Raw genomic sequence first — 144179 nt, 5'->3', positions numbered from 1 at the left:
GGTTCTCACCCAGCTCTGCTGCTGCTGACAGTCTAGTCCGAATGGAGGCGGGCACACGGCCCCTCTGGACTTCCTGTCCTGAGTGGACCTGACACTCAGTTTTAGAATTTTATGATTATTTCCATCTCTGGATTATGCCTGTGGTCTCTTCAAGCACTGCCATGCTTTTCTTCTATCTTTTCTAGCTTTCTGTGAGCAAGGGCAGTGACTTACACATCGGGTTGAAATCAGGCCCAAACACTTTCAGTGCCTATCACATGCCAGGCGTTTGGAACTTGCCTCTTTCTGTGACTACCGTTTAGCTAGACAAAGAGAACGCATTCAGAAAGTGATGGTTCAATTTTAATTTCCATTGAACAACTGCACGGAGAGCCGTCTATCTGGCAGACCCTCTCCTGGGCTTCTTATAGGCATTATCTTTGTGCTGAGAATGGCATCAATGTTCTTTTTGCCCCGAATGCGGCTCACGGTGTCTAAGCTCTGACACTTAATTAAGTGACTTAATTAAGGCAGGTAGCAGAGCTCAGGTCCAGATTCCACACGATTTCCCAAGTATCTCCACTTCCCTACACATTTTGTCACTTGCACAGATTCGCTCAAGCACTGTATTACTCCTTCCTCACTGTATATTGTAGCTTGATATGCATGGACTTTACAGGATCTTTAAACTTAATAAATTATGTTCATAATTCTTACCAGAATAATGATAAAAAGGGATACGAGGAAACTTTTGGAATTGATGGACGTCTATTACCTTGATCGTGGTGATGGTTTCATCGAATTGCACACATTAAATATACACAGTTATCGTATATAAGCCATACTTTGTAAGATGACAAAACTAAGCCAATTTGGTAATGAGCTTAATGTCCTTTTTTCAAGGGGAAACAACCAGTGGATTGGGGTGGCATAGTGCCTAACAACAGGGGATCACTGTTCCCAAGGGATGTGGGGCGAGAGGGACTTTGAGTGCTGGAAGAGGCAACTTGGAGAACAGAGCATGATTGGCTAGTAGGTCGGGGATTTCCTTATAAGGTTGGCAAGTCCTATTTTCTAGGGTAAGACAAGCTCGCCAAGGCTGGGTTGGAAGATTCTGATTGGTATATGTTAGTTTTCCTTGATGGGTGTTTCCTGTAAGTGTAGGCTGCCTTAGGTTTAGGTATTTGATGTAGGCCAGGCTACTGGGTGGCTCCATTTTGTAGGTCCTAAAACCCATGAACTTTATCAATCGCAAAAAAAACTGTTTCTTTATTTTTTACTTTTATTACGTTTTTACGTTTATATATTAATTTTTGAGACAGAAAGAGAACGAGCGGGGGAGGGGCAGAGAGGGAGAATCCCAAGCAGACTCTGCACTGTCAGCGCAGAGCCAGATGCGGGGTTCAAACTCAAAGGACTGCGAGATCATGACCTGAGCCGAAACCAAGAGTTGGATGTTTAACCGACTGAGCCACTCTTCATTTACTTATTTTTCAAAAAATTACATGGGTGCGCATTTTCCCGGGAAAGGAATTGTACTTTTGTACTTTCTGTCAGTTTTTTAAAGGGGTCTGTGATCCAAAATCACAAACACTGCCAATGCTTCTCCATCCCAAGGGGGGGTGGGGGAGGGGAATAGAGTGATTTATAAATGGATGTGTTGGAAGCAATCAAGGTACACAGCCTAGCTGCCTCTTGGGAACAGATTCTTCTACTCCTGGCTTCTCTGAGCTTTCAGTGGCTCTCGAGTGCTCTGGTTATGCATCTTTATGTGGCAGTTAAGATTTTTCTTGTCTTTAGAAATTATACTCAATCACTTTCATAATGGACCCATGAAAACAAAGATGGTGTACACGTAAGTGAGGGGGGCTTGGCAGGTGAGAGGCGAATCCGGTTCCCGTTGTTTAGGCCACAGTCTCTGTTTTTCAGGCTATTTGTAAGTCATGGGTTTCTACCTCGGGGGCTTGTCCCCACTTTGTTTAGAGAGAGTCCTCACCAGAGAACGAGTATGAGTGAGGAAGGGAAAGTGTGGTGAACAGCTAACCCCTAAATTGAATGACTCTTGGACCCACTTTTAAGGACTCTTGGAGAATCCAGAGCTTACTCATAAAACTCAAAATATCTGGTGTTATTTACAGCATCAATTGCCCATTGCACCATCTACAGCAAGATTAGGTAGTAGATAAAATCCATATAATTCTTATAGTAGCATAAATCCATATAATTCTTTTTGGACAAAAAAATTTCTTTGACAGCACCTGTTACCTCTTCACACTCTTTCAATTTTTTTTTTTTTTAGATTGTCTGTGGAGAAAAATCTCCATTGGCTGCTGCTATTTTTTAGACCCTTTTCCTGTTAATGCGTTTTCCCCCTTACTCACTCATTCAGTATTTATTGGTTTCTGTGTGAGGCGTTCCGTCTCTTAACTCTCCTGTATTGAAGAGGTTGAGGTCTGACCCTGGGCATCATCAGACATGAGTAAAACGCAGATGACAGAGTGAGAGCAAGGACTAGTGCACATCTGAGGCCAGGAGCCCGAGTGGGCAGCTGGCCCACACAGTGTACATTCAGAGTTAAAATCGCAATTCTTGGGATTTCTTAGTACCTCGTCCATATGGAGAAAGAATGTAGCCATTAGATGTTCATGGTGATTTTGATCCATAATGGATGAGAAATTATAATCATATCATTTTTTCTTTCGCAACTTGACTAGCTGTCATCTCTTTAAACATGTTGGGCCTAATTTGGGGGGAAAGGAAGAAATCCAGACAGATTTCTACTCAACAGATCAACAACATGACTTCTTTTCTACACAATTTCTATCTATTTTGGTCAGTGAAACCCACCCAAGAAGTTATAAACCCCAAGGAATAACAGGTGGGCCCTCTGGCCCACTCCCTGCTTTGTCCGGGAGCCCCCAGATGAAGATGAAAAGTGCATCTTCTTTAGCCGATAAAGGTTTTTCTTTTCTCCTTTAGAAATTATACCCATGCACGTGCGTCTCACGGGCCTGTGGAAATAAAGAGGGTGTGAGCTTGTTGAGGACAGAGGCCATCTCTGTTTTCTTCAACGCAGAATTCCCAGGACCCCCAGAGCTGTCTGGCGCTCGGTATGTGGTCGGTTCTTGTTGACGGACTGGCCAAATGATGGAGTCCTCTTCTTCCCCTGCTATGTTCGTTTTATGCTCCCCATTCTCTTCCACTTATTGCTCTGCTTCAGACTTCACCTCTAGCTCGTAGGTCAGCTCCCCACCAGTCCCAGCTGAGCCACACATAATTACCCAGGGTCAACTTCCCTGGCTAACTCCCAGATCCACCCTTTAGATAATCACATACCCTCTTTGGTATTCAGATTTCTCATCCATCAGGAGCATTGCTCTAAATAGTTAATGAATAACATGCCAGTATTTCACCCGAGACATTTATGTTGTATCCATAACGGTCAAAACCCAAGCTGGATACACAAAGTACTGGGCTGAGTAAGGCACAAGTCTTATTGTTCAGCGTCTGGTTGACTGTTGTCATTATGAGAAAACAAAATGCTGTCCCAGTGAGCCTGTGGTTTTAAAAGACCCCAGGTCATAACTTCTGTGTATTTCCAATACTTCTGGTTAAGATGCAGAAGACTGAATCATAACCCAGTTCCAAGAAACAGCAGGGCTGGCTGCCATAAACGACTTCGTGTGTGAAACAAGGAATGGATATTCCCTGATACTTCTCAAATGTCAAGACGTGAAAGGAAGATGGCAGCTATGAATGTGGGGGCCGATTCTGACAAATAAGATTGAAGTGACAAGTAAGACCAAAACACCTTTTCTTCCCAAGATAGAATAGACTGTGTGGCTGAGTTTGGCAGCAATGAGAAGTTATACTAATGCAGAAGGGAGGGCCCTTTCTTCTCAAACTTTCACTATACAACCCGCAAAAGGATAAGATAGAACTTTCCCCAATTTTTTGGAATTTAAATTTTATAATAATTGCTACTATTTTGAGTGCCTACACTATGCACATATGTATGCACATGTCTGCTATTTTCAGGGCATTTTTCCTTGCTTAATAATAATCATTTAAAATAAGGAACTGAAGCTCAGAGACTAAAAATGGAGAGTGATTGCCTTTCCTTAATTTAACATGCCTTACAATTTCTGAGCCGATTTGAATAATGCACCAGAAGAGTTGCCCAAGAGCTAAGTGTGGATAATGAACCTGAGCCATGTCAAGGGAGGAAACAAGAACCACAACAGGTGCCATGTTTGTTAATTTGCATGGTGTGGGATCGGGGAGGTTGGGGAAGATGAGTGGATTCCAGAGAGAGAATAAAAATTCTTGTCTGTGGGTATTATAAGTCCACATTTTTTGTGTGCTAGGCAGTTGGTTTACTGAAGTAGATCAGAAGGAAAAATTGATGTCCTTGGCCTTTTCCCTCCTCGTTTCTCCATCAAGAATGTGAGCTCCTTGAGAGCAAAGGATCTAAGAATTGAAGGGGAGCTGAAAGCAAGAATCTGAAATGTTATACTGTATTCCAGACTCCTGCTTATGCACTCAGCCTCCTTGCTTGACCGTCTATCTGCCTTGTGAATCTGCTGTCGTTCCCCTCATGCACACGCTGTTTCTTATCGCCATGGCTTTGCTCCTGCTGGGCCCTCTGCCTGGAAGGTCTTTTGGACCATGTTCATCTCACTTCAACCTAATCGCCCTTTCAGACTCAGCCAGGGTCAGGTCACCCTCTTCACTACTATGGGTACATTATGGAGTTTTCACACTGCCTTAGAATTGTCTGCTAATGTCTCTGTCTCCCCTATAAGACAAAAACTTTTGGAAGTGGGGATTTTGCCCTATTCATCTCTTCATCCCCAGCATCTGGTGGAGAGCCTGTAGATGTCCTGAATGGTTGAGTGTTGGATAACCCTTTGTCCTGACGCTTTGATTCCTTTAATACCATTTCTGCTGATGGCTCTCCAGACCCTAAGAGATACCACACACTGATGGAGAACTTGCCATTGCTGGAGCCTGTCCATCCCTACTTCCCCTTTGCTATGGTTACTTTCTGTCCCTGTTCCTGGCAGCTTGAGGATGTAGGGCATGCTCGTGAAGAGTGCAGATGACTTCAAATGAGAAAATTGAAAGTCCCATTCTGTGGCCCTTCAACATAATCCTCTGTGCACAGGTATGGCTGATCTTCAGTTCTGTGACATTAAGGTCACATCATCCACTTGTGAGTATTCTTAGGAAGACCAGATAAGAAAACAGATCTGAAAGAGCTACCTAGGCTTTAAAGTTATTTTACCGTTTTAACTGTGTTGCTCATGACATAGTTTTGTTCGCTGGGATCAGGCAGGATGAAGAAGCGCCATGTTGGGTCGATCGGTGTCTTTTCTTCCAGTCGTCTTCGGTATTGTGCCAGAAGAGTTGAAATGCACAGCAGATGCTCCCAGTCCTTTTTGACTTATGGTTTGAAAACCTAATGTCATGTAATTGGTCAATAGAATAATACCTCTAAGATGTAATGAATCTTGCTTATGCCTTGATAGTAATGATAATAAGGGCTGGCATCTGTGAGGGCCTGGTCAGGATACAAGATAGTTCTGAATTAATTATGAAAACGGCCACCATTTTTGCACACTTAGGAGTTTCATGCACTGCACTGGGCTGTTTATATACAGAATCTCACGCCTTCACATCTTCACAGCTACTCTCTGAAGTGTTTACCACATCTCTTCTTATGCATCAAGAGACTGAGGGTCAAAGAAGTCTGGTGCTGGACACAAACATTGCAGGAAGTTGGTGGCAGGGGGAGAATTTGAAGCCTGTGCCTGGGTGCACCACCTTTGTGATCCGGGGTACTCGTACCCGTAATTAACATCATTTCGTCTAACCGTGATGATGACTCTGCGCGAGGCTTTATCCAGCCTCTCATGTGAAAGATCTAGCAAGGTTAAGAAGCTTGTTTAAGAGCCCAGAGCTAGGCAGATGAAAAATTAAAAAAAAAAAAGTGACATTAATCTCTATTCCCAAGAATCCTCAGTTGGAGCTGTTGGGAGGGTGGGGGGCAAAATTCAGCTGGAATGGTAACTGTGGGGAGACACTTATTCTCTGTAACAAGACCGTGGACATGGGATGGTTGTATTATCATGGCATATAAGGTGGCTCCTTTAATCCCTCATTATTTTAAACTATAGAATTCCCTAGCTTCTTGCCATGAACCACAGGGCAAAAGCAGCTGCATGCTTTTCAGGCACCCCTCGTGGCCCGCTCTCCTCTCTGAAATCCCAGTCATGCTTCATTTCCCAAAGAGCATCATACCAGGGCCCTGGGATTTTTGTCTGGAAAAAATCAACTCTTTGCAAGTGCTTTTACAACCGGTCGGTGATTTGATGTCCCCTCGGGCAATGGTGCCAAGCAGAGAGCTACATGACGTTTTGCAAGATGCGATGGGTCAGGCAGATCTGGCTCTCAGGTGCGGTTTCTTTGATTCACAGCCGATGACCTGTCTAAACCCCAGGCCTAGGGGGTAGAAGGGCCTATTTTACTGTCCCGGGGCCGCCGGGAAGTAACACATTAGAGAACACAACACCCTCACATGCACATGTGAGTCCTCCTTTCCTTCGGTTTTATCCAGACTCACTTTGTAGAATGTTTTGGGCTTGTTTTTTTGTTTTTAAGAGATCCCTAAAGGCTTTGAATTTAATTCGCATAAGTGTGGGCAGCTATTTCTGGTCCGGCTGACTGAAAGGTGAAGGTCACCACTGAGAGCGTGTGAGAGAAAACTCAAATCCTTGAGTAGTGTTTGCCCCACTCCCGATCCAGCTCACCCCTCCCCAAGTCTCTGGGCAGCCGCCGCCCTCAGAGTGCCCACTCGTGCCTCTGTGCTATGTCCCGCACGTGGATTCTTCCATAACCACCTGCGTCAGATGACGGGGAGTAGGGCCCCCAGAATGATGCTCAGATTTCTGACTCAGCTCTGGCCGTGTACTTCTCTGAGTTAGGAACACAGAGGAGGAACGTATTTGGGGGAAAATTTTAGGGGCTTAAGGCACACATCCCCTTGCTAAACGGTACTGACTCTTTAAGACCCTTCAGGAATCCCTGGGGACTCCTGGGTGGCTCAGTCCGTTAAGTGTCCGACTTCAGCTCGCGTCATGATCTCACGGTTGGTGAGTTCGACGCCCTGCGCTCTGCGCTGGCAGAGCCTGGAGCCTGCTTCGGATTCTCTGCTTCAGATTCGCTGTCTCCCTCTCTTTCTGCCCCTCCCCTGCTTGTAGTCTCTCTCTCTCTCTCTCAAAAATAAATAAAGTTTTAAAAAAATCTTAAGAAAAAAAAAAAGACCAGCTCTCTGGGAAAAGCCACTCTTATTCTTTGCCCGCCCTCCTACCCTCGGGCTACACAATGTGCCCCCTGTCCTCTCCTCTGCCTCACTCTGACCTCCCTAGACTGTTGCCCCTCCCACAAGACACTCAGGCAGTCTGTTTGAGAATGTGCTTCCCAAGTGATTCTGGATTTTTGATCGTCTTGCGGACTCGTCATGTTAATTTCTACATCCCCCAGCGCCTGCCGTCCTGCCTGGCACAGAGTAGGGGCCTGAGGAAGGGGTGTTGAATGCATAATATATCTAATGGCTCCATGGCTCATGGCCATCGCACTTTTAATTGTCCCACCGTCTCCAAATGTTCTCTTTCTGCCAGGCTCCTCCCCCCATGATTAATTCCATAGTTAACAATCCTCTGCTCATCCCCAGAGGCGTGCATGTTTGGTGAATCAGAGGCGAGGGCATTAGCACAGCTGTGGGCTTCTCTGGCACCTCGCTCTACCAACAGCCCCCATTCATCATCTCCTCATCCACCCCCCCCCCCATCTTCTCAGGGTGGCCAAGACAGCCAGCATCCTTTCTCCACTTCATCTTTAAAGCCAAATGGACAGCCTGAGAATCCCTGAGCTCTTGGCTGTATTTTTCCAGTGGTGTTATTCTGTCTCTACCTTCATTTTATGATTTCTCACCTTGAGGGAAAAACAGAACGAGCTATTTTTTTTCCTTCCTGCCCTGCAGGGGGTAGAGCGGATTCAGAACGGTATGAAATGATCTTGCCAGGGGCTGAAGTCATTCTCAGGCTCCAACCGTCTATCTGTGTATTCAAGGGAGTGGAGGGGTTAAGCATTTCTTTCCTGTCAACAATGTCTTATTTAGGTTCAGTGGGAGAAAAAAAACCAAGAAACAAAAAGTGTCAGAAATAGGGAAGGTTTATGTCCCTGGATCACTTCTCCATCCGCTCACAACCACACGTACTTTCTTGACCCACCATGTGCGTTGTTGAGGAAGAATCCCCTTGACCTCAGGCTAGTGTTTCTCTCCAACAGCCCCTTACATTTGCATAATCCACAACAGTGCCACTGCGTCCATAATCTCATTTTATCTGTAGAGAATCAGTGGGATTTGGAGGCTAAAAATTGTTTCTGGAGCTGACGTCTGAGGAAACCGGAGCCAAGAGAGCGCGTACATTCAAGGATCGGCCATGAGCTCCTTGGAGGGGTGACCTTCCTTGTGCCCAGACCCTCTCCTCTGCCCCTTCTCCCCACACCACGGGACCTTTTGAAATGCACAAGTGACACACACTTCACATATTTGAGTCATTTATTTGACTATAATTACCAGGAAAAAAATTAAATAGTTAAATCATTTTTGTTTCCCGATTTTAACATTTACTGTTTTTCGACATTTTTCTTTCCTAAATGACCACAGGTGGGATGTTTCATTCTTGAGGGGAGGTCTGAGGATTAATCTTCAAGAGTAAGAACTTTGAATTGTCCCTTGTTATCTCCAGTGGGACATGCATATTGCTGTCTCTGAAGCTTGATTTTTACTGAGTGCTTTCTCATACCTTTAAAATACATTTAGAGGGGTTGCCTGGGTGGCTCAGTTGGTTGAGCGACTGACTCTTGATTTCAGCTCAGGTCATGATCCCAGGGTCGTGAGACTGATCCCTGCATCAGGCTCTGCACTGACCTGGAGCCTACTTAAGATTCTCTCTCTCTCTCTCTCTCTCTCTCTCTCTCTCTCTCTCTCTCCCTCTCCCTCTCTCCCTCTCTCCCTCTCTCTCTCCCTCTCTCTCTCCCTCTCTCTCTCCCTCTCTCTCTCCCTCTCTCTCTCCCTCTCTCCCTCTCTCTCTCCCTCTCTCCCTCTCCCCCCCAGGGCCCTTGGTGGCTCAGTCGGTTAAGCATCTGACTTTGACTCAGGTCATGATCTCACAGTTCATGAGTTCAAGCCCGCGTCGGGCTCCAGGCTGATAGCTCGGAACCTAGAGCCTGCTTCAGATTCTGTGTCTCCCTCTCTCTCTGCCCCTCCACGGCTCGTGCTCTCTCAAAAATAAATAAATGTTAAAAAAAATTATCTCTTCTCTCGCTCTGTTTCTCTCCTCTGCTTGTGCTCTCTCTCTCTCTAAAATAAATAAACAAATAAACAAACATTTATAGCATACCTACTGTATGTTAGGTTTACATGCATAAGTCTGCATGAAAATGATGCACTATTTTTGTTAGAGATACAAATGGTGGTGACACTTAGCACTTCCTTTATGTGCTGCATTCATATACACTAATAGTCTCATAATTGCCCTATGAAGTAGGCACTACTATTACTGCCATTTTGCAGATGGGAAGTCTGAGGCATAGAGAGGCAAGATGACTTCCCCAGTGACCTGCAGGCAGTGGCAGATGGAGGTTTCACACCCACGTGGTCTCCACTGAAATCTGGGCTTATGCCCTACAGGACACAGCCTGTCCTAAGAATACTGTGGATGCCCTAAACATGCACAGACGTGAGGACTTGGGAAGAGTGGGTTTCTCGCAGTTAGGAAATACCTAAGTCCCGATTGTTGACTAGAAATGATGAAAACAAGTATGACGTGGGACCCTGGGGGCAGCGGGGAACCCAGTGGGGGGAGCATAGGGGTTCTGAGCCAGCCAGGGAACGCAAGGTCGCAGTGTAGGGGCACACAGAGCACTAAGCGTGGGTCGTTGGCAGATGAGGCCAGGGAGTGCAACAGGGCCAGAATACAAAGGCTTAACTGGCATGCTGTTTGGGGACTTTTCCTGAAAACGTTAGACAATCAGGGAATGGTTTTAAATGAAGAAGAGAGAGGACTGGTTTTGGTTTTTCTCAGTTGGAGTAGGGAGTCCACCTGAAGGCTGCGAAACGTGTTATCATTCAATACTAGACCTCCAGGTGAACATGGTAAACACAGGCACTTGGGTGAGGGGCTGTGGGGGTGGAGAGGGGGTGCACCTGGGAAGAAGTTGACCAATGGTCTGGATTTCTTTTTTTTTTTATGTTTTATTTATTTTTGAGACAGGGAGAGACAGAGCATGAACAGGGGAGGGTCAGAGAGAGGGAGACACAGAATCCGAAACAGGCTCCAGGCTCTGAGCTGTCAGCACAGAGCCTGACGCGGGGCTCGAACTCATGGACCGCGAGATCATGACCTGAGCTGAAGTCGGCCACTTAACCGACTGAGCCACCCAGGCGCCCCTGGATTTCTATTTTTTCAAATTTTTTAAAATCTTCATTTTTCAGAGAGAGAGAGCATGAGTGGGAAGGGGCAGAGAGAGAGAGAGAGAGAGAGAGAGAGAGGGAGACAGAGTATCTGAAGCAGGCTCTGTGCGGGCAGCGGAGGGCCCGACGCGGGGCTTGAACCCACGAACCGTGAGATCATGACCTGAGCCCAAGTCGGATGCTTAACCCACTGAGCCACCCAGGCACCCCATGTTCTGTGGATTTCAGACATGGAATGGTTAGTAGTAGACAAGTTTTCCATTTTGATTCGTTTGGGAAAATATTGGTCAGAGAGGAAACTAGATGGGTGTGAGGAGGCAGCTTTGGCGATTCAGGAGAACAATGCTTAGACGAATCGGTGAGTCTAGGGGCCCGAGGGACGTAGATTCAAGAAGAAAGAAATAGAATGGGTAAGGTATGTATCTGCTTGCATGTGGAGGTTGACTCCCAGTCCTGCTCCCTGACTGCCAGCTTGTGAGAAGCCAGGTGGATGGTGAGCTCATTTGGATGAGCTCTCTGTGGGCAGGAAGACAGGTTGCAACGGAGGTGGGGTAAATGTGGTGTGTTGTAGAGCCACGTGGAGGCAGGGCTTTTCTGTGGGATGGTGGGTGCCCCTGGATTCCCAAGCCATGTGCGTTGCAGGGTGAGCAAGATTTGTAAGTCATGAGAAACCATCCAGCCCCATCAGCAGGTCACGATCAATGCTTTGAGAGCCGAGTGGAAAGGCTGGTACTTTTGGGGAGAGAGTAGGTAGGTTACGGAATGGTGGTGGGTCAATAAATACAATGAGAGGAAGTTTCTTTTCCCTTTCTGTTCTCTTGGAGCTGCAGTGGCCATGGGGGCTGGGGGCCCCAAATACGTGAGCATGAGATACAGTTTGCAGGTGTGGACGGTAGCTGAGGCTAACAGACAGAGCAAGATGAGCAGGGGAGGGGGACGGTGAGCCACAGTGGCGCTGCCTCACCACCCAAAGACCCTCATGGAGAACAGAGTCCCGGGAATAAACGATGGTGCAATGGGTCCCAGGATTCCCGTGGGGACGGGGGTCAATGCAGTAAAGGGCGCTCACCTTGGTAATTTCGATGGTCTCCTGGCAGACCGTGGTGGTGAGGCCCTGGCTACTGGGTGAGGGGAGGGAGAGTGGGAGTCTTGCCTCATACATGGGGAGCAGGCAATCACAGTGGACCCCTGCTCAGGCGAGCATAAGAAGCTGTGTGAACTGGCGCACAAGGGGCCAATGGTTTCTCTGAACTGATTGGAAACAGTGGCATTTTTGCAGTTCAGAGTCATTGTGAGCATCACCCTCTGCGCCATCATTTTCATTAGCGCTGTTCATGAAAAATGCACAATGCACCCGGCCCGGTCCCCTCATGTTTCAGAGTTCTTTCTGGAGAAACACGAATGTGAGGGCAGCAAGACAGGGGTGCTTTGATGCTCGCTGTTGAGATTTTGGAAGAGCAAAATCCTCAGATCGAAGAATGTCTTCCAAAATTAGAATTGGCATAAGCTGTAGAAAACCCACACTATGAAGGTAACTGTAATCAAGCTGCTGTTTAAGCAATGGTATTTTACGTGTGTGTGTGTGTGTGTGTGTGTGTGTGTGTGAGAGAGAGAGAGAGAGAGAGAGAGAGAGAGAGAGAGAGAGAGAGAGAGAGAAGAGGGCATATATGAAGAAGATAAGGATTCTCATAGATTTGTGAGAAATGGGGAAAAGCCAAAGGGGGCAAAATGGTCACTGTGGCTTCAGCACCATCCAGGGGGGCTTGCCACTCCACCAAGAAACCTGGACAGTTTCCTGGCTCCGTGAAGATAACTCTTGAAACGAGCAAACTCACCCTGCTTGCTCTGAACCCATGCTCCTGGCCCAGCAACCTTGAGAAGAATAAGAATGTAGCTTCTTGTGTAGACTATTTGACAGGGGAGGATGCACCGATCAGCCTGCATGAGCATTCCGGTGGGCCAGCTGCCATTCTTATCGTTCAGTTTAACCGTTGCATTGGCACCTGATTTCTCCATCTGCCCTGCAGGAGTTCGATCACTGTGAGTCAGTCCCCGTGAGACCGGTCCCCTCCGCGTGTTCTTAAAATTGAGATTCCGTACCCACAGAACCAAAGGGAAAACTAGAGAATCAGCAGGATCTAGGTGACGTGGTTTTGAAGGAGAGGCTTCTCGGGAGACATTTGTAAATGTCTGTGAACATTCTGGGTTGTCACAATGGTGAAGGGGTGGGTGTGCAACCGACATCCAGTGGAGGGAGGCCAGGAATGATGCTAAACATCCTGCAGCGCCCAGGGAAGTCTCCCCCTCCCCAACCCCCACCAGAGAATCATCTGGTCTGAAATGTCAGTAGCCTCAGGTGGACAAATTCTTAACTAGAGCAATGCCTTGTTTGGGGCATGGTATGAGCCACACTGGGCCATTTTTCTCTGAATTCACTTTGAAACTTTTATAAAAGTAAGAGGTCTTCCATATTCCCATTCATCAGTTTATTTTATTCTCACTAGAATTTTGTGTCTGGAGAAACCCTGCTGGCTCCGTGTCCCAGATGTATCCACTATGGAAGAGATATCATGGTATTTACTTGTTAACACTTCCATAAATTAAAATCGTGTCATGGATTAGAACCCAATTTTTAGCTTCCCTAATCTGGTTTTGTGGTGTTTGTTTGTTTGTTTGTTTGTTTGTTTGTTGTTGTCCTCCAGCCTGGGACCTTCAGACAGCAACCCTTGACATTTTGCTCCAGAGTTACATCTAAATGAGCTCTCTGGTTTTGGTGCCTCTACCTGATTAAACAGATTCTTATTTGTAAAATGTGTCAAATGTTTACTGTCAACCCCATACATTGCAAAGAACAACAACAGCAAAAGGAAACAATCCACTTTATGCCTGAGAATCTACTGCAGTTTATGTGCTCTGAAGTCCCATTTGCATATAATTTGGTACGTCTCTTGTTGCGCAAAAACGTTAGTCTCCTACATCAGCAAGGATACAGCTGAGAAATCAGAGCCATCTGCCGCAAAATTCCTTTATTTTCTTTGTTTTACCTCTGATTTATTTAATGTGAAAGAGGCAATGCTGCCATTCGGCTGGAGGATGAGGGAACACCACTGGAAATGTCAGATATATAAATCAGGGCGAAGGGTAGAATGTTCTTCTCTCATGTGAATTGCAGACAGCTTATCAGCCTGTGGGTCTGGGGTCCACAGGTGGGATGCCTTGTCTCGGCCGTGATTCTTCCCGAATGTTGACCATTCATCGAGCTGAGCTTTTGGAATCAGTTCTACAACTAACAGTTGCCAGAGTCTACCAGATTCATCTAACTATAGAGCATCAGAGATGGGATCGTCTTTAAGGATTGTCTGATACAGGGAAGCCCCTGTGCACAAGATCCAAATTATTTTTGGCATGAGCGAATGAACGGGCACCTAGTAGAAGACATGTGAAACCAATGCCTGGATACAGGAGGGAATTATGATCCTAAAGCAATGCTCTGAGGGGGAAAAAGAAGGAAGAGTCACATCAGAGATACGGCCTCAGAGCTTGTGTGAAGATGTCCCGGCCTATGGTGAGGCAGGAGAAGAAGAGCCCAGAGGGTCAAGGTCTAGTTAGGGAGAGTTTAGTGTGATAAATGTAAAAGATATAGGAAGGGTGTAAAGAGACAAATATTTCAGAGTACCGGAAACTAGGAAAGTTGAGATGGGCTCAGACCTTGAATAATAGTGCATATTTACCCGTATGAGTCCTAGGTCTGAAGACAGGGGAGGCTTTCAGAATAGTAGTTCCAAAGATCTATAATGAGCCAAACAAGTAGAAAATCTGCCATTTAACTATTACGAGTATGCTTCAATTCCTTGACAGAGGCGATAAGAACACATATTTTGGTTAGTTTTTCTTTTTATAGTTTGTGTCTTTTGGGGAGATAATAATGAGGGAGACTTCTCACCTCCATATGATTTTAGTAATGGCATGTAAATGCAGGCATTGGCGGGCATTTAGGAGGGCACTTGTGATGAGCACTGGGTGTTGTATGTAAGTGATGAGTCACTAAATTCTACTCTTGAAACCAATACTACAGTACAGGTTGGGGTGCCTGGGTGGCTCAGTGGGTTGAGCGTCTGACTTCAGCTCAGGTCATGATCTCATGGTTCATGAGTTCCAGCCCCACCACGGGCTCTGTGGTGACAGCTCAGAGCCTGGAACCTGCTTCATGTTCTGTGTCTCCCTTTCTCTCTGCCCCTTCCCCACTCATGCTCTTCCTCTCTCTCTCTCTCAAATATAAATAAACATTAGAAAAAAATACTACACTTCAGGTCAACTGACTTGAATTTAATTAAAATCCTGGAAAGAAAAAAGAAAAGGAGAGGTTTGATTTTTTTTTAATTTAATGTTTATTTATTTTTCAGAGAGAGGGAGAGAGAGAGGCAGAGAGAGAGGGAGGCACAGAATCCGAAGCAGGCTTCAGGCTCTGAGCTGTCAGCACAGAGCCTGACTCAGGGCTCAAACTCACGAGCCATGAGATCACGACCTGAGCCAAAGTCAGACGCTTAACCGACTGGACCCCCCCCCCCCCACCGAGATTTGATTTATAAGAGAAGTATTGGATGTTATCAGAAAAAATTGCAGTTAGACCCAGGTCTTCTGTGTGGCACACTGTTCCTATTAATGTCTCTAACCTCGTCGCCAGACTTGGTCCACACAGGTCTACCTGCCACGCCCTTCCCACACTTTGTCCTATCGAATCTCTCCTGCCTGATTTGGGGGATTAAATATCAATATAATCTTTCTTGATAAAAAGTTAGGTGTCTGATTATAGTGCAGGTCACATTGTGCTTGACAAAACCTCAGTGTCTCATTCCTGGAAAATACAATACCCCTCCTGATTTATTTCACTTTTATAGTTCAGTGTATTTTTATTTTATTTTATTTTATTTTATTTTATTTTATTTTATTTTATTTTATTTTATTTTATTTTATTTTTTTAATATATGAAATTTATTGTCAAATTGGTTTCCATACAACACCCAGTGCTCATCCCAAAAGGTGCCCTCCTCAATACCCATCACCCACCCTCCCCTCCCTCCCACCCCCCATCAACCCTCAGTTTGTTCTCAGTTTCAGTGTATTTTTAGATGACCTCTTCCTGTTAACTCCCTTGATAGTCATTCAAGTTCAGTGGGACAGAGTTTATTAAATTCATTTTACCAACAGGCAAGTGAGGTCACGGCACGATTCGGTGGCTTGTATGGGATTTCTCGAATGTAATTTCTGCTTGGAAAGGCAACGAAGTGGAGACCAGGGGTCCTCATCTGCAGCCTGGAGTGTGAACCAGAATCACCTGGACAGTTTGTTGTCACTCAGGTGTCTGCTTCTCCCCTTCAGAGCTTCTGAATTGGGAAGTCTGAGTTTGGGACTGAGAATTAGCTTTTGTAATAATTTCTCCGGTGGCACTGACGCAGTAGCCTTTTAAACACACTGGGAACAGTACTGGTCCACCCTGTAATTGCCTGCGTTCCAGAAGTAGACTGCCCACGTTGAAAGCCAAGCATGACTAGTTATAGCTATGACTCTGCAAAATTTCTTAAGGAATCTTGGCCTCAATTTGCTCATCTGTAAAATTGAGAAGATAATCTGGTTGCTATAGAGATAAGTGAGGCTCTTTATAGAATGCTAAGAACGGTGACTGGCCCCTAGTAAGCACTCTATGTGTTTTTTTATTAAATACAAAACCACTAAAATGTTCTAATAAATATAAAGCATACATTATTCTTGTCACCAAATATACTGTGCCCATGGGTCCAAGTGACCCCAGGCAATGTGGTGGCATAGCCACCATGTCTTTACATGACCTTACTTTATCCTTTTCTTTATAAGGATACTCACCACTGGATTTAGATCTTACCCTAATACAGCGTAATCTCATCTGGAGAACCTTAATTAGGTCATCAAAGATCTTTATTCCATATCAGGTCACATTCTGAGTTTCTGTGGGTTGTTTGGGGTACCACAAGTCAATGCTCTAGCACGTTCCAAATACGGAAAGAATATACCAAAAGTTGAAAGCAAAAACAACCGAAAATCCAACCAAGCAGTTCCTTTGGTTTGTCTGAATATGTCTGGGGACCAGGAACCCAGGGTTTCAGTTGGGATTCAGGGGCAGGATTGAACTGTTTATGAAGGGTTTCAGGAGAGTATGTCTGGGCCACAGTCCGAGGTTATGTACAAGGATTCAAGTGCAAAGAGTTGATTGAGCATGTGACCCTACAAAATACCTACACGTGAGTCAGAAGTAAGGCAGAGATATAAAAGAAGTGACTGAGGGTGAGTTATTGGACTTCTACCCTTGTGTGTGGCTGGAACTTAACTCCAATGGGTGAAATTTGGATCCATGGTACAGGACATGTCTCAAGGGTAGCCCTGCTCAAGGTGAGAGAGATGGGTTATTTATACACCACCTCCTATCATCCTACTGGATGAGACCTGTTGGTTGAGAAGGCAGTGCACTAATTCTATGGCACCATTGGCTTGTCCCCCATGTGAACAAACTAGGTTCTGATAACTCGAGAAATCCCTTAGGCAAACAGATGCAGATGTTGTCAGTCAATCAGAAGTTGGGGTCTGGTGCAATGAAGTGGTAACGACGAGAGCATATGGGTAGGCCACCAGTGGCACCTGCCGTACGGCTCTACGATACATTCACAATAGCAATTTGTTATCATTTTTATGTGTTGTTAAGAAAGTACAAGGGATAAGGGTGGGCAGGAAATATTAGGAAGAAAATATATTTGCAGATTGCATTCAACTTGGTAGGAGCTCAGTAAATGTTTGTTTTTATCCTTCCATTGTTCCCCTTTGCAATTTACATTATAATTATTTCCATACATGTCAGTTTTTCCCACTGGCTGATTCCTGAGGAATTCCTGGGGGATGATATGTGGAAGTCCTCAGAGCATGTCCATCATATAGCAGATGCCCCATGTACTTAGTGTCTTTCCTTCCACCCTTTCTCCCTGCTGAAAGCAAAATGACATGTGAAAATGGGTGCCAAAGAAGCCCAAGGAACTAAGACTATGGCGATGGTAATCAAATGGCTTTCTTGTTAAATGGTTGTTATTCAAGCCCATGGGCATCTTCTTGGGAGGCTCTGGATACAGCTTAATTTCTATTTGAGACGGTCCTAGATGAAGGCTCCCAGAGTGAAGTCCAGCCAGCAGCTGCCTCATTAGCATATCCAGCACCACATGCAAATGTCTATAGTCTCAGTGTGTTGAACTCCAAAGGGGATTTCTGTTACTCGGAAGAACTGTATCGAGGGCGACAATCTTTTTAGTGTCATTAGGGTAAATGAGGTGGTAATGGAAGTGGAGATTATAGCAACTTCAGTAATTTATTTCACACTCCCCCATCAGGGTAGCTTTTACAAACAGCCAGTGTCCTTAATTGAAATGTAAATGAATGGTAAATTATGAAATATGTATTATGAAAAGTAAAACCTGGCCCAAATAAAAGATCCCAAATGAAAGCTTTTATGAAATTGAGACACTGAGTCTGAAATGTTAATTGCTTGGCAGGGAGCAGCTCACACCACCAGGGCACTGGGTGGGATGAAGGGAGGAAGGTCATTTCCCCCCACAGTCCCTGGGATTGTCTCCTCAGAGGGAGTGGCCTCTGCAGACTGAGCCCCGCCCACTTACCCTCCAGGAGATGGAAGTCAAAGAAAGGAAAAGCAGGGAGAGTTCAGTAGGAGCAGTGTGTTGGAGAAGCTGGTGAGGACACAGTAGAGGCTACCAGGACAAAGTGTCCTGTTTTTAAAATCAGTCCTTTGGATGAACTGAAATAATTCAAAAGTACGCAGAGAACAGGAGCCAGCAGCATACTTGAAAATACTACTGACTCATGTTGTTCCCTGCTTGGTAGAAAAAAGGCACCTTTGCCAGACTTGAGATAGAGAAGAAAGCACGATATTTAAAAGACGAGATACGGGACAGTTACCCTCAGTCCATCCCAATCCTCTGCACCCGAGGGTCCACATAACGGCGGGGGCCGGGTTGGGTTCCGTGTTGCCTAAGGAGTTGCCACCTTCTCTTTGGAATCCGTGATTGACAACTCTATCATTAGGGACAGCAGTAGGCTTTGGAGAGGCAATAGATTCGTTTCTTATTGCTGCTATAAGGGATGAGTACAGACTCAGTGGCTGAAAACAACAGAAATATACTATCCTAAACTTCTGGAGGCCATTTACCCCAAGTCAGGCTGAGAGGGCTAAAGTCAAGTTGTTGGCAAGACTGGTTCCTCTGGAGGCTCTCGGGGAGAATCTGTATCCTCACCTTGGTCACCTCCACATGGCTCCCTGCTGTGTGGGCCACTTCTGAGAATCCAACCTGCTTCCATCGTCAGATCTCCAGCCCTCTGACTCCAGCTCTCCTGCTTTTCTCTTGTAAGGACCCTTCTGACTACCTCCTGGCCACCAGGGTAATCCAGGCTAGTCTCCCATCTCAGGATCCTTAACTTAATCACATCTGCAAAGTTCCTTTTGCGATATAAAGTACATATCTACAGTTTCCACGGTGAGGGCATGACCATCACTGGGTACCTTTATTCAGCCCAACACAGGACACTATTTAAATATTATTCTTCGGTGGGACTAATTCTGGGGAGATCCTGAAGCATCTGTGTTTGTCTCATCAGTTAGCCAAGGCTGAGTAAAGGGAAAGGGAATCGACTTAGGCAAATGTGTAGCCGTTCCTGACTTCTCTACCTTGTGGGGCTTGCAGAGTGACCCTGGACAAGGAGAAGATTCTGAAGTTTTTGCTTGTCTGAGTCGCTATATCAGACATCTGCAAGTGTTCTTGAGAATAGACACTAATAAATACAAAGTTGAGTCAGAATGGCCCCTACCTTCAAGAAGTTCCATGTCAGGTGAAGTTAGAGATTGAATAAATGCCTTCAGGGCTGACAAGAGAAAGTTCTATGGAGAGGAATTTGGGGCCAGTAAAAGGCGGACGATCTGTGCCTTCAGGTGGGGGCCGGTGGGGACACAGGGAAGGACTCACAGAGAAATGGGCATTTCATCTTCATGGAAATGTAACCAGTTTCCAGTCAGCAATGAATGGAACGAATGTCAAAAACTCCAGACTGTCTACTTCACAAATGTCTTTGCAAACATTTCTAAAGGTACACGTTGCTTTCGGTCTCAGTTGTACATCCTGTCTGAGTAAGAAGCTGTTTGATATTCATTAGACAGTGTCCAAGAAGTGATCATGGTCTAAGTCCGGGGGTAGTTTATTTTTCATCTCACAGGGACAGCACAGAGATGCCCACTCCTGCTTCACATCTCTCTGTTGCTAACTGCGGAAAGGGATGCACACGTCTTGCAGAAAGGGATATGGTACATTCTGGTCAACACGTTTTGAGGCCCCATCACTTGCTTTCTCTTGAAGTTGTTGCCGGCAGACAGGATTCTCTGGGATACAAAAAAATATGATAAGTTGGGAACCATATGACTTTCGTCAGAGTGTGGATTTTGTTACTTACTGACCATGTGATACAGTATAAATCGCCCGTGTGTGTGTGTGTGTGTGTGTGTGTGTGTGTGTGTGTGATTTACCAGTTGTGAAATGGAATTATTTTGAGGAGAACATAATACTGTGAGTGGAAACACTGATTTTCACAGACAGTAAACCGCAAGGCGCTCAGCTAATGTTGGTTTATTGTTGTGGTGTTTGTTCTAGTAAATGTGTGCTTCTGGGAACAAAGGAAAACGCATACAGTGGTGGCAGTGAGGGACACTGGAGGCTGCAAGACTCTGCCAGGGCTGTGGTGTGGCCTTCTCACCAGCGAGCCTGGAGACTTCCGCTCCTGTGGAGGTGGAGGCAGGGCAGAGCACCAGAAGCCAAAATCAAACGGCGTTTCTAGAGCCTGTGGGCCTTTCTGGCACTGGAGAGTCCTAGGAAAGAGAATTGTTCTTGAGGGAATGGATTGTGGTTATTGTGTGTGTCTGTGCATGTGTGTGTGTGTGGAGGGTGAAGGTACAAGTGGGTTAGGCAGTAAGCCCTTATTCCCACAAAACATGGGAAGATCTTAGGACCTCTGGGCTGGGGCTAGTTTTTAACATGTGCTGACCTGCTCTGGCCACCAGACCATTGACTGTTGGCCAAGTACGTCAAGAATCTTAAAGAGAATCCTCTGAAACTGGACAAAGGTGGGGATAGGTCAGAAACCAAGTGGGCTGCCCAACCCTGGAAGTTGGGCATTGCAGACAGGCGCGGGTGAAGGTGCCCATTCTCCACTCCTGTCCATCCCATCAGGCCGGGGCCACGGCCACAGGAAAGGAACCATTTGGAGAGGATGTCAGGCACCTTTCTGGCTGAGGTGCACTGTCAGGGATCAGCTCTCCCCAGCAGTCAGCCACAAATGTCCATCCTATTCTGCTTCGGTGCAGAAGTCATAGCTGGCATCTAGTCGGGCCTCAAGAATTCTTCCCTACACCTCCGACATTTTTAGCACAGTCAATTTCCAATCTCGGGTAATCTGCAGATCAGAGATCCTTGGCATTCCTTGACCCGGTGAGAAACCTAGCCTCCGGTGTGACCAGGCTAGTATTTTGTCATTTCCCGAAGTCCTCTTTGATGTGCTTTACCTTGGATATTGTCATGCGTATTATTTATTTTCTGTCACTAAACCTTTACGGTCGCCACACCTAGTCAGCAACCCAGGGCCCCTGACCATCTACAGAGTGCCGGGTACTGTGCTCAACGCTGGGACTGTAGAGACGAAGAAATGGTCCCTTTCATTTCTTCATTTCTGTGATATGGATGATGAACAGTACATCCAGCAAGAGAAGAGAGTGATTCCTTCACAGTAAGGACACTGACACAGTCACAGATTTTCATTTGTTGTAGCTCAGTGCTTACTTCTCCCAGTGAATTTCTAGTATCTATCACCTATTTCTCCAACAGTTAATCCACGATGCAGAGTTTCCTTAAGAAGCTGAAAGGAAGTAGGCCTGCATCAGATTGACTTGGAGATGCCCCACCCTCCAGCCCCCTGGCTTACTGAGTTTCCAAGCCATGGATGGAGGAAGGCAGCCGTCAATGTCAGGACAGACTCGCTTACTGGCCTCAGTCCATGCTGAAGAAATAACCTCTTTCTTTATCCAACAGGTTACCTGATGGTCCAAAGAAGATCTCCAGCTAGAAAGAAAGGAGAGTGGATCTTGTGTCTGCTTCTCTAGCTAAAGACCTGGAAAGACTGTCTTACCTAAGTCACCTGCCATTTCTGGACTGTGCAGGACAGTGATGTCAGCTTCTGAGTTCCATCTTTTTGGAGGTGAGAATTTAAGGTATCTTCCTGCAGTTGGGTTCTTACAAGCGACTCTGAGTCCACACAATTACCAACTAGTCCAACAGCTTTGGTCAAGTCAGTTACATGGCATGACCACAATCAGGATTCTTTTAAAAGACAAGTTGGATCACTTGTTTGAATTTCCCAACAGAAACAGGCTGTTGAGGCTATCTGAACCATGCAGATGAGAAAGAGGAAAACACCTTTCTTGGGTAACTGTTAAGTGGGATTGCAAATGATTCCACCAGTTACATTTTTTGAGGTGTTTTTCCTTGCTTGGGTTGGCTGCAAGACTTCCTTTTTCATTTTCACCTCATTGAGCTTTTCTGTTCCCCACCTGTACCCCAGGTCTCAGTATATGTCCTTTGCTTTGTCTTTCATTTTGGTGGATCATAAAAAGGAGGTACTCATGACGTGCTAGATAAATCTCAGGGGAAAAAAATCGAGGAAAATTAATAAACTATTAAGTGTCTTAGAAGCATTATGGTAATTGCTCATTGTTCCTGTTTGTATGGCCTCCTCCCACCTGGAGTTTCAGACAATTGGACCCAACTCATTCCCATGGCATAAATGGAGCTTTATGTTCTGCTTTGTGATTTGCTTTATATGCAGCTCTTTCCTACATACAACCATCCATCTAGTCATGCTGATTCTTCCACACTAGGTCTGGATGGTCCATAAACACTTGGCCTGGGAAATTTCTGCTCATTGTTTGGAATACTAATAAAAGCCCCAGTAGAAGCCGCTTAAAAATATATTGTGTTTATTAAGATTTAAATCACACACCATAAAATTCAACACTTTGAAGTGTACAATTCAATGGGTTTTAGTATAGTTACAGAGGTGTGCAACGATCACCACTATTTAACTCTGGAATATTTTTATCACTCCTTATTCATTAGCAGGCACTCCCATTCTCCCTCCTCCTAACCTTTGGCAATTACTAATCCGCTGTGTATCTCTATGGATTTTCCTATTCTGTACATTTCCTAGAAACGGAATCATACAAATGTGTTTTTTTTGTGTCTGACTTTTTTCACATGACAAAATGTTTCATTCATGCTGTAGCATGCCTCCACACCTCATTCATATTTATGGCTAAATAATATTCCATTATATGGATATACCATATTTGTTATTGATTTTATTAATTGATGGATATTTGGGTTTCCAATTTTTTACTCTTATGAGTATTATTGCTATGAATGTTCATGTATATGAAAAGATACATCTACATATGTTTTAAATTATTTTGCATATCTAGAAGCAGAATTTCTGGGTCATATGATAATTTTGTATTAACTTTTTGAGGAATAGAGGTCTTTGTGAATGGCCACTTGGGGCAAGCAAGGCTTATAAATCAGGTTGATAAAAATGTCTGTGGAGGCTTCAGTTTGAGGTTCTAGAATCTCAATACAACCCATCAATAAGAGAATTTGTCTCTGGTTCTCTTTTGTTGCCATTATCCTCGGCCATATGGATAAGATTCTTTGTGTGTGTTCATAGCAATTAGGACAGCAAATCCAGTGGAATAACTGCTGGTGTCTTTTCCAAAGATGAAACAGAGCAATTTCCCCATTGTTAGGTCATCAAACCCTTGGAGTTTTTAGAAGTATCCTCATGGATCCCTGAGTCCTACATAAAGATTTTTAATGTTTTATTTTAATTGATAATCTTAAAAATCTTCTGGACCATCAAGATAACCACTTTTATCCAAGGACTACCTTGTGATTACAGAATCCAATGTGTTTAGGAGAATGATGTAGCACAGGAGAATTGCCTTAACTGCCATTGGATAATGAGATTGCCTACATAGACAGTTCAGTGCTGTTATGACATAATGCATGAGTACAGGTTTGGAAAACGGCGGGGAAACTCCTTTGCCCCGCAGAATATAGGCAGCACAGACTCAAAATAGCTTCTGCCCCAAACATCTAGACTAGAGTCACACAGTATAGAGTAGTTTTGCTTCAATAAATCATCATCTGTCCCATTGCTTTTGTGTTGTTTCTTTGAGTTGTATTAGTTTATACCTTTGTTTATATATAATTAGCAAGTTTGCTTTGGCTGTAGAGCTGCAAAATAGCTTTGTACAAGTATAAAGAATTTGCTTAAATATTTTTTTGAAAACAACTAACATTTAAAAATCATGCAGGAGGCCTTTAAAAAGGTCTAATTTATTAAATTTGAGAAATAATTATGAAGATTGTTACTGACCTATAATATCTGTTTCTATTAAAACTCATAAGTTAAGGAAAAAAGAAGTTGGGATTGTTATTTTCATATTCATCAATTTTTATGGGGGAATAAACTCCCAAGGTCTGGAAAATTATCCTTTATCTATTGAATACATCAGGGATTTCCCATGTGTGTCCTGAAGGGGCCTGGTAGGTCCTATAAGTGATGAAGTTAGGTGGATATATTTCTTTGGTATTAAAAAAACCCCTCAACGGTGTTAAGTTGATGGTATTAAAAAAAACCCTCAACAGTGTTAAGTTGATGGTAAATGTACCTGCTGTCCACTTTCGGCGGTACAGAGACAGTGAAGGGTACAAGGTGCCGTGGTGAGCAGGGCATATATAGCCCATCAAAAGGAGGAAGCTACTAGCAAACATTTTCAATGGAAAAGTTGGTTCAGTGTTCCCAGATCTTAGGCAATGTTTTAAATGCAAGATAGACAAATTGAGATTCTTTTCTGTAAAGTATATATTTTTAAATTTTATTTAAATTTTAGTTAGCTAACATCCAGTGCAATATTGGTTTCATGAGTAGAATTCAGTGATTCATCACTTACATACAACACCCAGTGCTCATCACGAGTGCCCTCCTTAATGCCCGTCACCGGTCTAGCCCATTCCCCACCCACCTCCCTCCATCAACCCTCAGTTTGTTCTCTATTGTAAAGAATCTCTTGTGGTTTCCCTCTCTTCTCTTTGCCCCACCCTTTCCATATGTTCATCTGCTTTGTTTCTTAAATTCCACAAATGAGCGCAACATACGGTATTTGTCTTTCTCTGATTGACTTGTTTCGCTTAGCATAATACACTCTAGCTCCATCCATGTTGTTGCAAATGGCAAGATTTCTTTTTCTGACGGCTGAGTAATATTCCATTGTGTATATATACCACATCTTCTTTATCCATTCATCAGTCTATGGACATTTGGGCTCTCTCCATTGTTTGGCCATTGTTGATAATGCTTTTATAAATACTGGGGTGTGTGTACCCCTTCAAATCTGTATTTTTGTAACCTCTGTATAAATACCTAATAGTTCAATTGCTGAATCATAGGGCGGTCCTATTTTTACTTTTTTGAGGAACCTCCATACTGTTCTCCAGAGTGGCTGCACCAGTGTGCATTCCCAATAGTGCAAGAGGGTTCCCTTTTCTCTGTATCCTCACCAACACCTATTTCTTGTGTTGTTAGTCATTCTGGGGCGCTTGGGTGGTTCAGTTGGTTAAGTGTCTGACTTCAGCCATGATCTCATGGCCCGTGAGTTCCAGCCCAACATCGGGCTCTGTACTGACAGCTCAGAGCCTGGAGCCTGCTTCGGATTCTGTCTCCGTGTCTCTCTGCCCTTCCCCTGCTCACGCTCTGTCTCTCTGTCTCTGTCTCTCTCAAAAATAAATAAAAGTTAAAAAATTAATGTTAGCCATTCTGACAGGTGTGAGGTGGTATCTCATTGTAGTTTTGATTTGTATTTCCCTGATGATGAGTGATTCCACCAAACTCTTAAAGAACTCTTAATAACTATTCTTCTCAAACTGTTCCAAAAAATAGAAATGGAATGAAAACTTCCAAACTCATTCTATGAAGCCATCAGTATCTTGATTCTAAAACCAGACAAAAACCCCACTAACAAGGAGAATTACAGGCCACTATCCCTGATGAACATGGATGCACAAGTTCTCAACCAGACCCTAGCAAATTGAATCCAATAGTACATTAGAAGAATTATTCACCATGATCAAGTGGGATTTATTCTCGGGCTGCAGGGCTGGTTCAATATTCACAAATCAATCAACCTGATATACCACATTAATAAAAGAAAGGATAAGAACCATATGATCCTGTCAATAGATACAGAAAAAGCATCTGACAAAATACAGCAACTGTTCTTGATAAAAACCTTCAACAAAGTGGCGATAGATGGAACATACCTCAACATCATAAAGGCCATATATGAAAGACCCACAGCTAATATCATGTTCAATGGGGAAAAAACTGAGAGCTTTCCCCTAGAGTCAGGAACAAGACAAGGATGTCCACTCTCGTGGTTACTATTTAACATAGCGCTGGAAGTCTTAGCTTCAGCAATTGGACAACAAAAAAGAAATACGTGTGTTTATTTGTCAAGCATTTTGGTTTAAGAAGATATGTATTTTTAACATTGTGGGTCCTGTGCAGAAGAGATTCACCAGGGCTGCAACCTCCAAGTAAATGTTCATCTTCTCACGAAATTTGGGCTGTCCACAACATCACCATTTGAATGTACCAAAACCGATCTGTTAAAAAACAAAAGTGACAGAGGGAGTCAGAGGTACAAATCGGCCCTCAGATTGCCTTCTTGAATTCCCTCAGACTAGGGCAGATGTTTTCTGTAAATTATCTGTTCTACCTTTGGTACCTGTTAATACCACGTGTTGGAGTTCAAGTTTCTTTACGTGGGGCTGAATGGTACTTCGATTGTATGATTTTTTTAAATTAGTAAATGTGACAGTGTGTTCAAAGGGCTCAGTCCAATGCATACCATTGCATGCCATATTGCAGAGGCCCAGTCTATCCGTTACCTATTCCAAAAGTTAGTAGCTTTAAACAACAACTGTTTTCTTTGCACGTGACTGTGTGGGTCCGCAATTTGGGCTGGAATCTGCTGGATGATTCTTCTGCTCGTTATCCTGAGATCACTTCTGTGGATTCAGTCTCCTGTATCGTTCTAAATGGCCACATTTTTTTTTTTCAACGTTTTTTTATTTATTTTTGGGACAGAGAGAGACAGAGCATGAACGGGGGAGGGGCAGAGAGAGAGGGAGACACAGAATCGGAAACAGGCTCCAGGCTCCGAGCCGTCAGCCCAGAGCCTGACGCGGGGCTCGAACTCACGGACCGCAAGATCGTGACCTGGCTGAAGTCGGACGCTTAACCGACTGCGCCACCCAGGCGCCCCTAAATGGCCACATTTTTGATACTGGGTATTCACTGACCTTTCTCAGATAATTAAGTGGACCAGCCCAAACTAAGTGATTGAATTAAGGAAGCAAGAATGTTTGAGTGGAGTCTGGAAGGCTTATGCTTAGGGAGTCCTGTTATGCCACTTCTCCCACTTTGGCCAACAGACCTTTTTTATATTGTCTGGAGAAGCCAAGGGCAGTGTTCCCCAGGAGGTGATGCTGGAATTAACGGGTATATATGAAGAAGAAATTAAAAATGATTTACCTGTGTTGAGCACTCAATATGAGACACAATGACTCTGCGATTTGTGTGGATCATCTCAGTTCATTCTCAGAATAATCCTAGAAAGAGGGTATTAATTATCCTTTTTTTCTAATGTAAGAGACCAAGAAACTGAGGCGCAAAGACTCCCAAAGTCACATGACCTGTAAATGAAAAAGCTAAGGTTTGATCCCAAGTAATCTGACTGGAGTCATCCCTTAATCATTTTATAATGATTCAGCGGATGGTTGGGGAGATGGCAGAAGGTCACATGTGCCAGTAAGTGGGGAAAGCCTTTGCAGACTGTTGGATGTTAAGAGGCAAGGCAAGGAGAGGGGCACTTAAGGGAGTTGGAGGTAACAGGAAATGGATGGAGAGAGGTTTGGAACACGGATGGATCCTGGTTAGAACTGGAAGTACTATACACACCACTCGGAGGGCTTTGGTTTTCATCAAAAGTTTCTTTAAGCAGAGAAAGGGGAAGGGTTCATGCTTGGCCACAGGAATAGGGGATTTTCCAGGGTCTGGATGTTTGCTGTTTGGTCTCGTGCTCTGGATACTGTGGTTACAGCATCTTTGGCATCAGAGGTCGACTGCACTAGATGATGTTACATAATCCTCTGGTCTTGTTTCTTTGCCTTTCAGTGCTGAGTTCCATGCTGATCAAATCAGATTACTTAACGTGCTGTTCTGTAGCAGTAAAAATCTTCTGACTGAAAGACTATTCATGCCTTGGTTGCTTTATCCCATTCACAAATAGTTTGTTTTTGAGTACGTTTTTCAAAGAAGGAATTGAACATTTGGAAACTTTAACATTTAGAAAATGTCATGGGTCATGAGTCGCAAATAGTATTTAAACAGCTGTTAGGAATCTGAACACATTTCTTTCTCAGGTTAAAAAGGATAAGTGAAGAAACAACCCCAAAACTAGGGATGACGGAGGAGGCAGGGGCCCAGCCAAGACCTGAAATATTTTAAGCATTTGTGAGTCAACAGAAGAATAGCCTCTTTAAGGGAAAGCACTCAATTTCCCAGGGAGAGGAAACAACACAAGTATCCACCAAGTGTTCATTAGTGCCAGGCTGTCCTACTTTGCAAATACTGAATGCTGACGTAATTGTAAATACATTCACAGTCACGCTTTTTTTGGACCAGCAGCCTGATTGCTGGAATGCCCCCCTTCTGGAATTTCCAAGCTATGGGAGCCCTGCTTCAGTTTCTGTCTGTTTTCCTACCATGTGGCTAAATTCAAAGAAGACTGTGTAAAGCATTAGAGGAAGTTCTGTACCCAGTAGTGCTAAAAGTTGGCACTGTACGATGATGTGGGTCCAGGTCAGAACAACTATTCTGGACAAACTTTAGATGTTATACAAAATCCTCCTTCGAGTAAGAAAGTCATGAACCAACAATCGTCCCTGGCAACGGAGGGACAGAGGACGGAGGGAGAAAGAGACAGCATCGGCTAAGCCAGGGGGTTATTTAGCAACCCAGCAGACAAGCTGTGTCACCAGGGACGCCTCAGGCTTTGGAGCTAGCAGAGGTCTAGAAAATAAAGCTCTGTCCAGCGTGCCACCTGGATGTGTGATTTGGACATGTTGCCAAGATTATACTCCGTGGTTGGAGAAATTCAGCCCCATCTGCTCAGCTCCAGGTAGGAGGCCTAGCCAAGTGCTGAATAATAAGTCGAGGGAGGGTGAGGCTGGGCGGTTGAGTAATGGGAATGGATGGCATCTGCAAGGCAGAGTCAGTGCTGGAGGAGGGGGAAGGGAACACGTGTGCCAGCTGGGTGAAACTATATTCGTAGGGGGAAGGGGACACGTGTGGAGCTGAAAGAAATCACATTCATAGGGGGAAGGGGACACGTGTGGAGCTGGGAGAAACCACATTCATAGGGGGAAGGGGACACGTGTGCCAGTGAGACAAAACCATATTTGTGGGCTCGGACCACCATAAGAGCTTCAGCTCCAAACATTTTCCGGCCATTGTCTCTTTCAGTAATTTTTCCCATATCTTCACTATTTTCCCTTGTATCGTGCCATGTGCGTTAGGCATATATTGAACAACCCCACAGCTCTCCTGGTGTTTTTACTTGTCTTTCATATTTTCTTATATATCTCTATAGCTCCCTGTTATGTATATAGATATATGTATATATAGTCTACGAGACATTTATAGGTATATTGATATAGATCTTTCTCATTTCTGCTGTATATATACAATATTATATGTACTAATACTATAATAACATACTAATAACATAGGATAATACTAAATATACTAATATATATGCAGTACTATCATACTATATATATAATACTTTCTCATGCTGTTATATACAACATTGTATGTACTAATACTATAATAACATACTAATATACTATAACATATTATAGGATAATACTATATACTAATATACTAATATATACTAATAATACTATATACACTAATATAAATGCAATACTATCATACTATATATATATAATACTTTATCTTGCTATTATATACAATATTATAGGTACTAATACTATAATAATGTACTAATAACATAGGTTACTACTATATATATAATATGTATGCAATACTATAATACTATGTTTACACTATATATAGACTATATGTATATATTATATATAGTCTATTATGTATAATAAATATATAGAAAATATATACAATAAAAATATATATGTATATGGTATTTTGTGTATATTTTACCATCTATTATATAATAAATATAGCACTATGTATATATCTTATAGTCTATTATATATATATATTTTTAAATGACTCTTTTTAAATTTTTAATGTTTATTGTTTTTGAGAGAAGAGAGACAGAGGGAACATGAGTGGGGGAGGGGCAGAGACAGAAGGAGACACAGAATGTGAAGCAGACTCCGGGCTCTGAGCTGTCAGCACTGAGCCCAATGTGGGGCCCAAACTCATGAGCCACGAGATCATGACCTGAAGTTGGACACTTAACTGACTGAGCCACCCAGGTGCCCCTGTATATATTGAAAATATATGAATAATATATTCATATATATAAATAATAATATATTCATATATAGACTATACATTATATACATATATAATATATTCTATTATATTTATATATTATATAAAAAATATAAACATATATAAACATATATATATATATATATATATACACACACACACACACATATATATAAAGTATTTGGAGGATTTTTCCAATTTTAAATTCCAATTCACTGATTCTCTCTTGAACTAAGTCTAATATGGTATTTGCTCTTACTACATATATTATTTTGCTGCCTTATTTCAGTGGCTTTACCTTTATTTTTTTTAAGTTTATTGTATTTATTTTGAGAGAGACAGAGAGAGGGCAGTGAAAGGGCAGAGAGAGAGAGAGAGAGAGAAATCCCAAGCAGGCTCCTCACTGTCAGCACAGAGCCTGATGCGGGGCTCTAACTCACGAACCAGCACAAGATCATGACCTGAACCGCAATCGAGAGTCGGGCACTTAACCCACTGAGCCACCCTGGCTTTATCTTTCAATTCCAGCATTTTCATTTGGTTTTATTTACTTACTCACATTTATGCCATGTTTGAACTTTACTTAACACCGTTGTCTTTGCAAAGTTGCTCATCCCTTCTATTTCCGAATTCTAGGTGTACTTCCCTTCAAGTCCTTTTATTTTGCTTCATAAGTTCTCCCGGCGGCACCTGACTTGTTTCCGTGTGCGCTTTCATGGCGGCTCCTGTGCGTTGACCCTTTGTCCTTGGCGGCCTGAGTGGCAGGTGTTTTCTCTGCCTCCAGTGACTCTGCGGTTTCCCAGCTTCTTCTGCTGCCTTACTTAGTCCTGCGTTTCACAGCAGAGGGTTTGTGTCTTCGGTGCGCCCTGCCGGCTTCTGTTCTGTGCTGGCACGATTCAAACGAAGTTCTTGTTTATAGGGCTGCTTCTCTTTCCTCCCTAAGACACAAAAAAGTGGCATTCGAGCTATCGGGTGAAGTTAACTCAGGTCCAGTTCTGTAACGGGAACCCGGTCCAAGAGCCTCAGTGCAGGCAGGGTTGACCCGGCTTTCTTTGCCACTTGGGTCGAATTTGGCTTCTTTTCCTTCATGGCCTCTTAAGGCTTTATTGCACAGTTGTTTCCAGTTTCTTCCGTGGGATTGCAGGGCCTCACTGGCCACCTCCACCAGCGCTCGCCCCCTGCCCCCCGCCCCCGGGGTTACTCCCTACTGCTCATCTACACCGATTTCCTTCTGGCTGTGAGAAGGGCTCCGTGTCTTTGATTCATTAGGGAGAAAACAATGGCACAATTTTGCACTGACACGTGGAGACGCGGGTTAGGAATTCTGTCTGTCTTCTTTGACCAGAAGTCTTCACTCTGCTTTTATGGCTCCACGGGGAGATCTCTCACCTCCACCAGACCTCTCCAGCTTGGCCTTCCCTCTGGGTTTCAAGGTGAATTGCAGCAACTTTTCTACTTCCCAGCTTTGTGGCCGGGTGCCAGTTACTTTCTCTCTGAGATCCTCTGCGCTTTTGGAGACCAGGGACCGATAATACTTTGCGTTGGTGTCAGGATTTGGAAAAATAAAAGTGTGTGCAGTGCTGATTAATATTAAGTGTTGAGTAGATGATGTTTATAATCATGATATAAATGTGTGCTGTGAGCCTGAAAGAGTTAAATGAGACCCATTGTTCATGGCTGTGGATAAACGATAAGAAGATTCTATAAGGTAGGAAAGAGCTTTGCAAGCTGGAAAGTCCCACTCCCATTTGGGGGAAGCTTTTATGGATTGAAATGTGTCCCCAAAAGATATATTGAAGTCGTAACTCCCAGCACCTCAGATTGCAACCTTATTTGGGAACGGGGTCTACACAGGGATAATTAAGTCAAATGAGGTCACGAGGATGGACCTTAATCCAACATGACTGGTATCCTTATGAGAAGGGGAACTTTGGACACAGAGACAGACATACACAGAGGGAGGACGACACGCAGACACATGGGGAGAATGACAGTGGAGTCAGGACTGGGTGACACATCCACAAGCCAAGAAACACCTGAGGCACTAGAAGTGAGAACAGAGATGGGGCCAGATCCTTCCCTGGCACCTTAGGGGGAGCCCAGCTCTGCCAGCAGACTTCTAGAACTGTGAAATAGAAATGTCTGTTGTTCCAAGTCACCCTGCCGGTGCCACTTTGTTAGGGCGGTCATAGGAAATGAACACAGGAGGTTATGACGATAGTTGTCCTTGTTGGAACTGGATAGCCCCTGCCATTTTTGCCACATTCCCATATGCCACACACTCCAGTCATGACCCACTCCCAGGATGCTTGCTCGGGCTCCTTTCTGTGGTCCTCAAATGCCCTCCCCCTCCCCCAATCTCGAAGACTTGGTGGGATGTTCCCCATTGATTCCAGAATGTTCTTCCTGGACTAATCCCTTCCCACAGGGGAAGTTAGGTGCTTTGGTCCCCACTCTGTTTCTTAGCTCTGGCCACACCACACTCTGGATTTTGACATTCGTCGTCCCTCTGACGCGCTGTACTGTGAGCTCATAGAAGGCAGAGCTGTCTCATCGATCTGTTTTCCCTCATGGATGAGTAAGGAGGAAGTAAAGGTTTCTTGGATTTAAATTAATGTTACAACCTATATCCCCAGAGTGTGCCAAACGAAAGCTTGCCTTTCTCAGAATGCAAGCACAGAATAATCTATCTGTGTGTTAAATGCCATAGCTCACCTGGAACCAGAGAAAAAGACAAATTTTGGAACACTTTTTATTGGGAGGAGGTAAGTATTTGGACTGTAGCCTGATATGTAGGGCAGGCATCCAGACAGTATTCGCTGGTGCCTCACTGTTAAAATATGGGGTAAAATATGTATATTGCTTTGGAAATAATCACTGTCTCCAGACCCTCCAAGTGACCCCTATTCCATGGTCCTATGCTGGGCCTCCCTGACTCCTCTCAGGACCATCATCCAAGGATGAACCCAGCCCAGGGGAGGGCCTTCTGCTGGCCTAATGCCTCTGTGGTTTTGTTTGGTCTCATGCTTAAGCAATGATGACCTATGTTGAATAGAAGTCCTGTCTTTATGTCTCCTAGTTTGGTTTCCTTGATAACCTCAAGGAGTATCGCTCTCTAGGAGGGGGCTGGCTGTCATTTTCTGTGACCGTGTAGCCCACTGGATGGTTGGATGTGACCTGCATTGGCTGCTGGTTTATCACAGGCCAGGCTCTCTTTGCTCAGAGGCGGAAGCCCATTTGATTGTGACCTGTCCCACGTCAGGTTCTCACTGACCTCCCCAGACCTGACAGGTGCCCTTTGCCTTTGAGCAGGATGTCTCCCCTGACAGACGGACAGACAGACGGAGGCAGCTGTTTGTGTAAGAGAGCTTTATCAACCTTGCCCTTGGATCAGTAGTTGCCATCGGTCTGATCTCAGCTGCGTTCTCTCTCTCTCTCCACCTTTGCTCACGTCCCAAAGCCTCGCCTTTCAGACACAGGCCTGGAGCCCAGAGCACCCGTTTCAGCGGAGGGGGACCTGTTGGAAAAGTGAGCGCCAGCCTTCAGCAGCTGTGATCACCACTAATTAGGCTCGTGCTTTGTTCTCACTTCTCGAAACAGAAAAGTCAATAAAGGTTCTGTGGCACCTTTAATAGAGATTAAATGACTACAAACAGCCTTTACCTGATTTGGAGGCTGAGACTGTTGTGGGTGTCCGTTGCACACGCAGCTCCACGGGGCCGCACGCTCACGGTTTAGGTGTGATGGTTTTAGGTGTCCCTCTTCCCCGGAATCCTCTCTTCTGACGGGATCGCCCATGCATTGGACATTCTCCTCCATGCACTGTCATGCCTGTGCTCAGCCGCGTCCCCGTGTCATGCGGTTTGTCCCCACCTCGCGGGCCCGAATGCGCTGTCCCCTCTGCCCGGATTGCCCTTCAGTTTGCTCACTGTGCTCGCCCACTTTCTGCTCAAGGTTACCACGTTGGAAAAGTCTTTCTTCGTTATAGATCCTTCTCCCCAGTGCGCACCACTGTGCGTCCCCCTGATGGGGAAGCAGTTTGCTTCCTGTGCGCCCCCCCAGCTTCACATTCACTGATGCCCCCCCCCACACACACACTCGGAAGATGCCAGATCTTAGGGGGTTCTCAGAGATGTTTAGTAAACGAATGGTGCTGCACCTCCCAGGAGGTGCCTCTTGCAAACATAGAAAGGGAGCTAACATGGTCAGGGGTGAGAAGAGGGTCGGCAGAGGAGAAGCTGGAGTCTGACGCCAGGATTTCTAGGGGTTGGTGAGGGGAGAGCCATCACCACCAAGACTGAGTGTTTTCCCCATCAGGGGTCTCCAGCTGAAAGACCATAAATAATAGGGAGTCACCCACAGTGGCCCACAGCGAGAGAGAGAGTGAGAGAGAGTGTGAGAGAGAAAGCCATGGTAAGACGTGCCAGACCCAGGCAGTGAGAAGCCAGCTGATGGTGATGCCAGTCTGGTAAGCAATGCCCCACTCTCCTTGGTTCTTCTCCTGGCCTCCGCTCCCGCCCACAGAGGGACTTGGCAACAGTAGGAGGGGCGCCCAGGTGGCTCAGTTGGTTAAGCATCCCACTCTTGGTTTCCGCTCAGGGCATGATCTCACGGTTGGTAGGTTCGAGCCCCACATTGGGCTTTGCGACTTTGGTGTGGAACCTGCTTAGGAGTCTCCCTCTCCCTCTCCCTCTCTGCTCCTCCCCTGTACTCTTAAAAAAAAAAAAGAAAGAAAGAAACTGGGAGGAGGTGATGGTAAGCACTAGGGAAAGAGAATTCCAACTGTGCCCTCAATCCTAGAGGGCACAGCGTCCCTGGCACAGAACCTCCCTGGGGGAGGGAAGCCACCAGTCCTGCATATTTAATTATCTAGCTACACTGTTCATAAACTCTCCACTTTGCCTTTTTTTTTTTTTTTGTGCCCCATGGTGGTTTCTTTCCCCTGTAACCATATGGTTTTGACTAATGTTTCCTGTGTGCCCTCCTAAAAAATTTGTGGCTGTGTTAAAAGTGCTTGACATAATCTTTTCCATATTACAACCCCAGATGCCAGGAATGATGATTTACTCCTAGACATTAGAACTATGAAATATCTGCTCACAGGACTAGTCTCAGGGCCAGTGAGAGTTACAGGGGGAGAAATATTGCTTACCATCCGTCTCCTTTGATGAGTCGCAGCACTAATGATGCCTGACTCTTCCTGAATGCCTGCTACCCACCAAATAGTATGATGAGCACTTTACAAGGGTTTGTTTATACATCGTGACAGCATAAAAGGTGTGCGTTAGCATTATATTTTATTCACTATTTAAACGAGGATGGATTGACTAATCTATACTTTGTTTTAATTCTAGTTATTATCATTATTTTTGACTGGTCTAAGATAGCAAAGCTAGCAAGTGACAGAGATCTAATTCAAACTGAGCTAGTTTGATTCTAGAGCCCATTAAAAATATCCCAACTCCTTGGGGCGCCTGCGTGGCTCAGTCAGTTAAGTGGCTGACATAGGCTCAGGTCATGATCTCGTGATTCGTGGGTTTGAGCTCTGAGTTGGGCTCCGTGCTGACAGCTCGGAGCCTGGAGCCTGCTTCGGATTCTGTGTCTCCCTCTCTCTGCCCCTCCCTGTTCACACTCTCTCTCTCTCTCTCTGTCAAAAATAAGTAAACATAAAAAAAAATTTTTTTAAATGTACAACACTCTTAAAAGAAGACATAAGTGAGGGGCACCTGGACAGCTCAGTCGGTTGAGCGTCCAGCTTCGGCTCAGATCATGATCTCGTGGTTTGTGGGTTTGAGCCCTGCATCGGGCTCTGTGCTGACAGCTCGGAGCCTGGAGCCTGTTTCAGATTCTGTGTCTCCCTCTCTCTCTGCCCCTCCCCTACTTTTGTTCTGTCTCTCTCTCTTTCTCTCTCTCTCTCAAAAATAAATAAACATTAAAAAAAAAAAAAAGTAAGTGCTTGGTAACTCAAGGATTCCTCCCAACTATTCCTGCCTCCAAACTCTGCACTCTTACCACTGTACAGAGGAGATCCCGAGTCAACCTGCCACCAAGGGACACGGGCTGCAAGGAGAAGGGGGAGGAGCATGGAAATTAAATTTGACCACCTCCTATTTGTCCTTCAGGTGATGCTTCCGGGGAGACCAAACTAAAACAATCGACTGTTTTTAGCTCCCTTTTCACATGGCCAACCATCAGTTTCTGGGTCAATTCTGACTTCTTGCCTGTGTATCTTTTATCTTTGTCATTTTCCCCAGAGAAATTATCATGATTTGTCTTTTCAGAAAGAGCTATTAATGTCAGTCTGCAGCAAAAACATAATTAAATAGAAACATTTCAAGAAATGTCACAACTGATTATAGTTCTAATTGTGCTTGTTCCCAAGTTTAGCACGACACAGCACAGTCCTGGGGAGAAACAAACCGTACATTATTGTATTTACAACATGCATTACAGCACAGAATGGCGTAGCGAATTCTTATGACAGGCATAAAAGAATTCTTCAGAAATACCGCTCTGTTTCGTGCCAAATTTAGTGATAATTTACAGCTGTCTGAACATCCCCACCTGCTGGGAATCCGCTCAGGTCCTCGAGTTTTTACGGATTCCCGGTGGAGGGTTTGGAAGGACAGCTTTTACCTGTGGGGAGACTGTGACTCTTTCACCGCATCCTTCATTACAGCAATGCAGAAATCTAGAAACAGCCCCTGCCAAGACTTGCCTGAGGTCACACAAAAGCCTACCCCTTTTCCCCATGTGCTGGGAGGTGGCTGAGACATCTGGTCTGACGCCCAGCTTCCTCCATCTCTCATGGGAAGGGGCAGCTCTGAGGACACCAATGTGCGGTGGGCGCACAGGGTTCCCATGTGTGCCTGGGTTGCCTTAAGATCAACATTATCGTAACCATAGGTTTAGTTACAAATAATAAAGCCAAGAAAATAATAACAATACTATAGCCACTCTCCCACGAGTTCAGGGATTGGGGTCTTTGCTTCCTCATTTAAAATGTGACAATAGAGGGGCGCCTGGGTGGCTCAGTCGGTTAAGCGGCCGACTTCGGCTCAGGTCACGATCTCGCGGTCCGTGAGTTCGAGCCCCGCGTCGGGCTCTGTGCTGACAGCTCGGAGCCTGGAGCCTGTTTCGGATTCTGTGTCTCCCTCTCTCTGACCCTCCCCCGTTCATGCTCTGTCTCTCTCTGTCTCAAAAATAAATAAATGTTAAAAATAAATAAATAAAATGTGACAATAGTGATGGTGATTAATAGCTCATTTTTTTCTGTGATTCCCTAAACTACCCTATCACACCTGGGTTTTCTTCTAGTACGTCCAATCCCCTCATTGCAGTTCTGCAGAGATAATAGCAGCAGTTACATTTGGAGGCTCAGGAAGAGCATGAGATTTTTCCAAGGGCCCACGGCTGCTGAGAAAAGCTAAGTGTTTGATTGTGTACGACGTGTCAGGCCTGCTCTGAGCACCGTGCGTCTTGGGCTCCTCTTACAGACCCCTATGGCCATTACCGTAGTCCCCCTCCTTTACGAAGGAGAATCCCGGGGCACAGAGGAGTGACGTGGTTTCTCACGAATCTCACAGAGTTGTCTCCTAAAACTGAATGTTAATTCTCAATATTTTTGCATGAATTAGATGAGACAAATTTTGGGAGCGCCATTTTGGGCCGCCCAGCATTCAGGCGCACGGTGCTCGATGCTGGCTCTTAGTGGTGCTTTGAGAAGCCACCTCCGTCCCCCTGCCATGCGTTACCCATAGGACTGCCCCTTCCTGTTGTGCCAGCACGCTGTCCACGCTGGGACACTCAGGCCGTCCTTGGAATTTGGGTGGCCTTTGTGCCACCCAAGGATGATTACGACGAATGCACCCCAATGATGGGGATGTGAATAAAGATTTCACAACCTCTGTTGCACCACACCCCAGAAATGCCCTGGGTCCAGTCCTTTCTTCTATTCTCTTATTTCCCAATGCATCACGGTGCTTACCGTAGGCCAGGTACTATTTGGAATACCTCCCATATGCAACTCATTTGGCCCTAGCTCCACCTTTTCCTTTTTGAAGCCTACCTTCATTTTTGAATGTATTTTTTAAATTAAATTTATTTTCAGAGAGAGAGAGTGCACAAGTGGGAGAGAGAGGCAGAGGGGGACAGAAAGAGAGAGAGAGAGAGAGAGAGAGAGAGAGAATCTTAAGCAGGCTCCATGCTCAGCATGGAACCTGATGCGGGGCTTGATTCCACCACCCTGGGATCATGACCTGAGCTGCAATCAAGAGTTGGACCCTCAACCATCGGAGCCACCCAGGTGCCTGCCTTCATCTGAGACCTGAGACCTGCCTTCATCTCTGAACAAACTCTTATCTTCCCAGTGGTCCCCACGTAACTTTTTCCTTTACATTTGCCAGAGTGGATTTTTATTGCTGGCACCCAACACTTCGGCTTTAAAGCTAAATACACCACTGGCACATAGAAACTGACAAATAAATGGTAGTGCCCTTGTCCTTACCCCCGCCATGTAAGCAACCATGAGACAGAGTCATAGAATGGGAAGGAAATGAGATCCCCTGATAGGAGAGTCGTAGATTCGTAGAGCTGACTAAGGATGTAAACACCATCTAAGCACACTCTACCTTTATGTTGGGGTCCAGGGAGGGGAAGTGAGCTCCCCATGGCTGCTGCCTTATCCCAGTGGTCACTGTATGGGATGTGGAGTGTAGACGAGAATTTGTTTTAGTTTGCTGCTTCATCAACTCGGTTAGGCTTGAATTGGTTTGGCTAATTCTGCTTATGTGAGGTTGGGAGAAGGAACCCCGCTCAATGAAAGAAATTAATCACATGAAATTGTCATTTAAAGTTGCGCTATATAGTCGGGAGACGACTGGGCTCAGTTTGCGTCTTGGTGCCCCCCACCCCCGGCCAGGACTAACTTACCAGTTGATTTGGGGTAACTAACATCCTCTCCCTGCATGGCAGTCCCTTCATCTGCAAAATGAAAGCGTTTGCTGCGACCATCTCAAAGGTCTCACCTTCTAATCTCTAATATCATGATCTTATTATTTCAATTTCAAGAAATAGCAGGTACATTAGAGAAGCAGGGATCAATGTGATTTACTACGGATCTGACAGTCTTCAGCATCTTGCATTTCACAAATCCCTCCTACGTAAACCTCATCATTAGTTCCGTATTACCCTTGTGAGAATTATCCTTTCCCTTTTAAAGGGACACGGAGTGAATTTAATCAGAGCCTACCGCGTGCTGAGTGCAGCACTCTTAGATCAATGCAGTGAGTCAGACGCACTTAGGTTTCCATCGTAGCTCGACCAGGTAACAGCCTTGCTGTCACTGTCCCCTTGAGAGCTGCAATGAGCAGGTGATCATACACATGCCCGAGAGCCGTTGAGAGGACACACAGGATACGTGAATCCGTCTAGCACACAATATGGCTCATTTGTTCCCTCCGTCAATAATATTTATTATCCTCGTGCCTAAACAACTGACGATGTGATTGCAGTCTATGAAATAATAGAAACTTGTGAATCTTTAGGGCTTGTATGTTTTCTTTTAAACATACAGCATCTAAGAGAAGAGAAATCAGGAGGCCTGGGGAAGAGGAGTGTGAGCGTGTGGCTCTGTGTTTCACACCGACACACATCACGGAGCATCTGCCACAGAAGAGGCGCTAAAAAACCTAGAGGGTGGGATATGCTGGCCATGGTTGCCCTTAGCGGCCCCAGTACTTCCGTAGTGGGTCAGAAACGGAGTAGCCGTGCTGTCAGGAATGAATGCAAGGAGCATTCTACCACTCCAGCAGGAGTGTCCCCTTGCAAGGGCGGATCGGGCTACACCTGCTGCTAAATTCTTTTTTTTTTTAATTTTTAATGTTTATTTAATTTTGGGGGAGAGAGAGAGGGAGAAAGAGACAGAGCACAAGCAAGGGAGGGGCAGAGAGAGAGGGAGACATAGAATCCAAAGCAGGCTCCAGGTTCTGAGATGTCAGCACAGAGCCGGATACGGGGTTTGAACCCACAAACCGTGAGATTATGACCTGAGCTGAAGTCGGACGCTTAACTGACTCAGCCACCCAGGTGCCCCACCTGCTGCTAAATTCTTAATCTGTCAGGATGAGAAACCAATACGAAGCCTAAGATATGGTACAATCACCACTGGAGCCCAATGAGCCACTCAGTAGCAAGCCGATTATATTTGTCTTATGGACCATTGTAAAGTTTTACTTAAAAAGTATACAGATTATGAAAAAAAAATAAAGTCTTATCTCTGAGAAAAAAAGAAACAATTGATAAATTGGATCACACTAAAAGTAAACATTTCTGTTCTTTGAAGGATGTAAATAATTAAATAAAATGCCACATCAGGGGCCCCTGGGTGGCTCAATCAGTTAAGTGTCTGACTTCAACTCAGGTCATGATCTCATGGTTCATGGGTTTGAGCCCCACATCGGGCTATATGCTGATGGCTCAGAGCCTGGAGCCTGCTTTGGATTCTGTGTCTCCCTTTCTGTCTGCCCCTCCCCCATTCATTCTCTCTCTCTCTCTCTCTCTCTCTCTCTCTCTCTCTCTCTCTCTTTCTCTCTCTCTCAAAAAAAAAACATTTAAAAAAATTTAAAAATGGCAAATCAGGGACTATGATTATATATAAAAATGTATGGATTTAACAAAAGTCTTTCATTGAAATATGTATGAAGGACAATTAGAAGTTAATGGTAAGAAAGTAAATAAACCATTAATTTAAAAATTAAAAAAAAAAAGGAGAACAGTTTTACTTTACATTGGGGGAGCTAGAAAGCCTGTGCAGGGTTTGAGCAGAGAAGTCTAATAATCTGACATACATTTTACAAAGATGACTTATTGATTTGTTGAATATAGATTATTGGCAATACGTTTGAATAAAGAAAAACAGTAAAGAGGCTATCGAAACAATTTTGGTAGAGATTCAGACTAGGATAGTAGCAGAGGAAAGATGAGGAAGTGCTTATATTCTAGATATATTTTTAAGGTAAAGGAAAGGGGATTTGTTGATGGGTTAGGTCTGGTGGTTTGAGAGTAAGAGATAAATTCAGGATGATAGGGTATTTTTTGATTCGATATTCTAGAAGAGAATTTCTATCCGCTGAGGTAGGGATCTACAGAGGTAGCTTTGGGGAATAAATATAGGAGTTCAATTGTGTGTCTATTAGGTTTGTGATGACTTTTGGACATCATTGGCGATGGTGAGTGGTCAGTTGGGTATATAGTCTGGGGTTCAGGTCAAGGTCCAAGCTGAGAATATAATCTCGGGGGACATCAACATATAGAAGATATTCAAATCCATGATATTGGATGATGTCATTGGGAGCTAGAATATAATTTTTAAAATACAGAAGGGACAAGACCAAACATCGAGACTCATGGTACTCCAGTATTTGCAGGTTATGGAATAGAGAAAATTAAGGTAGGAAAATTAGAATTGCCAGTGGGGTGGAAGTTAAGCTGTGTGACTTTGATGGTGGGAAAGCTAAATAAAAAAAGTGTTTGACAGAAGAGAAGTCAACTCTGTCAGATGTTGCTACATGAGGATTGCATTTAGCAAAGGGAGAGGTTGGTGATATTGACGAGAGGGTTTGTAGAGAGGGGTCAACAGCTGATCAGAGTAGGATTAAAAAAGATGGAACAGAGATGGAGCTTGATATAAGGAGCAGAGATGGGAGTTAGTTGAAGGTTGATATGGACTTGAACGTTTTTACCCTAAGATAGGGAAGATTAGAGCAAGGTTTTAGGTGACATAAGTGAATTGTCCGAAACAGCAAAATAAGAATGACAGAAGACGATCGCTTCCGCAAAGTCCCTGACTTGGGGAGATAATGCAAAACATTCACGTTTCCTTTTTTTATGCCTAAATTTTGAGCACAGTGCCCCTATGTCATATTAGATTTTGCAACGTGATCTTCTAACAACCCAACACAAGATAAAGCCCATCACCGGGGACCCAGCAGACATGACACTGTGCGAGGTGCAGGCATAGCCCTTACCTCGACTGATAACATCCACATCCTGCCTCTTGGGGCACTTGTTCTTGGAAAGTTCCAGCTCAGCACCCAGACCCCATGTTATGAGAAGCCCAAGCACTCCCAAGTACACTGTTCTGTTCAGCAGCCGTAGCTTAGGTGCCAGCTGACGGCCAGTGTCACCTGCCAGTGTGTGGGCAAACCATCGTAGAGGCACAGGACATCAGCTTTCAGAAGGCTCCCGCCACAAACTTAGCGACACAGCACGGAGTTCCCCATTGAACAAATCTCACCAGAGCCCAGGCAGTTCATAGACTCACAAGAAAAAGAAAAAATAAATTATGATTTTAAGCCACAAGGGCTTGCAGTGTTTTGTCACACAGAAATAGATGGCCAGGACAGAAATGGGCATCAGACTGAAGATATACGTCGCAACAAAATCCAAAACCAGCGTGTCACGGGGTCTAGGACGGGGCCGAAGACCCCAAAGAGAAGGTTGTGGAATCAGGAAGGACAATGAGCAGATCATCATAGGGGCCTAGAAAAACGTGAGACAGGCTCACGGAAAACTAAGAAAAAACTGGTGCTAACAGTAGTGTGGAAAATAAAATGTACAAATAGTAATATTACGTGTTTGCCTGAAAAGATGACTGGGCATCCTGCTGGAAGTACTAGATTCTTTCTTTTATTAAAAAAACACATTTATTTATTTTTGAGAGACAGAGAGAGACAGAGTGCGAGCAGGGGAGGGGCAGAGAGGGAGACACAGATCGGAAGCAGGCTCCAGGCTCCAGGCTGTCAGCAGATGTGGGGCTCAAACCCACGAACTGCAAGATCATGACCTGAGCTGAAGTCAGACGCATAACCAACTGAGCCACCCAGGTGCCCCATAGATTTCTTTCTTTCTTTCTTTCTTTCTTTCTTTCTTTCTTTCTTTCTTTCTTTCTTTCTTTCTTTTTTAAGCCACATATGAGAATTAGAAGGAGACAAGCTTTAAAAAAATAAAAAGAATAACTGTTAACTTTTCCCACAGAATTTAGAAGAAATAGAAAGAATCCAGGACATTCTGGGTTCACAAATAAAATCGTTTCTCACAACCAGCCATGTTAGGCAAGGAAAAGCTACCAAAAAAGAAAAAGAAAAAAAGAAGAAAAAGAAATGTCCACAGGGTAGAGATCATCTCAAGTGTGCGGTGGTGAAATTCTTTGTTAAGATTTGAGAAAAAGAAATAGAGAAAATGTTCCCAGTCCCCCTCAGCTATACAAAAAAGGCTTCTTAAGAAAGTAAAGGGTAATACTCCAGAGCGCTGTGATTCTGAACTCAAGCCAAAGGGATATCTCAAAATGAGTTGTGTGTGACTTTTTTCTACTCAACTGAAACCTCAGTAAAACTAATTATAAGCCCATAGTGTTTATAAGATAGCAATTTAGTTAGTTGCCATTGTTATTATTTTTGTTATATCATCAGAAACACTGTCCACTTAGACAAACCTCATCAGAAACAGTCCACAATGGGAAGGGTCTTCCTAAAAATGGACTTCGGGAGGGGTACCTGGATGGCTCAGTTGGTTGAGCGTCCTACTTCGGCTCAGGTCATGATCTCACAGCTCGTGAGTTTGAGGCCCGTGTCAGGCTCTGTGCTGATGGCTCGGAGCCTGGAGCCTGCTTCGGATTCTGTGCCTCCCTCTCTCTCTGCCCCAACCCACTCGCATTCTGTCTCTCTCTCTCAAAAATAAATAAACATTAAAAAAAAAATGGACTTCAGGCACCGTAGGGGAGGGGGCAGGCTGAGGTCCATACTCAACTTCAAACACAGGCTACTTCTTGTAGAAAGTGGATGGATGACTTCGGGGAGCCAAGAGCACCAAGCCAACCAGGGAGGGAACAGGCCTGGTCTCAGATCGAAACACTGGCAACAGGTGCTCAGCTGAATTTCGGAATCACTGTGGACCAGTAATTACTATGCACCTCCTGAATTTTGTCCCTGTGGAAGGAGTATCTATTGAAGGGATTCTTCCCCCTTGTACTTTAGACGAGAGTACAGTGGATGGTTTGTGCCTTTAGGACACAGTTCCTCAGACTGTGGTAAATTGTACTCAAAAGGCTAAGTCAAAGGAGGATTACCATATCTGGGTCTGCTTTAGCTGATGCGACCCTGGGCTCTGGGGTGATGCTGTAAGGGGATGATATGAGAGTCTGGAGTTCTTGGGGGGCAGTAAGCACAATTTGCCTGTGGAAAGATATGTGAATTGTAGAAGATTGTATTTTCTAAATATGACCCAGCAGTATCTCTTAGCCTTGTACTTCTCTGCCCATCCCCTTTCAAGAGGTGGGGTTTATTTCTCTACTCTTTTGAATCTGGACTGGCAATATGGCTTCTTTGGCCAATAGAATTCATTGGAAATGATCATTTCCTCCAGTTTAGACATTGCCGTTAATTGGCCCGGAGCTCCTACTTCCTTTCTCATGAATACTTACTCTTGGGACACCTTCTGTCAAAACCCAGACATCATACTGTAAGAAGAGGCCATGTGTAGGCACCCTGTTGGATGGTTCCACAATAACGACATCACTTACCAGTCTAGTGAATGAGCCATGTTGGACATCAGCCTATTTTGCACCTTCCGAGGACACTATCCGTAGTTACTATCTAGCTGCAATCCCATGACAGAATCCAAGCGAGAATCACCAGCTGAACCCAGTCAACTCATGAAAATTGGGACCAAAAAAAAAAAAAAAAAGTTATTTAAGCCATTGAGAGTTGAGGCCATTGTCACACAATGATAGATAAATGAACAGCCTCTGCTGATCCATCATAGTAATGGTTAATGAGCTAACGGATGCAAAACGCCTATCTTAATACTTGATACAAAGCTGGCAATTAATTAATGCTCTTTCTTCCCTTTTTTCAGTTCAGATAAAGTTGAAATAAAGCTGAGTGATATTAGGGGAACCTGAAAGTATTCACATCCTCAGTTTTTAGCTGCTGTTTGTGGCCAAGTGAAGGAAATTCTATTCAAGAAACAAAACCAAAAATGGGAATGTAGTTCTCCACCTTTCTTCCGCATGCGATGCCACATGATTCTGTGATTCAGCTGTAGGATCACCATCGCCTGCGATGGGTTCCTTAATGAGGTTTTCAGATAAGCATGCTCGCAGGCACTTTCAGAATCCATGGCAAATGTCGTATTCAAGGGCAAAAGACACACTGAAACAAAAAGAAAAGTACTTTATAACACAAAGGAAGCATTCAGCCCTGCGATGCATTGAAATCGATTTAGAAGTTTGGATTGAGTTTTCATTTTCTTGTTATAAGTAGGGCTTATTTATAGAATGTAAAGGACTACTTAACCCTGTGTGACAATTCAACATGAATTTCAAATGGGACCTTCTGTCTCCATGTGGGCAGGTCTCATCTCACCAACATAGCAGCGGCACGTTTTTGAGATCACAGCACTCAGTACCTAATCAATTCACCGTCCATAAAATTTTCAGAGTAGGAAGATTCAAGCTCTGAAAAACATTATTCCGAAGAAGAAGAGTCCTTTCAATGTGTAGTTCTTCCTCGGTCAAGGTCAGGAAAAGGTACCCTCATTGTTGGTACCTTCTGCCTGCTACATAAAGCCTAAGCGTATTTGGAACAGGTTCTGTGTGTGAGAGACTCCCCAACGTTTTCCCAGCCCCAATCAGCCTCCCCCACTTTCCCAGCAGTGACGTCCGCAGTTGCGCTGTTGCTAAAACCTGAGCGAAAAGACAGAAGGATCGCCTTTGGTGGAAACGCGGGCTGCTGGAGGTGCGGCAGGGACGTGGGAGTGTTCGCGCGCTCCCCGGCAGGCCGAGCCACGAGGGGGCAGCAGAGGGCCACGCTTCGGAGCCAGGGCGGCCTGGCCAGGGGCGAATCTCCACCCTCCCCTCGCTGAGCTCCTCTTGACGTCCAGCTGGAGGAATTAATTACCGACTGGTCAGATCCAGCCTGGAAAGCCCGGAAATCCTGCTTCCTATCTCTGGCTTTGTCCACTTGTACTTGATCTTGATTCATTCGTAGGTTCCAGGCCGTCCTGGGCACCGAGTCTGCCTAACACATTTCACGGAGTCCTTTCTTAGAGTCCCTGCCAGCCTAGTGCTGGGGGTAGAGTGACCCGGGGGACGGGACGCGTGCAGAGGACCAAGGCCACCTGGGTCCCGCCTTGCCTTACTGTGCTATTAGCTGCACAACCTTGTGGAAACCACCCCTGAATTCTCGATGCTCCTGGAGGCGTCCCGGTTCCTGCCACCCCACCTGCGTTTCCTCCGATCGGAGGCGGCAAGGACGGCCACCACCAAGTTTCTGACGACTTCATGAAGGAAAGGTGGTGAGGGGCTTACCACGCCTCTACACTCAGGGCAGAAACCCAATTCATGCCTGTACCCAGCGGGCATTTAGTAGGCACCTTCTCTGTGCCTGATGCAGGCCCTGGTAATGCGTTGGTGGCCAGGCAGACAGAGGACCTGCCCAGACGGTAATTTTGTTCCAGAGGGAAGGGGGAACGCACACTTTGTCAGGTGGGGATACAGGTTTACGCCGCACGTACTTTCTTCGAAAGTAGGGTGTTCCCAGACCCAAAGATATCCTCTCTCAGGCTTTTCAAATACCTTAGGCCACAGCTCGCTAGCGGACACACAAAGTAAATGGAGATGGGGCACAGATGCGCACACAGGGCAAAGCGCTGGCGGTCTGATGGGGAGAATCTGAGATGCTGAGATGCCAAGAGGCCGAGTGTAGTTCCAGGGAGAGACGCTGGGTGGCGCCACTCTCCCCGTTCCGGAGCTGCCTCTGCAACAGCTTTGTTGCAAAACCGACGCTGAACCCTTTTCACTTTTTGCCTTTTTTTTTTTTTTTTTTTGTACAGGCAAAAAAAAAAAAATCCTCTTTGGATTCCTTTTAATTAGTGGAAACAGGGACTAATGTAGGTGTTCTGGAAAGTGGCATAACGCAGTTTTTTGAAAAGCGAGGGATACCCGTCGGTGCTGTGGAGAGCAAGAAAAGGTGAGCCAGAGAGAGGGGAGGGAGATCATTCCTGCCATTGTTATCCTCCTAATTGTGACTTGGGAAAGTTGTCTACGTCATCAACCGTGATCAACACGAGGGGCATAGCAGTGGATGCGGGCTTCCCTGTTAACCCTAAACTCGCAGAGTTGACGTGGCATCGTCCCCCGACGGGAGGGCAGCGTGCAGGCGGGTGGGTGATGCAGAGAGAATCTGAGCTCCATCTGGAAGCAGTGAGTGGGGATCAGCTGGGTTTGGGGGTGTGGTGACGAGCAGACAGAGCAGCAGGGCGCTGACAGGGGGTGTGGGGAAGCTTGCGTGGGGGAGGGGCTGTGAGCAGAGGCCGGGACCAGGTGAAAGGGGCTGGCAGCTGGCGTGTGGGAGAGAGCAGGGCGGGTGCCACCGTCACTGGGCTCCCAGGCAGGGCCTGCAGCCCCTGTGCTGAGGGGTTTACCCCCATTACCTCACTGGGGTACCTCAGTACCCAGTACCCAGTAATGGGTTTACCCCCATTACCCCCATTACCTCACTGAGGGTACCTCACTGGGGGAGGAGGTCGGCCTCTGTTCCCCTCGCTTTCAGGCAGGTTGACTTTCAGCCTGCACATGATACATGGAAAAGGAAGCATCGATCCACAACGCCTGCTTAACAGGAAAATGTATCCGTGTGCGCAGGTGTGTGTGCAGGTGTCCCCAGTCTGTCCGAGCAACTCGCAGTGTCCGGGTTATGTCCCCTCCCCCCACCAAGTGGCCTGAATGAGAGCCCTGGACGTTGTTTTAAGGGCTGCTTGCGGTCCAGCGTCGATGGCCTTAGATCAGGCCGCAGTGCGTTTTTACGAACTCCCAGGCCAGCTTGGTGCCACTGCAGAGGCCTCTGTGATATCCCTCCCCTCGCTCCCTCCTTGTTGTGCCTGATCTTCAAAGCGGCCTCTGATGCCCTGACTGCAAAGAGAATTTTAAGCAAGGAACACACTCTTGTGCAAGTGGGGGGGGGGCGTGGAAGATGCTTCTGTGGGAGCAGCCAGAAGCCCCCCCGGCGGGGGGGGGGGCGGGGGAGAGGCGGGCGAGGAGAGCATCGCGCAGCCTGACTGCAAACAGGAAATCGTTCGGGAGAAGTCGCATTGTCTATCGATTCCTGACCCATTTGTTTACTTGTTCATTTGTGCGCTCATTTATTAGTGTCATTTCTCATGGGCCCCAGGGACACTGAGACAAAGGGACACATTTTCTGTCCGCAGGAGCTCAGAGTCTACCCGCAGGAACAGATGGGTGAACAGACCACTGTGATGTCTGCTTGATAACAAGCTTGCAAGATTTAACCTTTCTGCGAAATGTAATTATGGAATCTTGGTAAATTTATTTAACATGTTAGTGCCTCAGTTTGCTTAAATATAAAATGGGGGGATCACAGTGGTATCTCAAAGGTCTGTTATGAATATTAAACAAGACAATACAAGGAAACACTGGGCTGACTTTGTGACATAGAAGTCCTCAGGGAATATTAGCTGCAATAATTTTCATTAATATTATTTGTTGACACAAATATATATGTGGCAAAATACAGAGTCATAGAAGAAATTAAATATAGCGGCTTCGTAATAACCATTTTCTCTAAGGGCAGGGGGAAGGAAGATTACAAAGCAAAGCATAGCTGTCATTCTTATTTATAAAACATTCTGGGGGCACCTGGGTGGCTTGGTCTGAGCATGTGACTGCGGCTCAGGTCGTGATCTCACAGTTGGGCTCATGAGTTCCAGTCCTGCATTAGGCTCTCTGCTGTCAGCACGGAGCCACTTCACATCTTCTGTCTCCCTCTCTCTCTCTCCCCTTCCCCTACTTATGCTCTAAATTCTCTCTCTCTCTCTCTCAAAAATAAATAAATGTTTTAAAAAAAACCTACAGGGGCACCTTGCTGGCTCATTCAGGTAAGCCTCTGACTTTGGCTCAGGTCATGATCTCAGGGTTCGTGGGTTTGAGCCCTGAGTTGAGCTCTGTGCTAACAGCTCAGAGCCTGGAGCCTGCTTCGGATTCTGTGTCTCCCCCTCTCTCTGCCCCTTCCCCACTTGTGCTCTGTCTATCAAATATAAATAAACTTTTTTTAAAAAGTCACAAAACAGTGAGGGATGTTACAAGCTGGGTGATATATAACTAAGTCGGGCTGGATAAAAGCAGGGCTTTTGGAGGAAATGCCCTAGGAGGCCTGCCAGGTATGCACAGAAATAGCGGATGCTGGATCTGGAAGAGGGAACGGAAAGGAGACCACAGTTTGAACACTTACTGCATCCCACGCTCTGTGCTGGATTCTTTTTTGTGTGAACCAACTTTAATGGGAAATTAGCAACCGTGCAGAAACGTGCACAGCATGAACGCGTACCTAAGCAAGGTTTGGACGGTGAACATCATAGGAGACTCCTGGTTCTCAACCGGTGGAGATTTTGCGCCTTAGGATTTGGCAAAGTCTACAGACATTTCTGCATCCGCAGTTGTCTGAACTTAATTCAGTCGTTCCCACTGACCCGCTGTGTGACCTTGGACACGTCCCTTCAGCTCTCGGTGCCTCGGTGCTGCATCTGTAAAGCGGGATCCTGACGCTACTCCAGTCACAGACTGCTGTCACAGCAGCTGGTGTAGGGACAGCAGTTGGAACCCTGGCAGGCACACCGGCGGCGTCCTGTGTGCTCACTGTTTTACTCTGTCTGGTGTTTAGAGCAACAGCAGAGGACTGTAAGTCTCCCGGGGACGGGCGGGCTGGCGGTTGGCTGGTCAAGGTCATCAAGTGAGTCCTGAGGGTTCAGCAAGCCAAGTGGGTGTCCTCGGTGCGTGAGGCGGGCCTGGCCTCTGCAGGGCCCGCTGCACAGAGCTCTCCCTCAGCCTGCCTGTCCTTCGGGGGGAGCGCTTGGTCTCCCTGACCGGCATCATCGCTCTCTCCAGGGCTGTGACAGATGGGGCCATTTTGACTCATTGGGATTTTTGGCAAGAAAAGAGCAGATAACAAATTGGGTTCTGTCTGCAAATGACTCCCCGTTGTGTGAGAGATTCTGACTCCCCAGTGCCGTTTCTGTGGCACCAGCCAGCTCCTCTTTGCCCACAGCAGCATGACATTTTATTATTTGACTGTCTCTCCAAGGCTACAAAGACACCTGGAGCCTAGTAGACCCTCACTACTTGGATTCCTCAGACCCTCTCATGTTACTTTTCCCCTGTGTCGGCCACTGGCAAGACACAAGCCTTCCCTCAAGCCTCCCAGGCCCCCAACTCTGCATGAGTGAAAAATACGCTTCGTTAGAAGGGAATGGGGGTGACGGGGCCACAGCACATGGAGCGACACCCCATCATGAAGCTCAGGGTGAATGAATGAGGGGACCTGCCTTCTCACCCTGGCTCCGCCCACCTGAGATGGTTAACCTCATCTGCCCCCACCCGCCACCCCCTCACCCAGCTAAGGGTCACTGACTATCCAAGTGTCGGTGACCTGTTCAGGCAGTGGACAAAGAACGTGAGGGACCCCTGGGTCACACTCAGCTCTGCCACTGATTATCCACAAGAGGCTCAACATCCAGATGTCTCCTTCTCTGCATTCGCTCCCAGGAGATGCTGACACCTTATCGCGCCAGGTTACGCGAACATTAAATGAAACAGAAGGGAAGAGGTTGGGACGCTGGCTGCTCCTTGGCAAGCGCCGCGGAGGTGATTGCTGTCATTAGTGTCCTTGCCGTGCTGGTGCTGGTTGTGACCCCGAGGCCTGGAGTGCTGCCCTCAGGCTGGCTGTGCCCACAGGCTCTGCTGCCCAGGAGCTTCTTGGTCTCGACCACTCGTCCCATGTAGCCCAGAGCCACCTCTACCGTGAAATGGGAATAAGAATAGTGCTCCCAGAATAGAGTTGTTATGGTGACAGTTCATGGGTCTGTTTCTGGTAGGAAAAACAAAAAATGACTTAGCTAGTTGCCCAGCCAATCCTAAGCCCTCAGTGATACTGGTTAGGATTAGGAAAATAACAAAAACCACCATACGGGAGTGGTGAGTGCGCGCGGGTCAGCGTGGAGCCCAGGTAATTCTCATAACAGCCGTGTTTAACAGACAGTTTGTCCCAAACCTTATTTTTAATGTTTGCTTATTTTTTGCGATCGAGAGAGAGAGAGAGACGGTGTGAATGGGGGAGGAGCAGAGAGAGACAGACACACACAGAGAGAATCTGAAGCAGGCTCCAGGCTCTGAGCTGTCAGCACAGAGCTCGTCGAGGGGCTCGAATCTGCGAACCGTGAGATCATGATCTGAGCTGAGGTCGGACGCTTAACCGACTGAGCCAGCCAGGTGCCCCCCAAACTTTTTAAGTTGCACAGATGAGATCAAACCCTTACCCACTTCTGCGAATTTTCTTTCATCCCTCCCCGCCCCCCTCCCTCAGCACCACCGGGTAGGGTTCCCCATCCTCCTGACGCTTCTGTAACCCCTGGGCTGCCCACATCACAAGCCTCGTCACTCTTCATTTTCACTGGGCTTTTTACACAGTTGGGCAGGGCTCTGTCTTGTTTCCTGTTGGATCCCCAGTCCGGGGTCCAGCGCCTGGCACAGAGTAAACATTCTGCAAAATTTGTTGACTTCCTATAAATTCAATGACATTACATTTTATCACCCAAATAGAAGTGTAATTCATATCTTGTGTGCACCCCGGGGTTCTCTCTCGAGCGCGGTATTGAGCCATCTTCCTTGTGAAAGTGTCAATCTTGGCACGCACCCCCTACCAGGGTTATTAGTTATGAAAGCTTCTCATACAGATGTTAAGAGGCTGGGATCGCTGTCAAGCCCCTCCCCCAAATGACATCTTTCACAGAAGTTTGTCCTTTGAACTCAGGAGACAGACTTTCTCCAGCGCTCCATCCAAAAGGGTTTCCATAGCAACCACCACCACTTCAAAGGTGCCAGAATGTCTCCCTCCTACATCTGACTTCCTCCCTCCCTGGGTGCCATTCAGGTGACACGAGGCAGTTGGAATGAGCCCCAGGTCACCTCACCAAATGTTTCACAGCTGGCAGGAGCAGGTGCACCTATTAAATAAATTACTCAAGCTACAGAGGGGCTGGTGCATCATCTTCCTGTGACTCCAGAGAGAGGCTTGCTTTCATCAGTCTACCGTCCATGAAGAAATCCCTGAGCTTAATCAAAGGCTCATTGTCCTGGGACATTGTACATAAGAGGTACTTCTTAAATGTGGGCTGATGGGGTGAGAATACATGCAGCCATAACACGTATACATACGTATGTGTATATATGTACATACAATTAATGTCGTTTTCTTTACTAGTTGTTTAGCTCCTGATATTCTATGCCTGATTCAATGGGGGTATTTTAAATTTTTTATGTTTATTTATTATTTTTGAGAGAGAGACAGAGTGCGAGTGGGGGAGGGGCAGAAAGAGCGGGAGACTCCGAATCCGAAGCAGGCTCCGGGCTCTGAGCTGTCAGCACAGAGCCTGACGAGGGGCTCAAACTCACGAACTGTGAGGTCATGACCCGAGCCGCAGTCGGACACTTAACCAGCTGAGCCACCAAGGCGCCCACAATGGGGTTATTTTAAATGCAAAGTATAACAACATGAGGTATCACTTTCCTGTATTCAAAAGATTGAGATTGTAAGGTAAAGGTCCCTCTCGTTACCATTTGGAATTGGAGGAATTAGTTAATATCTGTGTTAAATATATTTATCCTCAATTTCTACATCTAGGAATATAGTATCCCCTACACTATTTATAATATACAACACTGAAGATGCCAAAAATAGCTGGCTTAATTACCTAACAGTTTATTATTGTTTATTTATGCTCCTATGAATGGCCAGGGCAGTTCATCTGGTATTGGCTGGTCTCACTTATGCATCTGTGCCCTTTGTGGGTTAAACATGCTAACCTTGACTGGGTAGTATCATATAATTGGACATGGGCTGGGCAGTGGTCGGGGGCCAAAAGAAAGGAAGTTGATGTGTGCAGACACTTTCTTAAGCTTCTGCTTAGCCTCAGGTCACATGACCAAGCTCAGATTCATGTGAGAGGCAGTATTCAAGGGCATGAGCACAAAGAGACCAGAGAGTTTGGGGTTACTGGTGTAGTCATTCTGCCAGCAACGTGCTGCACTGTGGTTGGAGAACTTTGTATGATACCAGTTACTTGAAACTTGTTGAATCTTGCTTTATGGTCCAGAATGTGATGGGCTTTTGTGTTGTTTTATTTTTAATTCCATGCATACTTGAGAAGAATTTGTGATCTCAGATGGTTGGGGCAGCATTCTAAACATCCCTTAAATCAAGCTTTTTTGGTGTATGACTCACTCAAATCTTATCCATCGTCCTTGACTTTTTATATGCTTGACAGAGTAAATAATTGGGAAATCGCATTGAAAGTACCCAGTATGATGGAGATTTCTTAGTTCTGCCAATTTCTGTTCCTTGTATTACATACATACACACACACACACATGCACACACGCACATACACTTAAAAGTTTTTTTATTTTGAGAAAGAGAGCATGAGTGGGGGAGGGCAGAGAGGCAGCGTGAAGGGAGAGACAGAGGATCCCAAGCAGGCTCTCTGCTGTCAGTGCAGAGCCCAATGCGGGGCTCAAACCTGTGAACTGTGAGATCATGACCTGAGCCAAAATCAAGAGTCAGACACTTAACTGACTGAGCCACCCAGGCGCCCCTGACACATATACTTTTGATAAGAGAATTTTCGTGTATCTTTTCCAGCTTTACTGAGGCACAATTGACATTAGAATTATAAGATATTTAAAGTGTGCATTGTGGAGATTTGATGATATATGCATACATTGTCACAAAATGATACCCATGTTAAAATTAGCACATCTGTCAGTATTTTGAGGCTACTTTATCAGGAGTTTATAGCTATAGGATTGTATTCAACCATCCATATTCGTAAAAATCCTTTTGGTCTTAAAGTCAATTTTGTATGACATCCTAGAGCTAAGGCGGCCTTATTTTGGTTGTTATTTGTGTGGTATATCTTTTTCCATATTTTTATGGTCAGTGTTTCTGAGTTGTGTCTCTTACAAATGGGACACAGTTGTGATTACATTTTAATCCTTTGCTAAAATATTTTAGATAAAGAGCTTGTTGTATTTGTATCATTTAGAGCATTTGGACTTAGGTTTTCACTTTCAATTTAGAATTTTTTCGCCTTTTTGTTAAACTTCCTTTGCCTCCTCACCTTTACTGGTCTTCTTTTCAACCAATTACTTTTGGTTTATTTGTTTTCTCATTTCATTTATTTTATTTTATTCCAATTTTTTTTTTGGTTGTTCTACTGACTTTAAAGTTAACCACTTCTTTTATGTTCTTTTGAATGTCGCCACTGGATTTTTACACTGAATAATTCATCTTATTTACTCAGTTTTACCAACAAGAGATTTTGTTATTCACATCATGATTTACACTCAACAACTGTTCGAAATTTTGGTTTGGGCTATTTTATAAACCGCAGATTTAGCAATATTACCATGATCATTATCATCCAATGTTTACATTTGCTCATGTTTCCGAACTCTTTTTTATTATTTATCTATTCTTTTTGCTTCTCAGATTTTCTTTTGTAGTTATTTTTACTTTTCCAAAATAAATACTTTAGAAATACTTTAGTAACAGACTCTCTGATTTTTGTTTGTTTGCTTCCTTGAAATGCCTTTGTTCTTGAGATAAGAGTTTTATTTTTTTATGTTTTAATTTTTTTATAACATTCATTTTTGAGAGAGAGATACAGAGCATGAGCGATGGAGGGGCAGAGAAAGAGGGAGACACAGAATCCGAAGCAGGCTCCAGGCTCTGAGCTATCAGCACAGAGCCCGACGCAGGACTCGAACCCATAGACTTCTAGATCATGACCTGAGCCAAAGTTAGATGCTCAACTGACTGAGCCACCCAGGCGCCCCAGAGATAGAGTTTTATTGAATAACCAATTCCAACTTGATAATTAATTTATTTTCGTTCTTAGAAGGTGTAATTCTCATGTTTCCTGGCTTTTTTTTTAATTGAGAACTTGGTATTAGTCTAATTATCGTCCTTTAATACGTGATCTTCCTCTCTGGCTGCTTGTAAGATTGTCATTTTGTATGTGACGTTTTGCTATTCCATGACAGTGTGTACAGGATTGGATTTCTTGTTATTTATCTCCCTCGGCATACCTTGTGTTTCTTATGTTTGTGGATTCATGTTTTTCAAAGGTCCAAAAAATTGTCAGGCATGAAAACTTTAAATATGACGCATTTCCTGTTCTCTCTATTGTCTGCTTCTAGGATGCTCCTTAGAGATAAGCTTACATTAGGCATTCAGTCTGTCCTCAGTGTCTCTTGACTCTATTTCCCACCCCCCATATTGTTATTGTAGATTCTTGAGAATGTCTGGAGGTCTGTGTTCTGACGTGAATTCTAGCCTCTACTGCATACAATCTGCTCGTGAGCCTCCCTCTGCTGGAGTCTCATCGTTGGCTCATTCACCTTACATGCTGATCACCTTCTGGCTGGAAACACTAACATAGTAAAAGACTCTATTTTAAAGAGTCAATTGAAGGGGCATCTGGGTGGCTCAGTCGATTGCACATTTGACTTCGTCTCAGGTCATGATCTCGCAGTTTGTGGGTTCGAGCCCCGCGTCGGGCTCTGTGCTAACAAACAGCTCAGAGCCTAGAGTCTGCTTCGGATTCTGTGTCTCCCTTTCTCTCTGCCCCTCCCCCGCTCATGCTCTCTCTCTCTCTCTCTCTCTCTCTCTCTCTGTGAAAAGTAAATAAACATTAAAAAAAATTAAAAGCCTTAAAAAAAGTAAAAAAGAAAAAAGAAGAGTCAATTGAAGGTAAGGTCCCACGTGTTTCTGTGTGTGCTGAGAAATGACAGGAAGTGGGGCCCTGGTTGTAGCCGCTAGCTGGCAGGAACATGGAATGGGGAAAAACTGGTGACACTCCCCATCCTTCCCCAGCGTCCTGGGTGCTCAGTCAGTGGCAATGGTGGTAACGGCGGAAGCTGCTTCTTGGTTATCCTCGCATAGGACTTGGCTTATCCTTCCTTTGGCTTCCTGAAGATGAGACACATCCGTGGGGAGGACAGCGGAGTAAGGTCTTGCTCCTGGAATGGCTATTGTGGCCATATTGGTGGATCACTTCTGGTGGTTTAGGGAGTCATTTCAGGAAGCAGACTATTTGGGGAAAAAAACACTGATGTCCTGGATTCGGTCCTTTCTGTGCATATGAATGATTCGGCTTCTCTTCTTTCACGTGCAGAACGCTGGCTGATACACAATTAGCTGCGTTTTTCATTTGGACAATTCTATCCCTATTTCTAAAAGCTCTATTCATTTATTTAAAAATAAACCTTCCTGGTCTGCTTTGGATTGTGTGGTAGTTTGCTAGGGCTGCTTGTAACAAAGTACCACGGACGCGGTGGCTTAAACACGAGAGATTTATTGCCTCAGAGCTCTGGGGGCTAGGAGTCTGAGATCAAGGCGTGGGCAGGATTTTTCTCTCCAGAAGCTGAGAGGGTGAATCTATTCCATGCCCCTTTCCCTGGCTTCTAGCAGCCTGTGGGAAATCTTTGGATTTCCTGGCCTTGTAGGTGCACCAGCCCCCTCTCTGTCTTCATGTTCATGTGGCATTCTCCTGTGAGTGTGTCTGTGTACCAGTTTCTCCTTTTATAAGGACACCAGTCACATTGCAATAGGGGCCCACACACTCTATTGTGACCTCATCTTTACTTCTTGCGTCTGAAATGACCCTATTTCCAAATAAGGCCACATTCTGAGGTACAGGGAGTTAGAACCTCAATGTACGAATTCAACCCAGGACAGATAGTAATTTGTCACTTGCTAGTTATTATACCATTTTTCATATCTGCTAACATCTTATAACAAGTTACTTTTAAATATTTATCTGTCACTTACAATATCTGAATCATTGGATGGGTGGGGGATCTTAAATGGTTTTTATTTCTGTTGACACTTTGCTTGCATATTTGGCGATTTTTGTTTCTAAAATCATGCTTTGTTGATATGTGGGAGTCTGAGGTCTTCTATGCAGAATACTGTCCTCCAGAGAGGATTTGCATTTGCTTCTGCCTGGAACTGCTTCCTGAGACCTTCCTAGGACCTCATTCATCTCACTCAGGCTTCCCTGTGCGATGCCACAGTTGGGTGGCATAAACTTTCCTCTCTTGTTGCAGGGTCCGGGCAGGATTCCTCCTAAATTTGTGTTGGTCCCAGATTCCCAGAGATTAGGGTAGTGTCCTTGGTAAATTACTGTTTTCTTTCTCTCCCGGACTTGGTCTTTCTTTCAAGCCGCAGAAATGATGCTTCACAGAGTGTTTCCTTTGTTTTCCTTCCCAGGGTCCACATTCACCTTACAATGTTTTGCATCCTTGTTTTGGAAGCTAAATTAGGGGGAAGGCCCTGATAATAACTTCTTTTGAGGGAACTAGCTTTCAAGATGGGTTATCTCTTTTTTTTCCAGGAAACCTCTTGGGCCTCCAGTTCTCACTCTTCAGATACAGAGGATGTGAGTTGCACCCTGAGCCCTCTCGCTCTCAGCTGAGTGAAGCGTGCTTCGGTAAGGCGCTTTTCTGTACACTTACTTACTCCTCACTTGATTCAACAAATATTGATCGAGCCACATGTTGACCCAAATCCTCTTTCAATGTCAAGCAAATTGTATTTATTTGGAAATCATGCCTGACTTTTAAAATTTATAATTAGACATTTATATTATGATACATGATGCTTTCTCATCTAGTTTTGTTTCCTTTTTATTTCACTGAGTCAGAGAGGGTTGGAGATGTGATTGTGTTGTGCTTGTAATATGCTGACAGAAAGCTGACAGCTGCTGAAATCACCCCAGACAGAAGCCTGTATTTTAAGAGGAATAATACCAGGGAGAGGGATGAAGAGGACAATAGAAACTGGGGGGGGGGGTAGAGGCACCTGGGTGGCTCAGTCGTTTAAGTATCTGACTTCAGCCCAGGTCATGATCTTACAGTTCATGAGTTCGAGCCCCACATGGGGCTCTGTGCTGACAGTTCAGAGCCTGGAGTCTGCTTCAGATTCTGTGTCTCCCTCTCTTCTGCATCTCCCCAGCTCATGCTCTATTTCTCTCTCTCACTCAAAAATAAGTAAACATAAAAAAAAAAAAAGGAAACTGGGAGGTAATGAGAAAGGTTTGCTGATCCTTCTGAGAAGTATAAACAGACAATTCCGTGTTTCACAAAATGTACTTGGATGAATTTAGGGGAATAGACATGTATAAATAAAAAGGGCACATACCTTCTGCATGCATAACAAGGTATGTGCACTTTTTAAAAAAATTTTTATTTAATGCCAATGTATGTAGAGCTAATGAATACAATATACGATGTTTATATCACCTTAGAAGTTCTGCATTCCCAGGTGAGATTTGATCATTTGACATTGACTCCTAGTAGAATTGTAAAAATCAAATCATTGATGTCATTGGTGTCAAACTGGGTGCCTGGTTTTGAGGAGCCAGGGGTCCCATAGTGGTGGTCAGCTGGATTAAAAATGGCATTGCCATATTTGCATAGGTGGATTCCATTAAAATAGAAATATTTATCAAGATAATAATGTATCTCGTTTGTTACAAGTCCCAGTTTCAACTCAGATATTATATATAATGCAGAGAAAGGATAAACAACACAAATACATAGATGCTTCTCTCTTTAAAACTTCTAAGTCACCATCTACTCAACCTCCAGTTTCCTCCAAGTTAGCTCTACCCTGAATATCTTAACTTGGAGGTAGAGCGTTCCAGCCCATGCAGCCTTATAAGTCAGGGGCTTGAGAAATTAGAGCTACTTTACCAGACTACTTCTCATGTGTCAAGGACAAGTCTAGATCTAGGATATACAGCAGTGTGTCCCAGGATCGACTGTATAGGAAGGTGCTTCCTCTTCCTTTCAATAAACTTGTTTCTTCCAGTGGAAATATGGCAGAAAGATTTGTGAGTTGGATGCTGAGAGCTTGGGTACAAAACAGCTCTGTTTTATTTGACAACCTTCCAAGCGTCTGCCCTAAATGCCGATCCCCACCCCCCCTAACTTTGCTTTCCAGCCCTGATAGACCATTATAATTTCTCTATTCGTATAATTTTCATTTGTTAGAACAAGGTACAGCTGTCTCAGGGGAAAATGTTTTTGAGAAAGTAGCTTGCCTATAAATCCATTTGTTTCACAATAATTAATTTGAACAAACTCCAAAAATATGCTTTAATAACTTCTCAGATCCCAATTAGGGCCAAATAAATGGCTTTCATTTATGGCAGAACCGATCTGATTAGGTTTCTTGTTTGGTGCACTATAAGCATGCAAACTATCCACCCTGAGGGACATCAAGCGAAATCCAAATCTTTAGATTTATTTAACCACAAATGCATATTTATAAATTGCAACAGACTTTTCTAATTAATTTTGCATCATGCTAATGATTTTTCTTTGTAACAACTGATTATATCAGGAAGGATCACAGCCAGATCTAGAGCCATTTGCAGTCACTGCTAGTTTGGAGAGAAATGGAAGGAAACGATAAAGAAAAACAAATTTCAGGGAGGTGGCTCCTCAGAAGTAATTACTGATTTCACCAAATGTCCACTGAAGCAATCCAATCCCTAACCCTCATTTAGTAAGCTCCACTATCTTGTCCATTTTACAGCTCGGTTTACTTGCAACTGACATGTTTTCTGGTGAAGAAAATCATGATGGCAAAGTCTGTGCAGAGGCACGACACTGAAGAGTCTGAAATGACACCCGATTTTGAGAAGGAAAGGTATGAGGACAGAAGGTCAGGCAAATAGAAAGGGTCATGGATAGGGCACTGGAGACCCGAGTCTGAGCACTTCTGCCTCTTCGGAGGAGGAATTCCAAATTGGCCAACTGGAGGCATTGAAATAAGTCCCAGAAAAAATGGGGTGGTGTTGGCTTGAGAAAATAGAGTACCTTCAACGGAAGAAGGGATGTTCTGCTTTAACAAAACTAGAGCTGAGTAAAGAAAGTGGAGTGAAATTATAATGGTGATGGAGCACCTGGTTGGCTGAGTTGGTTAAACGTCCGACTGTTGGTTTCAGCTCGGGTCATGATCTTGCGGTTCGTGAGTTCAAGTCCTCCATCAGGCTCTGCACTGACAGCACAGAGCCTGCTTGGGATTCTCTCTCTCCCTCTCTCGCTGCCCCCCTCCCCCACCACTGCTCATGCTGTCTCTCTCAAAATAAATAAATAAACATTAAAAAAATAATGGTCCTGCTGGAGATAAGGAGTAGGGATGTGAGTGGGGAAGTTAGAGGCATTTCACAGTGTCCTACCAGAGTCTACTGAAATAGTCATACTTTTGTATTAGAAAAGGGGCTTTAATTAAGGAACCCCCAGAAGGCTTGTTGTCTATCCTTTGAATTGTGGAGGTTAATAAGAGGTACTCAAGGCACTTCCGACTAAAAAATCTCCACACGTCTTCAGGTGTCCATCACTAAGACAGTGTAAGAGTTAGCTGCTAACAGAGAGGAAGTTAATTTTTTTTAGATCGCCAGTCCTCACAACTGATGGAGGGTGTTGTATTAATAAGACTTTTGCTGTTCTGTTGCTCTACAGGATGATGTAGGATAGATCTCCAAATAGGAAAAAGCATCCTGGCTGGTCAGTGAAAATTAAACATTGTAGGCTCAAATTATATTTTCAAAAGCTCTTCTGACCAAATGGGAAGCAGCTGGGAAATGAGAAAGTTCATGACTGTTTCTGGAGAGGGTGTTGCACAGCAGAATTTGACTGAGAATTTAGATTCAATAAATCAGGCTGGAAAATGGATAGAAGTGGAATATATTCCCCAAACCATCTGTTTATCTGGACACGGTCTGATCAGGAGGGCTTTACATTGAGGCTGAAGGGGAAGCAGGGAACAGGAAAAGACGTACAAATTTTAAGTTGGTTGACTACCTGGGTGCATGCTTTATAGTGATCTTCTTCAGTTGAAGAAAAAAAGGGGATTAATTCCATGGTTAAGGGGAATGCCTCACAGAATGGTGCAGGCAGGCCTTGGACATGGACTGAGGTAAAGGACTCATGCACTTTAGGTCCTCAGGAGTCTTTTTATTTCAGATCAGCACATCCACTGCCACTGTTTTCCAGTCAACATGGCAGACAGTAGCTGCCAGTCAGTCATCAACTGTCATATCCACCCAACAAAGCATCCCAGTTGGTTCAAGTCTTTTGGTCCCCATCTCTGGCTGGCTGGATCAGGAGTCCATTCCTGGGTCATCGACTGTGGGACATGGGGAGGAGGCTGGGCCATGATATATTTTTCCTGTGGCTCTTTTCACTGCAATTGGTTGGACCAGGGGCCTGCGGAAGAGTGAGCATTTATGAGGAGGTCAGGACCACTGGTATTACAATTGGTAATTCACTGTCCATTGAGTCAACAACACTGGAAGAGGTGCTGAGTAACCAGAAAAATAGGCAGCCAGACAGTCATAACCAACACTGTTGGGAGAGAGGAGCAATCCCACAGGTAAACTTGAGCCCCCTGCAGTGGTGAGCAGAGGGCTCTGAGCTTTCGTACCCAGGCGTTGCTGACTCTCCAGCATTTAACAAAATCCCAGTTGGGACTCTTAACTGAAAATATGTGGAATGAATACATGAATTATTAGAAAGTGGAGATACCTTGAGATGGCTTTTAAAAGAAAGAACTTTATAGAGGGGGGTGGTTAGTTTATTTGAGGAGAAGTGTTTCACTGGGGCTGAATGTGGGCGGGGCCACCATTTGTAACACTCTTGACTTGACAGGAAATAGGCCAGTTGTTCTAGTTGAGCAGCGGAGGATGCCTAAAGCTTGAATCAGCACCCAAACCCACTCTAGGTGAAAAGGTCGGATCTTTGATTGTCAAATTAGCAGACCCATGTGGTAACGAGGTTCGTTTCCTTCTCTGAGATGCATCCTCACTATTCAGTTTCTTCTTTGGCTAAATGAATCCAGTTTGGCTTGGTCAGATCGATGTATTTTATGTCACATCAATTGTTTGCAGTTAGAATCTGGTGATTCCTAGAATTTCTGTGGGTAAACTTGCTTGCTTTATCTATTGAAATTACTATTTACTGCTTCAGATGGCGTTGCCTTGGTGAGCATTCATGGGTATTGTGTCCTTAGGGGGGTTTTAGATTATAACTAGGGACCATTCTGATTGCAAAATATACCACCAGATATCAAGGGCGTAGAACTAGCAGAAGGAAGACAGGGATAAGATTGTTTATGTGATACTCCCTGAGATTCCATTTTTTCCACTCACAGCTATGCTTTGATACATAGTAGAAATGGCATTTCTCTCTTGCAAACCCTTTTAAATTCTAGTTTGAGTTTTCAAGAATTTAAGAAATGTACCTAGTAGATACCAACCATCATCTATTATCCTGTGATATTCACCATGGGGGGTTGGGAAGGATTGAGAATATTATTGTCTTCTCTTGGTAGATGAGCAAGTGAAGACTTGGGGAGATTAAGTAACCTGTTCAAGACCACCAAGCTAATACAAGGAAATGGTGTTTTCTTAGTGACTACTTTCTCTATGGTCTCTGGACTACTGTTGTAACTGAGTATGCACCTTCCACCAGCCAAATCCCAGAACCAGTCTCCTCCTAGATCTTTCTCTTTGCTGAATGGCCCCTTCCCTTTCTTCCTCAACTGTAATCCGGCTCTCCCCAGAGTTAATTTCTCTGGCACGGCTATGTCCACATGACTTCTCTTTCTCCCTAAAACAATACAGAACCAACTAGTCAAACAAACAAAAGACACTCTTTAGAACAGATAACACCGATACATACCCATCTCATGAATTAAATTATTAAATTAGTGTGAGTTACATGCTTACCAGCGATTACCACAACAGAGCTATCATTAGTAGTGTTAGAATTATTATTGACCATATATCTTAAAAGTGATGTAACCTACAAGTCTGGTCATATCAAAAGAGCTGCAATCCTCTTTGGAAAATAAACAAAGCAGTTGCTTAAATGTGCATTGTACATTTGGAGTATTTCTTATTCAGGCAAGCTGGTTTTATATTCATGACAAGCATTTTCAATTTTAATATGTTTGCTTACATGAGATGCAGATTGTAATTTAATGGCAGACTGTTTAATTATGCCTTCATTTGTATAAATTGTAATGTTGCTGCTGAATAAATGAAATAAAAATCTCTTTAATTTCCTTCTCAATATTTAATTTAAATCAACGATAAACAGTGCCCGTCTCTTTGAAACAATGTTAATTAATATTCAGAAGACTAAATTTGTTTTTGGATGTATGGTATGTGTGGCCTGTTGGTTTCATAATTGAACTGGAAATAAGATTGATAGAGTTAAATAATCTCTAAAGAGAAAGAAAAAAAAAGTACTGTACAATTCTATTCAATGCATCTCTGCCAGTAGGAAAAGGCATAAGACGGGCTTTACCTTTCAAACTGTTCATATAATTGTCATCCAATGTATAACTTAGAGTTTAGCTTTTGAAATATTTTATAAATATACCACATAATTATTCAAATTGCTGAAGCATTATTTTTTTTCTAACAAGTTGGTCTGGCCCATTTGTACATCCTATTAAAAAATTAATAAAGTGAGGAGGGGAGTGAGGACAATAATTGTGCTAAGGCTCCATCTCCCAAACGCTACTTAAAGAGACATAAAGATGAATGAAACAAGATGGTGGCCTTCAAGGAATTTATCATTTAATGCAAAGGTCCAGAAAGACGGACAGTTTTACTACTTACAAAGTGGAGTAGTGCCTTCATGGAGAATAATGCAGTATTCATGAGGGGGGAAGCGTGGGGCACAGTCACCTTTGCCAAAGTTAATATCATCACCTTCATTACCGTTAATCATTGAGTGTTGAGTCTTTGCTGCGTGACAATGCTCTAGGTGATTTATGTTAGTTCATTTAGTCCTTATAATGCTCCTACATGAAAACTAAGGCCCAGAGATGCTCAATAATTTGTCTAAGAAGACAAAGCTAGTAAACAGCAGATACAGGAATTGGACCTGGGTAGCCTTGCCTTAAGGTCCATATGATTCATTTTCCCATTATATGGTAAACTTCACAAAATACGTGCGTGGGAATGTTCAGATATCCAGGAAATGTGAAGCTAAAGGGTTTGGGATGGGCATAGATATAGGACCCTATCACTGAGTTTCATGCTGATGAAGGCAACTGGACGGGTTAAAATATAATCCAAAGGCAGTACCTATCAGCATAGTTTAGAAATTATCTGTGCTGTGAAATTTAATTCCACAGGTAACCAAAGCGGTGAGGGAATTGAGTAAAGAGTCCACTATGAAGTGATAAAATTTGAAGACTCCAAGGGTCACTAAAGCACTGGAAGAATCTGCCTGTTTTAAGAGTAATACTCACTTGTACGTCGAGAGCAGAGGAATCAGAGCCCCACATAGGGAGGCGAGATGCACGTTGGAGTCACTGAGGCGATTTGAGTCAGCAGGGACTCAGTTAGGGAATTGGGTCAGGCCCCAATGGGGGGTCCAGGCGAATCCGGTGGGAGAGGCAGACTATGCCGGGGGCAGGGCGGGGGGGGGCAGGTGGTAGACACATTGGAAGTGCATTCAGACATCACCCCCATGCGTGAATCAGGGCCGTGTCAGCCGAGGAGACCCAAGCCTGTGGCTGTGTTTTCCAGCCATTCTAAGCATCAGAGACTGTGGCTGGGAGGTTAGGTGTGAGAAGTCTCCATTCAGACTCTGTTAGAGGAGAGGCCAGGCTCTTGCCTGTCACTGAGTGCCAGGGCGTGGCTCTCCGGGGAGCGGCTGCCAGAGAAGAGCGTCTCCAGGGGAATGGTCCTGCCGTGGCGCCGTGGCAGCCTTGCACGCAGCCACAGAGGCCCATGCAGGGGAGGGCTTGACCTGCAGCTCATCTGAGTCTTAGGTGGACACTTTATGGTCCTCCTGGGACCAGAGGGGATGAGGGCCTTGGAAGGGGCTGCCGTCCAGCCGTCTCCTGCTCACCTCCCCTCCCCATCGCTCCAGGGGTCTCATGGAGTATGGGGCTTTTTGTGCCATGTACTCAAAATAGTTTCAGGGTATAGAACGGCTCAGCCACAGCCTGGAATTGGCTCCTTAGAAATGGGGTGTGTTATTAGGGCTGCGGTAACAAATAGCAAAAACGTGGAGGTTTGAGACAGCAGGAATTTATTCATGGCTCTGGAGGGCAGAAGTCTGAAATTAAGGTGTTGGGGGAGGGGCACCTGGGTGGCTCAGTCCCTTGAGCATCCGACTCTTGATTTGGGCTCGGGTCATGATCTCATGGTCCTAGGATCAAGCCCCTCGGTGTGAAGCCTGCTTGGGATTCTCTCTCTCTCTCCCTCTCTCTCCCTCTCTCTCCCTCTCTCTCTCTCTCTCTCTCTCTCTCTCTCTCTCTCTCTGTCTCCCTCCCTCTCTCCCTCTCTCTCAAAATAAATAAACGTTAAAAAAAATGAAATCAAGGTGTTGACATGGCCACACCCCCTCCAAAGTCCTCTTTCCCTGACTCTCCCAGCTTCTGGCGACTCCTGGTGTCTCTTGGCTTGTGGCCACATCACTCCAGTCTCTGCCTCTACCTTCACATGTCCTTCTGTGTGCCCGTGTCCTCTCCTCTTCTTATATGGACACTGGCCATTGGAATTAGGGCCCACCTTAAATCCACAATGATTTCATCTGGAGGTGATTAATTACATCTGCAAAGACTATTTCCAAAAAGGTTCACATTCTCAGGTTCTTTTGGGGACACTATCCAGCACTGTCCAGGGTGTCCCCAGCTCATGTTGAAGCAACCTACACCCTTTTGTTGCAACGTTGTCTTTTTTGGCGTATAAAGCAAGGACCTCAGGGAGCTGGTGCCTTTGGTTGAACTTCCTTTCACTATGTAAGTGGTAAACTGTCTGAATCTAAAAGGAGCTGGTGTGTTTTCATCGGGGAATCCAGTCAGGTGATGGACTTGGCCTTTGTTTTGTGCGTGTGCTTCACAGTCACCCATCCAGAAATTCAAGCTCAAACTCAAAGCCAACCGACTCTCTTCGGTCTCCCTCCCGCCCTCTGCTGGCAACAGTCGCCCCTTCCTGCTAGTTCTGTGGCTTCTCCATCTGCTATATTCCTGACCCCTGCTCTTTCCTTGCCCCCCATTATTTCTTGCCTAGATTACTGCCATAGCTCCCTCGCCCTCTTGTTTTACCCTGTCTTACTACATTCAGCCCACTACTACTAGATTGATCACTCAGAATTTCACAACTATTTTTTACTATATTTATTTATTTATTTTGAAAGAGAAAGAGAGCATGTTCGACCGGGGGAGAAGCAGAGAGAGGGAGAGAGAGAGAATCCCAAACAGTCTCCACACGGTCAGTGCAGAGCCTGACGCCATGTGGGGCTCAAACTCATGAACCTCGAGATCACGATCTGAGACGAAATCAAGAGTCGGACACTTATCCAAGTCACCCAGGTGCCCTGAGCACTCAGAATTTTAAAAAGCACCAGGGCACTCCCGGGTTCAAACCCTTTAATGAGTTTCCATCACCTACCGATTAAGGCCAGATTTCTTATGGCCCAATTCATAGACCCCCATATGAGCTAGCGCCTCCCTACAGACATGGCAGCGTCTCCCCCTGCCCGCACCACATACCTTCTGTCTTGAGGGTCACCTGATCCACAGAAGTGGTCCTTTGGTCTATGGAGAGTCATCTTCCATAGCCCTTTATTTTGTTGCAATCATATTCTCTTGCCCATTTTCATATCCCCACTGAGTGCTGACAGTTACGTCCCTTACAACATTTTCTGGGGATTAAAAGTGTTAACATGCTTGGCACACAGAAGGCACTCAACAAATTCCATTTTCTTTCATTGTATCTGACCCAGCCACGTATCTTGCTCGTAGCTGACGTTCATTATATTTGTAGATCAGTTGTTGAAACAATCAAGACCTCCATATCCTTTTGGAAGCAATCACCATAAATTAGCTTTATAATTCTCAAAATAGCTAAATGTCAACAGCAAGTTTATTCTATTTTTTTCTCCTCTAATTACCCCTTAACTTCCTTCTATTTTGAGAGCACCTTTCCCCATTTTTTCTTCTCCTTGGAATACTAGATAGCCTGTTGCCTTTCCCAAAGCTGCCACCTTGTTCTCCTGTCCCTCCTTCCTCGTTCCTCCTTCCAAATTTGAAGAGTGAGTCACTCATGACCTTGTAGGCTGTCAGATACCACTTTGTACCCAGAGCAGAGTCTCCTCTCTTGGGCGTGATTTTGAATCCTTCTGAACACACCATTGTTTGGGTGTGGGGGGAAGGCCCTGGGCTGGGAGCTCTGCATAAAAAGATGAGTAGTAGGATTTTCCAAACCTGGATGGAAGTGCCTGCTGCCTTAAAGACGCCATGGAAGAAGCTGGGGGTATAAGGAAGAGTAAATCACAAACCAGCTTGAGTTCTCCAGGGGGCCAGCCGTCACCGACACATGGTGTTAGGTTTGTAAGACAGCGAGGCCTTTCCTCTTGCCGTTTACTCCTTCGTGCACGCCTTCGTGAACTACCTTCATAATTCTGGAGTCTCTCCTTGTCTCCATTCAGAATGAGCTAATCCCCTAAGATGCACCTTAAAATGCCAGTTGTGGAACAAACCGCAGCCCCCTTGTTTCCCACTGCGTGGGTTGGACGCCTGCTTGAGGGGGTACCCAGCAAGCTGTAGTCATGCTCACTGGGGATTCATACGCCCAGAGGCCTGTGAGCTCCTAGTGACACAGGCTCCACGTTCAAGGATGATCTGTGGTTTCCGTCTCTCATCAGAGCGGCTTACGGAGCGTCACCTTGGACTTCGAGGGGCACCCCGTTCATCTCTCTGCTGGCCTGACGATGGAAATGAGCAGGAGCCGCCAAAGTTGCTGTAAGAGCCTCAGGAGATATGCACATGAGAGATATTTGCCCCCGAAGGGGAACATCGTCTGCTTCGGAACACATCGCTCCGTCCTGAGACTTGTAATAAAACGCCGTGGTCTGTGCTAGAGGCATGGTGTGATGTCAGTGTCAGGAAGAAGAAAGCAGACTTTGGTGGCACTTGGGCTCCCAGGCTGGAGGAAGCACGGTGCCCCTCCTGCAGGCTTTTGGAAGGCACACTGGGGATTTCTGGAGGACTTAGGCTGGTAGCATATTGGCATTTCTTTCCGCATATTCTGCACTGGGTGAATCGAATGAAATGATGTGAAAACTATAACCAGATTCTGGTCTGCTTGGGTGGGCAGGAACGGCAGCTGCCTATAGGTAATTTCTGTGCTCGTATTCATGGTCAGGAAATTAATGATGGCACGGTTCAAGGACTATCCATTCATCTCAAACAGGACCCCTGCCAAAAAGTGGGAGAACAGAGAAGAAAGTCGAAATCCTGGAGGAAGGGGGAGGCAGGATCCCCGTAAGTTAGGGCTGCCTGGGTTCGCAATGCTAACTGGAAGTGTGCAGCAGGACCCAGGTCTGATAAGGGGGTCACACGTGGGGCTGCTTCTCTGACAGCCACAGACTCCCAGGGCTACCCACCCGCCTGGGGAGGAGGCTCAGGAGAGAAGAATCCCATGCTCTAGATTCTGGTGAGAACAGAGTTCCCAACACACAGTGGCTGGATAGGGCTTCCTTCCTCCAGTTTGTTGTAGAAGGACCTTAGTCAGAATCAGACTCCTGCTCATCTTCTCTTGCTCCTGGGGAGGAGGGACTTCCCAGATTGTTGAGCTCCAGCAGATGAGCTCAGCCACTCCCTTTCTTCTCCACTAAGCTCCCTCACTGCAGGGAGCACGTATTCTCTGAAGCTGTGCACAGTGAGTTGTTCGGTAGCAGAACCCACAGGGAGACGTGGGGGTCCCCAGAGCTCTGGAGGTAAACTCAGTTCCGGGGGCATTATTAACATGTGCCCTTGGCTGTAGTCCTAAGCCCTGTCCTCCGATAGTGCTTTCATAGTAATAAAGGTGATGTTTGACCCCTTCCTGTTTGATGTTTGTCATCTTTCAGCTGGTTCTGAGAAACAAGGGCATCCATTGCTTTTTAGGTTCCCCAAATCACATACCTAACACACTTTCCCCATGCAGTTACTAATGTCAACAGTGTTCTTCCTTTGATTGATTGACTGTTTGATTTTAATATTCTGCTCCTTAAAAAGCAGGGTTGTCTCTGAGAACAAATAGCGCTTCGGTGGGGCACCTGGATGGTTCAGTCAGTTGAGCATCTGGGTCATGATCTCACAGTTTGTGTGTTCGAGCCCCGTGTCGGGCTCTGTGCTGACAGCTCAGAGCCTGGAGGCTGCTCGGATTCTGTGTGTGTGTGTGTGTGTGTGTGTGTGTGTGACCCTCCCCCGCTCACACTCTGTCTCTGTGTCTCTCTCAAAAATAAGTAAGCATTAAAAAACTAAAAAAAAATAGTGCTTCAGAGTTAGAAAGTCTTGAGATAAAATATCAGCTTGTCATTAACTGAATGACAATATGAAAGTCACAGTTTCTCTGAGCCTCATTTTCTTATTATATTAATGGGGGGTCATAACTACCTTCTAGACAAATGTGAGGATGTGACGCAGAATTCAGAGTCTAGCACAGAGCCTGGCAGATGGTAGGCACACGGAGAATGTGAAGTTCCTTTCCTCTTTCAGTTTTCCCTCTGTTCCTTGACATAGCCATGCCTGAAACAAGTATGCGTGCTTAATAATGTAAACCCCAGCACTGACTCCAATGTGAGTAGAGTCAAAAGAAAGGATTGGCAGTCTTTTTTTAAAAGGCCATCCAGGGGGCGCCTGGGTAAGCATCCAACTTTGACTCAGGTCATGATCTCAAGGTTCATGAGTTTGAGCCCTGTGTCGGGCTCTGTGCTGACAGCCTGGAGCCTGCTTTACATTCTGTGTCTCCCCCTCTCCCTCTGCCCCTCCCCCACTCACCATCTGTCTCTCCCTCTCTCTCAAAAATAAAATAAAACATAAAAAAAATTTTTAAGGCCATCCAGTAATACTTTAGCCTCTGTGGGCCGCTCATCCCCTATCACGACTACTCAACTTTGCTACTTAGCACACAAGCAGCTGTGGACAATATGTAAAGGAATGCATATGGTTGTGTTCCAGTAAAACTTTATTTATAAAAACAGATGGCAGGCCATAGTTTGCTGACTCCTATTCTAAAGCACTGTTGAAATGTTAGTGATGGTTTCTCGAAAACCATGTCTGCCCAGGTTCTCGATGTGGCCAATTACAGGGCAGAAGGCTAAGAATCAAGGAAGAATCAAGGACATAAATAAGTGTCCAAATAAAATTGACCCTTCCCTTGCTGGGGCTCCCACAATGCAAATTTCTCTCCCCCTTGTCTATAATGTCTGAGCTGCTTCCCATGATAACACTTACACCGGGTTGTGGTTATCTGTTTACTTTCTCTTCTTCTGTGATCGAGCTCTTTGTAGGCAAGTACTGTCTGATTAATTTTATAACTCTAGTACCCAGTGCCTGCAATATAGCAAGCATGCCATAAATGCTCTTGTGGGAAATCACTTAATGAAAATTTGGGGGCATACTTTTCACTGTTAAAAGGTTGGCTTCTCCATTCAATTTCCATGAGTCTGATTCTTAGCCCATATCGGTTACTGCAGAATGGTTGTAATTCCTGGTGTCTTTTCTCTGCTTATGGCTGGTATCATACACTTTTCCTCCCCACCCCACCCCCTTTTTTAAAGATTCTTAAATGCTGATTTCTTGACGGACTTCCATTTCTAGGCATTATTTCATCATGCTTCTCTTTCCACAGTCACATTCTCTGAAAATACATCAACACGTTAGGGTTCTATCTTAGGAGCCTAATACCATGTGACTATTACGTCTGTCAATGATTGCTGCCCCCTTGGAGAACTCAGGCTAGTTTGTGATAGATAGATAGAACTCAGGCTAGTTTTATTCTTCTTTGCATCCCCAGATTCTTCCATGGGGTCTATAAGACAGCAGGCATTGGATAAGGGTTCGTTGTAATGACATTGAGCTAACTGTGGATGAATGCAGTCCTAGAGCCTAACTTCCAGGAGATTACAGTTCAGTAGGGGAGATGAACCATGGCCATTAAAAGTCTGATGCTTGGTGAAAAGCAGCGCTGTAGGAAAATGTAGCCAAGTGCCCCAAATGATAAGACAATAGTTCTAGACAGTCTCTCTGCTGAGACAGTGCAGGGAGGACACGTGGAACTGGAGACATATGCATTGGGACTTAATGGATAGGATGTGGACTGACAGAGCCGGTGTGTGTTCTAAGCAGCAGAAGCACAAAGAATGGAATCGTGCCTGGAAGGACAGAGGCGCTTGGGAAAAGAGCTGTCAGTATCATTTATTGAGAGCCTTTGACATGCCAGGAATTTTAAGTTCATTGTCTCGTTTAACATCTATAGTCAAATCCCACAAATTAAGCTTTATCATCTCTATTTTACAGGTGATAAAACCAAGGCTCAAAAGAGATTCAATGACTTGCCCAAGGTCACACAGCACACTAGGGTCTGTCCAACTCCAGAATCCAAGCAGTATGTACTCCAGCTGGAGGAACCAGACCTCCCAGTTAAAAGGTAGCCTTATTTTGGGAAATTCTGGGTTTTTAATGCCTACTGACTTAATCTTGATTCTAAGTGTGAGGGCCAGGTCTTGCCTGAATTATGGCCTTGGGATAGAGGAATAATCTCCACATACTTCCAGCACCTTTCTTCTTCCCAGTAACCCCAGAGGCCCCAGTACAAGGCCATGGCCCAGGATCAACATGTACACACAGAAACCCAACATATTTTCTGAATCTCTTCCTTTGTTCTCATCAAACTGTCATTGTCTAGGACACCTGCTCTCTGAAGCCCTTCTATATCTTCCCAAACTAATGGGTTTACTTTCTTTTCTGACACCATTTGGTACCTTGTCTAATCCTGGTGTACTTTCTCGTTTGGCTCCCACAGGAGTTTCTGTAGCACAATTGTGTAAACCTTGACCATCCACCAGGGCAACCAGCCTCCTGACTCCCCAAATGCAAGGCCATTTCTCTAGATTAGGCCCTGAATTTCCCTCACTTACATCCTTGTGCTGCTCGATATTTCCTCCTCCAGTAGCTTGGACCATTGAACTCACCTCCCAAAGCTTCTGCTGGTGAACGGATGTAATGTGTATTCCTCATGGAAGGAACCACATCATTGATCCCCCCCCCCCAACCTGGCCATTGTGCCCAGGAAAGCTTTGTTCTTCTGACTGAAGATGAATAACTTATTTTAAATTTACACCTTATCCACATCCAAAACAAGTATTAGAGACACCTAAACTCGAAAAGATATGAGATCCTTACGACAGGAATATAAAATCTAAAGCGATATCAAGAGACTGGGTAGAAGCCAGATCCCCTGGTTACGCAGTTTTATGTAGTTTCTGACTTCCAAAGCTTTAAATTTAATTCTGAATTTTCTAAACACCAAGACAGAAAATGAGAAAATGGCAGTTCATGTAATTCACAGTGTTGGGGGTTATTGTGCTAGCATCTCATCTTGCCTTTTCTTATCTTCCCTCCTAGCATTAGATCACTGTGTTATGACAGTGACATCACATGCCTTTTCTTCCCTGTGGCCCCCATAGGGCCAGGCCATGTCTGTCCTCTAGATCATTTGAGGATTGCAGACACGGCCTTGGCAGACTCAGAATCAATTCTGGCTACTTTTGCAGTGCATAGACCAAAGTCAACCAAAACCAGTCCTGTTCCACAAAATTCCTCCTGTTCCCTGGACGTTTGACTACTAACCTCAAAACCAGTTGTAATTCCACAGGAGTAAATTTGATAGTTACCCCACCCTGGATTTTTAGCTGTAAATAACAAAAATCGATTTGGCTAACCTAAAGAGAAAAGAAATTCCTGGAAGTATATTATAGAGAAGCGATGGTAACGCTGGAGACTAAAGCTTGTACAACGGACCAAAACTTAAGTGCTGAGGAAACTGAGAATATAGCCAAGGGATAGTTTCAAACTCTCTGGTTTGAACAGTCTGGTTAGAATACAGTCATTGGACTTCGCCACTCTGCTGTGAGTGATCTCCTGTCTCTGTCCCATTTGGCTTATTTTTTTTCCAAATTAAACATGGAGGGCGGGAGCCATTTATTGACAGAAGCTTGCCAATCTACCTGAGCTTGAACTTCCAACAGACAGGGAAAAGGAAGATGTGGTCTTCCCTGGTGGGATTCCTGTGACCCACTAGAGCTCAAACATCTAAATAGAAAGGAGTTTCCATGGTGGGCAGAAATTGCCCAGTGGGTGATGTTTTACTTGGTTCTACTTGGTACACTTAGCCCCCCTTAGCTTCCAGCCCAACTTTGGAGGACGCGGCATGCCTCTCAGATAGATTTAAATGGGTTGGTACACACTCTCACTTATCTCAGACATGTGAAGGGTTGACAGTGTTAGGGAAATTAGGCTTATTTTTCATGGCCCCGAGTGTTTGAACTAAAAATAAGGTATATACATTATTGTCCACGTTTTCTCCATGAAGCAAGACTGTTAACTAGTAAGAGTTGTCCAAAGACACAGTGGGAGACTGGCATTGAATCATTCAAGCTAAGGTCCCATGATCACTCAGCAGGGAGCATCTAGACCTTCAGTGTCCAATGTGGGAGCTCAGATTTAAATTTGAATTAACCCAAATTCCAAAATCTAACTCCTCAGTTGCACTGGCCACATTTCAGTGACTCAGTAGCCACATACAGTCACAGCACAGAGAGGGAACATTCATATCATCACAACAAATTCTGTCGGGCAGGACTGTTATAGAGAGTTTCAAAGCATCAATCCTGGTTAGACTAGCTGAAATAAAAGCCTTTCAGTCCTGATGGTGTAAGATAAATCATATACCTTGGGTTAGATATTATTGGCACTTTTCATATTCAAGAGGGAGCAAAGAAAGCAAGCCTCCATGCAGGAGATAACAATGAGACTGTACCCCAAAATAAACGAAAGGGACAGATAGCAAATTGTCTAGACTTTGCTATCCCTGTGATCTGTGTTGTAACTGCTCAGTTCTGCCGTGGTAATGCAAAAGCGGCCACGGACAACACAAAAATAAATTGGTGTTGCCGTGTTCCGACATGAATTTGTTTATAGTGAAATTTGAATTTCAGATAATTTTCATGTACCGTGAAGTATTTTCTTGAGATGTTTTTCTCAACCATTCATATAGGTGATAAACATAGTTTGCAGCCCCTTCCCTGGAGGGACTCTCAGATTTGGAATGGCTAAGAGAGGTTCATCTGACCGATCCTCCCCAATTCCTGAAATTGTTAGAACATCCAGCCTAAAGCAGTGGCTTACTGCAGTAATGTTAGTAGTGATGTGAAGACAGTCCAGTGTCCTGCTCCATTGTTCCATTTTTGAGTGGCCTCAAAATCAATATTGCTAAGTGATTATGAGAACAGAGTAAGGAACTAGACCTACTTATTTTTTAAAAAAATTTTTTAAGTTTATTTATTTATTTATTTATTTATTTAGAGAGAGCAAGAGAGCATGAATGGGGTAGAGGCAGGGAGATAGGGGAGAGGGAGAGAATCTCAAGCAGGGTCCACGCAGACCCTGATGGGGCGCTCAAACTCTTGAACTGTGAGATCATGACCTGAGCTGAAATCAAGTTAGACACTTCACCGAGTGAGCCACCCACGCGCCCCAAACTAGACCTATTTATATGTGCTTCACTACTTCCTTACTATGCAATTATGAATAATTTACTGAATCATTTTATCCTTCTGTTTTGATGCTATTGTTACTGTTATCTTTAATTATAAAATATGGCAACTTCCCATGCCCCCTGTGGTTATTTTCAGGATTAAATGAGATAATGTGGGTAAAGCCTACTGGCAAAGGCATGTGAATTCAGTATTGTAAATGGAAGGCATTGTCATTCACACTCAGATAATAAAATAATTACATGGAAAATGATTGAATTGACATCAAAGTTTGCAAATGTAATGATGTAAGATTGGGAGAGGCTGATCAGAAAAACATAAGTTCTATCAAAGTCAAATTAAAATTTTATTCATAATGCAAGGATCCCTTCCCAAAAGGAATAATTTTGAGGGTTATGCCAACTGGTAAATGTCACATAACACCAGGAAGCCTGACTCATAAGGGAAGAGGAATTATGTATTTGATTGGAACAGCATTTCCTCCAATTTGCAGGAAACTATGATTAGTTTCCTGTAAATGAGGCTTTAATTGGATCCACTTTGAACTGATGAGCAGATCGTGGGCATGTATCTGATGTCTCGCAGGTGGATTTGGTCACACTTGGGTAAAGAGTTTATGGCCTGGGTCCACACAGACATCTTCCTTAAATACTGAATACTGTTGCAGAGTAGAGGGTTGGAGAGAAGGGTGTTTATCATTTCCTAATTTAAGGGCAGAACCCCCTCGAACCATCCAAATTATAAAAGGCATGTCATTAGTTGTTCTTCACTTACTCATCCCTTTAAGGATAATATGGACTAAAAGTGTCAGTTCCCACTTTCGATAAACTAGTTTCTTTTAAGCACAGAAATAATAAGACTGAGTGACACTACAGGACTTGTCAGAATGACGTAATATGAAATTAACAAGAAACATATTACTCTGAAGAAAATTGTTCAGTTCAACAAACACTCAATGAGCCTAAATGCCAGGCATTGTGATATATACTTAACCCTTGAATAATACGGGTGTGAACTGCTCGGGGCCACCTACACGTGGATCTTTCCGATAATGGCAGCACAGTGCTATATGTGTGTCTTCTCTTCCTTATGATTTTCTTAAGAACATTTTCCTTTATCTTATTTTATTCTAAGAGTACAGTATATGGTGCATAGAACACACAAAATATGTGTTAGTTGACTGTATTATTGGTATGGCTTCATTTCAACACTAGGCTATTAATAGTTAAGTTTTTAGGGAGTCCGACATTATACACAGATTTGTGACTACGTGGAGGGGTGGCACCCCGGTGCCAAGGGTCAATGGTAGATACATAATCTTAAGAACCAATAAGATAGCCCTACTCTGAAGAAGTTCAGTCTAGTTTAAAAGAATGATATGAACAAAATGTCTTTTTTACAGGAAACTCACTTTACTTTTTCTGTTCAAGTATAATTAATCTACAGGGTTATATTAATTTCGGTTGTACAATATAATGATTTGACAATTCTGTACATAATTCAGTCCTCCTCACAGTAAGTGGACTCTCTTTTTAAAATTTTTTTAACATTTGTTTATTTGAGAGAGACAGAGCATGAGGGGGGGAGGGGCAGAGAGAGAATGAGACACAGAATCGGAAGCAGGCTCCAGGCTCTGAGCTGTGGGCACAGAGCCCGACGCGGCCTCGAGCTCACAAACCGCAAGATCATGACTTGAGCCGTAGTCGGACACTTAACCGACTGATCCACCCAGGTGCCCCACAGTAAGTGTACCCTTAATCCCCGTCACCCATTTCAGTCATACCCGCCCCCCCCCCCCCGACCTCACCTCTGGTAAGCACCAATTTGTTCTCTAGAGTTAAGTCTGTTCTTTTGTCTCTTTTTCTCTTTTGAACAAAATAAGTTTTTAGTGTTTATTTAGTTTTGAGAGAGAGAGAAAGAGAGAGAGAGCGCGCGCACGCACAAGAGGGAGAAGGGCAGAGAGAGGGGGACAGAGGCTCTCATGAAATTCACAAACTGCTAAATCATGACCCGAGCTGAAGTCAGACACTCAATTGACTGAGCCACCCAGGTGCCCCAAAATGATTTTTAAAAGTAGAGAAAGGGGCGCCTGGGTGGCTCAGTCGGTTGTCTGACTTCGGCTCAGGTCATGATCTCATAGCTCGTGAGTTCAAGCCCCGCGTCCAGCTCTGTGCTGACAGCTCCGAGCCTGCAGCCTACTTCCGATTCTGCGTCTCCCTCTCTCTCTGCCCCTCCCCTGCTCGCACTCTGTCTGTCTCTCTCTAAAAAATAAATAAACATTAAAAACAAATTTTAAAGTAGAGAAAATATGGTGCCAAGTACAAAGCCTCAGTAGTGTCTAAGAAATGTCTGGCCGCTCAGAGCCATGTACGGGTTGTTTCCTGATTAAGGAGACACAGGACGTGGCTGACGGTAGGGTGCCATCCAGTCCCAGCTACAGAGGTCGAAGCCGTGGGTCCTGGCACCAGTTCCAGTTATATCCACCAGCAAGGAGGGGCACATATTTCTATTCTCACAAAGGCTCAGTGTGTTTATCTGGCCTTTATCTCATTGTGGAGAAAAGAAGGAGGAGCAGGAGGAAGAAGGGAGAAAGGAGGAAGGCAACGAAAAAGGGAGGCGCTCAGTGGGCAGGAGGTAGAAGTGGGTGATAAAGACAGGAAGAAAGAAAGAAGAGAAAGAGAATTCTCTCCCAAGTTAGAGCTGGAGGGGACATTAGCAATCACTGAGGCCACGATTGGCAGGCTTTTTCTGCAAAGGGCTAGATAGTAAATATTTCTGATGTTGAGGCATTCCCCCTCCCAGTCTCTAAAGCAAGCACACAATGCTGCCGTTGCAATAGACATTAGGTAAACCAGTGGGCGTAACTGCGTCCCAATTAAATTTTATTTGCAAAAGCAGGCAGCTGGTGTGCAGGCTGGAGTTTGTTGACCCCTAAGTTCTAACCCGTAGTTATCAGCCATGCAGCTGTTGTCAGCCAGGTTCTTGGTAATTTCACATGCCCTGTCTCATTTAATTCCCCGGCCAGCCCTGTGAAGGAGGGCCTGTTTTTCTAATTTTACCAATGAAGAACTTGAGATTGAGACAAGTGCCCACTGTGAGGGTGCCTGAGTCTTAGGGATGCGTTTTTCCATTTTCAGCCCCTGTATTGTTTCTCAGCTCTGGAGTATGTACCAGGCCCTCAATTCTGCACGTAGGGAACGGAATACCTGGGGAAGTAACGTGGCTCACTGGGGGGCTGTCAGTAAATGGTGCCAGGTGGGGACCAGAACACGCGGGTCTCCAATCCTATCCCCTTTGTCCACAGCACAGACAGACCCATGTCGCTCAAGCTGTGACACGTGCCTGGGTGTGTCCATGTGAGGCACCTTTCCCAGACTTCCTGGCTTATTGAATTTGGCTGGTCCTGGTGTTATTTCAAATGTGAAGTTTTAATTCAATCTTTTTGAAACTAAGAAAAACATATTTCCTCTAAGCTATTTCTCTGAGCCTTGGATAGTGTGAGAAGCTGGCTGAGTGCCAGAGAGAACAATGTAATTCTAATTTGGTGGGTTTTCAAGGTTGTTTTTTTTTTTTTTTTTTTTGTATAGATCACTGGAGGTGGGCTGGGGGTGGAATGCTATATTTTTCTTTTCTTTTCAAGTATGAATGGCATATTGGCAACATGAGATGACAGTTTTAGCCATTTGAGGTGAGTCCATCTTCAAATAAACCTAATTTTCAGCACCATCCAGAAGTCACAATCCATTCTTTGTGACCATTAAAACAAATGCCAAGGAACATGGAACCCTCGGTATGATCAGTACGGGGCGCTCTGCCCAGCAACTGGTCCCCTTCCTTCCCTCTGTGAAGTTCTGGAGGCACAGCAGGGAGATCAGACAGGAAACAAGGACCCACCACAGGACTCTCAGATCCCGCTGCGAAACAGAGGTGGTCTTCAGAGCAGTCTTATTTTCCACCCCACCCCATCCTTCAGTTCCGTTCAGCCTTGTTTGGGGGTAGATATGGTGAAGAGAAGCGGAAAACAAACAAACAAACAAACAAACAAAAACAGCAGGAGGAGACATTTGCTCTCATGTCAGACCTGGATCTGTTCCCAGCTTTGCAACATATAGTGTGCAACCCTAAGACCTTTATTTAATCCCTCTGAACATTTCATCTGTGAAATGGGAAAAAAATGGTCCCTGAAGCCATGAAGCAGAGTCAGAGCGGGTGATAGATGTATAAAATGGCTGACTCATTGCCAATGTTACAAAATGTTACTTCACCCCTCCACTCATGCTCTTGAAGAAATAGACTATGGGTGAGACACCCTCGCAGATTTAAATAATGGGGAAAAAGAGACTAGATTAGTGTTCAATCCAAGGAAAGCTGTGGGAGTGGCTTTCACGCAGAGAAAAGCATCCCAACTGGGAAAAGCAAGGCAGGGGTAGGACCCGAATGGTTAAGGAAAATGGAGGGACATTTGAGGAGGCAGAAGATTCCATGGCAGTGACTGCAGGAGCATAAGAGGGATTTGCTCTTTAAAATCCATCCAGTATAGGGATGCCTGGGTGGCTCAGTCAGTTGAGTATTCGGCTCTTGATTTTGGCTCAGGTCATGATTTCTCAGTTCATGAGATCAAGCCCTGTATTGGGCTCTGTGACCACAGCACGGGGCCTGCTTGGGATTCTCTGTCTCCCTTTCTCTCTGCTCCTCCCCTGTTTGTGCTCTCTCTCTCTCTCAAAATAAATAAACATGGAAAAATAAAATAAAATCCATCCAGCATATATAAATTGTATCCTATGCCCTGGTCTGGGTGCTAGTGGTGAGTAAGACAGACAAGGGTCCTCCTTCACGGAGTCAAAGTCTTGTCAGGGCAATCGACAGTAAGCAGGTGAATAAATGAAGAAGACTATTTCAGGTAGCAATAAATGGCCTGCAGACGGCAGGTAGCATGGGTATGGGTGAAATGGGCTGCTTGTTTAGATCGGGGAGACGGGGGAGACTCAGGGGGAGGAGTCTTTTGAACTGAGACCCAAGTGTTGTGAAGGAAGCAGATGAGGACCTGGGGTGAGTGATCCTGGTAGAGTGTAAAGGCGTTTATGCCCAGACAGGCTGTGAGTGATGGAAGATAGGAAAGACACCCAATGCGCTTGGGAGGCTGGGGACTAGGACCCAAGACAGAGTTGTGGTGCCTAAGAGCTGGGTCTCATGGGGCCATTTAAGGCCACAGCAGGGGTTTGGGTTTTACTTTTAGCATAATGGAGACTTTTAAGGAGGCCAGTTTTAGGGCAAATGGACCCTAGAGGGGCAAAAGTGTCAACAGGGCAGGGTGTCATCAAGGCCAGTGAGACATCCAGTTGTAGGAGAGGGTGGCTTGGACTCGGGTGGTAGCGGTGACCACAGAAGGACTTTGGAATGTATTTTTAAATAGAGCTCACATGATTTGCTGAAGTAGTGAATGGTCGTCGGGTTGAGGTTTAGAAAAGAAGAATTGAGGACTGTGTTACAGAGGGTGACAAAGGTGTGGAGGGCCCAGGATGTGATGCTGCCTGAGTATATCTGATAAGTGAGATGATCCTAAATTTACTGATACTACATGACTTACTCACTGCATTCCCCAGGGTCTTTATGATACATGAAACATTCCCATATTCACTTTCATACATAGGTCAGTCAACCGCGTGTGAGTAGAGATGAATTGCACCCATTCTATAGATAAGAAAACTGAGTCCCAAAGAGGACAGATGGACTGGCCCACAGTCATTGCTAGGAAGTGGAAGGGCCCAGGGCTTTACTTAAGGCAAGTCTGATGTTGGCTCCTACGGCACATCGTGCTACCACACTGTGCTGATTCATTTCCTGGAAACTCGGAAAACCTGAAATCCATTCCCTAAAATGTATCAATTCCAAAAATAGGGTAGAGTAATGCAAAGAACCAGGACTTTAAGTTAGTGAAACCTGTGTTCAAAGTCCAGATCTACCACATACTGATCCTGCGATCTTAAGGAAAATTTTAGCTGCTGCTTCAATTTTCTGTGTAGAGTGCAGTTTATGTACTCAAATTGGAAGTCCGCTATGATGCAATGGGTTTATATAAACTACCTGGTGTAGTATCTGATACTTACTATATCACCTTCCCTTCATTTTCTAGGAACCAATAAAACAAGAAGATTTGCAGCTTATTAGTATTATGCCTTTCTATGGCTGATGTCAGCATAGTCAACCTTCTTACCTCTATTAATATGACTAATGACCTACTATAACAGCAATAATGATAATGTTAATGATAAGGCTGATAAAAAGCACAGTGAAAAAATTTAATCAAAGAAGGCATATTTCCCTATGGAATTACAAATATTTCCACTGGCTATGATTCAACATTTCTTTGAAAGTCAATCTGTAGAAAACAATTGTCACTAATAGTCATCAGGATTATGTATTTGCCTACAAAATAACATGAACAGAAGTCTGTGAATTAGGCTCCATGATGTTCCTCATTTTACAGATGATGAAGTAGAGACACAGAGAAGGTAGGTGGCTTGTCCAAAGCCACAGACACTTCAGCTGTCAGAGCCAGTGTCAAAGTCTACTCTCAGGCATCCACAGTACTTTGTAAAGAGAAGGATGGACGAGCCTTTGTTTTGTGTCCTATGTGTGCATACAGTCAGTCTTCAGTTAAAAGGTCTGCTTGAAGATAAAGCTGAGAGCCCTTGTTGCAATATAAATATTATTTAATTTATTTAACAGATGTTTGGTAAGCAGGTAGGAAATGCAGACTGTAGGGTCCAACTCAACCACCAGTTTGGGGGACTTTCTATCTGTCAAAGGGTGCTGGGTATGAATGATCTGGAGATTGTATTCAAACTTTTAGTGATTTGTCAATGGGATGTTTACAATGACTAAAATACTTTCTGCTGTGATTTTTTGCCGTGAGCCTCACCCAGATCAAAGTATCAGAGATCATTACCTACCGGATGTCTCTATTACAAAATTGGTTCCCCTTTGTCCAAATGCTGGTGCTTAGATCCTATTAACCCAATCCTTACGTTTTATATGATGGAGTGTTCCAACACAGTTCTTTTTCCAGTCACCAGTTGCATTTCTCATTTTCCCCAATGGCTATATCCTCATCTTAGAATGTTACTCTTTTTGGGGTTCACGGACTCATCTCCTCTGTGTGTGTGGATGTGTGTGTAGACCTCCCATACCGACAAGCAGTTCTCAGGCTCTAGCAGGCTGTCCAAGAATTCAGCTCAATTCTGAAACTACCTACCTGGAGATACCATCAGACGCCACAAGTTAAGGATTTAGTCCTAGAAGACTGCTGCCGTCCCCCTGCCAGCACACGCACACTTCAGATGCTAGTTGCAAGTCCTGATTGTTACCTGTGCTTCTGACCATCTGGCTAGAAGCTAGAGGTTTCCATGACCTTGTCTGGGGCGGGGGGGGGGGGGTTTGATTAATTTGCTAGGGTGGCTCATAGAACTTGGAGAAACCTTTTAATTACTAGATCACCAGTTTACTCAGGAATAGCCAGATGGGAGAGACGCCCAGGGGAGGGTGTGGGAAAGGGGCGTGGAGCTTCCACACCTCTCCAGGTGAGCCACTCTCCCTGTGCCCCCAGCAGTTCACCAGCGTGGGAACTCCCATTACCCTGTCCTCTTGGGATTTTATGAAAGCTTCCTTATCTAGGGATGATTGATTAGATCATTGACCAATAGGGATTGATTCCAACTCCAGCCCCTCTCCCTTCCCTGAGGTCAAGGGGGTGGGTCTGAAAGTTCCAACCTTCTAATCACATGGTTGTCCTCCTGGCCACCAGTCCCCATCCTTAAGTGAGTCACCAAGTCACCTCACTAACATAACAAAAGACACCTTTACCTCTCAGACCTTTCAAAGGTTTTAGGGCATGTGCCAGAAAAGGCAAAGGAAACCAAATATGCATTTCTTATTGTAAATCACACTATCCCAGTTTCCTTTCCCTAATAGCCTCTGTTTGATTTGGTGATAACAACAATACTCACCATTTTGTGATGATCTTGTTTAATCTCTGAAGCTACCCTTAGCTGATTTTATTAGTTTCGATAGATCAAAATGAGTGCACCAACAAGTAAGTATAGGAGGCCCCCAAATATTAGAGAACTTCCCAATGGTCACAAGTCCTTAAGACTCACAGCTGAAGTTCTGGGGACGCATGTTGGCCTGACTTTCTTACCAGCAAGCCAGTCTGTGCTGCTTATGGTTCAAATGATCTTAGAAAGCATATCCTCAGTGTAGATAATAATAATGTTAGTATTCTTTATGGACATAAACTAAGGAGACTGTTGTAAATCAACTGTCTTCTCTAAAGCTGAAAGAGTGAGGAGTTCATGGGTTTCAGAGTCAGAGTTGTGTACAAACGCTCACTCGAGGGGCGCCTGAGTGGCTCAGTCGGTTGAGCATCCAACTTCAGCTCAGGTCATGATCTCGTCGTGAGTTCAAGCATCGGCCTTGATACTATGAGCACAGAGCCCACTTCAGATCCTCTGGCCCCCTCTTCTTCTGCCCCTCCTCCGCTCATGGTCTCTTCTCAAAGAATAAATACATAAACATTCAAATGCTCACTCTATATTTTAGATATAGGATCCTACGCAAGATTCTTAGCTTTTTGGACTCAGTTTTTAATCTGTAAAATAAAGTTAATAGTGCCTATTTGGGGGACTTTAAAGGAAGGAATAAGCCAACCTATGTAAAGTTCTCAGTCAGGTGCCAGGGACAGATTCTCAGTTCCCTGAACCTGGCTGTTCAAGGACCCATTCAAGTTCTCTTTCTTAATGATGAGGGAGCCAAAGGCAAGCTGAGGGCAAAGTACAAGCAGATACCAGCACCCACCCCCCACCAGGTGGGATACCTGTGACATTGTCAGGCACTCCTGGCTGCCCAAGGACAAAGGAGAAAAACAAAAAGTTAACTGATAGAGATCACAGTCACGCAGGACATGAGTCTCCCTCAGTTTGCAACTGTCTTAATGATTTCTAAGGAAAAAAAGCAATTTTATCAATAGCCAAACTTCTAGAAACCTGTAGACTCAATTTCCTGGAGCCCTAATATCACCCTCCCCTCCATAGTGATAAGGTTTTGGGGTGATGGTGGGATTCGGAGCTGACAGACAAGAAAGAATTCTTGAAGATGTTTTTGATGCAAGATGGTGATTTTATTAAAGCATGGGGATAAGATCCATGGACAGAAAGAGCTGCCCTGGGGTTGTGAGGAAGGGCTTGTTAGTGATATACTGTGGGGCGGGCTGGGGGAGGTAAAGTCAAGAAGAAGTTTCTTAAAGGGATTTTCCATATGCTCAAGACACAAATTACTGGAGGCCTAGCAGTTGTCAGGCTAAGGTTGTTTTTCCCTCTAGTAAAGCATTAACATAAGACAGAAGGGAGTTCCTGGGGAAACGTTTTACTCTGCCTGCCTCCAGTAGTTGTCCACGGGCTGCAGATTGTAAGGATATTGAATTCTATCTGCCATTTCTTTCTTGCCTTTGTTCCCCATGGCACTATGGAGGGGAGGGTGATGTTGGGGATCAGGAAACTGAGTCTATAGGTTTCTGCAGATGAGCTATTGATAAGATTGTCTTTTTCTTGTAATTTACTAAGATATTTGTAAACTGACGGAGACTCATGTCCTGCAGGACTGTGACCTGTATCACAGTTAACCATTTGTTTTCTTTCCTTTCCTTTGTTCTTGGGCAACCAAGAGTGCCTGAGGAATGTCACACATATCCCATCTGGTGGATAGGATGCGGGGGGGGGGGGGGGGGGGGGGGGGGGGGGTGGAAATGCTAGCTTGTGCTTGCAAACTCTCAGCCTGCCTTCTCATCAATAGGATAGAAACTCTTATTTAATCAGTCCCTCCTCAACCCAGTGCAGCTCTTTCTGCCCACGGGTCCTGTCCCTGTGCTTTACCGAAACAACCTTTTTTGCACCAAAGACATCTCAAGAATTCTTTCTTGGCCATCAGCTCCAAACCTCAACATTTCCACATCATCTCTCCACAGAAAAAGTCTCCAATGTGAATGAGATTTGGTTTTCTTTCTGTCCTCTAACCGTGTAAGCCCAATGGTTTGAACTATGCCTTTGTAACACATCTTAAAATTATTTTGAATTTAACTGTTCATGCAGCAAGGAGCGAAGCAACCAGACTAGAAGATATGCCAGCCTGAGCCACAGTATCTGGAGCTAAGTACTAGTTTGGGGGGGCTGTTTGTTACGCGGTGAAAGTTCACGCATCAAGCAGAACACCGCATGTTAACGAGGAGAACAGCGCGCCTATTGCAACCTTGAGGGGTGTTCCAGAAAGCCGTCAAAGACCAAAAGCTCATCAAGAAGCTGCATGTTGAACGATATTTAAACAGAGAGCTCCACGGCCACATGTTCTCTTTGTAGTAAGCTCACTCCTTCGCCCATATTAATGCCAGAATGTAAGGAGCCAAGTTCCTTATGAGGGAGCACAGCCCTGGCAGAGGTCCAGCGCAAACACGAGAACTCGAAGTCGTTCAATGCAGTGGGGAGAAAGAAGGCACGTCTCTGAGGTGCTGGGGATACAGAATTATCTCTCCTGAGAAATTTCTCCTGTTTTTCTCTCCTGCTTCAAGCTCAAACCGTTTCCTCTAATATTTCTAGAGCACTTTATTCTCTTACGGCAGGAACTGTTGGTACCTCTGGGCAGGCCAGGCCCCCTGATGAGAGAGCATAGGGCTGGCTGAGGGCAAAGTGCAGGCTACCAGCATCCCACCCCCAGCTGGGACACGTATGATATTCCTTGGACACTCCCAGCTCCCCCCAAAACGGGAAATGGTCAGACTGATAAGAATCTCCACCAGTTTACCAGAAATCAATAGGCCAAAGTCCAGGAACTCCCTACTGTCTTAGTGTTGAAGCCTTTGCTGGAGGAACAAACAACCAGAGATTCACAATAGCTAGGCCTCCGGGTAAGTCTTTATTTATTTGTTTTATTATTGTTATTTTTTTATTTAGTATTTTTTATTCTTGAGAGAGAGAGAGAGAGAGACAGAGTGTGAGTGGGGGAGGGGCAGAGAGAGAGGGAGACACAGAATCCGAAGCAGGCTCCAGGCTCCGAGCTGTCAGCACAGAGCCCGACGCGGGGCTCAAACTCACTGACCTTGAGATCATGCCATGAGCCGAAGTCGATGCTGAACTGACTGAGCCACCCAGGTGCCCCTAGGCCTCCAGTAAGTCTTCAGCATGTGAAAGTCTCTTTGGAAATTCCCTCTTGACTTCATCTCCCCCTGACTTCATGAAAGTGTCACCCCCCACACTCACCGTGCAGCTCTTTCTGCCCTTGGTCCCTGTCCCCATGCTTTCATAAAATCACCCTTTCTCAACAAAGACTTCTTCAAGAATTCCTTCTTGGCTGTCAGTTCCAGACCCCACGAACCCCCCCCCCCCACCCATTGATGAGGCTTTGGGTGGTGGGGGGTTTTCGTGGGGTCCGGAGCTGACGGCCAAGAAAGAATTCTTGACGACTTCTTTGGTGCGAAAGAGGTGATTTTAGGAAGGCACGGGGCCACGACCTGTGGGCAGGAAGAGCTGCCCCGGGACCATGAGGAGAGACAGGTTTTATTTATACCATAGACTTGGGGGAGGTAAAGTCCGGGGGAAGTTTCCAGTGAGATTTTCACATGCTAGAGAAGATCCCCAGGATACTGGAGGCCTAGCTATTGTCCAGCTAAGGTTGTTTTTCCCTCTAGCAAAGCATTAGCAGTGAGACAGTAGGGAGTTCCTGGAGAAACGTTTTATTTACTCTGCCGGGCCTCAAGTGTTTGTCGCTGGGCTGCGGGTTATAAGCAGATTTAGTTTTATCTGCCATTTCCTCCTGCCTTGGTTTCCCACACCACCCATCACCCCAAAACTTCATCACCCCCACTGCAGGGACAGTGGGAGATGTAGCTCCTTTCAGATCCTGCCACCCCTGACTAGCCCCTTCCGCCAAGGGGCTTCCTGAATTTCATACAGGTGAGTCAAAATGACTTTAAAATAAGTTACACATCTTCGATTATTTTTTCGTCTTTTGTCTCTTCTGGGAAATAAAGCATCTCCTAACCTAAGCTCAGAATGTGGGTGCTCCCCGCATGGTCTTTGATTTTGGTGCTTAAACATCTCAGTTTTGTGGAAAAGATGCCACACAGCCGTTTCCCCCTCTTTTTTTTTTTTCCTTCTCATCTTCAAATTTAAGTGTCCGCGTCTGTGGTATTTGAAGTCACGCAATTCAGGTTCCGAAGGCAGCCGGCTCTGATCTATTTGGTCAGGGAGACATAAGCACTTTCAATCCCGAGACTCACCACTCCAGAAAATTAGACATAACTCAATACACAGAAATAACTCTGCAAGGAAAAGGGTTCTATGACTCCATCTCTGGACAGAGTGGGGCCCCCAGCCCCCATGAAGGGTTTTTGTTTTTGATTTTCCTTTGACAGATTGAATCATGGTAAAGATGACCACATCTCTCACTCGCCCAAACTGCCATTTTCAATCAAGGGTGAGAGCTGGAGGGACGAAGGAGGTAATCCCAGCATTAACTGGCTGGGATGAACTCTGTTGAAGCTAATCGTTTATTGGAATCATTGCCTAAAAATGGGCAAGGCAGCCTGCCTTTAATCCCTCATGAGATGTGTCTGTGCATCCTGTGTCTACATGTCTGTGGCAGGAAAAAGAGGACGAGGAAGAGGAAAGGCAGGAAGAGGAGGAGAGGAGAGAGAGAATATGGAATGAGGTGTTGGCAGGGAGGTTTTCCTCTTAGGCAAAGACGTTTTTCTATCCATTGCGAACTCTTCCACCTCATGGCATTTCCCAGCTAGGTGACCATATGCCAAGTTGACCTTTGAGGTTCTCAGTGAAATGTGCGCTAAGTGGGATAATTTCTGCAAGTTCTCTTTGCCCTACTGAGTGATTGATGCCCCTGCCCCAAGCGAATAGCTTGCCCTCTGTTTATGTCAGGGATATTTCAGGTTCTCAATGCATTTCTGTTGAGTGAATGATTGAAACAATGCAAAATTCAAAGGGATTGAGCTAGATGGAAATCCTTGGACTTTTGTTAAAATCACACGCTCAAATGTTGAGGTGTTGTTTGATTTTTTGCACCATTCGTTGGGGGTCGGGGTGGGGCATTGGGCTGTGACTCCATTGTTCGCTGGATGAAAATGTATACACACCATTAATATGCCCTGGCAAGACAGACAGCACTCTTTAGAAATAGGTTCCAGATGGTTACCCTGCATAGCCTGGGTATTGTTCTGCCAAGAAAGCAGGTGACAATCAACAGTTACTCAAGCACTGTTTATTTTATGAAATCATACTATACTGTATTGGATATATTGCATACAAGATCATTTTATGCAGTAGTTAATATAAGTGAACATCTATGCCCTTTAATTATTCTGTGCATGGCGTAGGTTTTGCCCTGTGGTATAAAGAATTCCCAGGTCACATTTGATAAGTTCACTATATTGAGAAATTCAATCCTCTTTTTTTTTTCAATTAAAATTTACTTTTTTACTCTATTGCACATCTGAAACTAAGTAGTGAAATTAAAATAAAAACTTAAAAAAAATTTTAATGTTTATTTATTTTTGAGACAGACAGAGACAGAATGCGAGTAGGTTAGGGGCAGAGAGAGAGGGAGACACAGAATCCAAAGCAGGCTCCAGGCTCTGAGCTGTCAGCACAGAGCCTGACGTGGGGCTCAAACCCATGAACCACGAGATCATGACCTGAGCCGAAGTCAGACGCTTAACCGACTGAGCCACCCAGACGCCCCTAAAATAAAAACTTTTAAAAAATTTACTTTTTAATTTACTTTTATAGGTAACAGGTAATATATTTACCTGGTTTAAAAGATCAAGATATCCACAAAGATATGAACACAGAAGTCTAGTTTACACACTGCCCCCAACACCTGGCCCATTCTGTTTGTTGAAGCTTTATGGAGTTATAATTGATATATTAGAACTGAACATATTTAATGTATACATTTTGATGAGTTTGGACATATGCGAACACCCACGACACCATCACCACAATCAAGGTCCTACACATATCCATCACCTCCCCGAATTCCCTTTTGTTCTTTTGTGTACCTGTGTTTGTGTGTGTGTTTATAGTAAGAATGTTTAACATGGGGTTTATCCACTTCGCATAAATATTTTATAAGATTTTATTTTGGGGCGTCTGGGTGGCTCAGTTGGTTGAGTGTCTGACTCTTGATTTTGGCTCAGGTCGTGGTCTCAGGGTTCATGAGATCGAGCCCCACATCAGACTCTGTGCTGACAGTGAAGAGTCTGCTTGGGATTCTCTCTCTTCCTCTCCCTCCCTTTATCTCTCTCTCTCTCTCTCTCTCTCTCCGAAAATAAACAAACATTAAAAATTTAAAAAAAAACAGATTTTGTTTTTTAAAAAATAACCTCTACAACCAACATGGGGCTCAAATTCACAACACAAGATCAAGAATCACATGCTCCACTGACTGAACCAGTTAGGCACCCCTCTGCTAAACACATTTTATTTTATTTTTTATTTATTTATATTTAATGTTTTATGTATTTATTTTAAGAGAGAGAGAGCCCCACACAGGCTGCATGCTGTCAGCACAGAGTCCGACGTGAGGCTGGATCTCATGAACTGGGAGATCATGACCTGAGCCGAAATCAAGAGTCAGATGCTTAAATGACTGAGCCACCCGGGCGCCCCAACTTAACATATTTTAAAGTGAACAATGCCATGCTGTTAAGGACAGCCACCATGTTGTATGGCAGATCTCTACGACGGTTTTATTTTGCTTAACTGAAACTTTATGCCTGCTGATTTGGAACTCCCCATTTTGCCCTCCTCGTGGCCCCTGGCAGCCACCCTTCTATTCTCTGCTTCTATGAGCTTGGCTGATGTAGATTTGTCCTGTAAGTGGAATCACGTGACGTTCGTCCTGTGTGACCGACTTCTTCCACTGTAGCGTGACGTCTGCTAGGATCATCCATATGGTCACACACTGGAGGATGGAGGTTGTTTCAAACCTGTGTATTGTGAACGGTGTTGCCGTGAACACGGGGGTGCAGGTGTCTCTTAGAAAGTCAGTCTTCTGTGGGCCTCTTAGACTCTTCCAAGCGCTCTGGGTGTGCCACGGCCGGGGGCTCGAATGCTTTTGACTCAGGCCATTACTCGATGTTGTTTTCACAGCGGGTAACCTTGAGAGGTAAGGTAACATTTCCTCCTGGACAAATAGCAGGCTAGTTTACACCCTGCTATAAAAGTAATAGAATTCCAAACTAAGTACTCCTTAGATGTGAAACAAACCCGCTGCATGTGTAGCATTAATCTGGCCCATAATATGCTCATCTCCCCATGGGACTTGGGGGCAAGAGGAACCAAGTCTAATGTACTGATGATACGCTGCCTGCTTTCCCATGGGTAATAAAGTCCTTCGCCTCCAACTCAGGCGTCTCGTGTCATCTGCCAACAATCATCAAATAGTAACAGGCACATGCCTGGGTGGCCCAGTCGGTTGAGCGGCCGACTTCGGCTCAGGTCATGATCTCGAGGTCTGTGAGTGCGAGCCCCGCGTTGGGCTCTGTGCTGACAGCTCGGAGCCTGGAGCCTGCTTCGGATTGTGTGTCTCCCTCTCTCTCTGCCCCTCCCCCGCTCGTGCTCTGTCTCTCTCTCTCTCTCTCTCTCTGTCAAAAATAAATAAACATAAAAAAAAAGTAACAGGCCAACTCTTTGCTTGTAAAGAGGGTGAAATAGAATCTCAAGACCAGTATTCTGTTGGTATGAAGTGATACAAGGAAACTCTCTGCAGTCTGGTTCTAAAGGCTGTAGTTCACCTTGCCCAGGGCCTTGGCGTGAACCAGGACAAAATTAGCATGCAAATTGTCAGATGTGGCTCAACTAAAATGCCGGCTACACCATTGTGAAGAGCTTAAGAGAGAGCTTGAGACTAATTGATGTCAAGTGCCTAGTAGTTCTGGCCGGGTAGACCATGATCTTTAAATATTTTTATGACTCTATTCTAATTCATTCTATCATTGTCAACCAAAGGTAGCGACTGTAAGAACTAGGTATACTAGCAGCAGCAGTTTAATCTTTATCATGCAGGAGGCCTGGATGTTTTGGGAGGGGGCCGACCAGATGAGCAGAGAAGGAAGGAAAGATGTCGATAGAGGCACGCGTTCTACTTCCTCTTCTGTCTTGGGGTGATTGATTTGACCTGGGGACAGTTCAGATTAGCCCCTTGCCCCTCAACAGGACAAACTCACTGGATGCAGTAGTCTGGAGCGGGGGCTTTAGCTTCCTCTTATTTTCTCTGCAGGTCAAACATTTTTATGGTAAAAGACGTTAAGGGATGTAGTGACAGAAATCTTGATTTTGACTTCATATTGTCACTTGCTAGGTATTGACACTAAGAAGCCACCTCACTAGATAAGCCTCTATTTTCTTAACTGTAAATGAGGAAAACCATACTCACCCATAGAATGGTTAGGATGCATGAGAAATCCTAACGTTGACACTTTCCCAGCAGACGATACATTTGTGTGGTTGTTTTCATGAGCTCTTGTCCCGCATGCTATCCTTGCTCTTCCCTCACCTCCCAAGTCCTACCAACCAGGTGCTCTCGTGGACTTCTGAATATCAGTAACTGAATTTCTTGGTTGAGGGATTTCTCCAGAAGGGATCAAGCCAGTTGCGTGACAGACCCCTAGCTGCCCTCAAGTGAGGGTGAGGAGAGTCAGTGTATATAACATCCAGTTGCTTGGCCCTGAGGTAGGGTAACCCCCAGGCATTTCATAGGGTTTCCTCGTGGGATTCCCCGTGTCCATCCAGTCGCCCACATCGACTTGAGAAATCATCTTTACTGGCTGACTCTTCTTGTCCTAACTGTCCTGTGTCCTTGTTTGCCACTTCTTCCAAATAAGCTTCTTGCCCTTGAGTCCTTGCTTTGAGGTTTACTCCCGGTAGGGCCCAAACCCTTTGGAATCATGCCTGTTATAAACATCTGTTATATTAAAGAGCAAAGGGTAGCTTCTAAACATGGGAACTGAGAGGGGCCACTGGGTGCCTCAGTCGGTGAAGCATCCAACTCCGACTTCGGCCCAGGTCATGATCTTGCGTTTCGTGAGTTTGAGCCTCACATCTGTCTCTGTGCTGACAGCTCGGGGCCTGGAGCCTGCTTCGGATTCTGTGTCTCTCTCTCTCTTTCCCTCCCCTACTCATGCACTCTCTCTGTCTCTCAAAAATGAATAAATGTTAAATATTAAAAAAATAATAACAAACATGGGAAGTAAGATCCGGGAGAGAATGTATGGCTCAGAATTCAAGTCTTTAATCTACTTTCCATGGTGTTTCTTAAGTCAAGATGTTTCCTTGATGCAAGAAGGCAATGTCATTACTAAAAAGTTTCAATCAGCTGTCTCTCCTGTTTTTATCATCCCTTTCCTTTTTGGTTTCGGCATCAGAAAATGGAAAAAGTGTGTTCCAAACGAAAGATAGGGTTCAAGTAATCATGCAGAGGTGGAGGATCCTGGTGATTTGGGAGCCTCTAAGGCTTGGAGTAGTGGAAACCAAAATGAGAATTGTTGGTGAATGTGAGATTGGAGAATTGTATTTTAAAGATTTAAAACCATCAAGAAAGCCTGTTTCCAATTAGAAATATATTAAATTGGAATGTTGTTAATGGAGCCCAAATTGTATTTCCAGTCTGCTGAATAATTCTCAATTATTTATATTATTAAAGTCCATTCCTTTGTTTATTATTTTTTTAGAGGGGGAGAGGGTGTTGTAAATGAAAGGCTGATTCAGTTCTATCATACTTTTCCAGAGTTGGTTTTTTTTTTTTTTTTTTTACAGATACTTCACACCTTGAACAAGACCTGGGAAATAGCAGCTTTTGAGTGACTCCATATGTTCTCTCTTCCCTGGCATGCTATCAACTTCTCACAAACTACAGCAAAGATGTTTCAAAGAAATAACCAGACTTCCAGTACAATTTATGATTTTTTCTTTTTCTTCCTTCCTCCATTCCTCCCTTTCTTTCTCTTTCTTTCTTTCTTTCTTTTCTTTCTTTCTTTCTTTCTTTCTTTCTTTCTTTCTTTCTTTCTTTCTTTCTTTCTTTCTTTTTCTTTTGTTCTTTTTCTTTTCTTTTCTTTTCTTTTCTTTCTCTTTGTCTTGTTTCAATTTTACTTTCTGGTCTTTGGTATAATCTTTCCTCTTCCTTCCACCCTGCCTCCCTACCTCCCTGCTTTCCTTCTTCCTTCTGCATAAATTCAATCATTTTTAGGGCTTTTGTATTTTAAGTATTTTGTTTTATTATCTTTCCTTTTCCATAATTCATGTTGCTAGGTTTCTGTTTATGATTCTGAAATTAGGGTTCTTTATCCTTTCCTCTGTCATCACCTTCCTCCACAGGGAGCCCCTATATCTCTGGTCTTGTGCAAAGTGTGAAGCACCTGTCAGTTTGGGCTTAAACAACATTATGTCACCCATGAGAAAGTTCACCTGCAAGAAGGACTCCAGACAAATTATGTTCAGGCACCAAAAACATACTCTATCTGTGAGCTCAAGAACTTCAGCACGAGGTGAGTCTCCCTGTGGTCACCATGAAAGGGGCACACCTCCTTGTTCATGGCCAGAGGAAGAGACCAAGTCCACACCTCCATTTCCTTGTTCATGAACTTCTTGGCTTTCTTTATCTCATTTTCTACTCTCCATGTGATTTTGACTTTCCTCACTGTCTTTATTTTATTTACATCCTATTTCACTTTTCCTATTTCCATTTTGTTCCTATGGCTTTTTTCTTTCATGTTGTTTATTTTACTTTCGCTTTTATGACTTTCGATCACTGTGCTTTTGTTTCTTTGTTCATTTTTTAAAATATTTTTCCCTTTCCTTCCTTCCTTAATTATTTTCCATTGTATTGTTTTGTTTTGTTTTTTGAATTTTGTTTTCTCAATTCATTTTCTTTCCTTTTGATTTTGGGGATTCCTTTCTCATCCTCTCTCCCTCATTTCCACTGTCTCCGTCTTCCCTCATTTTTGCCTTTACTCACCAGCCCTGATCCCTCCTTTCTTTTCTTTTTTCCCTCTTCCTATTATTTGTTAGTTCAAATTGTCTAGTCTTAACTTTCTTCCTACCCTACTTTTCCTTTATCTTCTATTTTGGATTAGTTTCTGTAGGTTCCTCTTTTCCTTTAATTATCATTGATTAGTTTACCATTTTTAATTTTTTAAAGAACTTATGTACTTCTTTTTTCCTCATTCATTTTTAATTTTTCTGTATTGATACTTTTTAACATTACTTTTCTAACTTAAAAACAATCTGTATTTCCTACCTTTGTACATTCTTATTTTTTTACTCTATATAATATAGTTATTTATCTTCTATTATCTTATTCTTTATTCTCGTTCTCTGTTTTTACCAATTTTGCATTTTAATGTACTCATTGTGGAGAACAAGGGGTCATCTGCAGACACCCAGACCACAGACTGCACGGGCTAGAACAGGAGCTCTGCATCTCTTGGGCACAAAGGTGCCCCAGGGGAAGAAGAGGAACAGGTATGCACTGGCCATCCTCTCTCCTTAGTCAAGATGGGGCCAGGGCAGGACAGTTCCTTGGCCCCCGGACTCGGGTTCTTCCCACTTAGCACACCGACCTCTATGTGAATGTTTATGGGAAAGAAGGCATTTCGCCTGTGCTAAATAAACGTATCCAATTTACTGCTGCTGCTAGAAACAGACAGAAAACAAAAGGAAGAAAGTCCTATATCAGAAGACAGAGTGTTTTACTTCGCACTGAACCTGAGTTGCCTCAGGCATTTATCCCTGGGACAGGCCTACGTGCACACCAAGGGTGCATGAATGATTCTCATACCCATTTGCGAGAGCTGGCCGTCTGGGGTGAAGGACAGAAAGCTTAAAAGTCTGACACTGAAAAACAGAGAAAACCTCAGGAGAAGCCCAAGACAGAACACAGGAGCTGAAGACCATCCCCTGCCCTGTCTCAAGGGTGTGAGATGCAGGCTGGTTCCTTTTTAGTCATGGCTGCTTTCGTGTAGGATGGCTTAAGAGTTTACATAAAACATCAAAACACTTTATATTCCATTTATGAACGTAGCTTAGCACCCCTGTCTACTTTAACACATATTTCTCGAGGTCAGACTATGCAGAATACAGTAGCAATAAAGGGGAACAAAGACAATCAAACAAACAGACACACAGAAAAGTCCCTGTCTTCATAGAGTTATATTCTAGTTTGGGGATGACAGAACATAAACAAATAATTGTATACTATATATAGTCACAGGGTAAACTTACATAAAATTGTAATTTTGTAATTGTAAGTGTAATTTCATAATTACTTATTTAAATAAAAATTAAATTACTTATTTAAATAAAAATATTTATTTTTGAGAGAGAGAGGAGGAGAGGGGCAAAGAGAGAGGGAAAGGAGACAATCCCAAGCAGGCTCTGCACTGTCAGCACAGACCCTGATGCGGGGCTTGAACTCACAAACCATGGGATCATGACCTGAGTGGACATCAAGAGTCAAACACTCAACCGACTGAGCCACCCAGGCGCCCTGTAATTTTGTAACTGAGCACTGTGCTGTCACGATGACAATGAGGTGGAGGGAGAGAGCAGACAGTAGCCTGCACTGGTAAGGTGCAGTTTTATAGGCTGGGCAGGTGTCCATCTTGCAGGATGGCTGGAGAAGCCTTCTGATAAGGTGACATTTGAGCACAGACTTGAAGGGACAGAGAGAATGATCCATGCAAATGTCCGAGGGTGGAGTGGAGGGGGGGTGTGGAGCTCTCCAAGGACTGAGGATCAAAGGAGGGGCCGTGCTTCTGGAGTGAGGACACGGGATGTAGAACAAGAGGCGGGAGCGGGTGTGGCGCTGAGAGGGATGTGAGCACATTGGACAGCTGCAAACTGCTTGTGTCTGAAGCATCTGGAACAGAAAGGTGTCCATCAGAGGTCAGGTACGGAGGGGTGAGTCTAAAGCTGACGAAGCAGTGAAAGGGTAGCGCCCAGCACACAGGCGCAGGTGGCCCAGGCAGGCGTGAGGGGCAGGACGGTCAGCGGGGGGGGGGGGGGGGGGGGGGGCGGGGAACGGAGGGCTGTGTGCAGAGGAGCAGACACAGACCAGACCTGGCTGTGGAGCGCGGTTTATATTGGACGAAGTTTTTGAAGCCCATGCGAGTATTTCTTCCGCCCACAAGCATGCCTCCTTGGGGCCAGGTGGTCGATGTGAGCCTTTGGCCTCCTCCCTAGGGATTGGCAGAAATTGAGACGGTAAGGTGACCTCTGCTGTCATGGGCTCCAGACCAGAACTAACGGTTTTAACAAGATACAGAGCAGGTGGCCTCTGGGGATTCAGCCCCAGTCCTGCCTTTGAGTTGGGAACTTGGAAATTCCAGTCATATTTCCTGCAGCTTTCTGATCTTGTTTTGGTCTGACTTGAATTATAAGTTTGGAAACAGCCATGCCCCACAATCTGAAGGAGGATCTATAGGATCTATTTCAGTCCTACCTGGGCGGGAGCATTGGAAATATTGCATTGCTTTTAGGCATTTCATGTTGTCCTTTGAGCAAGGGGCAGGGAAAGGGACAGTGACAAGGACTGAAAACTTAAAACCAGGCAGGAAGAGGCTGTACCCGGAGGATGACGGTTGTGGTTCTGGCTGGGACTCTGCTGTGCCGTGTGGTCTCGGGCGTACCTTCAAGTCCTTGCTGGATCCAAGTTTCCGGAACATGAAATGTGGTTCTGGAACAGATGCTCCCCGAGCTCCTTTCCGGCTCAGATATTCTAGGATTCCAAGTAGAAATGCCCAGATGCTACTGGAAAATGTGAACATACGGATGCATTTCTGACCCGCTGGCACATGAGCCACCTCCTTAGTTACCAGGAGGACTGAGCTCGTTACCCGGGATTGCAAATGTCTCAGGTCTTCAGTAGGCAAAATGTTTGGATCACAATTTCCTAAAAGCATTTCAAAATATTTTGTTTTGTCTGTCCTTTGATTCCTGTGCCTTTCAATTTTCAGTGGTGAAAGGGGGAAATGGAGAGGAAAAAAGAAAAAGAAAGAAAGAAAGAAAGAAAGAAAGAAAGAAAGAAAGAAAAGAAAGAAACCACCACCACTATTTTTTGTTATTTTTTTAAATGTTTGCTTATTTTTGAGAGAGAGAGAGAAAGAGAGAGAGAGCACGAGCAGGGGAGGGGCAGAGAGAGAGGGAGACACAGAATCCAAAGCAGGCTCCAGGCTCTGAGCTGTCAGCACAGAGCCCGATGCGGGGCTTGGACTCACAGACCACGAAATTATGACTTGAGTCGAAGTCGGACCCTTAACCGACTGAGCCACCCAGGTGGCCCAGATCACCACCGCTTTTTAAGAAAACCATACTGCCTTACAAATTATGTTCCAGAAAGTCTTGTGAAGGTGTTAACTTCAGGCAAAGAAACATTTAGAGTTGTCTATTAAGTGATCTGCTCCATGCCAGGAGCTGGGGTGACTAAGGTTACTAACATGTAAGTTCCGTCCTCCAGGAGCTTGGGATTTGCTATGGAAGAGGGGGCCCTGACAGACAGCTGTTAAAAGAAAGGAAAACAAGGGGCGCCTGGGTGGCTCAGTCGGTTGAGCATCCAACCTCGGCACAGGTCATGATCTCACAGTCCGTGAGTTCGAGCCCCACATTGGGCTCTGGGCTGACACCTCAGAGCCTAGATCCTGCTTCAGATTCTGTGTCTCCCTCTCTCTGACCCACCCCCATTTATGCTCTGTCTCTCTCTGTCTCAAAAATAAGTAAACATTTTTAAAAAAACCTTTTTTTTAAAAGAAAGGAAAACAAAATTCTGTGGGAACTCCAAATGACCCTTAATCTGATTGGGGGGTTAAAATGTCACCCCCAAGAATCTCCCTTGTTTGCTTTGTGGATGTAATGAGGTCATAGGCAAAGAAGTGCAATTCAAATGTGTGATGACGAACATGTCTTAATTGTTACAATACAGTTTTCCAAATTTTCTCAAAACATGAGCCATGTGTACACCTTGTTAAGATTCTTCCAAAGCCTTACATAAAGTTTAAGTTTTATTAACTTCCCAATAACTTACCCAAGACTGGCTACATAATTTACAGGACCTGGTGCAGAATGAAAGTGTGGTGGTAGGCGACAGCCTGTTGTAATGTGCAACAGCCAAAAGGTACAAAGTCACCCGTAGGGGGCGCCTGGGTGGCTCAGTCAGTTAAGCGACCGAGTTCAGCTCAGCTCATGATCTCGTGGTCCGTGAGTTCAAGCCCCGCGTCGGGCTCTGTGCTGACAGCTCAGAGCCTGGAGCCTGCTTTCTATTCTGTGTCTCCTTCTCTCTCTGCCCCTCCCCCACTCATGCTCGCTCGCTCTCTCTCTCTCTCTCTCTCTCAAAATAATACATAAACATTAAAAATTTTAGAAAAAGAAAACCGAAACAAGAACAACAACAAAAGCAACAAACGAAAAAACAAAAACAAAGTCACCCAGGTCTCATTCTTTACACAAACCATTTGATGTGTTGAGTACCAAAGAGTAATTGTAAGATTGACAGTTCTTGTTTAAATTTTATTTATTTTATTTTTAAAAATTGAAATCCCAGTTAGTTAACTTGTAGTATAATAATGATTTCAGGAGTACAACTTAGTGATTTATAACACCTACATGTATTACCCAGCGCTCCCTCTAGCAAGTGCCCTCCTTAATGCCCATCACCCATTTAGTCCACCCTCCACCCACCTGCTCTCCAGCAGCCCTCAGTTCGTCCTTTGTATTCAAGAGTCTCTTATGGTTTGTCTCCCTTTCTGTTTTTATATTATGTTGGCTTCCCTTATCCTATGTTCATCTGTTTTTTTTCTTTTTTTTTTTTTTTAATGTTTATTTATTATCAGAGAGAGAGGGAGAGACAGAGTGCAAGTGAGGGAGGGGCAGAGAGCAAGGGAAACGCAGAATCTGAAGCAGGCTCCAGGCTCCGAGTTGTTAGCACAGAGCTGACAGGGGGCTTAAACTCGTGAACCGAGAGAGTTGTCTGAGCCAAAGTCAGACATTTAACCAACCGAGTCTCCCAGGCACCCTATCTGTTTTGTTTCTTAAATTCCACACGTTAGTGAAATCATGATATTTGTCTTTCTCTGACTGACTTATTTTGCTTAGCATAATACACTCTAGTTCCATCCATGTTGTTGCAAATGGCAAGATTTCATTCTTTTTAATTGCAAAGTAATATTCTATTATATACACACACATATATATACACACACATATATATACACACACATATATATATTCTCACATCTTCTTTATCCATTCATCCACTCATTAGTTGATGGACATTTGGGCTCTTTCCATATTTAGATATTGTTAATGCACTTCTATAAATATTGGGGTACATGTGCCACGTTGAATCAGCATTTTTTGTATCCTTTGGATAAATACCTAGTAGTACAATTGGGTCATAGGGCAGTTCTATTTTTAATTTTTTGAGGAAACTCCATACTGTTTTCCAGAGCGGCTGTACCAGTTTGCATTCCCACCAGCAGTGCAAAAGTGTATCCTTTTCTCTGCATCCTCGCCAACATCTGTTGTTGCCTGAGTTGTTAATGTGAGCCATTCTGACAGGTGTCAGGTGGTATCTCGTTGTGGTTTTGATTTGTATTTCCCTGATGATGAGTGATGTGGAGCATTTTTTCATGTGTCTGCCAGCCATCTGGATGTCTTCTTTGGAAAAATGTGTATTCATGTCTTTTGTCCATTTCCTTACTGGATTATTTGTTTTTTGGGTGTTGAGTTTGATAAGTTCTTTATAGATTTTGGATACTAACCCTTTATCGGGTAGGTCATTTGCAAATATCTTCTCCCATCCCATCGGTGGCCTTTTATTTTAGTTTTGCTGATTGTTTCCTTTGCTGTCAAGAAGCTTTTTATCTTGATAAGGTTCCAATAGTTCATCTTTGTTTTTGTTTCCCTTGCCTCCGGAGACAGGTCGAGTAAGAAATTGCTGCATCTGAGGTCAAAGAGTTTGTTGCCTGTTTTCTCCTCTAGGATTTTGATGCCTTCCTGTGTATGTCTTTCATCCATTTTGAGCTTATTTATTTTTTTTGTATGGTGTAAGAAAGTGGTCCAGTTTCATTCTTCTGCATGTTGCTGTCCAGTTTTCCCAACATCATTTGTTGAAGAGACGGTCTTTTTTCCATTGGGTATTCTTTCCTGCTTTGTCAAAGATTGGTTGGCCATATGTTTGTGGGTCCATTTCTGGGTTCTCTATTCTGTTCATTGATCTATGTGTCTGTTTTTGTGCCAGTACCATATTGTCTTAATGATTACAGCTTTGTAATACAGCTTGAAGTCCAAAATTGTGATGCCTTCAGCTTTGGTTTTCTTTTGCAACATTACTTTGGCTATTTGAGATGTTTTGTGGTTCCATACAAATTTTAGAATTGTTTGTTCTAGCTCTGTGAAGAATGCTGTTGTTACTTTGGTAGGGATTAAACTGAATATGTAGATTGCTTTGGGTAGTATCGATGTTTTAACAATATTTCTTCTTCCAATCCATGAGCATGGAATGTTTCTCCATATCTTTGTGTCTTCTTCAATTTCTTTCATAAGCTTTCTATAGTTTTAAGTGTATGGATCTTTTACTTCTTTGGTGAGGTTCATGCCTAAGTATTTTATGTTTTTTGGTGCAGTTGTAAATGGGATCGATTCCTTGATTACTCTTTCTGCTGCTTCATTATTGGTGTGTAGAAATGCAACCAATTTCTGTGCATTGATTTTATATCTTGTGACTTTGCTGAATTCATGTACCAGTTCTAGCAGTTTTTGGTGGAATCTTTTGGGTTTTCCACATAGAGTGTCATGTCATCTGCTGAAATACCTCCTGATTCTCTCCTGACTAGATTATAACTTTCGTCAGATAGATGGATGTCAGTCAATCCAGTTTTGGAAAGCTGATAAAAGCAAAACCTGGGGCAATGCAGCAGCACCAAGGATCAGGTCAGAGATCACATATGTCCTTGTGGATGAGCAAAGAGTCCTGCTGACTGACTGCCACTTATGAGGTATGTGGTAATACAGACTTTGATTTGAATGCAAGTTCAATGAAGTTTGTGCTGTGAAATATTTTCTAAATACTATATGTATAAGTTTCAAATTCTTTATCTGTAAATCTAAAACAACCATATTGGCTTAGCCTGGGTTTTCCAGAAATAGAACCTGAAAAAAAGGCTAAAGTATACTTTATTTTGAAAGCAGGGTAAGTACAGGAGCAAAGCTCTGAAATAGAAAAAGCCAAAGAAGAGATGCATTATGGGGTTAAATGACTAGTCTGTTGTAACCACTTTAAGAGCTTTTTTAATACTTTTTAAAAAACACTTATTTATTTTTGAGAGACAGAGAGAGGCAGAGCACGAGCAGGGGAGGGGGAGAGAGAGGGAGACACAGAATCCGAAGCAGGCTCCAGGCTCTGGGCTGTTTGTTAGCACAGAGCCTGATGCGGGGCTCGAACTCATGAACTGCGAGACCATGACCTAAGCCGAAGTCGGACGCTCAACGGACTGAGCCACCCAGGCGCCCCCACTTTAAGAGCTTTAAGGAAAGCATCTCAGGACCTCCATTCAAGAGAAGAAATGGGAAAACATGTATCCATTAATTACTGTATTAGTCTATTCAGGCTGCTATAACAAGATACCATCCATTGGGTGGCTTAAAGAGCAGGTATTTATTTCTCAGAGTTCTAGAGGCTGGGGAATTCAAGATCAAGGTGCTAGCTGAATTTGGTTCCTGGCAAGGGCCCTCGTCCTGCAGATGGCCTTCGTGCCAAGTTTTCACGTGGCAGAGAGAGGTATCTAGATCTCTTGCTTCTTTTTTTTAAGGGCACTAATATACTCATAAGGACCTCACACTCATGAGTTCATACAAAGTTAACTACGTCCAAAGGCCTCACTCTTAAAAATCATCACTTTGGGGGTTAGGGCTTCAGCCAATGAATTTTGAAGGATGCCAACATTTAGCTTATAACCGCTCCCATTCATCCTTCCTCAAACTCTCACTCCTTGGGATATTAACTATCCTGCATTTCCAATTTGCATGCAATAATCTCTCAGTGGATCCTTGAGATGTTTCTTGCAGTAATAGCAACAGAGAAGCCCCCTGGGATAAGTAAGACTGACAATGATCTGAGGGGGGCACTGGCAGGATGCACCTTGCAATACAGGTCACTGCAGTGGTGGTTAGAATAGTGAGTAGACAATGTTGGGGGGATATGAAATGTTAAATGCATTGCAATACATTCAATATACTGCAGATATGTTCTGAGTTTTAATGTTCAAAAACAAAGCTATAAAAGAATCACCCAGGGCTGAATAATTGTGAACTCCCCTGTCTCCTCTTTTCTGTACAGACATTTCTTATTTCTTATAAGTAAGTAAGGTCAAATGCCATTAAAAGAGCAGCACTTAGAATCAATCTTGAACTATTTACAGATTAGGGAGCCAAAGAGTTCAATGTAATGACAAGAACTATGCAGTCCATCTTTCTGTAAAATGAGTTCTTAATAATTGAAACATTTGTTGAGTCTTAATAATTTTCCAATAATTGTCACCCCAGGAGCCTTATGAAAGCCATATCACAGTGGCCTCATCCCATGAATGCTCTCTATCTCAGTGAAAATGCCTTCAGTCCAATTAGTCTGTGCAACTTAATTTGTTCAATGCAAATCACTGGGGCTTAATTGAATTCAATTAGAAACAAATCAATAGAAATCAATTCCAAATGGCTACCATCCACATTCATCAATACAATTAAATTTAAATGAATCTAGAGATGGGGCGCCTGGGTGGCTCAGTTGGTTGAGCGTCCAACTTCAGCTCAGGTCATGATCTCACAGTCCGTGAGTTTGAGCCCCGCATCGGGCTCTGTGCTGACAGCTCGGAGCCTGGAGCCTGCTTCCGATTCTGTGTCTCCCTCTCTCTCTGGCCCTCCCCTGCTCATGCTCTGTCTCTGTCTCAAAAAAAAAATTAAAAAAATGAATCTAGAGAAGACTTACCTAAATGGCTGACATGTTTCTAAAATTTACTGCAAATAACTATGGTATCTGGTTGTTGGTGGGAGTTTGGAGGTTATATACTGACTCCTAATGCACTGATGCCACTGTTTCAGCTGGGCGAGTACATATTAAAACATAAATATGTTTTAACATATTAAAACATAAATATGTTTTAACATATTAAAACATATATATGTTTTAATATATTAAAACATAAATATGTATTTTTGTATTTTAGAGAGCTTCCCAAACAGAAGGTTCATCTTCCCAACACCCAAAAAAAGTAGACCAGACTCAGTTTATCTTCAATGATAAACCTAACTGTTCCGTTGGGTGTGAATTGCTTCTAGACCCTCAGAAGGCCAGGGTGTAGATGCCAATCTGATGATGTAGGGATGTCTCTACTTCCTGTGAACCCTCCTCTCCCACATGCAGCAATGGAAACATTTGAATCCAGTCTCCCTGATTCTGCTTTTGCTCTGCAGCTATCTGTTCATGATAGACTGTCCAGAGTGGTCTTTTTTTTATGACATGATCACTACAGCTAATTGTATGGATTATACACAGTATGCCAGTGTGATTCTGATGGCCATCAGATCTCATGTCAAGAAATGCTGCTTGGACCAATCTCCTACCCACTGTGGAAATTCCCTCTACATAATTTTTGTTGGAGTGTATAGTAACTCGGCTTCTTCCAGTCATGTCAAGTTCACTATGTTATGCCATTGGCATTTTCAGTTTCACATTTTGGGTGAACTCTAAAATTCTACATCGTGTACTTTGAGTCAAGAATCCTGCTAACTTGCAGCTGAAAGCATTCCTAACCAAGTTATTTCTGAGGTCCACTGGAGACATAATGGGGGGTTAAAATAGAAAATGGGCAATCATGGGTACAGAGCAATGGATTGATACATGGGTCATGAAAAACTGTCTCATGTAAGGGTTTGAGAGTTAGGTGTTAGGATCATGCTTATAAAGCCATAAATTTGCAGGTTGGAAAGTTGTGACCTTGAACATATCTTCCTCATTAATTCATAAGTTCATTCATCAGAAGGACTCAGGATACAATGAAATATTAGACTTAACCTTGGCAAGGTAGAGTAGACTGAAATTACTTTCTCTCTAACAAGCATCTGCTATCCTAATTTAGTTTCTGGAGCTACACAAAATACATAGGATTTTCAGAAATTTTTCAACACTTGAAGGCAAATGCCATTCCCTCTTTTACAGATAAAATACTTAATGACATTGTATTATTCCTTATATGACAGTTTTTCTACTCCTTAACAAATCATCACTCTCCTCAGATTTGCACTTAGCCCCAGACTAAACCCCAAACCTAAGTAGAACATGAGCAAAGGGGAATCACAGTGCATTGCTGGGGACACTATTTACATTTATGAGATTACCTCCAAACATTAACCAAGGGATTATAGTTTAGAACAGAGAAGACAGTTGGGATGCTAATAATTTTAAAATAACAATTTTTAAAATAATTTTTAAATATTGGCAGGACTTCCATAGTGAGATAGATAAAATATGTAACCAGAAATTAGAAAAAAAAATTGTTGAAGTGACAGCTTTGGTTTTATTCTAAAATGTGTCCTTGGGAAAGATGCATAATCATCTAGGTCTCTGTACATTGGAGATACTAATAATATATGTTTCCCAGTTTCAGGTGAGAATTGAGATAGACATTTTGTGATTTGTAAACAGAAATGGGCTGGATGCATGTGAACTGGTTTTTAAAATTATTTTCTTGTTTTTGAGGCTCCAGAGTACTACAAAGGAAGATACTATTGGGGAGTAGTTGTGAGGTCAACGTAACATTGAATTTTCTACCATCTGCCCCTGTCCACTAAGTGGCTAGACTATTCTAAGAAGAAGTGAACCTGTCCCCATAGTAAATGTAGAAACAGAGCCAAGACAAATTTGTCCAGTACCACATATTGTAGTTGTCATTTTATATTGGTCAAAGTTTTACAATATATTCTGTCATGTTGGTTTCATACTATGTGATGCACTTTAAAAAAAGTGGACAATAATCGGGGTACCTGGGTGGCTCAGTCAGTTAAGTGCCTGACTCTTGATTTCAGCTCAGGTCATGATCTTACGGTTTGTGAGTTTGAGCCCCGCATTGGACTCTGCACTGACACTGGGGAGCCTGCATGAGATTCCCTCTCACTCCCTCTCCCTCTTCCCCTTCCCTGTGCATGTGCTTTCTCCCTCTCTCTCTCAAAATAAATAGGCTTTTTTTTAAATGGACAATAATTAAGTAAAGTAGAGAACTTGGTTTTCAAAACATCTTAAGTTTAATATGTTGGGGCGGTAAGGTAGGGATTTTTAAGATGTGTTAAACTCAAAATGTTGATATCAATAAAATGAGGATTTCTGGTCAAGGACTGCTTAGTAGGATTGATATTCTGTATTTGAAGGGAAGGTGGGGGGAGTGCTGGGCAGGATTGGCAAGGATGGCTTTAGTTCAGAGAGATAGACATCTTGGTTGATTAGAATAGGACAACAGCAGCTGGAATATCCCAGAAATTATCTGCACAGTTCAGAATGGGGGGGGGGGGCATCAATAGCAAACATGCATGTCCAGGCTCTTGCTCTCCATTCCTAGATGTAGCATAGATGGACAGCACATGAGCATAGGTAATATGCTGGGTAAATGGATATTATAGAATGTGCTTACGGCTGTGGTTACAGGGGAATGGCTGGAAAAGGGGTAAGTCAGCAAAGAGGGCAGAGGATGGTTTGTGGGATCTATTAAGTGTGTATGGATCCTAAGAATTTTGGACATCCTATGTTGTACATTATAACCGCTCTTAGTGATGCAAGGTCAAAGCAACTGTAGTAGATCCAGGACACCTACACTGAGAGAGGGAGGCAGTTCTAGTTCATTGCAATTGACTTGCCAGGTTAACCCTTGTTACTTTTCGTGACATGTGGTGTCCAAGGGCATGGATTCATCTTCTAGGGCATTATTTATCACATGCTTATTGCAGTGGGAAAGTTGAGTAGTCTGAAAACTTCAGTTTCTTCGATGAAATTAGAATCCATTAGCACTTACTTGACTAATATTTGATGTGGTTTAAAGAGATTATAAAGTATGTCGCTCAGTGTTTGGCACATGGTAAGCACTCAAACAATGCCAGCTAAATAAATAACAACAACAACAACAACAACATCAACAACAAAAGCACAAACACTAATAAAACTGGATAATAGGCAGTGTAATCACCCTCTGGGTTTTATCGGAACAACCATGTTTCCCCTCTATTTCTATAAATGTGTATAACAGCAAACAATGATCACTTATAGATGGTTTTAGAATCTATAGAGACTTTTGGATATGGTTTGCGTATAAGAGCAACTGTGTTGGATGTTATTAATTCCCTCATTTTAGGAATGAAATAACTAAGGCCGAGAGAAAGGAAATGACTTTTCGAGAATACATAGATAACACATTACACTAAACTAAGAATTTTTTTTTTTCAAAAAATTTTTTTAATGTTTATTTATTTTTGAGAGAAAGACTGAGTGTGAATCGGGGTGGGAAGAGAGACAGAGAGACACAGAATCCGAAGCAGGCTCCAGGCTCTGAGCTGTCAGCACAGAGCTTGATGCGGGGCTCAAACTCATGAACTGTGAGATCGTGACCTGAGCTGAAGTCGGATGCTTAACCAACTGAGCCACCCAGGTGCTCCTAAACTAAGAATTCTTAGTATGAAATGGTATTTAATACACCATTTTCTGATATCAATAAGGATATTGATATAGATGATAGACATGGAATATAGATACATGTACAGATACAGTACTGGCTATCCCTGTTTTCCAACGTGGATATCTTCCCACATTCAGATGTCCAGTGCCCACATGCTTTCTCCCTGGATTTCTTCCTGAACATAATCATAGAGCATGGGAAGTGAGTTCTACAAGAGACTTTAAATAATATTTAATACAATCCATTTATAGGTAAAAAAAAAAAATAAAGACTTTCTCAAGGTCACTTACAAAATACTGGCTTCTTTCTAAGAGGCAACCGTTTTAACTCATATTTTTGTCACTATCACATGCTTCTTCCATCAGAAATGATATGTCCTGGCTTTAACTGTATCCTATCCCAGCTCTTAGAGAGTAACCTAATATGTATTTCTGTCTGCCCACTAAGCAAGACTGGACATCACCATGCTGTCCCTGTAACTGAGCCACCCTAATATCCTATATTTCACAGGATTGAACTCATAAATATTAACCACTATAATGCCATCTCCTATCTCTGTTCATAAGCTAATGGGAACAGAAGGCAATTTGAAGGTAGCGTAGCGTAATATTTCATTGTACTCCCATTTGTTTGTTTATTCATTTTATAAACATTTATTGAGTGCCTACTCTGTACTCAGGGTCCTTCTTAGCCATGTGAGTACAGTAGTAAACAAGTCAGCCAGGAATGCTGTTCTCATCAATCTTACATATTTGGGAGGAGCAGACATTAAATAAACAGTAATTTTAAGCCACACTAAATTTTAAGAGGGAAATAGTTGTGAGTGTGCATGTGTGTGTGTGTGTGTGTGTGCGTGTGTGTGTGACTCTACACAAAGAAAGAAACTGTCTAAGGGTAAAATTTGGGTTGATATTTGAAAAATGAGGAAGAGTGCCATCTGAAGAGCTGGAACAAAAGGAAGTAACCATCACAGTGTCTCTAATACAGGAATTACCTTGGTGTGTTCAAGGAGTAAAAAGGAAGTGAGGGTGTTGGGATCATGGTGGGAAAGTGGGAGAATACTTAAGAGCTGAGGTCGGGAGCATAGGCAGGGCTAGATCGTGTGGGGCTTTGTAGGCAAGGCAAGGAGTTTGGATTTTACTGGAAGCATGAAAGATGGCCATGGAAGAGTGTCAAACGAAAAAAAAAAGTACCAAAATACAAAGTTTGTTTATGGACTGTCACTCTGGGGGGTAAGACATTGGGGGTGTTAGGATAGGAAGAGGAAAGTTTGGCTAGGAGATCACTGTGTCTTCCACGTGCAGATGATGATCATTTGGACCACAGTAGCAGAGTGGTAGAAGGAGGGAACACAATCAGTGTGTAGTTATGTCTATAGCCTTTAGGACATCCCAATGGAATGGATACTGGGGGAGAGAGAAAGATGGGAGTAGAGGGTGAGTCTTAAGTTTCCTGTTTACACAACTGGCAGAAAAATGGGGCCATTTATTATGATCAGAAAGACATGGGGGTAGAGTAGGTAGCAAGAGTAGGATGGATAGAACACTGGGAGGGAGTCTAGTGGAGCAGAGGGAATTACAACAGAGTGGCTGCATTGTGCACAGGTATGTAAGATTGACCATAGACACCCTTCTAACAAACATTGCTGTGTTACTGATGCTATTCCAGCATGAGTTAGAAGTTGATAGAGCTGGAGAAAGAGGATGGTTATAGAGGGACGCTCTTGAGTAAGTAATTGGGGATAGAATACAAGGTGCTCAAACTCAAGTTGGCTGAGTAGCCTTGGGTAAAATTCAACACCTTTTTCATTTTCCATTTTAATAGTGGAGAAGATGGGTCCAAATGCAAAAAAAAAAAAAAAAAGGTTGTTGATTTACTAGAGGGAGGATGAGTGAGCTCTTCTTGGTGACTGTTCTTTTTCAGATAATGAGTTAGGGAAAGTTATTGGCTGGCTGGATTGGAGTAGGACAGAATGCCAGAGGTTTGAGTAGAGACCGCAATATATATAATGTCCTCAGGCTGAAAAATAAACTTCCAGGAAATATTTGGTAGATGATATTAAATAGGTATTGGAGTTATGGAGACATCGATTTAAAGTACAACCAGTTGGGGCGCCTGGGTGGCTCAGTTGGTTGAGCATCTGACTTCGGCTCAGGTCATGATTTCGCGGTTTGTGAGTTCAAGCCCTACATCTGGCTCTGTGCTTACAGCTTGGAGCCTGGAGCCTCCTTCAGATTCTGTGTCTTCCTCTCTCTCCACCCCTCCCCTGCTCATGCTCTGTCTCCCTCTGTCTCAAAAATAAATAAAACACTTAAAAAAATTAAAAAAAATAAAGTACAACCAGTTAACAGAGCTCTGCACATTCTCCAACAGACACAAGGCAAACAATTGGTCTGGAGTTTCAGACTGGGAGAAGGGCAAGGGAATGGACAATTTGGGAAGGGATTGCTGAAAATAATGGATTTCCATATCTGTAGATGGAGGGAGTAGGGACAACATGAGTTGAGAGACAGTGGAAAAGTGATGGTGTTGGCAAATGGAAAGTCTCATGTGATCCAAATATTGTTGTCTTTGGTTTCCAAGACATAGTCATCTTGAGAATTGGGAGATAGTGGTCAGAAAATGGGATATTAAAGATAAGATGGTCTAGGAGTTGTCGATGCTATGATGGTGTGATGTAGGGTTGGCTCACAGGGTGAACTGTTCAAGTTGGGTGGAACATAGGGTCATTCCAATGGAGGGTGTCTAGGACTGGAGAATTCAGTTCCTGGGAGCACCCTGATCTATTTAGGGGATGATGGCAAATCATGGCTTTCAAAATATACATTCAAATATTATTTCTCATTCTCTTTTTCTCCCTTTCTGGGATTCTAAATCCACATATTCTGGGATTCTAAATCTATCTATCTATCTATCTATCTATCTATCTATCTATCTATCTAAACTTCAGTTATTATATTATTACTTGCATTAATTTGCTTCATTTAATTTATATTTGTTTTGAGATTTTTCATTTGTTTATTCATCATAACTATATTTGACATTATGTCCTTAAACATGTTTCTTACCAAGGTTTTATTAGCCTTGTCTGATCATCCCAATATCTGTGGGTTTTTATTGACCAATGTCCAGACTATTTAAATAGTTTCTACGTTTCCAGGAAAAGCAACTTAACAAAATAATTGCAAATGAGAGGAACAGGTAATTTATAGGAGTATAAATGGTAGACACTGGACATAATGAAAAATGCATTAGAAACCAAGGATATACAATTTAAAGGACTTTCAGATGTAATTTTCAACTTTAGATAGGGGATTTAACAATACATGAAAAAATTAAAGCGATCACTTTTGGTGGGAAGTATGTTCACTAATGCATGAAGATAGGAATATATATTTTAGAAGTGCTTTTGGAAAACAACACAGCATCATCTTGTGAATTCAAAAATGCTTACCTTTTGATCTAGAAATTACCTTTCATAACAGATACGCTTCTCAAACATGCAGACATTTCTCTCCCACTCTCTACTTCCTCTGCCCTTACTCTCACTGGGAGAAGAGAGAGAAGAAAAAGAAGTTCAAAAGTGTTGCTAGTTTTGTTTGAAGGGAAAAAATCATCCCTGTGAAAACGATCGTTACGATGCACAAATTGTAATCTACGCTCAAACGAAAAGGCCATGAATCAAGGTCTCTCCCAGCCTTTCATGTTTATTTCCATTTGTCTTAGGTGTGCTGAGTAGCTGGTAATAGATGGTTCCGGTTGTTCCCCTAAAGAATTTTATATGGCCCACTGCCTTCCTCCGATCTGTCGCTGGCATACATAATGCTGCCTATTAAACTCATTAGTTGTGCTCCTTTGGTATAATTAATAAGCAATAACCATACTGTTGTTTGAGGATGCTAAAATTTTAATGTCCTCTTGTTATCTGCCTCACTTGGATACTGAGGAAAGTAATGGTTTCACAGAGCCATAAAGTAGCCAGGACCCTCTTTAGCTTTATTGTTATTGCCAACTCTACCCTATTTTTGACTGTGGTATTAAACCATTCCAGATAATTGAGATAGTTACAGACACCGGGTAAGAAATAGTTATTATGTGAATGTGAATACAAGGTAATTACATTTATTGCCTGTGTCTTCACAGTGAGGATGGGAAATTTAGGGTAAGGAATTGGTCTCAGTTCAAACTTTTCTGGTTGTTGAAAGCTAATTCACTACCCAGAAGGCTCCTCAAGTTTTGTTTTGGTATTTGTTAGTCAACAGATAAGTTTAAGGCACCTTCCAGATAGCTGGTTTCCTGTGGTGTGGGATGAAACAGTGTAATTCATGCTTTTAGCCTGTACTTTTTGGGTATCCGCTGGGCACCAGGTCTCAACACAAGAAGGCTCTACCTTCTTGTGGCTTTCAGACAGAATCGTAGCTTCTCGAAGTTGGAGCGAATAGTGAAGGTGTGTAGTTCGACCAGTCATCTGACGCTTGTGTAGCAGGGCCAAGAACCTCTTTTAATGACTTTTCAGCCTGGGGTCAGACATCTCAAGTGGATCACTCCTTACTGCTATGTCAGTCCATGCCATTCTTTGTACAACGTGGATCATTAAAAAAATATTTTATGAACTATGTCATGGTTTATTTCAGCACACAGTTTGCTTTGGGGCATTATGAGAAGTCTGCCCACTCTTCGCAGGGAAGCGTTCAGTCACTACTCCAACATCATTTTCCACTTGCCTGTCCCTTATTCCCTTGCTGATACAATATGATTTTGACTACTTTCAAGACTCTTACTATTTAGGTCTGTATGTTCTCTTGTGGGACTATATGACTTCTAGTGTCCAGTGACCGACATGGAATTCAATTGCCCTGGCAGGACCTTATCAATAAAGAGAGGAACTATCACCTCCCTTAGACTTTTTAAAATTAAATTCATGTTAACCAAGTTCTCGTTAGAACTAAAAGAAAGACATTACATACATACATGACGCGGAAGCTAGTCTTGCAGGGAAACTGCCTCAACAATGCCATGAGGAGATTCACATATGGTGCCACTGAGGCTGGACAAGAAGAGAGAACTTCCTGGAGATGTCAGGAACGGCTTCTCTGAAGAAGTTGGTTTTGTTGGGCCTTGACAATGGGGATAGAGGGATTATAAAGAGATATTTTAGTGAGTAGGGAATTTTTGAAAATATCTGGTACTAAAGATAATGGTGGAAAAACCCTTTGAGTTATCCAAAAATGCTAAGTAGTCAAAATCAATATATACAATCCACCTGGGATATTGTTGGTTCAAAAATTGGCCCCATGCATGGATGGCAGGGAGAGATGGAAGGAAGAGTCAGGCCTCTTCAGATGGATAGGTGGTAGGTTTAAGAGCAAGGAAATATCACAGGAGGCTTGTCTTGAGCACTAGGTAAGGAGATCTCTCCATCTCCCACCAGAATCTGATGAGTTTATAAGGAGGTGTGAATGGGTTTCAGTCACATACACCATCCAGATGGTCTCAGTAACACATTGCTCTCTCAGGGCTGCATCCATGGAAATGGCTGTTTCTGTGGGAATTGGGGTGGGGCAGAATGAATGCTCCAAGGACAGGGGAGGGGTTGAGGAGCCTCTGATTGTCCAAGTACAACCAGCAGCCATGCCTTCTCGATGACCTCCTCCAACAGAAATATAAGCCATGCTTGTCCCCCAGCGAGCTTGTAGTCCACTGGGGTGAGGACGTGTAGATACCTACTTGAAAACAGGAACCAGAACAGATGATTATCAGCCATTGCTCTCTTGGCAACACTGACTTAAGAATAAGTACCTCTCACTAGTGAGAATTGGGAATGGCTTCCCAGAAAAGGAAAACTGCCAATAAAAGAACCAGATAAAATATATTGTGCACTTGTATTTTGCTGGCACTGTGCTAAGAGCAGTGTGCTGAGTCTCATGCCCTGCACAGGCTCCAGTGGATAGGTATTTTTTTACAATGCCTACCTTACAGATAAAGAGATCAGAGGTTCGGAGGGGGCACACAGTTTGCCAGGGTCCCATAACTAGCAAATGGCAAATCCAGGTAGTTTGACTCAAAAGCCTCCATCACCATAAGGTAACACTAATCCCGTGGTATGCATGGCTAATCAGTAACCAGTGGTTTATGTGATTGCCATTAATGTTCAGTTTGTCTGAAATTAGTTTTGACACTGAATTGTGGCTCTAGGCTTACTGCGGGGTTTCTGTCAACAGACAAGAAAATTCCTCCAGAGGTTGCTGAAGTGATTTTATGTTGACTGCATTCAAATATGTTCTAGAGCCTTGCTGCTTAGTGTGGTCTGCATGCTAGAATTGGGAGACATGCAGGGTCTTGGACCACTGTAGATGTACTGAATCAGAATTTGCACTCTGACGAGATCCCCATGTGTTCTGTCTGTACAACAAACTTAAGAAGAGCTGCTATAAAACACTTGTGGGAGACATAGCCTCTACTGATGCTGCTGATGGAAAGGGGCCAGAAGCACAGCAAAAGCATCTGCCTGAGGCTCATGTCCTGAGTAATAAGCCCGGCCACCAACAGGCATGGATTTTTGTAGAGGACAAAGTTGAACTTAGTTTGCAAAAAAAAGTACAGAGTTTATTTATGATACTACCACTGAAGCTACTATTAACAACAACCACAGTTCATTTTATTGTCTGAATATTATGTACCAGCTCCACAAGGTGTGCTAGGATTCTCTCTGTCATCCGGGTGTTCAAGGTGGGGTGGCATCACATAGGATTACAACTCTTGTTTTGCTTGCTCCTGCCAATGATACAGAATGCATGTGATTGGAACATAGAGAAGGGAGCACCCATTTCTACCCATGGGCACCAGGGATGGCTGCATAGAGGTGCCATTGGAACTTGATGTTGGAAGTTGAATGAATCAGTGATGGTTCTTCCTACATGCCAGTGAATTCATAGCTTTTCCTGACATCATGAGCTTCTCCATTTCCTGCTCCTTTCCCTCCTTTCCTCCTTCCTTCGTCCCACCCTCCTTCCCTTCCTTCCTTCCTCCCTCCTTCCATCCCTTCCTTAGGCTTTCCCTTCCCTCCCACTCCTCCCTTCCTCCCTTCCTTCCTTCCTTCCTTCCTTCCTTCCTTCCTTCCTTCCAAGCTCCCACCCATCCTTCTACAAATTTTACTAAGACCTACAACATGCATTCAATAATTATTTAGGCAAGATTCAATTGTAGACACTTGTATCCAGAGGAAGATGAAACCACATGGTCATTGCTTTTAAGCTTCCAGCCTAGTAAGGATGACAGTAATAAAATATGAACAAAGCAATGAATAGATAATAATGCACTGCTGTCAGTGATAGGGAGAAAACAAACAGTATTCCTAATAGAGAACAGTGTAGGGCACCTATTTCAACAGGGTGGTGGGAGTGAATGATACTTGACATGAGAAAAGAAGATGAATGGGGTGCAGGAGCACATAGCAGAGGGAAAAGAATACTCCAAGCAGAGAATGTTACATGCCAACACATCATGTGGGAAGAGTTCTGCAAATGGAAATAAAGACTTGGGGGCTGTTATAGGGTATGAGAGAGGTAGCACTGAGAAGTGAAGCGGTGAGTGCCAGATTATGAATTATCTCCTAGAGTCTAAAACACGAAAGCACTTTATATTTCACTCTATTTGCAAGGAGAAGCCATTGAAGAACTTTAAGAAATGAACAAGCAATGCATTCAATCGTTTTATGTCTTGAAATGATTCCAGAGGTTGCAGTGTGGTGAATGGATAAGAGTGAGTCAGGAAGGACATCCGGAATAAGTTCAGTGTGGAGACGCTTAGGTCAGGGTGTCTGCCTTTTCTCTGCCACCAAGAACCTGCCCACTTGGCTCTGTGAAGGCGTCATCATTGTTCTAGAACTGTGCTTTTACTTAGAAATATCTGTCATCAACTCGGGGTCTTGATACATAAACTCAATAGCAGTGTTCCTTGAGTCAGGAGGCTGGACCTGGCTCTTCACCTCCAGCATGGAAGGAGCCTACCTGTGTGCCCATTGATAGGGCAGAGGATGGTGGAGAGCTGCACAATGGGTGCTCTCATTGCCACACGGCACCCGCCTGCACCTACACTGTGGGCAAGTAGAATCTTTTTGCCTATGACAGCACAGCCTATGGTCCTGGGACAGCTGCTTACTTATGGGGCTGACTCCCAGAGGGGCTATATACAAAATCTTTCCTACCAGCCTACAATGGGCCAGACTCCGTGAGCCCAAGGGACACTGCCGAGCACACATCAGAGAAGACTCCTGTGTTTAGGGAGATATTGTGTTTATTATAAGCAGAGATATGACACCACCAGGCCGAGTTCTGGAAGATATGTTCATAGGCACAGATGGGTACTAGACAGTGTCAGGAATTTCTGCCATGACAGGGAGTCCGGATCCTGGGGAAGGGAAATTGGAGTCACGGTACACTTATTTGATTTCCAAGAGAGTTTTTACTCTAACTTTGTGCTAACTTTCCTGAGGCTTTGTGATGCAATAAAATTGTAAGGTTTGATAAGCCATTCTATGATCTGTGAAAGATTACATAATGCAGAAATTATCATTCATCCTGATGTTTTTCAGCCACTTACCTTGCTAAGAATTTTCACAGGCATTAACTCAGCTGAAGCTCCTGTCATCCTGGGATGCACATATGGTCAATCTGACTATGCCTTTTAGACTGACCAGGCCACTCATGCCAAGGGTGGAGTGTGGGAAGTCAGAGTGACTGCCCTTTATAGGGAAGACAAATAAGTAAATCTGAGGCAGCCACATGCCCTTTATCATACCTCCTCCCCGTGACCCTGGCAGACATCACTAATCAATTCATCATGGGGTTTCTCTGCAGAGCCCAGATGCAGCTTCCAAATTTTATATAGAACCTTGCAGGCAAGACTGTGACCAATAAACAAATGGAGTCAGGCGTACAAGTCAATGTATCTGCTGTCTAACCTTCATCTCTGATTGACGTTGTGCTGGATCCTTTGTAAATACCATGCTCTTTAAGCCTTTTAACAGTCAAGCAAGTGGCACAGCCACTACTCATGTGTATCGCTCTCTGAATCTAACATTCTTTTCTGAGGAGAAGCAAGGATGGAGGACAGAATACAGGTGTCTGCTCCCCCAGAATCCTGTGTTGTCAACTATTTAATGGAATACACACTTCAGCTCTTGTGAAAAGGCATACTCACTTTTACTTTATAATTCTCACCTGGAAGTCAAGAAAAATAATCAAATAGGAAGAAAATAAACATATTGAGGATCAGATGTGCCTCGTTCCTGCTTAAATTAATGCACTTTCTCAATTCAGATGATCTTTAGTAATCACATAGGACACCATAGCAGGACTTAGGTTGTCTAGTTTTGGGGCCCCATGATTCTCCAAGCCAAGGTCTAGCAGGGTTTAGATGGTGATTAGGGATCCACCATCGTGTCAGCACAGCCCAGAGAGATGTGTTGTCCTGAAATATTCAGATGTGTCATCAAGGGACACATGACATCTAGCTTCTCAGCGACATATTGGAGACGTCTGCATCCAGTTGATGGAGCCTAGGCTGCACGGAGATGGGGCACTACATGTGTCCTAGTCTCTAGGGCTGCAGAGCAAGGGCAAGAAATAACGCGTATTGAGCACTGACTATATACTGGCCACGGTACCACTGTTTTGGTGGGAAAAAAAACACTTGAGGTTTGACACAGGAGCAAAGGACAGACTAGTTGAAAAGAACACATAAGTAAAAATTACAGATTTCTTCGGCTTGAGTCTGCACCCCAGTGTGAGATGTCCTGTAGTAACTTACAGAGAGGAACAACAGGATATATTACATAATCATCAATGCTAACACAGGAGTCGTTTATTAAAGCAGTGTTTATTGGCTTTCTGGGAAGAGAGACTTTTGTTTCTGTTTTTGTGTGTGTTTGGCAGGTGGGTTGTGCACTGGTATCTTTTCTTTGCACACGGTATTAGAGAAACCACTCATAACTTCTACTGGCTTTGTTGCATCTATTTGCATAAGGAAAACAGATTCACCTCTGCCAGTCCACTATATCTCTGATCTCATGTAATGCCTTTGAAAAGAGCCCCCACTTTCCTTTCCAGCCCACCCATTTTCCATTGCCTGTTCCTTCAGAGCTCACAGCAATCATGATCACGTCAGAAAAATTCTTCCCTAATTTCTCCTGAAAAATGTCCCATTATACTTTCTAGTGACATCATGCACGCATGCTGATTAACATTCACAGCTAATACAACTTCTCATTTATTTTTATGATTATTGATTATCTTATTACTGTCTGCCTTCTCTGCTACCATATAACTTTCATGAGAGCAGGGGATATCTATTTTCGTTCATCTTTTTGTTTTCCCTAAGCACCTAGGAATCTTGGTTTTAAGAACAAATAACTGATAAAAACAATGTACCATTTTATAGTTAGGGAAATAAGACATGATACAATTGTACAACATGCTAGCGGTCACAGACTTCACAAATAGCAGAGAAGGAATTCGAATCCATGGTTTGCGTGACTCCAAAAGCCCATGTTTAACCCCCCTTCCCCCACATATTGTGTGTTCACTCACTGTTAAGACAACACAACCTCCATCAGAACCTGTGTGCTGCATTAGGAAAGAAAAAGACACGCCTGGTGTTTCTAATGATATAGACATTAGGGTCCTTTTTTCTTAGTTTGTCATCTGCAGAGAATGTTTCGTTCTTGCAGTGAGGCTGACGCCATGAGACTGAGTTGGCCCCATTGGAATAGAGGTGGAAATAGTGTCCTCCTCCAGGCCAGACCTTTGCAGCATCCTTGCTAATCTCACGTTCTCCCTCCCCTGTCTATGGTGCTGAAAACACATCCCTCTTAAGACGGCAACATTCCTGGACACGAGGAGATCAGATTCCTTTGTCACCATCCAGAGCACAGCTTCCTCAGAGAGCGTCTGACTGCAAGAGCCCATGAGAATTGGATGGTTGAATCAGTGCAGAGTCTAGCACATAGAATTTACTAAGCACTAGCAAATATTAATAAAGCCTTTGTCAGGTCTTCGTGTCCTTATTTGCAACCTGGAGATGCACAGAACTACCTCATCTAGCTGTGATGTTTGATACAATGAGGGCAAATAGGGCAAGTTGTGTGGAGCCCCAAACAGAGTCTGTCATAAGCCAGTGGACCAAAGACCGATGGCTGTCACTTGGGTCTTCTTGAAGACCAAGTAACAGAGCCTGGTGTGGAGGTACAGCTTTCGCTTTCTCCTCTAATTCTCTGATTGTGAATACTTAAACCATTAAATTATTTTCCCCTGAGGCCATGCTGATGGGTTGAAATTCAAGCCTGGCATGACGTTCGAAACATCCAACGATGGAAATAGTGGAACGTGTAGTGGGTGTGAAAGATAGCAGGTGTGGAAAGATCAACAATTAGCCTTCAGTGCTGTGTTGGTTATTTCCCAGAAGACACAGTAGTAAGCAGGCTGGATGGTGTTCTGTTTTTAGAAAGTTTCGTACTTGGTCCCCATTCCATTTGCCTGGAGTTACTAATTTGATGAAATGCCAATTAAGTACTTAACATTTCTGGCCATAAAAATGAAAGCAGGAACCCTAGTTTGAAAAGTTCTTTGCGTGTCTCAGGGAGCTCTAATAACATTTGTGAAAGCCCCAATCTTTCTATCATAAACCTTCCATGGTCTTTAGGAAAGGAATGTAATTAAGTATTCCTCATTGACACTGAGACACCCAAAGAAATGCTTGCAAGCAGCCAACCGTGTCTTCTCAGATTTCAGAACCTTTCCCTTCAACTCACCCAAGGTTTCTTTACACTTGCTCATCTCTCTGCAGTTCAACCCAACAGATATTAATTAGGTCTCATGACTTAACAGCTTGTAGTGGAGAGAGCATGTAGTTCGAGGCCCAACAGACCTGCCATGAAACCCTTCTGTTCTCTGACTCTGTGTCCCTCTGACTCTATGACACACTGTGTTCTGACTCTGTGACCCCTTGTGCTCTGACCTTGTGACCCCCTGTGATCTGGCTCTGGGGTCCCCTGTGATCTAGCTCTGGGACCCCCCAGTGGGACTAGGCTCAAAGCCCATGGGGTGTGAAGGACTCCAAAAGATGGAATCCAACAGAGGAGTTGAAAACAGAGGGCCCCAACTCTATGTGTGAGTACAGCACGGGGAGTGCGGGGACGAAGGGGCATGGGCATAGCCTGGAGGTGTAGAGAGGGCAAGTCTGGGGTTTCTAGCAGATGTTAGGTATTCAGATGTGTTCTAAGAGTAATGGAACCCATTGACAGATGTTTGCAGTCTTTGGCCATGGGGGGCTAATGTGCGGTTGCTGGAACAGAGGAAGGTGGGGTGAGGGGCGTAGAGGGAGGTAGGAGGTGGACTTTCAGGGGATAAGGGAAGGCCTTATCAAAACAGACTCCTTGGAAATATATACAAGTTAGAATATGTAAGAATTGACAGCACTTGGTGACTGATGTGACGTAAGGGTGAAGGGAATGCACGGAGCAAATAAAGGAGAAGCTCTGGGTGTCAGGTGCGAGGAATTCGCCAAACAGCGGTCCCAGGTCACGTCTGCTAAGATAAGAAACGTGGGACAGGGCGCCAGGGTGGCTCAGTGGGTTGAGTGTCCAACTCTTGGTTTCGGCTCAGGTCGTGATCTCACGGTTCATGGGTTCGAGCCCTGCATCAGGCTCTGTGCTGATGGCGCAGAGCCTGCTTGGGATTCTCTCTCTCTCTTCCTCTCCCTGTGCCCCTCCCCTGCTCACACTGTCTCTGTCTCTCTCAAAATAAACAAACAAACAAACAAAAGAAACATGGGACAGGTAAGCATTTGGGGAGAAGCAGGCAGATGGATTTTATTGTGTGGCGTTCGTGGCATTGAGGTCCTGAAGCCTCCAAACGATGGGTGCGGTTACACAGAACTGTCATAATTCGGAAGAAAGTGCTGAATCTTAAGGGACAGAAATGTGTGGCTGAAAAACCGAGAAAAGAATGGGAGATCCTACTAACAGTCTAAGGTGGACATTCTTAGTGCCTCTGCTGTTTCCTGCATGCATGGACAACTCCTTTTTCTCATCCCGCCTCCTTAAGGTGGCATCCGCGTAAACCACCCTCAGCCCCTGGCAATTGCTTGTATCTGGAAGTGGTGTGCACCACCTCGAGGCTGAGGCGTCCAAGGGCTGGTGCCCCATGCTCCGTGCTCCTTTCTCTTACTGCAGCCATCAGGACAGGATGGTGGGGACAGAAGAGCAAATTCTGCAGGAAACTTGGCTGCACCTGCAACAGACATTTTGAGCCCAAGAAATCAGTTCTTGTGGTGTTAGACCATTAGGGTTTGGGGCCGTGCATTATTGTGTCACAGCCTAACCTTGCCTGACTGTATAGCTCCTTTGCGACAATTGGCATCAGCCCTGCAGACCCCAGGGACTTCAGACATAAACACTGAGTCTCCTTGCGCTGTTAAGCGAAGGCGGTGGCCTTGGCGTGAGTGCGGTTTTTGGCGGAAACCGGTGGAATAACAGGTGCTTCCGATGTGAGCAGGCGGGACAAGTGCATGTCGCTAGTTTAAGGTGACTACAATACACTGAGCACAGAGAAAGACCCCTGGGGGGTTCCCAGAGCCTGTTGCTTTCCACAGAGGGGGCTGTTGTCAAGCAGGATTATGTCTAGAAACTGTTCTTAGGCAGCCAAATATTTGATGCGGCAGGATCCTGGAGGAATTGAATCTATCCACCAGCAGGAGGAAGAGTGACTTTTGAGTAAGAGAATGTCTTCAAAGGAAGGGATACTCCCATGAGAACATCTTAGGTAGATAATTAGTATGTGCTATATATAGCTTTGAATACTGTGATTTGAATTATGTTTTTAGAGCACATGTTAGCATTTAAAACATCTCTTTTTAAAGTTTCGTTTGCCTCAAGTGTACTTCATCATCAGATCTCATCCTGGTGATTTTGCCCTTGATTTCTTTTTGTATTCCTAAATTGATGAACTCCTTTATGCAGAAACTATGGTGACCTCTGAAGCCTTTCTTTTAAAAGCTAAGAAAAACTGAGCTCTAAGCAAACGGCTTTGCCTTTCTTTCCCTTAGACCCTACTCTATTCTCCTTCTTACAGGGGCACATCTGGCTGGAGCCCTGTCTGGCAGTGAGTTTTGTCTCTGGGTTCTCAGGTAAATTACGGGTGGATTCCAAGGGCCCCACAGAACCATTTCAAGTATCTACATTGTATTATGGGGATTAAGACTTCTTTAAAGTTCCTCTTTCTTTTCTGGCATCTGGGGCTAGTTCCATTAGCCATCAGTCTAGGAGCTTAGATAAGAACCAGCCTTTGGAGATTGTTCCCCTGTCCTGCCCGGGCACATTTTCAGCTCCAGATCAGATGCCTCCTTAGTCTAGGTCATTCCCCTGAAATGTGTCCATTGAAGTGTTCCTTCCTTTCTCCTTTCTCTCCCTCCTTCCTTCTACAAATATGTTTCTGAGTGGCTGTCACATACCTGTCACTATTATACACAGGAGAAGTTTGGCAGTGAGGAAATTGGATTAATTGCCATCATAGTTCATATATTCTAGTGAGGGAACACAGGATAAGCCCATGAAGACGTTAAAGCAGAGTAAAGTCAGTTGGTCATGGAAGGTTACTTGTGAGGAGGTGACGTTGAGCCAGAACCTGGATGCTGTGAAGGACAGAACCATGCAAAGATGTGAGGAAAATCAGATTTATCTTCCTCTACAAGAGCAAAGAAACTAGGAAGGTGGAAGGAAGAACACCTTGCTGATTCATTTTAGTCTTCTAGAAAAGATTCTATCCCCTCTAACCATTGCAGGGTTTAGAATCAAAGGAACAAGGAGTAAAAATAAGGATGTGTCCTTGATGCTTCTGTTTCTGAGGTTGTCATAGCAAAGGAAGATGCGGAATGGGAAGTCAGTGACCACCACCCATTATCCATTTGTGGGAAGGAACCTAATGATCTAGCCACACGCTTACCCAGGGGCAATGGAGCCAATTTTATTTTATTTATTTATTTATTTTGAGAGAGAGAGAGAGGAAGAGCAGGGGAAGGGCGGAGAGAGGGGGAGAGAGATCATCCCAGGCAGGCGCCTTGATGTTAGCCCAGAGCCCGAGATCAGGACCTGAGCCGAAATTGAGAGTCGGATGCTTAGCCCACTAAGCCACCCAGGCACTTCTGGAGCCAATTTTAAGTGTAGTATTTACCTTCAAACTAGCTGATAAGGGCAAGACCTGGTTAATTTGATATGATTTCAGTGATAAGTAATGTAATTTGCCCCAAAATTTATTTATTTGTTTATTTTTAATGTTCATTTATTTTTGAGACAAGGAGACAGAGTGCGAGCAGGGGAGGGACAGAGAGAGGAGAGAAGGAGACAATCCGAAGCAGGCTCCAGGCTCTGAGCTGTCAGCACAGAGCCCATCATGGGGCTCGAACTCATGAACCATGAGATCATGACCTGAGCCGAAGTCGGACGCTTAACTGACTGAGCCACCCAGGCGCCCCTGCCCCCAAATTTATTATTTATTTTATTTTATTTTTTACATATATAAAAAAATATATATATATTTAATTAAAAAAAATTACATCCAAATTAGTTAGCATATAGTGCAACAATGATTTCAGGTGTAGATTCCTTAATGCCCCTTCCCCATTTAGCCCACCCCCCTCCCACAACCCCTCCAGTAACCCTCTGTTTGTCTTCCATATTTAAGAGTCTCTTATGTTTTGTCCCCCTCCCTGTTTTTATATTATTTTTGCTTTCTCTTCCCTTATGTTCATCTGTTTTGTCTCTTAAAGTCCTCATATGAGTGAAGTCATATGATATTTGTCTTTCTCTGACTGACTAATTTTGCTACCTGTCCCCAAATTTATTAAATAAAATAATAATCTTTAGAAAAGTGTAAAATTGGTGATTTGGTATTCTCTCTATTCTAGAAAATTCTAGTTAATTTTCAAATTTTGTCCCTTTATGAAAAATGTTTCAGAGCAGCAGGTGTGCATTTACAAAACATACGCATTTACATAACATACGCATTTACATAACATATGCAAACAAGGTTGGCCAACAACCACAACAAAACACCTTAACAGAAATGCAATAAGGTTAAAACGTATTATAGGAAAGGGTTAAGTTATAAGTTGTACAAACAGGTCGGACCAGAAAGGAATAAATCCATCCAGGTGTCAGTGAGTACAGGAAAATGATACCTTAATTCGGAGCTTAGAATATTTTATGGAGAACTTTGGATACAGGGAGTTTAGGTAAAAATAAGACATAATCAAAAGGAAGAAAGTCTCTTTTTTAGAATCTGGTGTTGAGAGTATACCATAGAGCTAAGAATGAAGACCTACCAATAATAATAATAATAATAATAATAATAATAATAATGATAATAGCGAGTGACTCGTGGGCATAGGGGTATATTCACATTTTAATATAATTCAACAGATATTTGATAGGTGAATACTAAGTTCTGAAGTCTTTTCTCCCTCCATCAGTATATGTGTATCTTTATATAGGGCATATATATTTAATTTCTAACTCATTTAATCTTTACAGTGATCCAAGAGGGTTAGCACATTATCGCCACCATTTGAAGATGAAGAAGCTGAGTTAGAAGGAAGCTAATTGATCGAAAAGAAATTAGCTTTATCCTGAGAGCAAGGGTCAATAACTGTGAAAGGGAAGAGACATTAAATCAGAAGTCTCTTATGCAAGCATTACCAGAAGGAACTAAAAGATTGCATATATAATGTGTGTGGTCCTAAGAGTCCAAAGAAATGAGATACTCACTGTGGTCTAGGAAACTCAGAAAAGCTTCATGGGAGAGGTGGAAGGCAGGCTTGCTCTCCAAGGTAGAGTGGGATTTATCAGATCGGGGGAGGGGCTGTCCCAGCTGCAGTGTTCCTGGGTACAGGTGCTCACAGAGCACTCCAAGGATCACGGTTGTAACTCAGGCCCAATGGATGGTGTATCTGGAATGAGAAGACGCACGCTAGATCTCAAGCAAACTAGCATCATGAGTTTGAGTATTTTGAGTATAGTGGGGGTTGGAGGGTAAGCATAACTGCCACCATCCCCAGTGCAAATTGTGTGTGTTTGCATATAATGATATTTGTTAATATAATTGTTATTTACAGCAGTTGTTCTGTGAGTGTACCACAAGACGAGCAAACATTTCTAACAAATTTTAACTCGGTAAACGCGCGATGTCTTGCAATACCAGTAGTGTGTGATGCCCAATGTCACGTGATCACAACTGAGCCAATGGTTCTTGAAATTGGCTTTGATATTCAAGTGCTCTGGATGACAAGCGTGTTTCCCGGACGAATTATGCTCACAAACCGAGGTTTTACTCTATTTTCTATAGGGAAACATTCACACTAAAATGAAATGTGCATGTGTATGTATATTTCTCCATATGTTGATTTAGGTATAGTCAGAAGGCATGATTCATCCTGATGTAATCAAGAGAAGGGAAATTTCAGGAGAAGAAAGAATTTTGGAGAGACACATAAGCTTCCCTGAAACTTGGTATCTGGGAAAGATTCCCCCTCGACACAAAAGAGGCTGCGTTTGCTTCTTGAGCCAATGATAGTTTTGTTTTCTTTTTTTGCTTGTTTATATCTTCGGTCTTTTTACGGTGAGCATCGTGATGGGTGAAATAATAGGGAAAGAGGTTTTCGTAAGCAGTAGGTTGCATGATGCCACATGGCATCGTGGTTGAGCTCCGGTGGCCGCGGAGGAGGGGGCGCATGTCAGCCTGATAGGGCGGCCGCCCCTGGGCCTGCAAAGGAGTCTGACCAGCCCTTGTGGGTCCCTTTCAGCGAGGAGAGGATCAGTTCTGCCAGCCAGGCTGGGGTGCGTTTTCCTCCCCAGGTGATGGCACAGCTGCCCTTGCTGTGACGATCTGATAACCTCCCTTCTCTTCAAGTGCAGAGGAGCGGGGGGCATGTGCAGGATCAGATAGGAGAAAATGGATTCTGACGAGGCATTTGCAGGTTTTCAAAAGGCAGGTCTTCCTTCTGGCCTAATGTTTCATCGGGATTTATAATCTTCCCATTATGAGAAAATCAAAAGAGGTCATTTGGTGAGGTTTTATCTTCGTCTTCCTGTGGGTAGCCCTTATGAAACATTTATGAGTTTTCTGACAATATCAGACCGGACTTTCTTTGCGGCTCTTTCTTTCCAAGCTGGGCCCTTCAGAGGTGCCGGCTTATCCCAGTTGATGGTGAGTGTGCCCGGTGCTGTCTCTTGAGGTTAACTCCTTAATGGTGATGGCTCCTCTTTTTGCAACTCTCCAGACAACTGCCACTGGAAGCTTCTGGAACAACTAGTGTTAAATTAGCAGAACAGCATGGCTCAATTTGGGATGGGGATCCTATGGCAGTTGCCTATTTTGAAATTATTCTAAATCTGAAATAGTAAGCAAGCATGGCGATCTGAACTGAGTTCTGAATTAAATTCTGTTTCTTCCTAGTGGCAGGCCATGGGTCGGGGGGCAGTGGGGGGTGGTGGTCAGTTCTCCTGGTCTCAGTTTCTGCATTTGTACACTCAAAGTAAAGTGAATGCTCTCTAGCCCGTGCCACAGTATGGAAATAAAATGTTAGCAAGGATTTTATCCGTACTTAACAGCTACTGAAATGTGAAAAAAAGGTATTGATATTAGTAACTTAATTTTCCGAACATCAATTATTTATTGCACATCCAACCTCTTGCATCTGAAGTGCTCTGATTACAAAGACGGATATCGTCACAAACAGCTGAGATCTCAGATGGGAAATAAAAGTGTCGGGAGTTAACGCTGAACATGAGTCCGGGGTATAAATGTCAATAGAAAACTATCACCAAATTAGTGACACCAGGAACAAAACAATTCAGAAACTAATTGAACATCTACTATGTGCCAAGAAATGAAAACTTTAGTTCATGTATTTCATACAATGCCTCAGTCCAGTGGATCTTGTTATTTCCACCTCATAGGTGAAAAAAAGGCTCATGCTTAGAAAGACTGAACGACGGGCCTGAAATACCACAACTTGTAGGAGTAGGAACAATTTAAATAAGGTGCATCCAACTCCAAACCTACTCTTTCCCCCCACCCCCCCAACCATGCTTTCTCTGTATCACTTGTTTGCATCTCCTCGGATGCTCGTCTTTTAGGTATGTTTTCCTCTATGAATTTTACGCTTTTTGTTAAAAAGAGAGAGAGAGATGTCTTTCTTTTTCTCCTTTTCATCTCATCTCTGTCACAGAGAAGGCACACAATTAATATTTGCTTAAAAACAAAACCAAACAGGGGTGCCTGGGTGGCTCAGGCTCTTGATGTCTGTGCAGGTCGCGATCTCGTGGTTGATCTGCACTGAGCATGGGGACTGGTTAGGATCCTCTCTCCTCTCTCTCTGTCCCCCTCGCCCGCTCCTACTCTCTCTCTCAAAATAAATAAACATTTTTTTAATTAAAAAAAACAAAAACAAACAAAAAGTGGTATCTTTAACAGCATTTTCCCATACTTACTCAAAGAGGAAAAGACATATAAAATTGTCCAATATTTCATACGAAATGTTTATATAGTTCTGAGAGAGTTTTCACAAAGTCAACTCAGCACAGTGCTGTCTTCAGCCTGTTATGTACAAGGCTGGCATTATATACTGTATTTCCTGTACAAGAAACAGCAATGACGTGCCTTTCAAGGATATAGAACTTACTGAGGGAAATATATTTGTTAAATAATGTATGTATGTTTAGCCTTTAATTCATGCCAAGAACTGTTAGAAGGAACACGCACATATTCACATCTTCATCATTACAACAACCATATGGGGTGATGCTATTGTTTTAGTATTTTACTGAGGAGAAAACTGAGGACCAGTGTCTTAGCTAATCCCCTAAAGGTTTTAATGTTAGAAGCCAAGCAACCTGCCTTCAGACTGGAACAGGAAAAGGACATTAGGGAAAACTAAGGAAATCCTAGTAAAATATAGACTTTAGTTAATAACAGTGTACTGATGAGGGCTCATTAGTTTGACAAATGTACCCGTATGATGTTAACTGCAGAGGAAACTGATTATGAAGCGAAAGAGGACTTTCTGTTATCTTTGAAATGTGTTCTGTAAATCTAACACTCTTGTTAAATAAAAAAGTTTGCTTAAATAAAAAGGGGGAACAGAATAATGAGAGGAGTAACTTATGTAATATAACTTATGTGGTAAATGCTATTTGTACCTCTAATATATTTAGTATACAGATGCATAGAAAACAGCCCACAAGTATACATACCTTAGAGACTTTAAGTCTTAAGGAAGGAATGCATAGATTCCTATAGCGTTTATATTTTTTTTACAATAAGAATATTTTCTTGTGTGTCACATTTTTTTCAGCTATTGAAAATAAAGTAATATAAAAAGGTCATATTCAGAGATGTGCAGGGAGGAGTAAGGGAATGTTCCAAACAGTGAGAACATTGTAAGCAAGAAGGTCAGAGCTTGTAATGTAACTTCTCTCCTGTCTCCTCTCGGGAAGCAGAGAGGTACAATGGAAAATACATAAATGTACAAATTACTCATATTCTACCAATGGATTCCCATCCAGCTTCTACCCCCATCAGCTTTTACCATAAGTCCAGGTGGCCTCACATCGCGTCTACTTATATCAGGGATGCACCTGTTCTGCTGAAATGCTGGCGGGTGGGGGGTGGGGGATGAAATCAGGAAGCATCGGTTACCTTGGCCAATGGCAAGCAAGCAGTCTTGGATATGGAGCAAACGGAAAAGCCTGTTCTGACAGTTGCCTTTTCCAGAGTCTTCAATTATATCTGAGATGCTGCTGTAAAAAAAAAAGAAAAAAAAACAACCAAAAAAAAACTAGCATTCGAGCAATAACAAGTCATTGTGATTCTCTCTTCAGGATTGGGGATTCATGAATTATGCATGTCTATGCAGATTTTTCACCTGTGACAGGTGTAGTATGGGCAATTTCCCTAACATATTAAGAAAACCAGCCATAATACCAGTAATGGATATAAATGAGATGTTCTCATCAGGTTATTTAACTATTTCACGCCACTGTGTGGCAGGCGGACGTAGGGTGTGGAACTCTGTCCTTAGTGGGACCCCTAGAGGAAGCAGCACTTCCTGCTGGGTTCTTGGTGGAAAGATGGACAGGTTGTGGCTTGTTTCCTGCCTTACTTATTCATTCTTTTCCGCTGAACGGTACCACCTGAGTCGTGGAACATCCCATCTGAAAAACCAGCTGGTAAGTTCTGCAGAGCATTTCCCTGAGAGATGAGACAGATGTCAAAAAGGGGAGAAAAAATTATGTGTACCTGGTACTCCCTCTGGATGCAGCTGCAAGGTGTTATAGCTTGAAATGTTTGGCTTTCAGGCATCTGGGTATCATAATTCTCCGCTCCAAGGCCCCTCATTCTCTGTAATCACTTTGACCTGACAAAGTCCCAAGTGCATTGGAACTAAGGAAATTACATACTGCTTTTGGTACCCCAGGTGAACCACGCATGCTAAAGAGTAAGAAGACACTTTCATAGTGAATCACGTCCAGCTCAGTGGGAGCCCTGGACGGGGAGACTCGGGTCTTGCCGTGATTCTGGAATGGACTAGCAGCCCTGGTTCTCAGGAAGCAGCTTGAATTTTTCGGGTCCTTCTTGTCTTTTCTAAATGTCAAGCGATAGGATTTAATGATGCTAAGATACATTCCAGGAATACAATACCCTACCTTGAGTCTTTGCTTTGACCCTCTAGTCTGGAAAGGTAGACTTTCCAGGGATACACATGCATCCCTGAGACTGGGAAGGAATTTGAGATAGAATGTGTTTAAGCATTGGGTCTATTTCACTCAGTTGTTTCACTTCCTTTCAAATACCAACGTTCTGTAATCTACAGGGGTACTAACAAGGCTTCATTGCCGTGGTCTGTATTGTTTCTTCCCACTCAGGATTATTCGCCTAGCATTTTGTGTGCAAACCTGGGGGAGTGGCCAGTGTCCTCGCCATTTCCACAAATAATCCACACGCAGGAGAGACCACAGCACATGCTGCTGTGCAGCTTCTCTCCTATGCAGTCTCCCCCTCTCTCCTTACTCTGTTTTCATTGTGCATTGCTTTCACACTCCCCAAACCCCAAGGGTGTGCCATTTGACCACCTAGCTGCACAGTGTGGTTTGTGCCTCCCACCCCAGCTCAGGCTCAGACTGTCCCTGCTATGGGGAGGTAAGCCTTCCTTCTGCCTTCCTGGCCCTCTGTAATTGTGACCCAAAACAGCAAGGACAAAACAAACAACAGCAACAGAGGTCCTCTCTCTTGGTGTAGTAGGGACGTACAGATGGTCAGATAAGGTGGCCAGTTATTTCCCCTGCTTACATTAAAAAGCAAAGTGAGAGGTGCCTGTGTGGCTCAATCAGTTAAGTGTCCGACTTCGGCTCAGGTCATGATCTCACAGTTTGTGGGTTCGAGCACTGCATCATGCTCTGTGCTGACAGCTCAGAGCCTGGCGCCTGCTTTGGCTTCTGTGTCTCCCTCTCTTCTCTCTCCCTCCCCCGCTTGCCCTCTGTCTCTCCCTCTCTCTCTGCCCCTCCCCTGTTTGCAGTCTCTCTACGTCTCAAAAATAAGTAAACATTAAAATATTAAAAAGCAAAGTGAGTTGGAGAGACTTTTAAACAAATCACAATGGGGGCACCTGGGTGGCTCAGTTGGTTGTGCATCCGACTTCAGCTCAGGTCATGATCTCACAGTCTGTGAGTTCAAGCCCCACGTCGGGCTCTGTGCTGACAGCTCAGAGCCTGGAGCCTGCTTCGGATTCTGTGCCTCCCTCTCTCTCTTCTTCTCCCCTGCTCATGCTCTGTCTCTCTCTCTGTCTCAAAAATAAACAAAAACATTAAAAAATTTTTAAACAAATCACAATGTGAAGGGTACCAGAATTGCCTCCAGTATTCAGGGTTTAGGAAAAAAGCAAAAACAAAACAAAAGCCTTGTTTTTCTTGAAAGGCTCACGAAGGTGAACTGCAGATGATGGTGATAGTTGGGTTGAACCTTTGAGGGACAAAACAGACCAAGGTTCTTAGCTACTATATCAGTGCACATTTCACACTGATTTTTCATTGTTAACGTCTCTGTCAGGATCCCCAACTGGTTTTTGTACATCTTAAGGGCAAGGATCGTGTTAAGTGTCTACCAAAACATATTTGTGGAATGAGTGAAAATCTTTGCCTGAGATCCATCAATTTTTTCAACAATTTTTACAGGTGACCGGAGCCCCCGAGGCCTCTGGTTAGGGTAACAGGCAGACACCTCACTTTCCTAGGTGAGAAAACGAATGGTGAGAGGGACTGTGTAACTTGCTCAGGGTCGTGCAGCTGACACGTGGCAGACATACGTTTTGTCATCGCTTCCCACTCGACAGCCATCCCTTCTTTCACAGACAAGCATCACAGCTGCCTGTGCACGACTCTGAGACATATACTAACGTGGCCATGGGGAAGGATTCAAACTGAAAATTAACAAACTGCATTAAGCAAGGTGGCCAGTGAGCACGCATGAAATGCTATTTAATAAGACACACACCAGCCATCCTGTTTGTGATGAACTGCAGTTTTTCTAAATCCCCTTGAGACAGTATTTTCAGGAGGTCCAGAAGACTGCCCAGCACAGCTGAAAGGATACCAGAGATTGTCCTCAGAAACCTGCCTGAATTCCTGGCATGGCCCTTAACTACTCCTGTTACCTGGGCAAGTCACATGACCTCTCCCTTGACAAACTCCTCACCTTTGATCGAAGGAAAGAGATAATTGGCATTTGATGAGTCAGGTACAGAGAAGGCGAGCTTACAGGTCAGCCTCAGGTGAGATAATGAAATAAAACGTGTATAGTGTTTTTATGCGTCAGGTGCCATTCCCAGGGCTTTATGCATGTTAACACATGTAATCCTCTTAACTCCATAAACGGATAACAGAATCCCCATCTTTCTCCTGCGGAACTTTGAGGATCATAGAGAAGTGATTGGCTCTACTTTAAAAAGCTGGTAAGTGGCAAAGCCCAGATCTGATCGCACAGCAGATAGAGCTGACTCTGAAACACACAAACAGGAAAACATCCTGAGGCTTTCAACTGTATTCCTACTCTCTGAAATTGGATGAAAGGAATAGACAAGGTCATTGCTGGAGTCTGCCATGTCCTGTGAGAGAGCTCCTTTGGATGGAGGTAAATCTCTGAGCTCTGTTGTAACTCATGGGGAGAGGATAAGGCACGGCGTGCCTTGGGACATCTCGAAGTCTCTCCTGTAGGAATTTCATTAAGCCTTGTGTCTTTAATTGCCCCAGTAGAACATGCCCCGCACCCGGTAGGTGCTGAGGCAGGGAGAGCAGGTGTAGATGGCAGCTAAGAACATGGACTCTGGCTGCATCCAGTCCCATCCTTCTCTTGCTACGTATACGATCACGCAAGCCAACTAACTTCCCTCCAGCTCAGCTTCCTCATCTTCAAATGGTGGTGATAATGTACCGACCCTTTTAAATCATTGTGAAGATTCATTTTTTTAAAAAGAGAAAAAAAATACATATATACACGCACAGCAGTCCTGCAGGTATCTGAGTACATCTCCTGTGTCTCCCCTGTGCCTTCTCTTTTCCAAGGTGAATATCCCCAGATCCATCAGGTGGCGCTCTTTCTAGATTGTTCAGCATACTGGTGGATCTCCTCTGGAGTGGCCCCGATTGCCAATGGCTCTCTTAACGTTTAGCAACCAGAGTTGAGAAATTTCTTTTTTTTTTTTAATGTTTATTTTTGAGGGAGAGAGACACACAGAGTAAGAGTGGGGGAGGGGCAGAGAGAGGGAGACAGAGAATCTGAAGCAGGCTCCAGGCTCTGAGCTGTCAGCACAGAGCCCGATGCAGGGCTCAAACCCATGAGCAGTGAGATGATGACCTGAGCCGAAGTTGGAGGATTAACTGACTGACCACACAGGTGCTCAGTGGTCACCTTGCATTTTCTCAGAGTGTAGGTACCGCTGGTGGACTTTGACTCCGCGGATTGGAAAGAAGCAATATTGGTCTTATTCCTTACACAGAAGGTAGGGTGAATCTAGGAAAAGGAGGCATGGAAAATGGGATTTGAGACTTGCCACTCACCAGACCAGCTAACGGGTGATCTAGTCTAGCTCCGGGGGTGGGTGGGCTTATTGAGGGTGGGACCAAAACCCTAGTGAGGAATCCTGGGTTGTGCTGAGTTTACCCTCTCCATGCAAAATTCTAGGCCCTGGGTTGGGTAAATAGCTGGTAGGGAAGGATTCCCTGACCTGGGAGTGGGGACCAAACGAGGCAGATGACCTCAGTTTCCAGACTGGGAAATGGAGCAGATGGTAAAATAATGAATCAGTCTAAAGGAGTAGAAAGACTATTTTGAGTGATAAGAAAGAATTTTTGAGACTATCGAGACTGAGGTTTCTAATATCCATCCCAGTTAGGACTGTCAGGTAAAATACAGGGCATCTCATAAAATTTGAATTTGAGATGAATTTGATGAATGTATTTGGGTAAGTATTTCCCAAATATTGAATGGGAAATACACACACACACACACACACACACACACACACACACACGCACACACATGAAAGAAAGAAAGAAAGAAAGAAAGAAAGAAAGAAAGAAAGAAAGAAAAGAAAAGAAAAAAGGCATTGTTTACATGAAATTCAAATTTAACTGGGTAGCATATATTTTTATCTGCCACATGTGGCAACCTTAATTTCAGTGGAAGGACACAATGTATTAGACATCATTGATCTGGGCTCACAAGAATGGTTAAACATCAAGTAACTGTCTTTTCTACAAAATTGAGAGTTAAAGGGATGGAGTCAGATGGACATGAATGCGGATAATATACCTTAAGGCACGTTAACATTTAAAGCTTTGGCTACTCTACAAGTAACGTAGAAACGAGACAGATGGACAGATATACCTAAGTGGGGTTTCTGGCTTCGAATTCTCAAAAGAAATTCCTGAGATGAGGATTTGCGACAAGTGATTTATTTGGAAGGTGGTCCTGGAAACATCAGTAGGAGAGTAGGGAAGTGATAGCAGGTAGACAGAAAGCCAATGCAGGTGCTAATCAGCAGGGTCTCCTTATAGGGTGTTGGATCCCTGTGGAGGAAATGGAAAAATGCCTCCAAACCCTAGTGTCCATCCATACATGCGTGGATAAGGAAGGTATATAGTACACACACACACACACACACACACACACACACACACACCACTGGAATATTACTTAGCCATAAAAAAGTATGAAATCTTGCCATTTGCAACAACACGGATGGATCTTGTAGTATAATGCTGAGTGAAAGAAGCGAGACAAAGACAAATACCGTATGATTTCACTCATCGGTGGAATTTAAGAAACAAAACAAATGAACAAACAAAAAGAGACAAACAAGCCAAACCAAAAAACCAAACCAAACAAAAATCAAATAAAACCTCAAAACCCAGGCTCTTAATACAGAGAAGGAACTGGTGACTGCCAGAGGGGAGGTGGAGGGGGGGGTGGGTGAAATAGGTACAGGGGATTAAGAGTACACTTATCCTGATGAGCACTGGGAAAGGTATGGAAGTGCTGAAGAATTATATTGTACACCTGCAACTAATATAGCACTGTATGTTCATTATTCTTCATTAAAAATAATTTAAGCCTCCAACGCATCACAGCTTGTTAGGACCGGCTGAGGGCTGTCCCAGAAGCTGCCCCTCTGGCACTTCCAGGTCACTGGTACCCAGTGAGAGAAAGCCCTAGGTGGAAGGTGATAGGTGCTTACATTAGGATGCCCTCAGAGGTCCAAACTTCTACCTGCTGAAGAGACATCAGTTGGGCATTCTCAGAAGCTGCCACAATATGTCTGTCAATCAATATATAGAAATAGAGCTAGAACCTACTCTGAACCTACATATTCGGACGGTGTCTGAACGGATTCCAGTTGGTTGCCATCTTGGTTCATGTTTGTACTATTTTCCATCTGACCGCACTGACCACATGGGACACCCTGCACTTGTAAGCCTCCATATGTCCCTTTGTACTCATGATCTCCAAATTCTTTCCACGGTTAGTCTCGGGACCAGCAGCCACCATGCATGGCATTGCCCACGGCACGTCTGCATGCCAAGGCCGGTTCGTTCTCTCCCCGCTTTCCAGTGCTGCTGTTGCATATCTTATCAAACACCCAGGAGTCCGATGGCCTCAGTCCAATGGCTTTAGTTGTTAGTGGGTCTTACACAACAACTTTACCATAGGGAAGTCACACTCGGGGTGAAGTGGTCAACATGAGCTCACAGGAGAGACCAAAAAGGAGACTATTTTAAAATTCCAATAAGAAGTTCAAAAAATAGAAATATTAGTGATCCATCAAGAAATGGATATAATGTGAACCCTTGGGTTAATTTCTGCCACTGCACTTTTTGTGACTTCAGTAGTAATCGCATCCCTGTAATTCAGTTCTCAGAGAAAGTCTGTAATAGACTATTTATGAACGGAGCCGAGTCGTACCCAAAGGCAGCTGTGAAACCCCACAGTGTCTGTGAAGAGTTACCTTTCACAGATGTATGTGGGGCTTCAGTGGGTCACCCAGTCTATCATTAGCATGACCAAGATAGTTTTATAGAGGTGATATTTTTAATTTGAAAGGGAAATTTTACTCCCTGTAAGAAACAGCTAACTGTTCAGCTAAATAAAATTAAATAAAATTGATTCCTTTTTTTAAACTTCTCTCCCTTTTATTCTGTGGCTGCTACCAACAAGGAGGGGATTTTGTGCTGGTTTCTGGTTGCAAAGGGCTTTGACCATGCACAATAACTGTTGGTAAACAACATGTTCCTAGAGCAAGGCCCGAACGGGGAGAATACTCTATTACGGAGCGGTGCCTGTGACCCAAACACCCCAGTATAAGTTGTTTATTTGGAATTCAAATTTTCCTGGTGTTTTATATTTTACCTCACAATCGTATTCTCACTCCTGCTTGCCTTGGCTGGGATCGCCTGCTCAGGCCAGGTGCCCTCACCACAGTCTTGGCCTGAACACCACCACACTGGGTGAACACAGAATACCGCTTCAGTGTTATGCTAAGTGGCCGTTGTTGAGGACGTTGGTCCTTTTTTCTTCCCGTATTCAGGGGTCGGACCCCAATCCCACCACCGTGTTGACCTCAATCCAGAATATTCTGAAATATTGGAAGACTCTGAGGAATGGACAGGTCCAATGAGCCTCACAGATCCCTCATTCATGCTCTAGCTCACACATACAATCAGAGTGGAGGGACTAGGCCCCAGCATAGTATTAATTCTATGACCTTTTCCTCTGTTTCCAGGTAGTATTGATACACCGCTCCCATACCTCTTCTGCTGAGGGTGCTCTCTGAGCTCTGTGTAGGGCTTTCTTTATCCTCCCTTCTTGTGTGTCCTTTTATTACTGCCATTTGCCTTGAACATAAGGGGGAGTCTTAGTTATCGCCATGGTGCTCAGAGTCATTGCCCTTGCCAGAAAGAATGAAAAGAATCTCTGGTCCATTGCCCTTTGGATGTTAAGACTTTTTACTGGGGGATGTTAGCTCCAATTATTACCCGAAATCTTCGTGTGTAGGAGACTTTGCATTTCTGCAAATGACTGCAAAGGACTTACATAACTGACAGTCAGCAAATGCCCAGATCAAAGTTAGGAACGGAGGAATGGTGGGATTCTCCTTATTTACTATGTGTTTTGTAGAAAAAAGTGTAAAATGTAAGCAGATTTTTTTTCTTCTATTATCCAGGTGTTTTGAGGCCTGGAGGACCACTTGCCCACTGCCCCCTTTCTTTAGTTGAATGATTGGAAATATCCAAAGGATTGGCTGACAGTTTTACCTCATATTATGAATTCACATGATATTGGTTAAGTGTAACTTGGAAATTGTAGCAAAATTCAAGGTGCAGTATCAGGCTTCATACACCTGAGATTAAGATTCTGTGTCAAAGATGGACAGGTTGGTCACCAAGTCATTTCCCTAAATCCCAGGCACAGAACTCAACTACATTTCCCAGCATCCTTTGCAGTCAGGAAAGGGCATGTGATGGGGCATGTGATAGGCATGTCCAGAGGCAGTAGAGACGCATTTCCAGGTCTGTCCCATATTGCCCTCCTACATTGACCTCTGCTGTCTTTCCCCATCCACAAAATGTATGGATAGGACTCTGAGAATCGGAGGAGCCACAAGACAGAGAAGACTGAGTCTCTGCTAAGGGAGAGTTCCAGGACAATCTCTTGACCTGGAATACCCACATTGGACTATACTATGAGCACAAAATAAACTTTTATTGAATAAAGGCTTTAATTTTTTCAGAGCAGCTAGCTTTTCAAACAGATGGAAGACATTTATTCTTTCATTCAGTAAGCCAGTAAGTAGTTCCTTAGATATATTCTGAGTGCCCACCAAGTGTCAGAGACTCTGTGAGTCATCTACATGGGTAAACGAAACACACATAATTATTGCCATGATGGAGCTTGCCAGGTTCATCAAGGAAAAATTAAGAAGGCATGTACCTTGTAATAAATGCTATGAAGGAAACAAGTGGGGAGATTGTTCCTTTGCTAAAAACCTGCCTGTATATGGTGGTCATGGCTGAATTCTTGGAGGAAGTGATGTGTCGGCTGAGATATGGTGGATGAGAAGGGCTAGTCATACAGAGAGTCAGCAAGGAGGATCTGAGGTGTCTGGAACACGAGCATGCATTGAAATGGTGAAGACATCAGTGGTGAAGGAAGCTGAATCATAGTGAGAGAGCCAGAGAATGAGTGATTGGAAAAGTGGGCAGTGCATGGGATACGTGGACCATATGGGTCACCTAAGGATTTGGAATTGAAGTGCAAACGTGTTTGTTTATTCCCTGAAGGAATTTAAACAGAAGATTGGCATAAAAGGAGTGATATTTAAAATATCATTTAGGCTGCCATGCCTAGAATTGATACAAGGGAATGAAGTGAAAGCAGGGGTGTGGAGGGAAGGAGTGGAGTATTTCAGTACTGATGGTAAGAAGTGATGGTGGCTTAGACTGAGGGAGATGGCAGAAAAGGCAGAGGTAATTGGGAAAATCCAAGACATGTTTGGGAGGAAGAATCAGCAGACTGAAGTCAAGTTTATACATAGGGGTAGAAAATAGAGGGGGGGGGGTGTCAAAAATGCTTTCCAGTTTTACAACTTGATCACATGGGCCAACATGGATATAAGAGAGAAAGGACAGGGATCAAGTGAAGAGTAGGCTTGAAGATAAGATTGTCTTAACATTTTTTTATATGTTTATTTATTTTTGATAGAGAGAGACAAAGCACAAGTGGGGGAGGGGAAGAGACAGAAGGAGACACAGAATCCAAAGCAGGCTCCAGGCTCCGAGCTCTCAGCACAGAGCCCGACGCAGGGCTCAAACTCACAAACCGCGAGATCATGACCTGAGCCGAAGTCGGACGCTTAACTGACTGAGCCACCCAGGTGCCCCAAAGATAAGATTGTCTTAAGAGATCAGTTTTGGACTTGTTAAGTGTAAGATGCTAGGGAGACATATGTAAATACCATAAATGTCCATCAAAGACTGAATGGGTAAAGAAAATGTGGTATGTACATGCAATGGAATATTAGTCAACCTTAAAAAATAAAGAAATCCTGCCATTTGTGACAACATGGATGCACCTGAAGGACATTATGCTAAGCAAAATAAGCCACACACAGAAGGACAAATACTATGTGACATCACCTATATGAGGGATTTAAAATAGCCAAATTCATAGAAGCAGAGAGTAGAATGATAGTTGCCAGGGACTGGGGATGGGCAGGTAGGTGAAACAGGCAGATAGTAGTCAAAGGGTACAAAGTTTCAGTTATACAAGATGAATAAGTGCTTGAGATCTATTGAAAACACAGTGCCTGTGATTAAGTATACCTTGTATACTTAAAAATGTACAGGGCACCTGGGTGGCTCAGTCGGTTAAGCGTCCGACTTCAGCTCAGGTCATGATCTCATGGTCCCTGAGTTCGAGCCCCAGGTCAGGCTCTGCGCTGACAGCTTAGAGCCTGGAGTCTGCTTCAGATTCGGTGTCTCCCTCTCTCTCTGCCCCTCCCCCACTCTCATCTCTGTCTCTGTCTCTCTCTCAAAAGTAAATGAATATTCAAAAAATTTTTTAATGTACTAAGAGAGTAGATCTCACATTAAATGGCCTTATCACACACAAACAAAATAATTGTAATCAATAAAGTGGGAAGAAACTTCTAGAAGAGGTGGATATGTTTACGGCATAGATGGTGGTGATGGCTTCGTGGATCTGTAGTTATTTCCAAAGTTATCATATATATGAAATATGTATAGAATAGCTTCTTGGATGTCAATCATGCCTCGATAAAATCTTTTTTAAAATTAATAAAAATACATCTTTATATATCCTGATAAACAAATGTACCCAAGAAGGTTTGCGGCACGTTAGCGCATTCCAAACTGCTCACTTCTGTTCTCCGGTTCTAGTACATTAAAAATGTTAGTAGCATCCAGGGGAATACACTTCCTGGGCACTAATTGTGCTGTTAAGGGAAAAGTGAGTAGATCTGCTTTAAGGTTGAATTATTGGAATTAAAGAATTCATTAAAATCTCTACATAAGCCCTACTGGGAGAAAACACACACTCTCTCTGCAGTTAGCTCTGTTCAAATCATTCGCTGGAGATACCGAAGAGCATTACCTAGTTTATGATTTCTGTTGTAAACATCACCCTCGAGTGAAATAAATGGCTTCTTTAGCTCCCTTCCCTCTTTTTCTTTTTTTCCCTCCTGAATGTATCTCTATTTATCTGTCTTTCCCTCTTTGGAGGCTAGCAACAAACCATAATTTATTTCCTTTGTGGTTAACCTACGGGTACTTTCCATACCAAGCTATGAAAACCATAGGTTCATTTATTTAACAAATATCTGATGCACATACCCTGTGCCACCCAACTTCATGTGTCAGAAGTGGGAGGTACCTGGAAGCCACCAGAAAGAACACACTCAAAGCAGGGGTGTGAGTTCAAATGCCATTTTAGGGGGAAGGGGATTGAGGAAGGAACTCGGTGGACCTCAGGCATTTTGCTGGAGTGTCTGAGTAAATAATGCCTCCAGGGACAGAGTGGGAAACATTGAGGCAGGGGACGCTTTGGCTGTTTGGGACACAGTGAATTTGAGTTTGCTAGGAAACGGCGAGAGGAATATATCTGTTAGGTGGTTGTGTCCTTGGGTCTGGAGTCTGATGGAGATAGTCTTCCACTGTGTATATCCAGTTAGCAGCCCTGAGGCAACATCCTTTTGTTCACCGTTACTTAGACACAGAATAGAAAGTGGGGGCAGAGAGGATCCAACGTGTGCTAAGCACCTAACTTTGTACAGTATCTCATGGTAACCTTTCCAGGAGCTTGGGACAATGCATGCTATGAACTTTATTCAACAGAAGGAGACTGGGTGGCTCAGTTGGTTAAGTGTCTGACTCTTAATTTTGGCTCAGGCCGTGATCTCATGGTTCTTGAGATCGAGCCCACATCGGGTTCTGTGCTGACAGCACGTAGCCCGCTAACGATTCTTTCTCTCCCTCTCTCTTTGCCCCTCCCCTGCTCATGCTTGCTCTCTCTCTCTCTCTCTCTCTCTCAAAATAAATAAATAAAAACTTAAAAAAAAAGAAGGAAACTGAAGTTCAGGAAATAAAGGGTTGGCTTCTTCCAGGACTCACCCCAAAGCTCGTGTTTTCAACTGCACTAAGCAGGGACCTTGGTGTCTTTCCACTGACAGCTGGTGCCTGAGGCTCTGGTAACGCTTTCCTCTTCAGTTGCATTGTGAATGTCTGAGAGGTGGTTGACTTTGTCTTGCATATAAAAGAGGCTCCAGTGCTCCCTAAATGGATAGATGAATGAGAAATTAGTGTAAAAAGATAGTGTGATGTAAAATCACCCTGTCTAGTTACAGAGACATATGAAGTGTGGATTTGAGTATTTCACACTCTCCCAACCACTGAAAGCCTCCTGCAGACCAATATCAAGGATAGGGCACAAATATTTGAAATGGCCTTCTAGACGCTTCTCAGTCTGGCCCAGTGTCTCTTTCCAGATTGTCTTCTGACAGTTCTTGTTTATTCCCTAAGAGTCAGCTACTCCCACTTTTGCCCTCACTGAGTGGCTTTTGTTAATCATCTTCCCCGGAATATTCTTCCCCTGATCACTTAAGATCTAACGCATCACTCCATGTAGAAGCACCTGAAAGAAAAATCCAACTAACAGTCACTTTTCCTATATTTTTATTCGTGTTAACCAGAGTTAACTCTGGTACACCAAAGCATGTTTCCTCTCTCGGAGAGCATCTGTAAAGTGCTTTTCAATATGGAAAAAAAAAATGGCATGCTTAGGAGAACTACAAGGATTTGCTCTAGTGTAAAGTGTGTGTGTGTGTGTGTGTGTGTGTGTGTGTGTGTGTGTGTGTGTGTTTGAGTATTCTTTGGGGCCTGAATCTGGGATGGACAGTGGAAATAAATAAGAATGAATTATGAGTGTCCAAATCTTTAATGGATTTAGGTAATACCCTAAGGTGATTAGATTCTGAAGGAACAGATAAATCAAAGAATGTTAATGCCTGGGACGTATCTTGTGACTTCTTTGGAAAGGCAGCGTTTCATTTGGGTTATATTGATCTGGGTTTGAATCCATCCTTCTCAGTTATAGCCGTGTGACTCTGGATATTTTATTTAATCCATCAGTCTCTATAAAATAAAATGAAAATGACCCTCTGCTGGTGGTGCTTTGAGGATTCATAATATAGGAACATAGTAGGTTCTTGATTCATTTTGATTTTACATTTAGCACAATATTTTAGCCACTGTGATGTTTGATTTTATGTGTCCACTTGAGGAAGGCACAGACTATCCAGACTTTGATCAAAGTTTATTCTGCGTGTGTCTTGAGGGTGTTTCTAGGCGAAATTAACATTTGAATCAAGAGACTGAGTGAGCAGAAGGTCCTTCCTAATGTGGTGGGCCTCATCCAATCAGTTGGAGACCTGATTTTGACAAAAAGGCTGAGCAAGAGAGAACTCTCCCTCTCTGAGCAAGGGGCAGTGATCTTTTTCTCCTTTGGACTCAGATTCAGACTTGAAGTCATACCATTGGCTTTTCCTGCTTCTCAGGCCTTTAGACTCTTGCTGGAACTATAGCGTGGGCTCTCTTGGGTCTCCACTTGTAGACTGCAGATATTGGGGCTTCTCAGACTCCTTAATCACATGAGCCAATCCCTTATTATATGTCTCTTGAGAAAGAGATGGAGGGAGATGAGAGAGGTAAGGCTTTAAGGAAGAATTTTCTTACATAAATATGTCATGAAACAAAATAGTGAGGAGACTTTAGCAACTATAGGATTTCTCTGGAATTGTGGAAAATGGAGCAGGTATAGCAAGTCCCTCATAGATCTGGCTGTTCCTGAGCCAAAGCACTAAATGCCAGAGATGAGGGCACAGCCTTGCAAGTAAATTAGAAATTAAACTAAATCTCGAATAATACAGTATCTGTGGACATATAGGTCTATATGAATAACATATATATACATACTTGTAACTATTGTTTTTTAAGTTTATTTACTTATTTTGAGAGAAAGAGAGAGCGTGCCTGTGGGAGAGGAACAGAGAGAGAGGGAGAGAAAAAGAATCCCACGCAGGCTCCACATTGTCAGCACAGAGCCCGATGCAGGGCTTGGCCTTAGGAACCATGAGATCATGACCTGAGCTGCAATCAAGAGTCGGACGCTTAACCAACTGAGCCACCCGGGTGCCTCTCTATCTATACCTATCTAATCTGTATCTGTCTTTCTATGAATATATTTATCGATGTATCTATGCATCTGTCTATAGAGAGATAACCTGCATCTATATGCATGTCTTTCTATCTATCTATCTATCTATCTATCTATCTATCTATCTATCTATCTTGTATTGATTCTGTTTCTCTGGAGAACCCTGACTAATACATCCATTAATTATACAAGAAATAACCCTATGTCTTAGCTTGGGTTCTCCTGGGACAGTGTGCATGCAAACACACACAATATGGGTAGTTTATTTTAGAAAACAATTCCATGGAATAAAAGTGGGTGGTCTGGAAAAAATGAAACAAGACTGCAAGAAAAGCCAAGCCAAGGGTGAAGAATTCAGCTGGTTACCGGTTACAGCTGCCCATACTCAATTTTGCTTAGACTCTGTAAGGAACTACTTAGAACATGCTTCCAAAAGACCTACGTGAAGGATGGTGGAAGAGGCCGTTGAATCCCATCCCCCCATTGGTCAATGACATACCAGGGCAGATAGCCCTTCAGATTTCCTCACGCTGCACACTGTTGTGGCAGAGAGGCTGCTGATCAGAGCGAGATCGTCACGGCATACCCCACACCAGGATGATCGGACTACACTTATGCACTTCTAGTTCGCACCATGGTGACTGGGTCAGGAAAGAGGGCCAGGAGGCAGAGAGACAGGATATAAGAGGTTCCCACCACACTTCATTAGGGTCATGCAAGTTCTGTCCGAAGCAGTATGATTTAATGCAATAAACACCACCATTAGAATGAAAAGACTTACAGAAGGATCACAATTTGGGAAAATAGAAGAGAAAGCATGAAAAATGGGAAGGTTTTTTTTTTTTTTTTAAATTAGGACACAGAGTGACCTGATTTGATACTATTTTCTGGCCATAGGCTTTGTTGTAGTTTCCCCTTTCTGCTGGAGGATCCTGTTTTTTCCTTTTGTCTTTGGTCTAGAGGGTGGCTTTTCTATCATGACACGTAGTTCTCCATGTGTGAGAGGCTGCGAGGTGTATGAGCGAACTGCCTTGTCCTTGCACCAGGGAGAAGCGTCAGGAGTAAGGACACACAAGATTTTGGTTCACTCTGCTGCTTGCTAGCTCCGTGATCTTGGTCTACACTTGACCTCTCTGAGCCTCTTTTGTGAAAGGGATGACTTTTGTGGACTCTGCCCTACGGGAGTAAAAAATAAATCTTGTCCTATGGTCACGAAAGTGAAGAGAAACCGAACACTCTACCCATGCCCCCCTTCATGCTTGACATGACATTCTATCCTCTTATCCAGATCCTAATCCTTTGCACAAATGAGTCTGGCAAAACACCTCCGAACTCCTTAATGCAGCCCATTTCAAGAAGAAAAACATTTTCACACATTAAAACAGGAGACACAAATGAGTCATTCTCTCCCTGGTGACCAGACTATTTATTCGGTAAACATTTTCTCCCTAGAAGCCCTTTCCAGAGTCCCTGCTGTGCATTGTCATTCAACATCTTATTACGTGAAGTCTGCATAGCCATGACTTTGGACTAATGGGGTTGCAGCCAATCTATTCTGAGGATGGATTCATTAGATGCTAATTGCACAGAGTGTCCAAGTTAATTCCCACCTCTTCCATTTGTATATTCCTGGGCCCTAGACAGTAATAGCTAAAAACCCATTTATCTCCATGGCAACAGAAGAAGCCATAAAGAACCAATAGAGCTTGACCATGCTAGGGAGAGAGAATCCGAAGGTAAGAAGTAATTGCATTTTAAATAGGGTGAGTGCTGGGGTGCCTGGCTGGTTCAATGGGAGGAACAGTACAAATCTTGATCTCAGGGTAGTGAGTTCGAGCCCCATGTTGGGTGTAGAAATAATAAATAAGTAAATAAAGAAATAAATATTTAAAAAAATAAACAGGGTGAGTGCCAGGTTTCAGAATAGGGTGTCGTGCTCAGATGAAATCTGCAAGGACACCGACGTTCCCCGTAGGATTTGGTAGCCACTCCAAGGAGACCCAGGTAGAGGGCTTGGCAGATAATAGGTCAGGCAGGCAGAGCAAATGGCAGGGCAGTAACTTACATCAGAACCAGTTGCTGAAATGCAGGAGGCTTGAGAAAAGGGAGTAAGTAGTGGTCGGTGTAGCTACACACTCATTCAGTCGGGACATCCTAGATATTTCTGTTCTTCACTGAGTGTAACAATCCGCATCCTAGTAAGACACACATGCACACGGGGCTCCAGTTTCCAGGAAGCATGGATGCTTTCGGAGCATAAAAGCCATGAACAAGCTGTCAAGAAGATACACAAAATAATTACAAACCTCAGGAAGTGTTGACAAGCCTTGGGAACAAGTTGGACACTCAACAGAAAAGAGCAGAAGAAGGCATCTGAATTTGAGTGGTTGGAGAAAA

At 43.9% G+C, this 144179-nt stretch overlaps 1 long non-coding RNA gene across 2 annotated transcripts; it reads left to right on the top strand.

Moving 5' to 3' along the window:
- Positions 1-47488: 47488 nt before the first annotated feature.
- Positions 47489-93099, top strand: LOC122235086. Of its 2 annotated transcripts, XR_006213203.1 has the most exons (5): positions 47489-47567; positions 48572-48683; positions 57830-57925; positions 60037-60150; positions 92948-93099. It is a non-coding gene; the product is annotated as an uncharacterized LOC122235086 (long non-coding RNA). The 2 variants fall into 2 exon arrangements; XR_006213202.1 differs by lacking the exon at positions 92948-93099 and having other exon boundaries at positions 48572-48666; positions 60037-60404.
- Positions 93100-144179: the final 51080 nt, after the last annotated feature.

Source organism: Panthera tigris, chromosome F2 (genome assembly GCF_018350195.1).
Source record: "Panthera tigris isolate Pti1 chromosome F2, P.tigris_Pti1_mat1.1, whole genome shotgun sequence".
Taxonomy (NCBI): domain Eukaryota; kingdom Metazoa; phylum Chordata; class Mammalia; order Carnivora; family Felidae; genus Panthera; species Panthera tigris.
The sequence above is the reverse complement of the archived record's forward strand: the minus strand, read 5'-3'. Positions and strand labels throughout refer to the sequence as shown.